The following is a 144,179-nucleotide window of genomic DNA, read 5'->3' as shown; positions in this document are numbered from 1 at the left end:
TGTCTCACATTTAGATCTTTCATCCATTTTGAGTTTATCTTTGTGTATGGTGAAGGAGAGTGGTCTAGTTTCATTCTTCTGCATGTGGATGTCCAATTTTCCCAGCACCATTTATTGAAGAGACTGTCTTTTTTCCAGTGGATAGTCTTTCTTCCTTTATGGAATATTAGTTGACCATACAGTTGAGGGTCCACTTCTGGGTTCTCTATTCTGTTCCATTGATCCATGTGTCTGTTTTGTGCCAGTACCACACTGTCTGGATGACCACAGCTTTGTAGCACAACCTGAAATCTGGCATTGTGATGCCCCCAGCTATGGTTTTCTTTTTTAAAATTCCGCTGGCTATTCGGGGACTTTTCTGATTCCACACAAATCTTAAAATAATTTGTTCTAACTCTCTGAAGAAAGTCCATGGTATTTTGATAGGGGCTGAGCACGCACGCATTGACCCGGGAGCAGCTCGGAGGGGCTCAGGGCCGGCTCCGCGGAGGGGGCTGCGCGGCCCGGGAGCGCGAATCCAACAGCGCAGGCCCCGGAGCACAGGGTGCCGGGACACAGCCCAGGATCCGGCCTCCCCCAGGGACAGGCAGAGGCCGGGAGGGCCCAGGACAGCGAGGACGCTCCTGCCCCGAGCTGAGCAGATCAGCGGCCCCGCCCCGGAGCCTCCAGGCCCTGCAGACGGAGAGCTCCGGAGTTCCTGCGGGAGCTGAATCCAGGGCTCCAGAGCTGGCCCCGCCACTGGGGTTGTTCCTCCTGGGGCCTCACGGGGTAAACAACCCCCACTGAGCCCTGCACCAGGCAGGGGCACAGCAGCTCCCCCAAGTACTAACACCTGAAAATCAGCACAACAGGCCCCTCCCCCAGAAGACCAGCTAGACGGACAGGGGAAAAACAAATTATTGACCAAGCAGCACTGGAAAGTTTCAGGAGAAGTCGAGGAATTTACAGTATACAGAATCAGAGGATCCTCCCCCTTGTTTTTTGTTTTCTGTTTGCTTCCCCCCTTTTGTTTCCTTTCTTCTCTTTTTTTCCTTCTCCTTTTTTTTTTTCTGTTTACCTTCTTTCTCTTCTCTCTCTTTCTCCTTTTCCCAATACAGCTTGTTTTTGGCCACTCTGCACTGACCAAATGATTAGAAGGAAAAACTCACCTCAAAAGAAAGAATCAGAAACAGTCTTCTCGCCCACAGAGTCACAAAATTTGGATTACAATTCAATGTCAGAAAGCCAATTAAGAAGCACAGCTATAAAGCTACTGGTGCCTCTAGAAAAAAGCATAAAGGACTCAAGAGACTTCATGACTGAAGAATTTAGATCTAATCAGGCAGAAATTAAAAATCAATTAAATGAGATGCAATCCAAACTAGAGGTCCTAACGATGAGGGTTAACGAGGTGGTAGAACGAGTGAGTGACATAGAAGACAAGTTGATGGCAAAGAGGGAAACTGAGGAAAAAAGAGAAAAAAATGATAAGATCATGAGGATAGATTAAGGGAAATAAATGACAGCCTCAGGAAGAAAAATCTACGTTTAATTGGGGTTCTCAAGGGCGCCGAAAGGGACAGAGGGCCAGAATATGTATTTGAACAAATCCTAGCTGAAAACTTTCCTAATCTGGGAAGGGAAACAGGCATTCAGATCCATGAAATAGAGAGATTCCCCCCCCAAGAATCAATAAAAACCACTCAACACCTCGACATTTAATAGTGAAGCTTGCAAATTCCAAAGATAAAGAGAAGATCCTTAAAGCAGCTACAGACAAGAAATCCCTGAGTTTTATGGGGAAGAATATTATGGTAACAGCAGACCTCTCCACAGAGACCTGGCAGGCCATAAAGGGCTGGCAGGATATAGTCAGGGTCCTAAATGAGAAGAACATGCAACCAAGAATACGTGATCCAGCAAGGCTCTCATTCAGAATAGAAGGAGACATAAAGAGCTTCCAAGATAGGCAGAAACTGAAAGAATATGTGACCACAAAGCCAGCTCTGTAAGAAATTTTAAGGGGGACTCTGTTAAAGAAAGAGGAAGTCCAAGGGAACAATCCACAAAAACAGGGACAAAATAGGTATCATGATGACACTCAACTCATATTTTTCAATAGTAACTCTGAACGTAAATGGGCTTAATGACCCCATCAAAAGGTGCAGGGTTTCAGACTGGATAAAAAAGCAGGACACATCTATTTGCGGTCTACAAGAGACTCATTTCAGATATAAGGACTCCTACAGCCTGAAAATAACAGGTTGGAGAACCACGTACCATTCAAATGGTCCTCAAAAGAAAGCAGGGGGAGCAATCCCCATATCAGATAAACTAAAGTTTATCCCAAAGACAGTAGTGAGAGATGAAGAGGGACACTATATCATACTTAAAGGATCTATCCAACTAGAGGACCTAACAATCATCAATATATATGCCCCGAATGTGGGAGCTGCCAAGTATATCAATTAATAACCAAAGTTAAGACATACTTAGATAATAATACACTTATACTTGGTGACTTCAATGTAGCGCTTTCTACAATTGACAGGTCGGCTAAGCACAAAATCTCCATAGAAACAAGAGCTTTAAATGATACACTGGACCAGATGGATTTCACAGATATCTACAGAACTTTACTTCCAAACGCAACTGAATACACATTCTTCTCAAGTGCACATGGAACTTTCTCCAGAATAGACCACATCCTGGGTCACAAATTGGGTCTGAACCGATACTAAAAGATTGTGTCCCCTGTGTATTTTCAGACCATAATGCTTTGAAATTAAAAAACTGTTAAAGCTACTAAATGAGTTCAGCAGGATAGCAGGGTACAAGATCAATATACAAAAATCAATTATATTTCTATACACTTGCAATGAACAATCTGAAACTTATATTGGAAATCTATTCCATTCACATACCATCAGAAACAATAAAATATTTATGAGCAATTGACGCACCTGGGTGGCTCACTATGTTAAGCATCCAACTCTTGATTTCAGCTAAGTTTATGATCTCAGGGTTGTGAGATCAAGCCCCATATCAGGCTCCGAGCTGGACATGGTGTCTGCTCAAGTCTCTCTCTCCCTCTCCCTCTCCCTCTGCCCCTCCCCTCTGTTCTCTATTTCTCTCCCAAAAAATGTATGAGCACTTTTCACAAAGGAAATAAAAAACTTACACTTTGAAAACTACAAAATATTGTTGAAAGGAAGTAAATAAGATCTAAATAGACATCCTATGTTCGTGAAGTGAAGGACCTAATATTGTTAAGATGGCAGAACTCCCCAAATTAATATAGGCTTCAGTGCAATTTTTATCAAAATGTCAGCTGAATTCTTTGCAGAAATAGACAACTGATTCAAAAATCCATATGGTGACTCCTGGGTGGCTCAGTGATTGAGCGTCTGCCTTCAGCTCAGGTCATGATCTTGGGGTTGTGGGATTAAGTCCCCCATTGGTCTCCCTGCATGGAGCCTGATTCTCTCTCTGCCTGTGTCTCAGCGTCTCTCTCTGTTTCTCATGAATAAATAAGTATAATCTTTTTAAAAATTCATATGGTAAATAAATAAATGGAGAGTATCCAAAACAATCTTGAAAAAGAAGAAATTGGGGATCCCTGGGTGGCTCTGTGGTTTGGCGCCTAACCTTTGGCCCAGGGCGTGATCCTGGGGTCCCGGGATCGAGTCCTGTGTCGGGCTCCTTGTGTGGAGCCTGTTGCTTCTCTCTCTCTCTCTCTCTCTCTCTCCTCTGTCTCTCATGAATAAATGAATAAAATCTTTTTTATAAAAGAAAAAGAACAAAGTTAGAGGACTAGGTACTGTAATCAAGACTGTTGGGTACTGGAATAAGGACAGACATGAAGATCAATTGGAACAGAATTGAGAATCCAGAAATAAACCATATTTATAGTCAATTGATTTTCAACAAGGATGCCAAGACAATTCAATGAGGAAAGAACTATCTTTTCAACAAATAGTACTGGGGTAACTGAATATCCACATACAAAAGAATGAACTTGGACCCCTACCTCATACCATGCACAAAAATTAAATCCTAAATGATTGTGGACCAAAAATTTAAGAGGCAAAACTGTAAAACTCTTAGAAGAAAACAAAAGTGTAAAATCATGATCTTGGATTGGATGATGGTTTCGTAGATATGACACCATAGGTACAAGCAAAAAGAAATAAGAATAAACTAAACATCATCAAAATTAAAAATTTTTCGGCTTTAAGGTATATCATCAGAAAAATGAAAATACAATCTACAGGATGGTGGATCATCTTGCAAATCATGTATCTAATAAGGGTCTACTATGCAGAATATAAAGAACTATTACAACTCACTTTAAAAAAAAAAGAAAATGACCTAATTAATTTTTTCTAGTATTTTCTCTTAAGTAATCTCTACACCCAACGTGAGGCCACTGACTGAGCCAGCCAGGTGTTTCTGTTATTGTCTTTTAAAATATAGGCATCTCGGGATCCCTGGGTGGCGCAGCGGTTTGGCGCCTGCCTTTGGCCCAGGGCGCGATCCTGGAGACCCGGGATCGAATCCCACATCGGGCTCCCGGTGCATGGAGCCTGCTTCTCCCTCTGCCTGTGTCTCTGCCTCTCTCTCTCTCTCTGTGACTATCATAAATAAATAAAAATTAAAAAAAAAATAAAATATAGGCATCTCGATGGATATGAAGTGGTATCTTGATGCGAGCCAAGCAACTCATGCTGTTTGACAAAGTCCAGGCATGAGGGCTAATCCTGAAAAATCAGGAGAAGCCACAGCTGGCTCCCACTGGTTCCTTTCACTTTGTTTTTGGCCATCTTCAGCATCATTATAATATTATCGGGGAATTTTCATAAAATAAATATGGAGTCTAAAAATAATCAAAATCTCCAACATGCTTTTTACAATAAAACCCAATGTCCCCGGCTCTGTAATTTCTCTAATATGAGAAAGGCTGAGTTTTTTCATCAGTTAAGGGTAAAAGAGATCTGGAAACCTAACCCAGTTAAAGCTGTCACAGAAGAAGTCCTTCAGGCACCTCTTAAGCGTCAAGACAAGGAGACGAAGTTAATTAACCAATGGAACAATATTTAATAAAATAGGTTATGGTAGGTTGTAGGTATTGTAAACTGACAAAAGAAAGTTAAACATTTCTGCATATAACCTCTAGACTATACTAACCCATTTCATGTAACCATAGTACCATAGACTTGTTCTTCCACTAGAGTAGGTCACGCTCTGTCTTGCACCTTTGTCTTTTGTGTCGCGTTCACTGCTTTCTCAAGAAATCAATAAAGGTCGTGTTAATTATAGCAGTAGAAGCTGAAAGGAAAAACATTTCGTATGAAAAAGAGGTTTAGAATGATCTAAGATGCTTGCGATAAAACGTAAAATGTAATTACCTACTAACTGGTAAAACAAGGCAATGTAAAATGATAGAAATAAAGCCCCTCCGAAATTTTCCGGAGGAGATGTATGTACCCTGCCTGTATGTGTGCGCATCTCCTCATTCGCGAACATCATCCTTTCCTTCAAGAGACCCACCCCAGTTGGAGCTGGACTCCAGCAGTATCTGACTCTGGTTTTCGTTTACATTTCTCTGATGTCTAGTTATCTGGAGCATCTTTTCATGTGTTTATTGATTGGACATTTGTAGGTCTTCTTTGGAGAAGTGTCTATTCAGACCTTTTCCTCCATTTAAAATTAGGTTGTGGAACACCTGGGTGGCTCAGCAGTCGAGCGTCTGCTTTTGGCTCAGGGCTTGATCCCGGGGTCTAGGAACCAGTCTCGAATCAGGCTTCTTGAGGGGAGTCTGCTTCTCCCTCTGCCTATGTCTCTGCCTCTCTCTTTCTCTGTGTCTCTCATGAATAAATAAATAAGATCTTTAAAAAAATTTGGATGTTTACGGGTGCCTGGCTGGCTCAGTCAGTGGAGTGTGGGACCCTTGATCTTGGGGTTGTGAGTTCAAGCTCCATGTTGGGAGTAGAGCTTATTTAAGAAAAGAAATCAAATTTTTCAAAAAGACAATAACAAATGTTAGCTAGGATAAGGATCAACTGGAACCCTCATGCATTTCTGGTAGGCATATAAAATAGTGCAACCACTAATGGAAGACAGTTTGGCAGTTTCTCAATAAGTTGAACATAGAATTACCATATGGCCCCCATAATGTCACTCCTAGGTATATACTGAAAATAATTGGAAATAGATACTCAAACAAAACCTTGTATAAGAATATTCATAGCAGCACTACTTACAATAGCCAAAAGGTAAAAATACCTCAAATGTCAATTACTGATGAATGATAAGCAATATGTAGTATATCCATACAATGGAGTGTTCTTCAGCCATAAAAAAGAGTAAAGTATTGATATATGCTACAGTAGAGATGGATTTTGAAAACATTATGGTAAGTGAAAGAAGCCAGACACAAAGGGCCACATAGTATATGATTCCATTTAAATGAATATCTGGAACAGATCAATCCATAGAGATAGAAAGCAGATTAGTGGTTGCTAGGAGCTGGAGGGCAGGTGGAAGGAAATGGAAAGTAACTGCTTAATGGATATAAGGTTTCCATTTAGAGTAATGAAGAAATTCTGGAAGTAGAGAGTGGTAATTATTGCACAACATTGTGAGTATACTAAATGCCACTGAATTGTATACTGTAAAATGGCTATTTTTTTTTAATTGCAGAGTAGATGGAATGCCTGGGTGGCCAGTTGCTTGGGTGTCTGCCTTCAGTTTGGGTCATGATCTCAGGGTCCTGGGATCCAGCCCCACATCAGGCTCCCTGCTGAGCAGGGAGTCTGCATCTCCCTTTGCCCCTCCTGCCACTCATGTGCTCTCTCCCTCTCTCTCTCTCTCTCTCTCTTTTAAAATGATAAATACAGGGGATCCCGGGGTGGCGCAGCGGTTTGGCGCCTGCCTTTGGCCCAGGGCGCGATCCTGGAGACCCGGGATCGAATCCCATGTCGGGCTCCCGGTGCATGGAGCCTGCTTCTCCCTCTGCCTGTGTTTCTGCCTCTCTCTCTCTCTGTGTGTGACTATCATAAATAAATAAAAAATTAAAAAAAAAAAAATAAAATGATAAATACAATTTTTTTAATAAGTTAATTTTTATTGGTGTTCAATTTACCAACAACAGAATAACACCCAGTGCTCATCCCGTCAAGTGCCCCCCTCAGTGCCCTTCACCCACTCACCCCCACCCCTGCCCTCCTCCCCTTCCACCACCCCTAGTGAGTTTCCCAGAGTTAGGAGTCTTTATGCTCTGTCTCCCTTTCTGATATTTCCCACACATTTCTTCTCCCTTCCCTTCAATTCCCTTTCGTATTATTTATATTCCCCAAATGAATGAGAATATATAATGTTTGGACTTTTCTGATTGACTTATTTCACTCAGCATAATACCCTCCAGTTCTATCCACGTTGAAGCAAATGGTGGGTATTTGTCGTTTCTAATGGCTGAGTCATATTCCATTGTATACATAAACCACATCTTCTCTATCCATCATCTGTCGATGGACACCGAGGCTCCTTCCACAGTTTGGCTATTGTGGACATTGCTGCTAGAAACATCGGGGTGCAGGTGTCCCGGCGTTTCACTGCATCTGTATCTTTTGGGTAAATCCCCAACAGCGCAATTGCTGGGTCGTAGGGCAGCTCTATTTTTAACTCTTTGAGGAACCTCCCCACAGTTTTCCAGAGTGGCTGCACCAGTTCACATTCCCACCAACAGTGTCGAGGGTTCCCTTTTCTCCGCATCCTCTCCAACATGTGTGGTTTCCTGCCGTGTTAATTTTCCCCATTCTCACTGGTGTGAGGTGGGATCTCATTGTGGTTTTGGTTTGTATTTCCCTGATGGCAAGTGATGCAGAGCATTTTCTCATGTGCGTGTTGGCCATGTCTATGTCTTCCTCTGTGAGATTTCTCTTCATGTCTTTTGCCCATTTCATGATTGGATTGTTTGTTTCTTTGCTGTTGAGTTTAAGAAGTTCTTTATAGATCTTGGAAACTAGCCCTTTATCTGATACGTCATTTGCAAATATCTTCTCCCATTCTGTAGGTTGTCTTTGAGTTTTGTTGACTGTGCAAAAGCTTCTTATCTGGATGAAGTCCCAATAGTTCATTTTTGCTTTTGTTTCTTTTGCCTTCATGGATGTATCTTGCAAGAAGTTACCGTGGCCAAGTTCAAAGAGGGTGTTGCCTTTGTTCTCCTCTCGGATTTTGATGGAATCTTGTCTCACATTTAGATCTTTCATCCATTTTGAGTTTATCTTTGTGTATGGTGTAAGAGAGTGGTCTCGTTTCATTCTTCTGCATGTGGATGTCCAATTTTCCCAGCACCATTTATTGAAGAGACTGTCTTTCTTCCAATGGATAGTCTTTCCTCTTTTATCGAATATTAGTTGACCATAAAGTTCAGGGTCCACTTCTGGGTTCTCTATTCTGTTCCATTGATCTATGTGTCTGTTTTTGTTCCAGTACCACACTGTCTTTTTTTTTAAATTTTTTTTTAAATTTATTTATGATAGTCACACAGAGCGAGAGAGAGGCAGAGACATAGGCAGAGGGAGAAGCAGGCTCCATGCACCGGGAGCCCGACGTGGGATTCGATCCCGGGTCTCCAGGATCACGCCCTGGGCCAAAGGCAGGCGCCAAACTGCTGCACCACCCAGGGATCCCTAGTACCACACTGTCTTGATGACCACAGCTTTGTAGTACAACCTGAAATCTGGCATTGGGATGCCCCCAGCTATGGTTTTCTTTTTTAAAATTCCCCTGGCTATTGGGGGTCTTTTCTGATTCCACACAAATCTTAAAATAATTTGTTCTAACTCTCTGAAGAAAGTCTGTGGTATTTTGATAGGGATTGCATTAAACGTGTACATTGCCCTGGGTAACATTGACATTTTCACCATATTAATTCTGCCAATCCATGAGCATGGAATATTTTTCCATCTCTTTGTGTCTTCCTCAATTTCTTTCAGAAGTGTTCTATAGTTTTTAGGGTATAGATCCTTTACCTCTTTGGTTAGGTTTATTCCTAGGTATCTTATGCTTTGGGTGCAATTGTAAATGGGATTGACTCCTTAATTTCTCTTTCTTCAGTCTCATTGTTAGTGTATAGAAATGCCATTGATTTCTGGGCATTGATTTTGTATCCTGCCATGCTACCAAATTGCTTTATGAGTTCTAGCAATCTTGGGGTGGAGGCTTTTGGGTTTTCTATGTAGCGTATCATGTCATCGGCGAAGAGGGAGAGTTTGACTTTTTCTTGCCAATTTGTTTTTTTTTTAAATTTTTTTAATTTACTTATGATAGTCACACAGAGAGAGAGAGAGAGAGGCAGAGACACAGGCAGAGGGAGAAGCAGGCTCCATGCACCGGGAGCCCGATGTGGGATTCGATCCTGGGGTCTCCAGGATCGTGCCCTGGGCCAAAGGCAGGCGCTAAACCGCTGTGCCACCCAGGGATCCCTTTTTCTTGCCAATTTGAATGCCTTTAATGTCTTTTTGTTGTCTGGTTGCTGAGGCTAGGACTTCCAGGACTATGTTGAATAGCAGTGGTGAGAGTGGACATCCCTGTCTTGTTCCTGACCTTAGGGGAAAGGCTCCCAGTGCTTCCCTTGAGAATGATGTTTGCTGTGGGCTTTTCTTAGATGGCTTTTAAGATGTCAAGGAAAGTTCCCTCTATCCCTACGCTCTGAAGAGTTTTGATCAGGAATGGATGTTGTATTTTGTCAAATGCTTTCTCTGCATCTAATGAGAGGATCATATGGTTCTTGGTTTTTCTCTTGCTGATATGATGAATCACATTGATTGTTTTACGGGTGTTGAACCAGCCTTGTGTCCCGGGGATAAATCCTACTTGGTCATGGTGAATAATTTTCTTAATGTGCTGTTGGATCCTATTGGCTAGTATCTTGTTGAGAATTTTTGCATCCATGTTCATCAGGGATATTGGTCTGTAATCCTCCTTTTTGGTGGGGTCTTTGTCTGGTTTTGGAATTAAGGTGACGCTGGCCTCATGGTACGAATTTGGAAGTACTCCATCTCTTTCTATCTTTCCAAACAGCTTTAGGAGAATAGGTATGGTTTCTTCTTTAAACATGTGATAGAATTCCCCTGGGAAGCCATCTGGCCCTGGACTCTTGTGTCTTGGGAGGTTTTTGATGACTGCTTCGATTTCCTCCCTGGTTATTGGCCTGTTCAGGTTTTCTATTTCTTCCTGTTCCAGTTTTGGTAGTTTGTGGCTTTCCAGGAATGCGTCCATTTCTTCTAGATTGCCTAATTTATTGGCGTATAGCTGTTCATAATATGTTTTTAAAATCGTTTGTATTTCCTTGGTGTTGGTAGTGATCTCTCCTTTCTCTTTCATGATTTTATTAACTTGAGTCCTCTCTCTCTTCTTTTTAATAAGGTTGGCTAGTGGTTTATCTATCTTATTAATTCTTTCAAATAACCAATTCCTGGTTCTGTTGATCTGTTCCACAGTTCTTCTGATCTCGATTTCGTTGAATTCTGCTCGAATTTTAATTAATTCTCTTCTTCTGCTGGTCGTGGGGTCAATCTGCTGTTTTTTCTCTAGCTCCTTTATGTGTGAGGTTAGCTTTTGTATTTGAGTTCTTTCCAGTTTTTGAATGGATGCTTGTATTGCGATGTATTTCCCCCTTAGGACTGCTTTTGCTGCATCCCAAAGATTTTGAACGGTTGTATCTTCATTCTCATTAGTTTCCATGAATCTTTTTAATTCTTCCTTAATTTCCTGATTGACCCTTTCATCTTTTAGCAGGATGGTCCTTAACCTCCACGTGTTTGAGGTCCTTCCAAACTTCTTGTGATTTAGTTCTAATTTCAAGGCATTATGGTCTGAGAATATGCAGGGCACGATCCCAAACTTTTGGTATCGGTTCAGACCCGATTTGTGACCCAGTATGTGGTCTATTCTGGAGAAAGTTCCATGTGCACTTGAGAAGAATGTGTATTCAGTTGAGTTTGGATGTAAAGTTCTGTAGATATCTTTGAAATCCATCTGGTCCAGTGTATCATTTAAAGCTCTCGTTTCTTTGGAGATGTTGTGCTTAGAAGACCTATCGAGGGTAGAAAAAGCTAGATTGAAGTCACCAAGTATAAGTGTATTATTATCTAAGTATTTCTTCACTTTGGTTATTAATTGGTTTAAATATTTGGCAGCTCCCACATTTGGGGCATATATATTGAGGATTGTTAAGTCCTCTTGTTGGATAGATCCTTTAAGTATGAGATAGTGTCCCTCTTCATCTCTCACTACAGTGTTCGGGGTAAATTTTAGTTTATCTGATATAAGGATGGCTACCCCTGCTTTCTTTTGAGGACTATTTGAATGGTAAATGGTTCTCCAACCTTTTATTTTCAGGATGTAGGTGTCCTTCTGTCTAAAATGAGTCTCAAGGGATCCCTGGGTGGCGCAGCGGTTTGGCGCCTGCCTTTGGCCCAGGGCGCGATCCTGGAGACCCGGGATCGAATCCCATGTCGGGCTCTCGGTGCATGGAGCCTGCTTCTCCCTCTGCCTATGTCCTTGCCTCTCTCTCTCTCTGTGACTGTCATAAATAAATAAAAAAAATGTTCAAAAAAAATGAAATGAGTCTCTGGTAGACAGCAAATAGATGGGTCCTGCTTTTTTATCCAGTCTGACACCCTGCGCCTTTTGATGGGGTCATTAAGCCCGTTCACGTTCAGAGTTACTATTGACAGATATGAGTTTAGTGTCATCATGATATCTATTCAGTCCTTGTTTTTGCGAATTGTTCCACTGAGCTTCTTCTTAAAGGGGAATTTTGAGAGTCCCCCTTAATATTTCTTGCAGAGCTGGTTTGGAGGTCACATATTCTTTCAGTTCCTGCCTGTCTTGGAAGCTCTTTATCTCTCCTTCCATTTTGAATGAGAGCCTTGCTGGATAAAGTATTCTTGGTTGTATGTTATTCTCATTTAGGACCCTGACTATATCCTGCCAGCCCTTTCTGGCCTGCCAGGTCTCTGTGGGGAGGTCTGCTGTTACCCTAATATTCCTCCCCATAAAAGTCAGGGATTTCTTGTCTCTTGCTGCTTTAAGGATCTTCTCTTTATCTTTGGAATTTGCAAGCTTCACTATTAAATGTCGAGGTGTTGAACGGTTTTTATTGATTTTAGGGGGGGGGTCTCTCTATTTCTTGAATCTGAATGCCTGTTTCCCTTCCCAGAGTAGGAAAGTTTTCAGCTAGGATTTGTTCAAATACATATTCTGGCCCTCTGTCCCTTTCGGCGCCCTTGGGAACCCCAATTAAATGTAGGTTTTCTTCCTCAGGCTGTCATTTATTTCCCTTAATCTGTCTTCATGGTCTTTTAATTGTCTGTCTCTTTTTTCCTGTTTCCCTCTTTGCCATCAACTTGTCTTCTATGTCACTCACTCGTTCTTCCACCTCGTTAACCCTCGTCGTTAGGACTTCTAGTTTGGATTGCATCTCATTCAATTGATTTTTAATTTCGGCCTGATTGGATCTAAATTCTTCAGTCATGAAGTCTCTTGAGTCCTTTATGTTTTTTTCTAGAGCCACCAGTAGCTGTATAATAGTGCTTCTGAATTGGCTTTCTTTTTTTTTAATATTTTATTTATTTATGACAGATACAGAGAGAGAGAGAGAGGCAGAGACACAGGCAGAGGGAGAAGCAGGCTCCATGCACCGGGAGCCCGACGTGGGATTCGATCCCGGGTCTCCAGGATCACGCCCTGGGCCAAAGGCAGGCGCCAAACCGCTGCGCCACCCAGGGATCCCTGAATTGGCTTTCTGACATTGAATTGTAATCCAGATTTTGTAACTCTGTGGGAGAGAGGACTGTTTCTGATTCTTTCTTTTTTTTTTTTTTTTAATTTTTATTTATTTATGATAGTCACACAGAGAGAGAGAGGCAGAGACACAGGCAGAGGGAGAAGCAGGCTCCATGCACCGGGAGCCCGATGTGGGATTCGATCCCGGGTCTCCAGGATCGCGCCCTGGGCCAAAGGCAGGCGCCAAACCGCTGCGCCACCCAGGGATCCCTGAATTGGCTTTCTGACATTGAATTGTAATCCAGATTTTGTAACTCTGTGGGAGAGAGGACTGTTTCTGATTCTTTCTTTTGAGGTGAGTTTTTCCTTCTAGTCATTTTGCTCAGTGCAGAGTGGCCAAAAACAAGTTGTATTGGGAAAAGGAGAAAAAGAGAGAGAAAGAAGGAAGAAAAGAGAAAAAGAAAAAAGAAAAAAGGAAGAAAAATAGGAAAAAAGGGAAGAAAAAGAGAAAGAAAAAGAAAGGTGAAAAAAAAAAGGGTGGGGGAACCAATCAGAAATCAAAAAGAAAAAAAAAAACCCACGGGAGAGTATCTTCTGATTCTGTGTACTTTAAGTCCCTTGACTTCCCCTGGAACTTGTCCGTCTAGCTGGTCTTCTGGGGGAGGGGCCTGTTGTGCTGATTTTCAGGTGTCAGCACTTGGGGGAGCTGCTCTGCCCCCTGCCTGGTGCAGGGCTCAGTGGGGGTTGTTTACCCCGTGAGGCCCCAGGAGGAACAACCTCAGTGGCTTCCGCAGCCCTGGAAACCTGGATTCAGCTCCGGCAGGAACTCCGTCTGCAGGGCCTGGAGGCTCCGGGCGGAGCCGCTGATCTATTCAGCTCGGGACAGGAGCAGGAGCGTCCTTGCGGTCCTGGGCCCTCCCGGCCTCTGCCTGTCCCGGGGGAGGCCGGATCCTGGGCTGTGACCCGGCGCCCAGTGCTCCCGGGCTTGCGCTGTTGGATTCGTGCTCCCGCCCCGCAGCCCCCTCCGCGGAGCCGCCCCCGAGCTCCCCCAGCTGCTCCCGCCCCTCAGCCCCCTCCACGGAGCCTCTTCCTCCACCCGAGCCCCCCGAGCTGCTCCCGCCCCGCAGCCCCCTCCGCGGAGCCGCCGCCCGAGCCCCTCCGAGCTGCTCCGGGTCCTGCAGTGCACGCTGCAGCCCTTAGGGAGCTCGGCGCACTCTCCCGGGGCGCAGGTGCCTGTTAGTGTCCCAGGGAGCCCGAGGACATCCCCGCCCTCCTGGGTCCTGCTCTAACTCCCTGCGGGCCCCTTTCTGCCCGGGAAGGTCGGTGCAGCTCCTGCTTCTCCGGGACGGGGCTCTCCTGTCCTGGGGACACTCGCCCCGGCCTCAGCCCGGCTCCTCGCGGGGCCCTCCCCCTTGGAGGCCTTTTGTTTCTTTATTTCTTTTTCCCCATCTTTCTACCTTGATAGAAGCGCGAACTCTTCTCACTGTAGCATTCCAGCTGGTCTCTCTTTAAATCTCAGGCCAATTCGTAGGTTTTCAGGATGATTTCAGGATGATTTTCTAGGTAATTTGGTGGGGACAGGTGATTTGGGGACCCTACTCTTCCGCCATCTTGCCCCTCCTCATCTAAATACAATCTTTTTAAAATAAAAAAGTAAAACTTTTTTATTGTGGATCCCTGGTGGCTCAGCGGTTTAGTGCCTGCCTTGGCCCAGGGTGTGATCCTGGAGTCCCAGGATCAAGTCCCACGTTTGATTCCCTGCATGGAGCCTACTTCTCCCTCTGCCTGTGTCTCTGCCTCTCTCTCTCATTCTGTTTCTCATAAATAAATAAAATCTTTAAAAAAACAAACGTTTTTTAAAAATGGCAGAGTAGAAATTCCTACAGTCTTGTCAGTACTGTGTAGACAAAGACCCATACCCACTAGACCCACTAAGGCTGTCAATTGAAAGCCCTAGTGAACCAGAAGTAGACTGCAACCTGGCATCGACATAAACCAGTCCTTGATTAGAGAGAGTATGGTGATCAGCCCCCAAATTCTATCTACCTAGGAGAAAAAAATGCCTAATACTTTCTGGTGAAATGTAAGTTCATTTTGAGCATCTGTAGTATTTTTATACATATTTGAGACTCAATTAAAATTAGTAGCCATGAGAACTGACAAGACCGTATGACCAGATAACCAATAGAAAAACAGATAACCAAGAGAAGCAGACTTAGGGGTGACCCAGGTATTAGAATGAGCAGAAAAATAGCTTTAAAATAACTATCACTAATATGTTCAGAAAAATAGAGAAGAAGGAGATTTTCACAGAGAGTTGGATGATAAAAAAATTAAATGGGCATCCTAGAACTGAAATGCCAATATTTGAAATTGAAGCCAATGGATTGGGGTGCCTGGGTGTCTCGGTTGGTTGAGTGTACAGCTTTTGATTTCATTTCAGTTTGTGATCTCAGGGCCCTGGGATTGAACCCTGTGTTGGCTCCGTGCTCAGTGAGGTGTCTGCCTGAGGATTCTTTCTGTCCCTCTCCCTCTGTCCTTCCCCTTGCTCTCACTCTTTCTCTAAAAAAAAAATAAATATTTTAAAAAGTCAATGGAAGACTGGTCAAAAGAAAATATCTAAACTAAAACATAAAGAATTGATTTTGAAAAAACTGAACAGTGTAAAAGACATGTAAAAGGCATTTAAAAGGCATGGAAAAGACATGGTTAAGAGGTCTAATATACATGTAAATGGAGTTACAGAAGAAGAGAAAGATAGTAAAGCAGCATCAATATTAGAATTCAGATTTTTCAACATTTGAAACAAATAATACATTAAATGTTAATTAATTGAATTTAAATTTTTAAAAAGAGGGCAGCCCTGGTGGCTCAGCAGTTTAGTGCCGCCTTCGACCCAGTGCGTGATCCTGGAGACCTCGGATAGAGTCCCGTGTCAGGCTCCCTGCATGGAGCCTGCTTATCCTTTGCCTGTATCTCTGCCTCTCTCTCGACCTGTGTGTTTCATGAATAAATAAATAAAATATTTTAAAAAATAAAATAAATAAAAGACAAAGACAAAGATAAAATCTTAATAGCAGCCAGATGAAAAAAGAAGGGGAAAGAACACTAAAATCAACAGCTGAATTCTGCACAGAAACAGCAGAAGCCAGACAAGAAAATTATATAAAGTGCTAAAAGAAAACCATTTCCAACCTAGAACTCTATAGACTCAGTGAAAATATCCTTTAAAAATAAAGGTGATGTATGTGGAATTCCCAGTATGATGAGGTTGACAAATCCTGTCCCCAAAAAATCAAGTACAGAACTAGACAATATTATCAAAACCTGCCAGAACTATTGCAGGTTTCTGAAAAGCAACCAAAGGGAGACAACAAACTATTACAACTTCAGTTAAGAGCAGCACAGTCTGCAGCCTTCTTGCCCAGGGACACTCTCAATCTCCCATTCCTTTTAATAGGCAGTTGTGGTGTCACATGAGGTAGCCTTAATTGGGGGAAGGGAGCAAAAGTCAAAGTTTCATTGGCTGAAAGTGGAGACTTTGATAGGAAACCAATGGGAAAACCCAGAGTTTGAATAACTTTGTGATCATGGGTTAGATGAGCAGTGAGCCACCCAGATATTTAACAGTCCTAAAAGGTCAAAATAAGATTTCACTCATCCCTAGTTGACTAGGAAATTACATACATGAGCCGGGGAGATCCAAGAGAGCCCAGCAGAAAGTGAAAGCTATGGGAGATTTGAAAGGTATCTAAGGGGCACCTGAGTGGCTCAGTCGGTGAAGTGTCCTACTCTTGATCTCAGTCATGGCTTGATCTCAGGGTCATGAGTTCAAGCCCCTCACTGGGCTCCACATTAGACATGGGGCCTACTTTAGAAAAAAAGGTTGTGAAAGCTGTGTAAACTTGGAATGCACTCCCTGTAGAGGCCACCTTTAGGCAAACAGGCTTGAGCAATGGGATGTAGAAAGAGCAAAACAAAAGAGACTCTTAACTATAGAGAACAAACTGAGGGTTGCTGGAAGGGAGGTGGGTGGGGGTTGGGCTAAATGGGTGATGGGGGGATCCCTGGGTGGCGCAGCGGTTTGGCGCTTGCCTTTGGCCCAGGGCGCGATCCTGGAGACCCGGGATCGAATCCCGCGTCGGGCTCCCAGTGCATGGAGCCTGCTTCTCCCTCTGCCCGTGTCTCTGCCTCTCTCTCTCTCACTGCATGCCTATCATAAATAAATTAAAAAAATTAAAAAAAAATAAAAATAAAAATAAATGGGTGATGGGCCTTAAGGAGGGCACTTGTGATGAACACTGGGTGGGTGTTATATGTAAGTAATGAATCACTAAATTCTACTCCTAAAACCAATGGTATAATATACAGCAACTATCTTGAATTTAAATAAAAACTTGGAAGAGGGGCACCTGGGTGGCTCAGCGGTTGAGCGTCTACCTTCAGCTCAGGTTGTAATCCTGGGGTTCTGGGATTAAGCCCTGCGTCAGGCTCCCTGTAAGGAGCCTGCTTCTCCCTCTGCCTGTGTCTCTGCCTCTCTCTCTGCACCTCTCATGAATACATAAATAAAATCTTTTTTAAAAAGCTTGTAAGAAAATAATAGTAATGAATGAATTAATTATAGTCCACAGCAACCCCCTAGATGAACAGACAGGCCCATCAGGTGACCCATGTCAAGATATACCCATGGGCCCTAACTAACTGGTGGGGTACTCACAACCAGGCAGAGTTACCAAAAAAAGAAGAATTCCATATGTCACCATCCCTCCTCACCTTCCACCTTTAAAAACAAGCACTACCCACTGCCTCTCCTTTGCTGTCCTGCCCACGGCTCCCTTACAGTATATACAATAAACTCCTATTTCATGTGTTCTGCTTCGGGTGAATTCTTTTCACCATTCCCGGCACCAGCTTCCGTCTGATTATCACCCCACATTGGGGGGCCCCCATCCAATTGGAAGAGACACCACATTTAGACACCACACTCCCAACCCTCTCACAGATCAACTGCAAGTAGCGAAAGTGTTTTGAGCTCAAGAAGTTTCAGCACAATCTCTGTCAAAATCACAGGCTTACCACTAAGCTATGGAGACACTAGGAGGTCAGGTTAAAAAAAAGAAAAATAAGGGGCACCTGGGTGGCTCAGTCAGTGGAGCTACTGCCGTCAGCTCAGGTCGTGATGCCGGGGCCCTAGAATTGAGCCCCACGTTAGGCTGCACACTCAGTGGGGAGCCTACTTCTCCCTCTCCTTCTGCTTGTCACTCCCACCGCTTGTGCTCATGCTCTCTCTCTCTCTGTGTCAAAATAAGTACTTAAAAATAAGAATTTTTTCAATCTGAAGAGTAAAAACAGCAGCTGTACTTCAAGAGAAGACAGATTGTGGGAGTGACAGATCCACAGTTTAAGCCTAGGAAAGTTACTAAAACAGAGCAAAACAAAACGAAACACAAACATTCAGAAAAACTCAGAAGCTAGAGTTGTTACATCATCTAAAATGCCCATTTTCAACAACAACAACAACAACAACAACAACAAACATGTAAGGTGTAGGGGAACGGTAATTCTGTGTGGCACCCTGATTATCTTGCACATGTCCACATAGGGTACACAGCCAAGAACTGATTACAGTCTGACATGTGTCTTAGCAGAACACCCTGTGGCTCTCCTGGAGCAAGGTTGGGGGGAAGGCTGGGATGGAGCTTCTGTGCGGCATTTTCCCATCCATATCTTATGGGACACTTCAACAAGGCCATTTTCATCTATCTCCCCAGTTAGAGCTGTGCACAGAACTTTCACCTTGTCTCCCCTCAGCTTACAGCTTCAGAATTCTATACAAGTCTACAAACCTGCTTGACTGTAATTTTAGAGGTGACTCCACATTGGCAGAGTGTTCCACTGCCTGGGTCACCTGTCATTTGGTCCCTCTGGTTTGGTGTCATCCTGTGAGATCAGAGACATGATCTGACACTACAATGATCTTATTTTTGGTGTAAGTAGCAAGATTTCTGAATCCATTTGCGCTCATTGTTTTCTGACCAGCTGAATCTATGGAAATGTGGAAGCCAAAACCTAGAGCCACAGTGCTGCAGTTTAGGAGCCACCTGACAACCTGACACAAAGAAAATGGAAAGTTTGGCCCATGGGTAAAAGGAGTCAAGAGAATCTGACTTTGAGAGGGCCTAGATATTCAATTTCATAGTCAAAGGCTTCAAAGCACCTAAAATGAATGTCTTCAAAGATTATAGGAAATTATGTTCCAATAATTAAAGGAAAATATGATAATTCATCAAATAAAAAGTCTCAATGGAGAAGGACAAATGACATAAAATAACCAAATGGGAATTCTAGAGTTTAAAAATAAAAATTGACATGAAAACTCCACCAGATGGGCTCAACAGCAGATATGAGATGAAAGAGGAAAAAATCAGCAAAAGATAAAAAAAAAATCAGCAAAAGATAAACCAACAGAAAGTACCAAATTCAAATAATAGAAAGAAAAATACATTCAAGAAAAATTATCATAGCTGCATATACTGGTGGATGCCATCGTGTCATAACATAAGTGTAATGAGACTCCCAGAAAGAAAGGAGTTAAACAGAAAGGCAGAACAAAATTACTGAAATAAAAATGGCTGAAATCTTCCCATGTTTGACGAAAAATGTTGATCTACAGAACCAGGAAGCTCAGAAAACTCCAAATAGGACAAACAGAAAGGGATCCATACCTAGACATACCATAGTCAAACTGTTAAAAGCTATAGACAAAAAAATCTTGAAAGGAACAAGAGAAAAGCAATTCATCGTGTACAAGGGAACAACATTTCCCTTAATGGCTGACAACTCCTCAGACTCAATGGAAAGCCAGAAGACAACTGATGACATTTTCAAAGTGTTGAAAGAAAATAACTGTCAACCAGTAATTGTTTCCACAAAAACTAGACTTGAAAATGAAATTAAATAAAGACATTTTTGCTTGTATTTGCTTCTTAGTCTCCTCAAACATGGGTGTATTTTTTTTTTAAAGGTTTTATTTATCCACTCATGAGAGAGACACAGAGGGAGAGAGAGGCAGAGACACAGGCAGAGGGAGAAGCAGGCTCCATGCAGGGAGCCCGACGTGGGTCTCGATCCAGGGTCTCCAGGATCATGCCCCGGGCTGCAGGCGGCGCTAAACCGCTGCGCCACCGGGGCTGCCCAAACATGGGTGTATTTTAAAGACCTTTGGGACTAGAGTTAAGAAGAATGAAAAAGGATGTTCAAGGAAAATAAGCCCATCCACATGGAGATCTGGAGGACACTTTGGCCAAAGAATTTCTTTCTTTTTAGAGCATACTGTGTTCACGTTGCAGATATTTCCACATCGTGACATTTTAGAGTTTCTGAGGCACTGCCAGGGCTGTGGGGAGTGGTAAAAAGGAATGTAACTCTACAGGTTGTGAATATATTTATTTACAAGTTGAAACAAGTTTAAGACATTTTCAGATAAAGCGTGAGAGAATTTGTTCCTAGTGGACTTTTTTTTTTTTTTTAAATTAACCATTTTATTTTTTTTTTAATTTTTTTTATTTATGATAGTCACAGAGAGAGAAAGAGAGGCAGAGACACAGGCAGAGAGAAGCAGGCTCCATGCACCAGGAGCCCGACGTGGGAATCGATTCCGGGTCTCCAGGATCGCGCCCTGGGCCAAAGGCAGGCGCCAAACCGCTGCGCCACCCAGGGATCCCCCTAGTGGACTTAATAAGAAATACTAAGGGAAAACTTTCAGGATAAAGCGAAATAAATCCACATGAAGAAATAAAGAATGAAGGAAATGATAATACAAAAAGGGCTTTCAATACTCCACTTAGAAACTTTTTTAGAGAGAGAGAGCATGGGGGGCAGGGGCACAGGCAAAGGGAGAGAGAGAAGTGTAAGCAGGCTCCCTGCCCAGCATGGAGCCTGACTCAGGTCCAGTCTCACCACCCTGAGACCATGACCTGAGCCAAAATCAGGGGTTGGATGCTTGACCAACTGAGATACCCAGGCACCCTTCAATACTCCACTTTAAACAATGGATAATCATATAGATATAAAGTCAATAAGGAAACATTGGCCTTGAACCACACTTCAGACCAAATGGACCTAGCAGACATACACAGAACATTCTATCCAACAGAAGCAAAATGTACATTCTTCTCAAGCACACGTGGAACATTCTCTAGAATCGATTGTGTTGGATACAAAACAAGTCTTAACAAATTTAAGAAGTTTGAAATTATATTAATATCTTTTCCAACCACAATGGTATGAAACTAGGAACCAATAAGATCAGAAACAAAATAAAACAAAAAGACAAAGATTCCGACTCTTAACTATTTTTTAAAGATTTTCCTTATTTATTTGAGAGAGAGAGAGTGAGCATGCACAAGCAGTGGCAAAGGCAGAGGGAGAGGAAAAGGGAGAAGCAGACTCCCCACTGAGTGTGAAGCCCTATGTGGGGCTCAATCCCAGGATCCTGGGATCATGACCTGGGCCAAAGTCAGATGCTTAACCGAGCCACCAAGATCATCACATCAGACAGCGCATCCCCCATCAGACAGCACATCATTCCCTGTCAGACAGCACATACCTGTCAGAAAGTGCATCCCCCGCAGACAGGTCATCCTCCGTCAGACACCGCATCCCCCATCACACAGCACATGCCTTGTCAGAGTGTCCATCCCCAATCAGAAAGAACATCCCCCGTCAGACAGCGCATCCACCGTCAGTCGGCACATACCCGATCAGACATGTATCCCCCATCAGAAAGGTCATGCCCCATCAGACACTACATCCCCTCTCAGACAGATCATCTCCCGACAGACAGCGCATCCCCCGTCACACAGCATATCCCCCGTCACACAGGTCATCCCCCGACGGACATGTCATCCCCCGTCAAACAGCTCATCCCCCGTCAGACAGCACATCCCGTGTCAGTCAGCACATCCTCCATCACACAGCTCATCCCACATCAGAAAGGTCATGCACGGTCGGACAGCATATCCCCCGTCAGAAAATGCATCCCTTGTCAGACAGGTCATCCCCCGTCAGACAGCACATCCCCCAACAGACAGGTCATCCCCTGTCAGTAACGCATCGCCTGTCAGACAAAACATCCCCCGTCAGACAGGTCATCCACCGCCAGCGTATCCCCGGTAAGAGCTCATCCCCTTCAGACAGCACATCCCCCATCAGACAGGCCATCCTCCGACAGACAGGTCATCCCCTGTGAGACAGGTCATCCGCCATCAGACAGCGCATCCCACGTCAGACAGCACATACCCCAACAGACAGGTCATCTCCTCTCAGAAACACATCGTCCATCAGACAAAACATCCCCTGTCAGACAAGCCATCCTCCGTCAAACAGCACATCCTGACAGGCAGGCAATCCTCTGTAAAACAGTGTATATCCTGTCAGAAAGAACATCCCCTGTCAGACAGCGCATCCCCCATCAGTCAGCACCTCCCCCATCAGACAGGTCATCACCCATCAGAAATGTCATCCATGATCAATCAGCGTATCCCCCATCAGACAGGTCACCCCTGTGAGACAGAGCATCCCCCGTCAGACAACCCATCCCCTGTCAGACAGTGCATCCCCCGTCAGAATGCGCAACCCCCGTCAGAGAGGTCATCCCCCGACAGACAGGACATCTCCCGTCACAGTGCATCCCCCATCAGACAGGTCATCTGCCATCAGACAGTGCATCCCCCATCAGTCAGCACATCCCCCGTCAGACAGGTCATCCCCTGTAAGACACCGCAAGCCCCGTCAGACAATCCATCCCTCTTCAGACAGGTCATCCCCCGCCAGACAATGCATCCCTGGTCAGACAGGTCATCCCCTGTCAGATGCATCGCCTGTCAGTGCATCCCCCGTCAGACAGGTCATCCCCCATCAGAAAGGCCACTCCTGGTCAGACAGCGTATCCCAGGTCAGACAACGCATCCCCCGTCAAACACGTCATCCCCCCTCAGATAACGCATTGCCCGTCAGACAGCACATTCCCCCATTGGAAAGGTCATCCCTGGTAGACAGCGGATCCCCTGTCAGACAACAAATCCCCCGTCACACAGGTCATCCACCGGCAAACAACACATCCCCCTTCAGACAGCCCAACCCCTGTCAGAAAGGATATCCCCTGTCAGACAGGTCATCCACCATCAGCGCATCCCCCGTCAGACAGATAATAGCCCATCAGACAGCACATCCCCCATCAGGCAGCGCATCCCCCTTCAAACAGCACATCTCCCGTCAGACAGATCATCCTTCATCAGAAAGGTCATTCCCCATCAGACAGCTTATTCCCTGTCAGTCCACACATCCCGTCAGTCAGCGCATCTCCCGTAGTCAGCAAATCCCAGTCAGACAGTTCATCCCCCGTCAGACAGTTCATCCCCCATCGGAGAGGTCATCCCTCCTCAGACAGCGCATCCTCCCTCAAACCGCACATCCCCCATCAGACAGCACATGCCCTTCAGGCTGCACATCCCCAGTGAGACAGCACATCCCCATCAGACATCACATCCCCAACAGACAGCATATCCCCCTTCAGTCAGAAAATTCCCCGTCAGACACTGCATCCCCATCAGGCAGCACACCCCAGTCAGATGGCGCATCCCGTCAGACAGGTCATTCCGTGTCAGCCAGCCCATACCCCGTCAGACAGGTCATCCCCCATTAGAAAGGTCATCCCCCATCAGAGAACGTATCCCCCGTCAGACAGGTCATCCCCCTTCAGACAACACATCCCCCATCAGACAGCGCATCCCACGTCAGTCAGCACATCCCCTGTCAGAGAGGTCATCCCCTGTCAGACAGGATATCCCCCTCACAGCCCATCCCCTGTCAAAGAGGTCATCCGCCATCAGACAGCCCATCCCCTGTCGGGTCATACACCGTCAACGATTCGGATAGCGTGACCCCCGTTACGCAGGTCATCACCCGTCAGCACATTCCCCATCTGACAGGTCATCCGCAGTCACAAAGGATATCCCCAGTCAGACAGGTCATCCATCATCGGTGCATCCCCCGTCAGATAGAGCGTAGCCCGTCAGACAGCACATCCCCCGTCAGACAAGTCATCGCCCGTCAGACAGTGCATCCCTGTCAGAGTACGCATCCCCTGTCACCCCTGGAGGCAGAGGTGCCCCCAGGCCCTGGCTCCACGTGTCCAGCCCCAGCAAGGACCCCTGGGAAAGGAGTTCGTGGTATCTGGCACCATCGTCACTGAGTTGGTTCCCAGAGGGCCGGGGTGCGGGTGGGGGTGCACGGGGCCTGGGGGCAGTCGCTGTTGTGCCGGGGATTGGAGACTCCCACAGGGTCGGTGCCAGGAGGTACACGTGGCGCACGGGGCGGGCCCCACGTGATGGGGCAGACACACATAGGGGCAGGAGGACCGCATTTCATCTGATCTGCTTGCTCGGTCCCTCGCGTGAGGCCAACTGGGGCCAAGGACCCTGGCCACCTGCACATTGGCATGGCCTCTGTCTTGAGCAGCTTTCCCTGCTGGTGCGCACCAGGCAGCCCGTCGGGCCCCACTTTGTCCATAAGCCGAGGCCGGGAAAGGGGGCTCCCCCCGACCTAGTGCCCCTCCTGGGTGGTGCGTCCTTCCCCAGGGCCCTGAGTCCTTTGCCAGTGGCCCCTGGATTGTGGCCCTGAGGGCTCGTCCTGGGCCCTGGGCCCTGTGGGCCCTGTTGGTTCCCCGAGGTTGGAGGGCAGGGGCTGCTTGCTGTTTCCTAGAGAGTCATGCGGGGAGGGGCAGAGGGGGAGAGAGACTCTTAAGCAGGTCCCACGTGCCACTCAGAGCCCCCCACGGGTCTCCACCTCGCAACTCTGAGATCATGTCCTGAGCCGAAAGCAGGAGTCGCAGGCATCACAGACAGAGCCACCCAGGCCCCGTGGACCAGGACGGTTCCCAAGGTCTGTTACCACCAAAATAAAACTTAGTCGCCTCTGACTTTATGTTCAGCTACTGAGTCTCCACCTTCTCTTTGTCCTGCCCATGCAGCACCATGGTTCTGCCGAGGCCTCCTGCTTGCGGGTGTGGAGGGACAGGAAGTGATTTCTCTGGTGTTTGTTCCTCCTCTTACAAGGACACCAGTCCTGTCGGAGTAGGGGCCCATCCTTAGGACTCCGTTTAACCTTAATGACCTCCTTAAAGTCCCTAACTCCATCCAGATGCAGGCCCATTAGGGGTTAGGATTTCAACACAGGAGTTTGTGGAGGCAGGGAGATACAGCTCAGCCCATCACCTACCCCAAACGGGACATTTTCAGTCTTTTAAATCTTTGCCCATATGCTCACTAAAATGACACCTCAATATGGTTTCACTTTCTTTTGATCTTGAACATGGCTTGACAACCAGTCCTATGACATTGAGCCAGGGGTATCTCCTCTTCTGTGAACCATCCATTCATATCATTTAATCTGTGTTTTTAAATTCAAATAGGTACTTTTTACTTATTGATCGGTGAATGCTCTTTACATATTAAAGATACCAAATCTTGCCATCATTTGAAAACAGTTTCCTTCTTCATTCATTCCCTGCATCCTTGTTCACTTCTTTTCTACACAGAGGGTCTTTAAAATTTTGAGATGTATTTCAGTGAGAGAATGTTTTTCCCATTATGATTTCTGTAGTTTGTGTCCAATGGAAAGCCTTACCCAGTGTAAAAGTGTGAAATTTGTCATCCAAAACATCTTTTGGCACTTTAAAGTGTTAATACACCAGGAATTCATTTTGGTGTGAAAATTGCCAGTGGTCTGACTTTGTCTCTTCCCCTGCCGAAGGTTAGTCAGGTGTGTCAACATCATTTATCAAATAATCCATATAACCCTACTGAATTGAAATGTCATCTTCACCAAAGTCTAAACCCACATTTGACTTTTTCTTGCATATTTATTTCTCTATCCAGTTCATGGCTACGTGGGTCCCACTCCACCCTCTCGACTCACCTATTATCTGAGGCCTCATTCCCCGGGGTTCCCTGGGATTTCCCGAGCGCCTTCCTCTGTGTGGCTCTCTCTTGCATCATCTGTCCCCAAAGTGGTTTTCCAGCTCATTATGCTGCTGCCTTCTTCCCTAAAGTCAGGACGGGGGTCCTTGAGGAAAAGACAAAGGGGAACTGGTCTCCCTGAAGTGGGGAGGAGAGATGAAGTGGGTTCTTCTCCGCCTGTCCCTGCAAGATGCCCTGATTTCACAGCACAGTGGGGCTGCTCTCGAGGCACACTGTGGCCCGAGGAGGGGATGGGCAAGGCCCCATTGCAACAGGTGAGTCTCTGGGATGGACACAGGAGGAACAAGGCATTGTCTGGGGGAGAACCACTGTTTGCAGAGAGACTGAGCTGTGCAGAGCTCTATGACGACACATTTATGAATTTGTCCCCGTCTGTGGGTCTGTGAATAGGTCTGCCGGAAGTTGGGAAAATAAAGGCAACCCTGTCTTGTCTGTGAGGAAGGCATCCAAGCAAGAGGGTGACCAGTGTCTAGAATGGCTTGTGACATTGGGCAATGTCACCAAAGAGAGCCCCAGCCTGGGCCTCAACAGTCTCTGTCACTCCTGTTCTTTCTGATTTTCTACTGGGCAGGCAGCTGTCATCTCAGGTGTGTGCAGGGGGGACCCCTAGGCAGAGAACAAGGATGTTTCCACACATGCTCATCTAGAAATGTGAAACATCACCTGTTTGAGTGAAAGATAAAAATCACATGATCCATAGACACACAAAATGCATTCGACAAAAGACAACATATTTTCATAGCAAAAACCTTCAATAAATGGGGGATAGAATTAGCATTCCCCGATATAAAAAACAAACCCCACAGCTAATATCATACTCAACAGTGAAAATTTGAAAGTTTTTCCTCGAAAATCAAGAAGAAGGTATGGCTTGTCAGAGGCATACTCGGTGAAATTTTGATACTTAACTTTCAGATTTCTTGAAAATTGGTTTGTGGCCCAGCAAATGCACATCAAACATACTTGTACTGGAAAAGAATGTGCAGTACACACACATCTAAAGTTTAGATTATGAATTTAGTGTCATAAAGACATCAAGCAAGGTAGTTGATTGTATCGATGGGATGTCCTATGTCAGGGCCCAATAAACTTTTTTTTTTTTAAGATTATATTTATGTATTCATGAGAGACACAGAGAAGGCACAGGGACATAGGCAGGGGGAGAATTTATCTTGTTTTATCGGTTCCCTCCCCTCCCCTATGATCCTCTGTGTTGTGTCTTAAGTTCCCCGTACGAGTGAGATCATATGATAATTGTCTTTCTCTGACTTATTTTGCTTAGCATCATACCCTCTAGTTCCATCCACGTTGTTGCAAATGGCAATGACAAGATTTCATTTTTTGATGGCTGAGTAGGAGTCCATTGTGTGTGTGTGCGTGTCTCTCTCTCTCTCTCCATCTGAAGAACACTGTGTCTTCCGATCTATGCGCATGATATCCTTCTCCATTCATGTAGGTTTTCTTTGATGCCTCTTACCAGTAGCTTTGAGCCTCACTGTAAACCTTTTGCACACGTTATTAAAGGTGTCACCCAGCATGTCAGGTTTGGGCATGCTAGTGTCAACGATAGTGATTTGTTTTTTATTTTCACTCCTTTCCTTTTGTAGATTACTTAGGATTTCTTACATACACGTCTGTGGATAAAGATGATTCTACTTCTTTTTTCCTTCAATCTGCAACACTTTTATTTCTCTTTCTTGCCTAGTGCACTGCCTAGGATTTCCAGGAAGGTGTTGAATAGAAGTGGTGAACATCCATACCTTGTTTCTCAAAGTTTGCTCGGGGGTGAAGGGGTGGGTTGGCTGGGGGAAGGCGTGTGTGCATGCGTGCGTGTGTGTGTGTGTGTGTGTGTGTGTGTTTGTATCTTTCACCATTAGGTATCATGTTAGCTGTAGGATTTTTGTAGATTCCCTTTGTCAGATTAAGAAAGTTTCCCTCTAGGCCTAGTTCTCTGAGAGCGTTTCTCATGAGTGGTTGTTGGATTTTGTCTGATGCATTTCTTCTGCATCTATTGAAATGATGGCATGTTCTCTCTCCTTTGTTTTCTTAATATGATGAATGACCCAGATTTATTTTATTTATTTATTTTTTGATTATTTTATTTTATTTTTTATTTTTTTTAGTGAAAACCAATCTTTCATTCTTGGGATAAGGTCACCATTGTATGATCCTCTTTATATATTGTTGGACTGAATTAGCTAATATTTAATCAAGTTTTTTCTGTGTCACTTCATGAAGGACTTTGATCTAGGGTTTTCTTTTCTTAGCAATGTCTTCATATGGTTTTCGTGTTGTGTAATGCTGGCCTCATACAATGATTTGGGAAGTGTTTCCCCTCCTCTGCTTTCTGAAAGAATTTGGATAGGATTGGTAATATTTCTCCGTTAAGTATTTGGTTGTATCTGCCAGTAAAGCCATGTGGGCCTGGAGTTTTCTGTTCCATTTCTCTCATAGACTTGGGGATATTCAGGTTTTCTATTTCTTCTTGAGTCAGTTTAGGTAAATTGTGTTATTCAAAGAATTTGTCCTTTTCCCTTATGTTGGGAAAGGTATCCACAAATATTATTCCTGATAATCCCTGGTTACATTTTTTAAAAAAAAATCCGTTTTCTTGTTTTTTTGAAGATTTATTTATTTATTCATGAGAGAGAGACAGAGAGAGAGAGAGAGAGAGAGAGAGGCAGAGACACAGGCAGAGGGAGAAGCAGGCTCCATGCAGGGAGCCCGATGTGGGACTTGATCCTGGGACTCCAGGACCACACCCTGTGCTGCAGATGGCACTAAACTGCTGCGCCACTGGGGCTGTTCCTCTTGGTATTTTTTTTTAAAGGTTTCAGTTTCATGGATTCTTCTCTATTGTTTGTCCATTTAACATTGTATTCACATCTGCTCTTATCTTCATTATTTCTTTCCCACTGTGTATTTAGATTTTATTTTGCTCTCCTATGTCTGATTTTCTGCAATATTGTTCTGTCAATTATGTAAAAGGCGTGTGAAAATGTTTCTACAATTGTGGATTCTTCTATTTCTCCTTTCTTTTCTGTGAGTTTTGTTTCATGTATTTTGGAGCCCTGTTATTAGTAGTGCATACATATTTAGATTTTAGGTTTTCTTCACAAAGAGACCCCTTTATCATTAGCAAATGTCCTCCATCCTGTCATCTCCCTTGTCCCAAAGTCTACTCTGCCTATAGGTACAGCTACTCAAACTTTCTTATGATGAAAGTCACTATATAACTTTATTCATCTTTTTCTTGTGTCGTGCTTCACATTTGAGGCACATTTCTTATGCTTAGCATATAGTTTTCCTTTGCCTTTTTTATCCAGTCTGGCGATCTCTGGTTTTAAGTTGCACCATGTAGATCATTTACAATAAATATACGTAGTGACACGGCTGAATTTAAATCTACCATCCTGCTATTTACCTTCTCTTTGTCCCATGTGTTCTGTGTTCCCCTCTCCGTCTAACATGCCTTCTTTCAAATGAGTAATTTCTAGAATTTCTCTATATATGTATAGATTTTATATCTAGGGTTCTTTTTTTTTATATCTAGGGTTCTAACACGTATTTGAGCTTATTATGGACTGCATTAAAACAATTTCCAATTGTTTCACATATAAGATGAGAACATGACAACAGTATACCTCCAATTATCCAGTCAGTCATGTTTGTGCTATTGCTGTCGTGCATTTCATTCCCTATGGAGGTTATAAACCCCACATCATGTGAATAATTTTGCTTTAAATGGTTCTCTATGGTCGAAGGAAATTTTAAAAAGAGAAAACATATTTTATATTCTCCCACAAACTTCCCATGTCTGGAACTGTGCATTACTGCCCGTAGATCCAAGCTCCCATCTGGTATCACCCTTCCTCGTGGAGAATGTTCTTTAGCATTTCTCGTAGTGCAGGCTTTCTGCTGACAACAAAGGATCTCACCTTCTGTATGTCCGAAAAAAACTTTATTTGGCCTTCTCTTTTTGTTGAGGGTGGTGGATTGTTGTTAACATATAATAAGCCATTAACTTACAATAAGACTTAACACACAATAAGCCATTTTAAGGTGAAAATTCCGTGGCATTTAGTACGTTCACATGTGAAATGATTGCCTAGCAGGGCTGGCACCCTGAGAGCAGCCAGAAAAACGGGGTCAGTTCACCACGGGCGGGAGGGAGAGCCGTCTCCTGCGGAGGCAGGCAACGGGCCAGGGTGTCTGCTGCTGCGGGTCCATGTGCAGATGTGATTCGGGGCACGGAGCTGCTGGAGTTGTTGCCTGATGACAGAGGAGAGGAGAGAGCGTATCACAGAGGGCCCGGTGAGCCTCGGGCAGGACTGTGGCTTTGACCCCGTGTGACATGAGAGGCACCAGGAGGTCCAGAGCAGGAGAAGGAGGGACATGATGAATGTCTTATCACTGATCCCGGGTTGGGGCTCTGCTGGGTGGGCACTGGGGACGTAAGGAGAACATTGCGGATGATTACAGGGTCTAGGCTCCTCATTCAGATAGGCGTTTCTGGGGGATCCCTGGGTGGTTCAGCGGTTTAGCGCCTGCCTTTGGCCCAGGGCATGATCCTGGAGTCCCGGGATCAAGTCCCATGTTGGGCTTCCGGCATGGAGCCTGCTTCTCCCTCATCCTGTGTCTCTTCTTCTCTCTCTATATGTGTCTCTCATGAATAAGTAAATAAATAAATCTTAAAAAACAAAACAAAACAGATAGGCGTTTCTGAGGGATTGACTGACACCCTTATGGGAGGTGGGCACACCGCGGCTTCCAGGTCGTGCACCTCTCTGGGTGTGGGGTTGCCATTCCCGCTCCCCCGGCCTCCACCTCACCACTGCCCTCCCAAGCCTAACCTCACTCCTTCTATTCCAAGTCTCATTATCCTAAGCGTGGAACCTGTCTTATTTCTCTCTGGACCTTCCCTCGTCCCCACTCCCTCTTGTAAATTGGAACCTCGGGACTTAGATCCTCATGTGACTCTGAGTCGGACACTACGGTTTCCGTTTGTGACTCCATGCGGCTGGGGAATGAGACCCTAGGGTCCCAGTTTCTTCTGGAAGGGCTGGCTGGCACAGAGTTGAGGCCCTTGCTCTTCGAGATCTTTCTGCTGGTCTACATCTTGGCTGTGTTTGGGCACCTGGGCATCGTCAGCCTTACTGTCATGGACTCCCGACTCCACCCCCACCCCCATGTACTTCTTCTTAGCCAACCTGTAGCTGCAGGACACTGCCTATATCTCCAACACGGTGCCCCGGCACTGGCACGCCTGCTGTCGGCAGTGTGGCCTGTGCCCCATGGAGCTTGCCTCACCCAGATGATCTTCATTCACGTCCTAGCACCTGGGAGTGCCTCCTGACTACAGCTGTGGCCGGTGATCACTCTGCGGCCCTCTGCCAGCTGCTGCACTACTGAGACCTCATGGGCCAGGGGACCTGCACAGGGCTGGTCACCACCGCCTGCCTGCTTGCCTTGGGCAGCGCCCACCCACAGCACCCTGGCCGCTCTGCTCCAGCTCTGTGGGCCTCGCCTCCTCACCCACTTCTTCCGGGTCCTCCACCTGCCAACCAAGCTCTCTCGCTCCCGCACGTGGGCCACCAAGCTTCCCCTGTTCTTCTTCAGTTTTGCGGTGGGCCTCGCACTCCAGGCCATAGTTGTGCCCTGGAAGCATTTCCGTCCTGGTGTTTGGTCCTAACACCTTGTTTTCTATTTGCGGAGGCGAAACACGGTTATTGGCTGAGCTGTGCACTTCCAGAAACTTATACAGTGAGTCCGGGAACATGCCCTCTGGGGTCTCACCACCCAGAGAGACCCCTGGGAACATCTTGCTGGTTGCTTCCAGGCTTCATTTGGAACTACGAAGGTATGCACGTGCAGAGTTCCAGGGAGGACAGCAAAACCCGAATCACAGTATGTTCACACTTCCCGGTGCTTAGACATGTTGCAGTTTTTCCCACTAGGATACACACTCACTATAAAATCATTCATGCCTTACGCCAAGGTGTGTTGTTAGAAAGTAAAAATGCCTCATCACCTCAGGGTCTGTGGTAACCACGAGGAAGAATTTCGTGTGCGTTCTTGCAGGTTTTTTCCAGGATACAGTGACCTGCATCCGTGACTCTTTTTTACATCAATAGGATCGTACTGATAAAGTAGGTAGGTTAGACATGAGCTGCAGACAGGGGCAGTGACAGTAGGGGACACCTTAGAAGCCTGAGGGCACAGCATCCTGATTGTGGCTTTGAATATCTTTCCTTGGGGCTTCCAAGGGGGAAGAGTGTGAGGGGGAGGAGGAGGGGACAGGAGAAGGTAGAGTGGAGGAAGGGGAAGGGGAGGAGGGGAAAAGGAAAGGAGATGGGAGAGGGAAGGGGGAAGAGGGTGGAGGGGAAGGGGGAGGAGGGGACAGGGTGAAGTGGAGGAGGGAGAAGGGGAGGAGGAGGGGAGGAGGGGATAGGGGGAGGAGGGAGAAGCGGGAGGGCTGCTGACAGACCAGGAGCCACATGTGCAGGCCACGTGCTCTCCTCTTCCACGTCAGGCCCAAGGTCATGGATGGCTTCATTATCACAGATGTACACTGGGTTTCACCCCCACCCCAACTGGTAGGAGACCCTTAGATGATGAGACACAATCATGGTCGGGGACCCTGCCCCTAGCCATAACTCGTGACCTCTGCAAACATACAAGGAAAGCCCCCCCACCCCAGCCGAGGTGCAGTCGCCGGCTCTGGGCCTGCCACCTCTCCTGCCTTGAGACTGTACTGTCTTTAATAAGCTACTTTGTGCTGTCACCTTCCTTCTGGCTGGCTTTCTGTGAGCGCGGATCCTCCTGTCACTCTCTAGTGGGGGATCGAGAACCAAGACCCCTGTGCACACAAGGCAGACTCCCTCACCCGCAGCAATACTGTGCCCCAAATTGGCTGCTTTTGGTTCTTTTCCCGCAGATTCCACGTTCCCGCCATTTGTACAATTTCCTGATGGGCTCTTTGTCTTCTTATGTCTTTATTTCTACGAGTTATTTGCATTTTAAAGGTGGTAGCTTTAGTCTGCCATTTGGGTTACTGACGTTTACCTGACTTGTTGCTTGTCGTTTTATCTTATTTATCATGTTTTCTTCCATAAGAGAGCCCAACACCTTTGTGTAATTAGACACTGGTGTTTTCTGCTTTTTATTTGATTTTTCCTTCTTGACACTTCCTTGTATCCAGACACTGGTTCATTTTTGTTCACACGTGGCTTCTGCGTTTTGTATCCTGCATACATTTCTTCATCAGGGCTTTCTCCTTGGACTTTAATGGTTTCATATTTTCTATTGAATTGTATGCTTTCATTTTTTTTCTCCTACTTCAGCGTTGATCCTTTTGGATATTTATTTTTCTGTAAAAGTCAAGTTGAAGACCAGCTTTCTTTCTCTTCTGACTTGAATAATCCCAATAAATTCACCATTGTTCTTTAGATACTCTTTCTCTTTAGAAAAGATCTATGTATTGGCTTGAGGGGGAGGGAGAAGGAGAGCATTGTCAAGCAGACCCACCGCTGAATGCCGAACCCCATGTGGGACTCGATCCCACTTCCCCAAAACCATGACCTGAGCTGAAACCAAGATTCAGATGCTTACTCAACTGAGCCACTCAGGGGCTCCTTATGGGCACTTTTAAGCTTGTTGTCTCTCTGGCTCCTCACTCTTAGTTTTTATACATCTTTTTCTCCAGTCACATCCCTGGCTTGGTTCCATAGAGCACTCCTTGTGTCCTGGCTGATAAACCCTCCCTTCCCATGAGAACATGGGTCCTACTTTGGATTTTGGACATCAACATTGCTGCCCCCTATCGTGGCCTTTCTCCTCATAGCTTTCACTTTACTAAATAGCAGGGGAATGTTCCCTCATCCCCTAACCAGGTAATATGCTATCGTCACAGAAATCTGGATAAATATGCCATGGACGAATTTACAGTCCCTACAAAATTAGGAGCTCAATTACCTGAAAACTCTATCACCACTAAAACTAGGACTGTGTATACTTACGCATATCTATGTGTATGCAACCTCTTGAAACAAAATATTTGTAACAGCATTATTAATAAAGGCTTTTTTATTAAAAAATAACAGAAGTAAAGGACAAACCCAAATGCTGTTCCCCAATGCAACAGGCCTCTAATCTACCCACTGATGCCCCAACCTTTTCTCTCTCATCCCCTTCTTGTCCTCAGGTTTCTCCCTGCACCCTTGCGAAGGCAATCCAAGCTGAGCCAATCAGGTCTCTCTGTCTGTCTGTCTTCCTCCATCTCTGTCTCTGTCTCTTCTCCTATACCAATCCCAATTTTCTCTACTGTATCCTAAAAGTCAGTTTCTCAGGGAGGCCATCACCGTGCGCTCAATGTGGACTGGCCAGAGAAATAAGTGTGCAAGAATAAAGTCAGAAGTGCGCTTAGACTTTGGTGAAGATGACATTTCAATTCAGTAGGGATATATGGATTATGTGATAAATGATGTTGAGACACGTGACTAACCTTGGGCAGGGGAAGAGAAAAAGTTAGACCAATGGCATTTTTCACACCAAATTGAACTCCTGGTGTAATAACATTTTAAAGTACCAAAAGATGTTATGGGTGACAAATTTTACACTTTTACAGTGGGTAAGGCTTTCCATTGGACACAAACTACAGAAATCATAATGGAAAAAATCTCCCAGTGAAATACATCTCAAAAATTTAAAGACCCTCTGTGTAGAAAAGAAGTGAATAAGGAGGCAGGTAAGCAATGAGGAGGAAAGTGTTTTCAAATGATGACAAGATTTGGTATCTTTAATATGTAAAGAGCATTCACGGATAAATAAGTAAAATGTGCCTATTTGAATTTAGAAACACAGACAAATGATATGAATGAACAGTTCTCAGAAGAGGAGACACCCCTGGCTCAATGTCATAGGACTGGTTGTCAAGCCACGTTAAAGATCAAAAGAAAGTGAAATGATATTGAGGTGTGATTTTAGAGAGCATATGGGCAACGATTTAAAAGACAGAAAATGTCCTCTTTGGGGTAGGCTACGGGCTGAGCTGTATCTCTCTGCCTCCACAAAGTCCTGTGTTGAAATCCTAACCCCTAATGGGCTTTCATCTCGATGGAGATAGCGACTTTAAAGAGCTCATTAGGGTTAAATGCAGTCCTAAGGGTGTGCCTGTACCCCGACAGGACTGGTGTCCTTGTTAGAAGAGGAACAGGCACCAGAGAGCTCCCTTCTTCTCTCTCCACACCCTCAAGCAGGAGACCTCGCCAGAAAGCAATTGTGCTGGCAGCTTGCTCTTGGACTTTGAGTCTCCAGAACTGAGAGAATATACATTTCTGTTGTTTAAGGCACTTAGCATGTGGTCTTTTGTCATGGCAGCTTGAGCTGACAAATACACGGATGGGGGATTTCAGAAGATGGACACTTGCTTCCACAGTTGGTTGGAGTCGAATTGGCGCGACCTTTTGGGAGGAGAATTTGGTAATACATGTCAGATGCTTTCACAGGGCCAGGTGTCTGGCTGGCTCAGGCGGTAGACCAGGCGAGTCTTGACCTCGAGATAGTGAGTTTGAGCCCACATTGGGTGTGGAGTTTAAGACGAGAAGAAGGAGAGGGAGAAAACAAAAGAAAAGGGCTTATTCCCTGACCTACCACATCCCCTTCTGAAAATCTACTATAGATAACACGTTACACAACAACAAATGTCCCGGTTATTCATTTATTTCAGCATAGTTTATGATACTGAAAATTAGAAACAACCTAGAGGGAGGCCGACGTACAGGAGACCGGTTAGCATAGCTGTGCGATGTACCTTGTGCAGCAGGTGCTGCAGCCGCTGAGAATACGGTGGAAGCCGTGGGCTTCTCCTTCTCCACCCACTGGCCTGCTTCTGGGCCAATCTTGGAAACAGTATCTAGAAACAGACGGCCTTTCCTCTTGTCCCTCTCCTGCACCTGCTCTGTGCTGTCCCACCCCTCCTCCTTTGGAGTCTTACACACAAAAGACTCCTGTTTCCTCCTTTTGTACCATAATGTGGCTTGATTGGTAGGGAACCGATCCCTTAGCAAGAAAGCAGGCCCATGTCGCCCTTTAAGTGAAGGAGGCCAAGTTCTCAGGTCATGACAGGGGCTTAAATAATGAATCATGGCAGGGGGTTAAATAATGAACCAAACCATGGTTTCTCAGCCCAATAATAGGTGAGACATTCCTCCTTCAGCCCGGGAATGATCCTGGAGTACTGTATGTAAAAAACCCAAAAGACTCCACCCCAAGATTGCTAGAACTCATACAGCAACTCAGCAATGTGACAGGATACTAAATCAATGCCCAGAAATCAGTGGCATTTCTATACACTAATAATGAGACTGAAGAAAGAGAAATTAAGGAATTGATCCCATTTACAATTGCACCAAAAGCCATAAGATACCAAGGAATAAACCTTACCAAAGAGGTAAAAGATCTGTATTCTAATAACTACAGAACACTTCTGAAGGAAATTGCAGAAGACACAAAGAGATGGGAAAACATTCCCTGCTCATGGATTCAAAGAATTGATATTAAAAATGTCTATGCTACCCGAAGCAACTTACACATTCGATGCAATCCCTCTCAAAATACCATGCATTTTCTTCACAGAGTTGGAACAAATAATCCTAAGATTTGTATGGAACCAGAGGAGACCCCGAATAGCCAGAGGAATGTTGAAAAAGGAAACCAAAGCTGGGGGCATCCCAGTGCCTGACTTCAAGCTGTATGACAAGACTGTGATCATCAAGACAGTGTGGTGCTGGCACGAAAACAGACACATAGATCCATGGAACAGAGTAGAGAATGCAGAAATGGACCCTCAACTCTGTGGTCAACTCATCTTTGACAAAGCAGGAAAGAATATCCACCGGAAAAAGCCAGTCTCTTCAATAAATGGTGTTGGGAAAATTGGACACCCACACGCTGAAGAATGAAACTGGACCACTCTCTTACACCACACACAAGGATAAACTCAAAACAGAATGAAGACCTACGTGTGAGACAGGAGTCCAACAAAATCCTAGAGGAGAACACAGGCAGCAACCTCTCTGACCTTGGCCACAGCAACTTCTTGCCAGACACATCTATTAAGGCAAGGGAAACAAAAGTGAAAATGAACTATTGGGACTTAATCAAGATAAAAAGCTTCCGCACAGCAAAAGAAAGAGTCGACAAAATCTAAAGGCAACCTACAGAACGGGAGAAGATATTTGCAAATGACATATCAGATGAAGGGCTAGTATCCACGATCTATAAAGAACTTATCAAACTCAACACCCAAAAGACAAACAATCCAGTCAAGAAATGGGCAGAAGACATGAACAGAAATTTCCCCAAATAAGACCTACACATGGCCAACGAGCAAAGGAAAAAATGCTCCACATCCCTTGCCATCAGGGAAACACAGATCAAAACCACAATGCGGCATCACTTTACACCAGTGAGAATGGCTAAAATTAAGACAGTAAACAACAAATGTTGGAGAGGATGTGGAGAAAGGGGAACCCTCTTGCAATGTTGGTGGGAATGTGAACTGGTGCAGCCACTCTGGAAAACTGTGTGGAGGCTCCTCAAAGAGTTAAAAATAGAGCTGCCCTACGACCCAGCAATTGCACTGCTGGGGATTTACCTCAGATACAGATGCAGTGAAACGTTGGGACACCTGCACCCCGATGTTGATAGCAGCAATGTCCACAGCAGCCAAACTGTGGAAGGAGCCTCGGTGTCCATCGAAAGATGATGGATAACGAAGCTGTGGTCTATGTATACAATGGAATATTACTCAGCCATCAGAAAGAATGGATGCCTCCCATTTACATCGATGTGGATGCTGAGTGAAATAAGTCAATAAGTATAAGACAATTATATGGTTTCACTCATGTGGAATATAAGAAGTGGTGAAAAGGGCTAGAGGAAGGGAGGGGAAACCGAGTGGGGAACAAGTAGAGAGGAAGACAAACCATGAGAGACTCCTGACTCTGGGAAACAAAGGGTTGCAGATGGGGAGGTGGATGGGGTGATGGAGTAACTGGGTGACAGGCACTGAGGAGGGCACTTGATGGGATGAGCACTGGGTGTTGTACTATAGGTTGGCAAGTTCAATTTAAATAAAATAAAAAATTTTTAAAGAAAATCAGTGTTGAAAGTGGGCATCCTTTCTTGCTCCTGATCTTAGAGGGAAAGCTTTCAGTCTTTTACCACTGAGCATGATGTTAGCTGTCGGTTTTTCACAAATTCCCTTTATCATGTCTAGGAAGTTCTCTTAAATTCTTAGGGTTTTTAAATGTTTTTAACATGAAAGAATGTTGGATTTTGTAAAAAATTGTATCTGTACCAATTGAGATGATTAGGTATTTTTCCTTTGTTTTATTGATTCACTGATAGGTTTCACATATGGAACCACATTTACATTCCTAGAACAAATCTCACTTGGTGATTCTGTGTGTGAGTCTTTTTTAAAAAAGATTTATTTGTTTGTTTATTTATTTATTTATTTATTTATTTATTTATTTATTTATTTTAGCATGGACATGATTGGTGGGGAGTAGTAGAGGGAGAGGGAGAATCCTTGAGCTGGGAGCCTGACATGGGGCTCTGTCTCAGGACCCTGAGATCATGACCTGACCTGAGCTAAAATCAAGTCAGCCACTTAACCAACTGAGCCACCCAGGCACCCCTGTATGCAATTCTTTTAATATGTTACCGGATTCAGTTTGCTAGGATTGTGTTGAAGATTTTTGCATATATATTTATAAGGGATGTTGATCTTTAGTTTTTTTGTGGTCTTTGCTTTGGCTTTGGGATCAGGGTAATGTTAGCCTCATAGAATGAATTACCTGTTCCCTCCTCTTCTGTGTTTTGAAATTGAGAAGGATCAACATTAATTCTTATTTAAATGTTTGGTAGAAAAAAATATATTGGGTAGAATTCTCCAGTGAAACCTTTCGGTCATGTATTCTCATTCACTGGGGAATTTTTTTTAATGGATTCAATCTCTTTAGTCTTAAAGATTTGTTCAAGGGCAGCCCGGGTGGCTCAGTGGTTTAGCACCGCCTTCGGCCCAGGGTGTGATCCTGGAGCAGGATCCAGTCCCATGTGGTGCTCCCTGCATGGAGCCTGCTTCTCCCTCTGCCTGTCTCTCTGCCTCTGTCTCTATGTCTCTCTCTCTCTCTCTCTGTCTGTGTGTTTTCCATGAATAAAAAAATAAAATCTTTAAAGAAATGATTTGTTCATATTTTCTTAACCAAATATCCATGTGGTTTATTCCTTTTTTTAATAAATTAATTTTTTATTGGTGTTCAATTTACCAACATACAGAATTCTTCACTTCTTTCAAGTCTTTCCTCAGATACCTACTTCTCTTTTTTTAAAAATATTTTGTTTATTTATTCATGAGAGACACAGAGACACAGACAGAGAGAGGCAGAGACAGAGGGAGAGGGAGAAGCAGGCTCCATGCGGGGAGCCCGATGTGGGACTCAGTCTTGGGACTCTGGGATCATGTCATGGGCCAAAGGCAGGCGCCAAACTGCTGAGCCACCCAGGGATCCCAAATGCTAACTTCTCACCAAGGTTTTCCGTAGTCCCTATATCTATAATGAACCCTCACCTCCAACTTTTATCTCTTTTCCATGCTCTTTTTCCCTTAGGAATCATTGCCATTTTATATACTATTTATTTACCTTATTTATTGTCTGCCCCTATACAAGAATATAAGCTCCATGAGGCAGCAATCCCTGCCTGGATTGTTCACCACTGCAGGGCTAGTGCCTAGGAATAACAGATATACAATTAATATTAGTGGAATAAGGGTATGACTATATCAATATAGCTGGAACCTAGTGAGGGAACAATTTCTGGATGAGCTGGAGCCTTATAGGCTATAGTAATGAAAATGGATTTTAGTTTGAAGTGAAATAAAAGGCATAGGAAAGTACCAAGAAAGGCAGTAAGATTATCGTATTTATGTTTAAGATCAATCTGGAAAATATATTTGAGGGGGACTATGTCGAAGTCAGAAATCAGTAACTTTATTGTCAATAGGTTTCAGGAGAGAGATGAAGATGCCTGAACTAGGATTTCAGCAGTGGAAATGGAGAAAAGTTGATGAATTCAAGACATATTTGAATATAAATGAGACAGAACTAGTAAATGGATTAGATATGAAGGGGAGAAAAAAAGGGTCGGTGACAATGATCATCATTAAAGCCATCTTAGATCTTTTCGACAAGACCAGCCAGCAGCTGAATATCACCAACTCACCACACTTGATAGCACAAAGAACAGAATTAGTCAGGTGAGCCTTAACCAAATTTCTGATGCAAAATATTGTAGAACATAATACAATGATTATTGTTTTAAGCCAGAATATTTTTAGGTAGTTTAGTACACAGATCAGCTCATCAAAACAACACTCTCATCAGGAACAATTAGAAAGGCTAGTGAATTCTAAAATCATATTTTTAAATGCATGGAACTTCAGAAGCAGTAAGGATTAAAGGAAGTAAATTCCAGAGAGGGGAGTACTATATGCTGAATATCTGTGTCCCTCCTAAAAGTCGTAGGTTGAAACCTAATTCCCAATGTGATGATATTTGGAGGCAGGGCCTTTGGGAGGTCATCAACCCATACGAACTAGGGGTGGTGGAAGGGGAGGAGGGCGGGGGGTAGGGGTGAATGTGTGACGGGCACTGAGGGGGGCACTTAATGGGATGAGCACTGGGTGTTATTCTGTATGTTGGCAAATTGAACACCAATAAAAAATAAATTTATTATTAAAAAAAAGTCATAAGGGTTTAACTCCCATGAATGGGATTAGTCCCCTTATACAAGAAACCATAAAGAGCTCCCTCAGCCCCTCCTCTATGTGAGGACACAGCAAGCAGATGGCTGTCTGTGAACAAGGAAGCAGGCCATCACCAGATACCAACCCTACCAATACCTTGATCTTGGATTTCCAGCCTTCAGAACTGTGAGAAATATCTGTTATTATAAATCACCTGGACTGTGGCATTTGGTAATAGCAGCCTGAATGGACTAAGACAGAAATTAGTACTGACAAGTGCCGCTGTAACAAATTATCTCAAAAATATGGAAGCAGCTTTGGAACTGGGTAATCAGTAGGGGATGGAAGAGTTTTGAAGTGCGTACTAGAAAAAGCCTATATTGCCACAAACAGACAACCAAGGACAATTCTGGTGAGACCTCAGAAAGAAAAAAGGAGAGCCATGGAGAAAGCCACAGTCTTCATAATCATGAGCAGGATATGGGTAGAATGTGGATAATAAAGGTCATTCTGATGTGGTCTCAGACAGAAATGGGAATATGTTATTGGGCTTGGAGGAAAGGCCATCCTTGTTATAAAGTGGCAAAGAGCCTGGCTGAATCATGTTTGTGTCCTAGTGTTTTGTGAAAGACAGAATTTACCAGCAATGAAATTGGATATTTAGCCAAAGAAATTTCTAAGCAAAGTGTTGAAAGGGCAGCTTGGTCCCTCCTCATTGCTTAGTAAAACTTGAGAAGAGAAATGTGGTTTAAAGACAATCTTTAATCAATAAGGAAGCATAAGTTAAAGATTGGGAAAATCCGGGCACCTGGGTGGCTCAGTGGTTGAGCATCTGCCTTCAGCTAGGGTCATGGTCCCAGGGTCTTGGGATCGAGTCCCTGCAGGGAGCCTGCTTCTCCCTCTGCTTATGTCTCTGCCTGTCTGTGTGTGTGTCTCCCATGAAGAAATAAATAAAATATTTAAAATAAGATTTGGACAATCCTCTGCCTAACCACATTGCAAAAAATGACAACACTAAGAATGTGGCCAAGTGACCATTTGATTCGGAAATGAGTGTGGATTAGCGATCTTAATATAAGCGAAGCACTATTCTTTAAGACAATGGAAGAATGACCTCAAGGGTGCTTCTGAAATCTTCAGGACTAACCCTCCTATTACAAGCCCAGAGTACATGGGGTTTGGGGGGCTTGACTGCTTCCACCTAGGTTTTATTTTTAAAGATTTTATTTATTTATTCCAGAGAGACAGAGAAAGACAATTATCATATGATCTCACTCGTACAGGGAACTTAAGACACAACACAGAGGATCATAGGGGAGGGGAGGGAACCGATGAAACAAGATAAAATCTCCCCCTGCCTATGTCCCTGTGCTCTCTCTGTGTCTCTCATGAATACATGTATAGAATCTTAAAAAAAAAAAGGTTTATTGGGCCCTGACATAGGACATCCCATGGATACTATCAACTACCTTTCTTGATGTCTTTACAACACTAAATTCAAAATCTAATCTTTAGTCATGTGTGTACTGCACATTCTTTTCCAGTACAAGTATGTTTGATGTGCATTTGCTGGACCACAAACCAATTCTCAAGTTATCTGAAATTTAAGTATCGAAATTTAACAGAGTATGCCTCTGACCAGCCGTACCTTGTTCTTGATTTTTTATTTTTGTTCTTGATTTTTGAGGAAAAATTTTCAACATGCTGATAGTAGTTCATGTTGAATAATGACACAATTATTTCTCCCATTTCCTAAATTGTCTTCAGTTGCCTTATACTTCGGTATCTGGATCCCAGGACCTCCTTTCCAACCTGAGAACAAAGCCAAGAAGTTTCGGAGGAGGAGAAGCTAAAATTAAACCCGATGCAGAATGGAAGCTGTTTTATTTCCTATATCTAATAAACATTTAATCACCAAACAGAACATGTGCACCCCAAGCCCATAAAGCAGCAACTACTACAGGAATCAGTACCCTAGCGAGGGGTGCCTAGGATGGGACAGGAACTTGGGTTTGGTGCCCTCTTGCCGGCTGCGGCTTAGCAGAAAAGGGAGGCACACGGCGCTGCATGGTCCGAGTCACCAGGGAGAGGTGGTCAAGGCAGGAGGTGACAGGAATTTGGAGCTGGGCAGGGTCATCGGCAGTCAATCCTCTAACAGGGAGGACAAAATAAAATTCAAGTGAGAGGGGAGGAGGTGGATGTCTGCCCCTTCACACTGCAACGGTCCTGGAGCATCACGCCCCTTCCTGAGACTTAAGCCTTCCCTGTTCCCCTGTCTCCATTACAGCTCCTCCTGCACTGCCATTGTCCTGGGCCAGCTGCCACCACCTTCTCCTTGCCCATTCCAGATCCACCTTAGGCAGGATGCTGCCGATCGCATGAGCTCCATCTGAACTGGCCCTCGGAGCTCAGGGTGCGGAGTCAGTGTCTGGGCCACCGCCTGCCTGCTCGCCTTGGGCAGCGCTCACCCACAGCACCCTGGCCGCTCTGCCCCAGCTCCGTGGGCCTCGCCTCCTCACCCACTTCTTCTGGGACCTTCCCCCGCCGAGCAAGCTCTCTGGCTCCCACACGTGGGCCTAAGGTGCCCTGTTCTTCTTCAGTTTTGCGGTTGCCCTCGTGCCCCGGGACCTGGTTGTGCCCTGGAAGCATTTCCATCCTGGTGTTTGATCCTAACATGTTGTTTCCTATTTAAGGAGGCAAAACACGGTCGTTGGCTGAGTTGTGCACTTCCAGAAACTTATAAGTAACACCGGGAACATGCCCTCTGGGGTCTCACCACCCAGACAACCCCTGGGAACATCTTGCTGTGTGCTTCCAGGCTTCTTTTGGAAGTATGAAGTTATACACGTGCAGAGTTCCAAGGAGGACAGCAAAACCCGAATCACAGTGTGTTCACACTTCCCGGTGCTTAGACATGTTGCAGTTTTTCCCACTAGGATACACACTCACTATCAAATCATTCATGCCTTAAGCCAAGGCGTGTTGTTAGAAAGTAAAAATGCCTCATCACCTCAGGGTCCGTGGTAACCACAAGGAAGAGTTTCGTGTGCGTTCTTGCAGGTTTTTCCCCAGGATATAGTGATCTGCATCCGTGACTCTTTTTTACATCAATAGGATCCTACTGATAAAGTAGGCAGGTTAGACCTGAGCTGCAGGCAGGGGCGGTGACAGTAGGGGACACCTTAGAAGCCTGAGGAGACAGTATCCTGATTGTGGCTGAAGGTCTTGGCCTTGGGCCTTCCAAGGGGGCAGGAGGGAAAGGAAGGAGAGGAGATGGAGGAAGGGGGAGTAAAGATGAGGGGGAACGGGGAGGAGGGGGGAGGAGAAAGGGGAAGCAGGGGTGAGGAGGAGGGCTGCTGACAGACCAGGAGCCACTCCTGTAGGCCACGTGCTCTCCTCTTCCACCTCAGCCCCAGGGTCACCAAAGGCTTCATTATCACAGATGTACACTGGGTTTCACCCCCAAGCCAATGGGTAGGAGCCCCTTAGATGATGGGACACTACCCGGGTCGGAGACCCCACCGCCAGCCTGACCCATGACCTCTGCAAACATACGAAGAAAGCCCCCTCCATGCCCGGGTGCAGTCGTTGGCTCCGGGCCTGCCCCCTCTGCCGCCTTGAGACTGTACTGTCCTTAATAAGCTACTTTGTGCTGTCACCTTCCTTCTCGCTGGCTTTCTCTGAGTGCAGGTCCTCCTGTCACTCTTTTGTGGGGGATCTGAGAACTGACATCCCCATTCACACAGTGCAGACCCGCCCACCTGCAGCAATACTGTGCTCCAAATTGGCTGCTTCTGATTCTTTATCGAGGATTCCACGTTCCCGCCATTTGTACAACTTCCTGCTGGGCTCTTTGTCTTCTTGTGTCTTTATTTCTAGGGGATATCTGCATTTTAAAGGCATTAGCTTTAGTCTACCATGTGGGTTACTGATGTTTTCCTGACTTGTTGCTTATCGTTTTATCTTATTTATCATGTTTTCTTCCATAACAGAGCTCAGCACCTTTGTGTCATTAGACATTGGTGGTTTTTGTTGTTTATTCGATTTTTCCTTCTGGATTTTGCATCCTGCTTTGTTTACTACTTGACTCAGGAATGCTTTGCTCACCTGAGTTCCAGATGGATGCTTTTATGGTGTCTCTACCACAAATCATTTGACACTTCCTTGTATGCAGACACTGGTTCATTTTTGTTCACACGTGGCTTCTGGGTTTTGTTTCCTGCATACATTTCTTCATCAGTGTTTTCTCTCTTTATTTTAATGTTTTCATATTTCCTATTTAATTGTGTGCTTTCATTTTTTTCTCCTACGTTAGGTTTGATTCTTTTGGAAATTTATTTTTCTGTAAAAGTCAAGTTGAAGACCAGCTTTCTTTCTCTTCTGACTTGAATAATCCCAATAAATTCACCATTGTTCTTTACATACTCTTTCTCTTTAAAAAGATTATTCTATTTGCTTGAGGGGAGGGAGAAGGAGAGCATCGTCAAGCAGACCCACCACTGAATGCCGAACCCCATGTGGGGCTCGATCTCACATCCCCAAAACCATGACCTGAGCTGAAACCAAGAATCAGATGCTTACTCAACTGAGCCACTCAGGGGCTCCTTAGGGACACTTTCAAGCTTGGTGTCACTCTGGCTCCTAACTCCTAGTTTTACATCTTTTGATCCAGTCACATTTCTGACTTGGTTCCTTAGAGCACTGCTTGTGTCCTGGATGATAAACCCTCCCTTCCCATGAAAACATGGATCCTGCTTTGGATTTTGGACATCAACTTTGCTGCCCCCTTTCGTGGCCTTTCTCCTCCTATCTTTCACTTTACTGCATAGCAGGGGAATGTTCCCTCATCCCCTAACCAGGTAATATGCTATCGTCACAGAAATCTGGATAAATATGTCATCGAGGAATTTACAGTCCCTACAAAACTAGGAGCTCAATAACCTGAAAACTCTATCACTACTAAAACTCAGACTGTGTATAGTTACCCATATCTGTGTGTATGCAATCTTTTGAAACAAAATATGTGTAACAGCATTATTAATAAAGGCTTTTTTATTAAAAAATAACAGAAGTAAAGGACAAACCCAATGCTGTTCCCCAATGCAACAGGCCTCTAATCTACCCACTGATGGCCTAACCTTTTCTCTCTCATCCCCTTCTTGTCCTCAGGTTTCTCCCTGCACCCTTGCCAAGGCAATCCCAGCTGAGCCGATCAAGTCTCTCTGTCTGTCTGTCTTCCTTCGTGTCTGTCTCTCTCTCTTCTCCCATACCAATCCCAATTTTCTCTACTGTATCCTTCAGGCCATTTCCTCAGGGAGGCCATTCCAGACCGGTCAATGTGAACTGGATAGAGAAATAAATGTGCAAGAATAAAGTCAGATGTGGGCTTAGACTTTGGTGAAGATGACATTTCAATTCAGTAAGGATATATGCATTATTTGATAAATGATATTTAGACCACTGACTAACCTTGGGTAGGGGAGGAGACAACGTTAGACCAATGGCATTTATCACACCAAAATAAATTCCTGGTGTATTAACATTTTAAAGTACCAAAAGACGTTATGGATGACAAATTTTACACTTTTACAGTGGGTAAGGCTTTTCATTGGACACAAACTACAGAAATCATAATGGGAAAAAATCTCTCACTGAAGTACATCTCAAAATTTTAAAGACCCTCTGTCTAGAAAAGACGAGAACCAGGATGCAGGGAAGCAATGAGGAAGGAAATGTTTTCAAATTATGACAAGATTTGGTATCTTTAGTATGTAAAAAGTATTCACCAACCAATAAGTAAAACGTGCCTATTTGAATTTAAAAACAGAGATAAATGGTATGAATGGACGGTTCTCAGAAGAGGAGATACCCCTGGCTCAACGTCATAGCACTGGTTGTCAAGCCACGTTAAAGATCAAAAGAAAGTGAAACCATATTGAGGTGTCATTTTAGTGAGCATATGGGCAATGATTTAAAAGACTGAAAATGTCCTGTTTGGGGTAGGTTATGGGCTGAGCTGTATCTCCCTGCCTCCACAAAGTCCTGTGTTGAAATCTTAACCCTTAATGGGCCTGCATCTGGATGGAGATAGGGACTTTAAGGAGGTCATCAGGGTTAAATGGAGTCCTAAGGGTGGGCCCCTACTCTGACAGGACTGGTGTCCTTGTAAGAGGAGGAACAGGCACCAGAGAGGTCGCTTCCTCTCTCTCCACACCCTCAAGCAGGAGGCCTCGCCAGAAAGCAATGGTGCTGCACGGGCAGGGCAAAGAGAAGGTGGAGAAGCAGTAGCCGAACATAAAGTCAGAGGCGACTAAGTTTTATTTTGTGTGGTAACAGACCTCGGGAACCGCCCTCGTCCACGGGGCCTGTGTTGTTCAGTCGGTGACGCGCGACTCCCGCTATCGGCTGAGGACATGATCTCAGAGTTGCGAGGTCCAGCCCGTGGGGGGCTCCGCTTGGCACGTGGGGCCTGCTTAAGAGTCTCTCTCCCCCTCTGCCCCTCCCCGCATGGCTCTCTAGGAAACAGCAAGCAGCCCCTGCCCTCCAACCTCGGGGAACCAATAGGGCCCACAGGGCCCAGGGCCCAGGACGAGCCCTCAGGGCCACAATCCAGTGGCCACTGGCAAAGGACTCAGGGCCCTGGGGAAGGACGCACCACCCAGGAGGGGCACTAGGTCGGGGGGAGCCCCCTTTCCCGGCCTCGGCTTATGGACAAAGTGGGGCCCGACGGGCTGCCTGGTGCACACCAGCAGGGAAAGCTGCTCAAGACAGAGGCCATGCCAATGTGCAGGTGGCCAGGGTCCTCGGCCCCAGTCGGCCTCACGCGAGGGACCGAGCAAGCAGATCAGATGAGATGCGGTCCTCCTGCCCCTATGTGTGTCTGCCCCCTCACGTGGGGCCCGGCCCGTGGACCACGTGTACCTCCTGGCCCCGACCCTGTGGGAGTCTCCAATCCCCTGGCACAACAGCAACTGCTCCCAGCCCCCTTGCTCCCCCACCTGTACCCCGGCCCCTCTGGGAACCAACTCAGTGACGATGGTGCCGGATACCATGGACTCCTTTCCCAGGGGCCCTTGCTGGGGTTGGACATGTGGAGCCAGGGCCTGGGGGCACCTCTGCCTCCAGGGGTGACGGGAAAGGCACCGTGAGGAAGCTGGTGGACATTCGGTCAGGCCCCCCCCATACCAATCTCGTTTGTGCCTCAGCCCTCTGATGGCTCCAGGGCCTGCTCCCCTCTGGCCACTCTCAGCCCTCAGTGCCCCGAGGCCTGCCCCCTGCTGCCGGGGTGTCAGACCCTCTCTCCCACCGTCTCTGCCGCCCACTGCCGCCCCCTGCCCCCGGCTGGCCCCTCCAGGCGCTTCGTACTCCCCGCCCCTCCTTCCTCTGCAATCGCAGGCTGGCCCCCTGCCCTCCCTGTCCCAGAGCTCCTCAGGTCCCCTCCCCTGGCCCCCAGCCACCCCTCAGACAGGACACAGTGGTGTGGCCGGCTTTTTGGCTCCCCGGCTGTGCATCCAGCCCCGGAGCAGCAGGTGCACTGGGCGTCGCCTGGCGGGAGCACCGGGCCCTGCCGCAGCAGGTGCCCCAGGTTCCAGCAGGACGTGTCCGCCCGGGCCAGCAGCTGTGCTGCCTGCGTCACCTGTGGCACTGCGATGGCTGCAGCACTCACCTCTCCCTCACCACCTCCACCGGGACAGCTGCATCCTGGGGGCCACCTGTGCCCCCAGGTCCACCTGTGCCTCCGGGGCCACCTGCACCCCTGGGGCTCCCTGTGCCTGCAGGGTCACCTGGGCCTCCGGGGGATGTGTTGTCTGATTGGTGATGACCTGTCTGTCGGGGGATGACCTCTCTGTCAGGGGTATTCTGAATGACGGGGGATGACCTGTCTGACAGAGGATGTGTTGTCTGATGGGGGATTCGCTGCCTGAGGTGGGATGACTTTTCTGACGGGGGATGACCTGGCTCAAGGGGCTTGTACTGATTGACCAGGGATGCGCTGACTGAAGGGGGATGTGGTGTCTGATGGAGGATGTGCTGTCGGACAGGGAATGATCTGCCTGACCGGGGATGACCTGTCTGACTGGGGATGTGCTGTCGGACGGGGAATGTGCTGACTGACTTGGGATGCACTGTCTGTCGGGGAATGCGCTGTGTAATGGGAGAAAACCTGAGTGACAGGGGATGAGCTGTCTCCCGGGGGATGTGGTGTGTGACAGGGGATTCGCTGCCTGTTGAGGGATGACCTGTCTGACCGGGGATGACCTGTCTGATGGGGGATGCACTGTCTGATGCAGGATGTGCTGTCTGAGGGGGATGCGCTGTCAGTGGATTTGCTGACTGAAGGGGATGTGGTGTGTGACGGGTGATGACCTGTCTGTCGGGGGATGCACTGTGTGAAGGGGGATGTGCTGTCTGACGGGGGATGTGATGTCTGACGGGCATTTGCTGTCTGATGTGGGATGTGCTGACTGACAGGGGATGTGCTCTGAGGGGGGACACGCTGTCTTATGTGGGATGTGCTGACTCACTGGGGATGTGTTGTCCGACGGGGGACGACCTGTGTGACAGGGGATGCGCTGTGTGACAGGGGATATCCTGTCTGAAGGTGGATGCGCTGTGTGACAGGGGATATCCTGTCTGAAGGGGGATGTGTTGTCTGACGGGTGATGACCTGTCTGACAGGGGGGTATTCTGACTGAAAGGGGATGACCTCTCTGATGGGACATGCACTGTGTGACGGGGGAATGCGCTGTCGGACGGGAGATGCGCTGTCTAATGGGAGATTCGCTGTCTGTTGGGGATGACCTGTCTGACGGGGGAAGTGCTTTCTGTCCAGGGATGTGCTGTCTGACGACAGATGCACTGTCTATGGGGATGTGGTGTCTGATGGGATGAGCTTCTGATGAGGGATGTGCGCTCTGATGAGGGATGCGCTGTCGAAAGGGGGATGTGCTGTCTGACGGAGGATGTGCTGTGTGACGGGGGATGACCTGTCTGACGGGAGATGTACTGACTGACAGGGGATGCACTGTCTGATGGGGGATGACCTGTCTGAAGGGGAATGTGTTGTCTGACGGGGGATAGGCTGTCTGTCAGGGTATGACCTGTCTGACGGGAGATGCGCTGACTGACGGGATGTGCTGTGTGACGGGGAATGTGTTGTCTGATGGGTGACAGGGGATGTGTGAGGCCTGACGGGGATTTGCTGCCTGACCGGGGATGCGCTGACAGGAGGTGACCTATCTGACGGGGGATGTGCTGTCTGACGGGGATGACCCGTCTGACGGGGGATGACCTGTCTGATGGGAATGCGCTGTCTGATGGGGGATGATCTGTTTGAGAGGGGGTGAACTGTCTGACGGGGGATGACATCTCTGACGGGGGATATCCTTTCTGACTGGGGATGACCTCTCTGATGGGGGATGTGCTGTCTGATGGGCTATGCTCTGTCTGACGGAGGATGAGCTGATGGTCAATGAGCTGTCTGACAGGGGATGTGCTGTCTGACGAGCGATGCATTTCTGACGGGATGACCTATCTGATGGGGGATGAACTGTCTGACGGGGGATGTGCTGTCTGAAGGGCTATTATCTGTCTGACGGGGGATGCGCTAACGGTGGATGACCTGTCTGACAAGGGATATCCTTTCTGACTGGGGATGACCTCTCTGTCGGGGGCTGTGCTGACTGACAGGGATGCGCTGATGGATGGGGGATGCAGTGGTTGACGGGTGATGACCTGTCTGACAGGGGATGCGCTGTCTGACAGGTGATGACCTTTCTGACGGCAGATGACCTGTCTCAAAGGGCTGTGTTGAGTGACAGGGGATGTTCTGTGACATGGGATGCGCTGTGTACGGGGGATGTGCTGTGTGACCAGGGATGCGCTGTTTGACGGGGGATGACCTGTCTGAAGGGGATGTGCTGTCTGATGGGGATGTGCTGCCTGACGGGAGATGTGCTGTCTGACAGGGGATGACATCTCTGACGGGGGATGTGCTGACTGACAGGCAATGCGTTGTCTGAGGGGAGACGACTTGTTTGACAGGAGATACGCTGTCTGACCAGGAATGACCTTTCTGATGGGGGATGACATGTCTGATGGGGGATGCGCTGTCTGACGGGGGATGCCATGACGGTGATGACATGTCTGACGGGGCTGCACTGTGATGGGAGATGTCCTGTCTGACGGGGGACGACCTCCCTGATGGGGGTTGCACATTCCGACGGGGGATGCGCTGTCTGATGGGGGATGATGGGTTGTCTGACAGGGGATGCGCTGTCTCACAGGGGATGACCTGTCTGACGGGGGATCCACTGTCTGATCGGGGATGACCTTTCTGATGGGGGATGACCTGTCTGATGGGGTATGTGCTGACTGACGGTGGATGCGCTGACAGGGGATGTTCTTTCTGACGGGGTATGCACTGTTTTACGGAGGATTGCCTGTCTGTCGGGGATGTGCTGTTTGAAGGAGGATGGCTTGTCCGACGGGCGATGCGTTTCTGACAGGGGATGACCTGTCTGATGCGGGATGTGCTGTCTGACAGGGGATGCGCTCTCTGACAGTGGATGACCTGTCTTACAGGGGATGACCTGTCTGTCGGAGGATGGCCTGTCTGACGGGGGATGTTTTGTCTGACGGGGGATGCGTTTCTGACAGGGGATGACCTGTCTGTTAAGGGATGTGCTGTCTGACAGGGGATGACCGGTCTTACGGGGGATCATCTTTCTGATGGGGGATGGACTGTCTGACGGGGAATACGCTGTCTGACCAAGCATGACCTTTCCGATGTGGGATGACCTGTGTAATTCAAGATGTACTGACTGACGTAGGATGTGCTGTGTGACGGGGGATGAGCTGTGTGATGGGGAATGCGCTGTCTGTCAGGGGATGATCTGTCTGATGGGGTATGGGCTGTCTGACCGGGGATGACTTGTTTGACGAGGGATGCGCTGTCTGATGGCGGATGACCTGTTTGAGGGGGGTTGGGCTGTGAGGGGGCATTTCCTGTATGATGGGAGATGACCTGTCTGACAGGGGATACGCTGTCTGATTGGGGATGACCTGTCTGATGGGGTATGTGCTGAGTGATGGGGTATGTGCTGACTGACGGGGGATGTTCTTTCTGATGGGGGATGGACTGTCTGACGGGGCATGTGCTGTGTAATGGGGAATGTGCTGTCTGACGGGAGATGATCTGTCTGACAAGGGATGTGCTGTGTGACAGGGGATGATGCGCTGTGTGTCGGGGGATGTCCTGTCTGATGGGGGATGTGCTATCGGACGGGTGATGTGCTATCCACTGAGAGATGTGCTGTGTGAATGGAAATTTCATTTCTGCTGTGGGATGTGTTGACTGAAGGGAGACGTGCTATAGGAGGGGGGTGTCCTGTCTGCTGACGGAGGTGCTGTCTGGCATTGGATGTGATTTCTGTTGGGGGATGTGACGTCTCCTTACTGGACCATTTGCAACCTCAGCGTCCATACCCATAAAATCCCATGATAGTGTTGCCTTCCCGGGAGCAGCTAGAGGGAGCTCGGTGCCGTTTGCACACTTTTCCACAGCAAGGGCCAGTAGAGAGGACATTGGGCAGCTTCGGCAGTGGGGGGCTCATCAGGACCATGGAATAGCCGCCGCTCATCTCTATGTTCCCGTAGGTTCCTTTGGTTCATCCTCTTCCGAGGCTGCTGTTAGGTCATTCCCTTCGGCATCTCACTGGGGCGCATGTTTTTGTCTTGTGGGTAATGATTCTTTCACTTAGCAGATGAAGAGCCTGGGGCTGAGTGTTTTCTTTTTTTAAAAAGATTTTATTTATGAGAGAGAGACAGAGGCAGAGACCCAGGCAGAGGGAGAAGCAGGCCCCACACAGGGAGCCCGACGCGGGACTCGATCCGATCCCGGGTCTCCAGGATCACGCCCTGGGCCCAAGGCAGCGCTCACCCACTGGCCCCCCGGGTGCCCTGAGTGCTGTTTTATGCCGTCGCTCCGCATTTCCCGAGCTGCCTATTATATGCCATGTGGTTCCGTAGGAGAAACCATGTGTATGAATAGACATCGCGCAGGCTCCGCCCCTTTTCTTTCTTCTCCTTTTCTCCTTTTCCTCTCTCATTCATCCTCTCCCTGTCATTTACTGGAAGTCTTTGTCGAGGAGGGAAACAACCCGTCGTCCTGTTCTTGCCAGTATTAACCAGCCTGGGGCGTCAAAGCAAGTGGATCGGAATTGCTCAAGTAAGTGTGGTGGGGTAGGGTCGGGATGCAATACGGATTCAAGGGAAGGGTGTCACGAGGCTTCCTTAAACCATCCCGGGGAGCTCGGCTGGTTCCGTCGGAAGAGCACGCGACTCCTGGTTTTGGGCCATAGGTTTGAGCCCTACATTGGGTGTAGAGATCACTTAATCGTAAAATCTTGGGGGGCACCGCGGGGGCTCCGTTGGTTTAGTGTCTGCCTTTGGCTCAGATCATGATGTCAGAGTCCTGGGATCAAGCCCCACAGTGGGTTCCCTGCTCCATGGGGTGCCTGCTTCTCCCCCTCTCCCTCTGCCTACCCCCCCACTCATGTCATGCTCATGCTCTCTCTCTCTCAAGTGAATGGATGGGATCTTTAAAAAGAAATAAAATAGATTCCTGGGGCACCTGGTGGACTCATTTGATTGTGCAGCTGGCTTGGTTTCTGCTCAGGTCATGATCTCATGTGTTATGACATCGAGCCCCATGCCTAGCTTCATGCCCAGGGAGGAGCCCACTTAGGACTCTCTCCCTGTGCCCCCGCTCCTCAAAAAATAAATAAAAATTTGAAATACCCTGATTCTTTTTTAAAAAATGCTCTGTATCTTTAGTATGTATTATCTTGGCAGTAGGAGTGACGTGATGTTTCCATGATCTATTTGATTTAAAGATCAATTTTTACCAGTGAGTTTACATTTTACAGCAGTCAGTTTTTACTTGTGAGCTTAAAGATGCAGTGGACAAATGGATATTTCGGAAGGCACTACGAAGGACGTGAAAGCCATGACAGTCTGTGCTTCTGGATGACCAGCTACCAGTTAGCATTTAATTGGAGTATATATACAAGAGGGAATGAAAAGCTAGGAAAATACTTGAAATCTTTTCCTAAGCTTCAATGTTCCTCTTTCAACGAAGTATCTTAGGAGAATATGGATGCCTAGACCAGGAACTAGAGGAGTCTGGGATTTTTTTTCTGAAATTGAGTAAATTGTATTTTCTTTTTAAATGACTTCGTGAATTTCCAAGACTCTCGAAATATCTTTGTATCTCTTCCAATTTGCTGTCATTTCACCTGAAATCCAGTTGGAATGCTTTTATTTCAGCTTTATCCCATTACTGGTTTTCTAATCAAATAGTTCATGGTGACCAAACTTAATTTGAGACATGGTTCCTAGGACATTGGGACCTAATGCCGGAAGCTGGAAGTCCACGTTGTGCTCTGTCCCAAAAGAGCATCTATTAGGGCCTCACTCTGGGCTATGTGGAGCCACCTGAGTGTGGTGTGGATGTTGGAGAATTGAGAAGACATCACTGCAGACCCCAACGAACCCTGTTACACCTGAGAGAGAAAAGCTGTGAGAGGGGTGCCTGGCGAGTTCATTCAGAGCATGTGACACTTGATCGTGGGGTTACGAACTTGAGCCCCAGGTTGCTTGTACAGATTACTAAAAAAATAAAATAAAAAAGAAGATCTGTGAAAATATTTATTATTGCCACTACAGAATGCACATCTCTTACTATTGAGATCTTGATCTCTGTCTCAAGTATTTTCTTTCCTTTAATAGTATGTATTTTTGTTTATATCTGTGGTGGTATTAAATTGCAATCCTTAAAATATGTTTATTGGTGACCTATGAACAATGTGATTATTAATAAAATTATCTCGAATTCCCCCATTAAAAAGAGTCCTAAGAGAATATTATGAATAGTTGTATGCCAACAAATTAGATAACTAAGATGAAATGGACAAATTCTTGGAAACACAGACTACCAAAATGGATTCAAGAAGGAATAGAAAATCTCAACAGACCTTTCATGAGTAAAGAGATTGAATCGTTGCTGTGATCTGAATGTTTGTGTCCCCCTAAAATTCATATGTCAAAATCCTGACCGCTCCCCCCATAAAGGATGATATTCGGAGGTTGGACATTTGGGAAGTGATTGGGATGGGATCCATGAATGGCATTAGTGCCTCTATAAAAGAGGCTCCAGGGAGCTTGCTTGCCCCTTCCAACATGCCCCTTCCATACCACGAGAAGTCTGCCGCCAGGAACAGAGGTCTCGCTTGACCATGCTCATACTGTGGTCTCAGATTTCTAGCTTCCAGAACAAATGAGAAACTAATTTCTGTGGTTTATAAGCCACTCATCTGTGGCATTTAGTTAAAGCAGCTCAGATAGACCACGGAAATCAGTGATCAAAAACATCCTGAAAGACCAGTCTTGGACTAGATGGCTTCATTTAAAGAATTAACACCAATCCTTCCTAAACTCATTCCAATTATAGAAGAGGAGGAAATACTTCCTAATCCACTCTAGGAAGCCTGTCTTTACCTTATTCCATGAGCATCACCTTGATACCAGAGCAAGACAAAGACATCACAAGAAAACTAGACCAATATCCCTTATGAGTGTGGAACCAAAAAATTCTTGACAGAAAAAGCATTTCACAAAATCCAACACCCTTTCATGATAGAGCACTCAGAAATCTGGGAATAGAAGGTAACTTTCTCAACATGTTAAAGAGCATTTATGAAAAACCTATGACTAACATTGTACTCAACGACTTTCTCCCTAAGATCAGGAATAAGGTAAGGATGCGCACTTTTACCACTTCTATTCAACATTGTACTGGAAGTTCTAGCCACAGCAATGAGACCCTAAATAAATAAATAAATAATTTGGCATATATATACATATATATATGGCATATATATAAAACTTGAAATTTTTGTCATTATGGGATTAAGGACATGAATGGGGCAAGCCTATTGGGCCACCCAAATGTGTTCTGATCCTGTCTGGGGTTTGGCGCCATCCAGTGGCAGGTGTTGCTCTGGAATAAAGATCCAGGCTGCCACTGCGGGGACTTCAGGGACAGGGGCAGTAATCTGGAATCTCCCAGATAGTTGGGACTTTTAATGACTTGATCTGGGGATATTGGGTGTGGAGAATACGGGGCAGACCCTCCCTCCATCTGGCTTCCTGATGGAAGGAATATGTGCCTCGACTCCTGGCTTTCCCCTCCCTTCCATGAGCTTGTGTCCAAAGCAAAAAACCTCAGTCTGCCTCTGTTGGAGACTGGAGGCTGGACAGAGGACGAAGGGCAGTGACCAGTTGGGTTACGTCTGACTTTCAGCTGCTTCAGGTCTAATTGTGTGATCAGGTTGTGTTTCCTGTTTATACTCCTGTGCTATCAGTTTCTGGAGTGTTGTGCAGCAGTGAAAATAATGAACTAGAGATACACACAACAGCTCGGCTGATTCTTTCTTAGCCTTGTATTGTGAAAATATAACACACAGCCAGGTGCACAAACATAAACGTACAACTTAATACATTATTATAACACCAGTGTAACCCTCACCCAAGGCAAGAAAGAAAACATTGCCGGAACTCCAGAAAGCTCCTTGTACCTTGTCGCAATCATGACTCTACTTCCTTTCTAAAGGTAACCACCATCCTGACTTTTTAAAAGATTTTATTTATTTATTTATTTATTTGAGAGAGAGAGAGAGAGAGAGACGGAGTGAGAGAGAAAGAGAGGAGAGACACAGGCAGAGGGAGAAGCAGGCTCCACGAAGGGAGCCCGACGCAGGACTCGATCCTGACACTTCAGGATCACGCCCTGAGCCAATGGCAGGAACTAAACCTTTGAGCCACCCAGAAATTCCCCATCCTGACTTTTATGTTACTCTTTTTTTTTAGTTTTGCTACTGTTTTAATCATGTACTATTGTGTAATAATTCTTCATTTTTGTCTTTTTCTCCTCTTTCTTCTTTTGCCTTAACAAAAAACACTGAAGTATAATTGTATAAAACTGTACATATTTAATGTATGCAACCCATTGAGTTTGAGGACAAGTATACTTGTGAAACCGTCACCATAATCTCTGCCGTAAAGTTTCCTCCTGCAGTCATCATCATCGTCATCATCATCATCATTATTATCGTGTGTGTTGACAACATAAGATCTACCCTCTGAGCAAATTTTAGGTGTATAATACAGTACTGTTAGCTATACTCTCTAGGACTTATCAAAAAATTTTATTTAAAAAGATATTTTATTTATTTATTAATGAGAGGCACAGAAAGGCAGAGACACAGGCAAAGGGAGAAGCAGGCTCCCTGCAGGGAGCCCGATGAGGGACTCAATCCCAGGACCCTGGGATCTCAACCACTGAGCCACCCAGGTGTCCCTACTTTCTAGAATATATCTTACATAACTCAAACTCTGTATCCTTTAACCATCATCTCCCCATTTCCCCCTCCCACCAGGCCCTGGCAACCACTGTTCTACTCTCTGCTTCTATGAGTAGGACTATTTCAGATCAACATATGAGGTCAGATAGTAATTGTCTTTCTGTATGTGGCTTATTTTACATAGCATAATGTCCTCCAGGTCCACCCGGGCTGTTGCACATGGCAAAATTTCCATCTTTTTTAGGCCCAGTAATATTCCACTGTATGCATATACCGTACATTCATTCTTTATTTTTTAAAAGATCTTAGTTATTCATTTGAGAGAGAAAGAGAGAGAAAGAACAAGCAGGGGGATGGGCAGAAGGAGGAGCATACTCCCCACTGAGTAGGAGGCCCAATGTGGGACCTGATCCCAGGTCCCCAGGACCACGACCTGAGCTGAAGGCAGACACTCAACCAACTGAGCCACCCAGGAACCCCTATACCATATTTTCTTTACCCATTCATCTGTTGATGGACATTTAGGTTCTTTCTGTGTCTTGGCTGTTGTGAATAATGCTGCAGTGAACAGGGGAGTACAGATATCTCTTTGGGATCCTGATTTCATTTCTTTTGGATAAATAACTAGAAGTGGGATCCTAGATCATATAGTGGTTCTACGTTTAATATTTTGAGGAGTCTCATATTTTTCCCCATCTTGGCTGTACCAATTTACATTCTTACCAAATAATAGCCAACCTCAAGGTGTGAGTTGATATCTCATTATGATTTTATTTGCATTTCCCTGATGATTAGTGATATTGAGCACGTTTTCATGTACCTATTTGCCATATGTATGTCTTCCTTGTAGAAAAGTCTATTCAGATCCTTTGCCAATTTTAAAATTGGTTTATTTATTTGTTAGTTATTGAGTTGTATGAGTTCCTTACATATTCTGGATATTAACCCTTTATCAGATGTATGGTTTGCAAATGTTTTCTCCCATTCTGTAGGTTGCCTTTTCATTTTGGCGATTCTTTCCTTTGCTGTGCAGAAGTGTTTGTTTTAGATAGATCTAATCCCGCTTGACCATTTCTGCTTTTGTTCCCTGTGCCACATTAAAAAAATTGATGCCAAGACCAATGTCAGGGAGCATTCCCATGTTTCCTTCTCATAGTTTTATGGTTTCAGATTTCCATATCACCAACTTTGGTGTTGGCTTGGATGTTCTCCTGCAAGAAGTGGCTGCTGGAGACATGCTAGAGGCCAAAGCTCTGAGTGATCCTGTGGCACATGGGGCCCTTGCTGGAACCAGGTGGCCCAAGGATGACTGCATGCGCAGGAATTTGGAAGCCATTGCCTTTGCCAGGCAGGGAGGGAGTGGCCAGACAACCCACCATTAGAAATGACAAATACCCACCATTAGCTTTGACGTGGATGGACCTGGAGGGTATTATGCTGAGTGAAATAAGTCAATCAGAAAAGGACAAACATTATATGGTCTCATTCATTTGGGGAATATAAAAATTATTGAAAGGGAAAAAAAGGGAATAAAGGGAAAGGAGAGAAAATGAGTGAATATATCAGTGAGGGTGACAAAACAGGAGAGACACCTAACTCTGGGAAATGAACAAGGGGTACTGGAAGGGGAGGTGGGCGGGGGGTTGGGGTGACTGGGTGACGGGCACTGAGGGGGCACTTGGTGGGATGAGCACTGGGTGTTATGCTATATGTTGGCAAATTGAACTACAATAAAAAAAACAAAAACAAAAACAAAACAAAACAAAACAAAAAACAGGGAACCCAGAGGGCAGCCTTGGAGAAGCTCCGGGAACTTTGTTGCTTCTGCTTCTGCCTCTGACACTCTCCACACGCAGGGACTCTCGATTGCTATAGCTTTGTAATGTTATTTGAAATCAGGAAGTGCGATCCCTCTAGTTTTGTTCCTCTTGATCAAGATTGCTTTAGCCATCTGGGGTCTTTTTTGTAGTTCCATGTAAATTTTAGGAGTGTTTTTTCTAATTCTGTGAAAAATACCATTGGAATTTTGATAAAGATTGCTTTAATCTGTAGATTGCTTTGGGTAGTCCAGACATTTTAGCAATATTAATTTTTCCAATCCATGAACGTGGGTTATCTTTCCATTTATTTGTGTTGTCTTTAATTTCTTTCATTAATGTTTTATAGTTTTCACTGTACAGATCTTTCACCTTCTTAAATTTAATTCTAAGTATTTTATCATTTTGATGTGATTGTAAGTGGGATTATTTATTTAATGTATGTTTTGGATAATATGCTGTTAGCGTATAGAAACACAACAGATTTTGTAGTGTTGATTTTGTATCCTGCAACATCACTGAATGCATTTATTGGTTCTAACAGTTTTGGGGATAATTAGGGTGGTCTTTAGGGATAATTTTACTGGTTTCTAATATGATTTGGATGCCTTTTATTTCTTTTTCTTGCTTACTTGCTCTGGACTTTCAGTAATATGTTGAATAGAAATGGAAGAGATGGAGAGTGCCTTGCTGGCTCAGTTAAGCATCTGACTTTGGCCCAGGTCATGATCTCAGGATCCTGGGATTGAGCCCCACATAGGGCTTCACACTCAGTGGGGAGTCTGCTTCTCCCTTTTCCTCTCCCTCTGCCTTACCCCTGCTTGTGCATGCTCACTCTCTGTCTCTCAAATAAATAAGTAAACTCTTTAAAAAATAGTTAAGAGTCGGAATCTTTGTCTTTTTGTTTTGTTTTCTTTTGTTTCTGATCTTATTGGTTCCTAGTTTCATACCATTGTGGTTGGAAAAGATATTAATATAATTTCAAACTTCTTAAATTTGTTAAGACTTGTTTTGTATCCAACACGATCGATTCTAGAGAATGTTCCACGTGTGCTTGAGAAGAATGTACATTTTGCTTCTGTTGGATAGAATGTTCTGTGTATGTCTGCTAGGTCCATTTGGTCTGAAGTGTGGTTCAAGGCCAATGTTTCCTTATTGACTTTATATCTATATGATTATCCATTGTTTAAAGTGGAGTATTGAAGGGTGCCTGGGTATCTCAGTTGGTCAAGCATCCAACCCCTGATTTTGGCTCAGGTCATGGTCTCAGGGTGGTGAGATTGGACCTGAGTCAGGCTACATGCTGGGAGCCTTCTTACTCCACTTACACTTACACTTCTCTCTCTCCCTTTGCCTGTGCCCCTGCCCCCCATGCTCTCTCTCTCTAAAAAAGTTTCTAAGTGGTGTATTGAAAGCCCTTTTGTATTATGATTTCCTTCCTTCTTTATTTCTTCACGTGGATTTATTTTGTTTTATTTTTATTTTTTTTTTTTATTTTGTTTTATACTAAAATTTTTCCCTTAGTATTTCTTATTAAGTCCACTAGGAACAAATTCTCTCACTCTTTATCTGAGAATGTCTTAAATTTTTTTCAACCTGAAAATAAATATATTCACAACATATAGAGTTACATTCCCCTTTACCACCCCTCACAGACCTGGCAGTGCCTCAGAAACTCTAAAATGTCACAATGTGGAAATATCTGCAACGTGAACACAGTGTGCTCTAAAAAGAAAGAAATTCTTTGACCAAAGTGTCCTCCAGATCTCCATGTGGATGGGCTTATTTTCCTTGAACATCCTTTTTCATTCTTCTTAACTCTAGTCCCAAAGGTCTTTAAAATACACCCATGTTTGAGGAGACTATCAAGCAAATACCTGCAAGAATGTCTTTATTTTAATTTTATTTTCAAGTCTAGTTTTTGTGGAAACAATTACTGGTTGACAGTTTTTTTTTTCTTTCAACACTTTGAAAATGTCATCAGTTGTCTTCTGGCTTTCCATTGAGTCTGAGGAGTTGTCAGCCATTAAGAGAAATGTTGTTCCCTTGTACACGATTAATTGCTTTTCTCTTGCTGCTTTCAAGATTGTTTTGTCTATAGCTTTTAACAGTTTGACTATGGTGTGTCTAGGTATGGATCCCTTTCTGTTTGTCCTATTCGGAGTTTGCCGAGCTTCCTGGTTCTGTAGATCAACATTTTTCATCAAATATGGGAAGATTTCAGCCATTTTTATTTCAGTACTTTTTTCTGCCTCTCTGTTTAACTCCTTTCTTTCTGGGAGTCTCATTACATTTATGTTATGACACTTGATGGCATCCACCGGTATATGCAGCTATGATAATTTTTATTCAATGTATTTTTCTTTATATTATTTGAATTTGGTACTTTCTGTTGGTTTATCTTTGAGTTTGCTGATTTTTTCCTCTTTCATCTCATATCTGCTGTTGAGCCCATCTGGTGGAGTTTTCATGTCAATTTTTATTTTTAAACTCTAGAATTCCCATTTGGTTATTTTATGTATTTCTACTTCTCCATTGAGACTTTGTATTTGATGAATTGTCATATTTCCCTTTAATTATTTGAACATAGTTTCCTATAATTCTTTGAAGATATTCATAGTGGGTGATTTGAAGTCTTTGACTATGAAATTGAGTATCTAGGCCCTCTCAAAGTCAGATTCTCTTGACTGCTTTTACCCATGGGCCAAACTTTCCATTTTCTTTGTGTCAGGTTGTCAGGTGGCTCCTAAACTGCAGCACTGTGGCTCTAGGTTTTGGCTTCCACATTTCCATAGATTCAGCTGGTCATAAAACAATGAGCACAAATGGATTCAGAAATTTTGTTACTTACACCAAAAGTAAGATCAGTGTAGTGTCAGATCATGTCTCTGGTCTCACAGGATGACACCAAACCAGAGGGATCAGATGACAGTTGACACAGGCAGTGGAGCCCTTTGCCATTGTGGAGTCACCTTTAAAATTACAGCCAAGTGGGTTCACCGAATTCTATAGAATTCTGAAGCTGTAAGCTGAGGGGAGACAAGGTGAAAGTTCTATGCTCAGCTCTAACTGGGGAGATAGATGAAAATGGCCTTGTTGAAGTGTCCCATAAGATATGGATGGGAAAATGCCTCACAGAAGCTCCATCCCAGCCTTCCCCCCAACCTTGCTCCAGGAGAGTCACAGGGTGTTCTGCAAAGACACATGTCAGACTGTAATCAGTTCTTGGCTGTGTACCCTATGTGGACATGTGCGAGATCATCAGGGTGCCACACAGAACCACCGTTCCCCTACACCTTACATGTTTGTTGTTGTTGTTGTTGTTGAAAATGGACATTTTAGATAATGGATAATGTAGCAACTCTGGCTTCTGAGTTTTTCTGAGTGTTTGGTTTTTGTTTTGTTTTGCTCTGTTTTAGTGACTTTCCTAGGCTTGAACTGTGGAATCTGTCATTCCTACAATCTGTCTTCTCCTGAAGTACAGCTGCTGTTTTTACTCTTCAGATTTAAAAAATTCTCATGTTTAAGTACTTATTTTGACACAGAGAGCAAGAGCGTGAGCACAAGCAGTGGGAGTGACAAGCAGAAGGAGAGGGAGAAGTAGGCTCCCCACTGAGTGTGCAGCGCAACATGGGGCTCGATCCCAGGACCCCGGGATCACGACCTGAGCTGAAGGCAGTAGCTTCACTGACTGAGCCACCCAGGTGCCCCTTATTTTTATTTTTTTAACCTGACTTCCTAGTGTTGCATAGCTCAGTGGTAAGCCAGTGATTTTGGTAGAGATTGTGCTGAAACTTCTTGAGCCCAAAATACTTTTGCTACTTACAGGTTGATCTGTGAGAGGGTTGGGAGTGTAGTGTCTAAATGTGGTGTCCCTTCCGATTGGATGGGGGCTCCCAAACGTGGGGTGATAATCAGACAGAAGCTGGTGCCGGGGATGGTGAAAAGAATTCACCTGAAGCAGAACACAGGAAATAGGAGTTTATTGTATATACTGCAAGGAAGCCGTGGGCAGGACAGCAAAGGAGACGCTGCCTGCAACACGGCAGTGGGTAGTGCTTGTTTTTAAGGGGGGAAGGTCAGGAGGTATTGTGACATGGAATTGTTCCTTTTTCGGTAACTCTGCTTGGTTGTGAGTACCCCACTGGATAGTTAGGTTCATGGGTTTATCTTGGATGGGTCAACTGTTGGGCCTGTCTGTTCAGTTAGGTGGTTACTGTGGACTTTAATGAATTAATTTACTACTATTATTTTCTTCCAAGATTTTTTTTTAAGACTTTATTTATGTATTCATGAGAGATGCAGAGAGAGAGGCAGAGACACAGGCAGAGGGAGAAGCAGGCTCCTTACAGGGAGCCTGACGCAGGGCTTAATCCCAGAACCCCAGGATTACAACCTGAGTTGAAGGTAGACGCTCAACCGCTGAGCCACCCAGGTGCCCCTCTTCCAAGTTTTTATTTAAATTCAAGATAGTTGCTGTATATTATACCATTGGTTTTAGGAGTAGAATTTAGTGATTCATTACTTACATATAACACCCACCCAGTGTTCATCACAAGTGCCCTCCTTAAGGCCCATCACCCATTTAGCCCAACCCCCCCACACCTCCTCTCCAGCAACCCTCAGTTTGTTCTCTATAGTTAAGAATCTCTTTTGTTTTGCTCTTTCTACATTCCATTGTTCAAGCCTGTTTTCCTAAAAGTGGCCTCTACAGGGAGTGCATTCCAAGTTTACACAGCTTTCACAACCATTTTTTTAAAGTAGGCCCCATGCCTAATATGGAGCCCAGTGAGGGGCTTGAACTCATGACCCTGAGATCAAGCCATGAGCTGAGATCAAGAGTAGGACGCTTCACCGACTGAGCCACTCAGGTGCCCCTTAGACAGCTTTCAAATCTCCCGTAGCTTTCACTTTCTGCTGGGCTCTCTTGGATCTCCCCGGCTCATGTATGCAATTTCCTAGTGAACTAAGGATGAGTGAAATCTTATTTTAACCTTTTAGGACTGTTAAATATCTGGGTGGCTCACTGCTCATCTAACCCATGATCACAAAGTTATTCAAACTTTGGGATTTCCCATTTGTTTCCTATCAAATTCTCCACTTTCATCCAATAAAACCTTGACTTTTGCTCCCTTCCCCCAATTAAGGCCACCTCCTGTGACAGGACAACTGCCTAATTAAAGGGATGGGAGATTGAGAGTGGCCCTGGGCAAGAAGGCTGCAGACTCCTGCTACTCTTAACTGAAGTTGTAATACTTCGTTGTCTCCCTTTGGTTGCTTTTCAGAACCCTGCAATAGTTCTGGCAATATTTTTGATAATATTGCCTAGTTTCGTACTTGATTTTTTGTGGACAGGATTTGTCACCCTCCTCATACTGGGAATTCCACATACATCACCTTTATTTTTAAAGGATATTTTCACTGAGTCTATAGAGTTCTAGGTTGGAAATGAGTTTCTTTTAGCACTTTGTATGATTTTCTTGTTTTCTGGCTTCTGCTGTTTCTGTGCAGAATTCAGCTGTTGATTTTAGTGTTCTTTCCCCTTCTTTTTTCATCTGGCTCCTATTAAGATTTTCTCTTTGTCTTTGTATTTTATTTTTATTTTAAAAAATATTTTATTTATTTATTCATGAAACACACAGGTCGAGAGAGAGGCAGAGACACAGGCAGAGCGAGAAGCAGGCTCCATGTTGGGAGCCTGATGTGGGATTCGATCCTGGCTCTCCAGGATCACACCCTGGGCTGATGGTGGCACTAAACCGCTGAGCCACCTGGGCTGCCCTCTTTTTAAAAATTTAAATTCAATTAATTAACATGATGTATTATTAGTTTCAGAGGTTGAAGAATCTGAATTCTACTATTGATGCTGTTCCATTATCTTTCTCATCTTCTGTAACTCCATTTACATGTATATTAGACCTCTTAACCATGTCCTACGGGCCTTTTTGACTGTTCAGTTTTTCCAAAATCAAAACTTTATGTTTTAGTTTAGATAATTTCTTTTGGTCCGTCATCTATTGACTTTATAAAATATTTATTTATTTTAGAGAGAGAGTGTGAACAAGGGGAAGGACAGAGGGAGAGGGACAGAGAGAATCCTCAGGCAGACACCTCACTGAGCACGGAGCCAACACAGGGTTCAATCCCAGGGCCCTGAGATCACAACCTGAACTGAAATCAAAAGCTGTACACTCAACCACCGAGCCACCCAGGCGCCCCAATCCATTGACTTCAATTTCAAATATTGGCATTTTCAGTTCTAGAATGCCCACTTAATTCTTTTATCATCCAACTCTCTGTGACAATCTCCTTCTTCTCTATTTTTCTGAACATATTAGTGATAGTTATTTTAAAGCCATTTTTCTGCTCATTCTAATACCTGGGTCACCCCTAAGTCTGCTTATCTTGGTTATCTGTTTTTCTATTGGTTATCTGGTCATGTGGTCTTGTCAGTTCTCATGGCTACTAATTTTAATTGAGTCTCAAAGATGTATAAAAATACTCTAGATGCTCAAAATGAACTTATATTTCACCAGAAAGGATTAAGCATTTTTTTCTCCTAGGTAGATAGAATTTGGGGGCTGATCACCATACTCTCTCTAATTAAGGACTGGTCCATGTTGATGCCAGGTTGCAGTCTACTTCTGGTTCACTAGGGCTTTCAATTGACAGCCTTAGTGGGTCTAGTGGGTATGGGTCTTTGTCTACACAGTACTGACAAGACTGTAGGAATTTCTACTCTGCTATTGTTTTAAAAAGTTTTATTTTTTAAAAGATTTTATTTATTTATACTTGAGAAACAGAGAGAGAGAGAGTGAGAGAGAGAGAGAGAGGCAGAAACACAGGCAGAAGGAGAAGTAGGCTCCATGCAGGGAGTGCGATGTGGGCCTCAATCCCGGGGCTCCAGAATCACACCCTGGGCTAAAGGCAGCTGCTAAACTGCTGAGCCACCCAGGGATCTCCAATAAAAAAGTTTTATTTTTTTATTTAAAAAAATTTTATTTTTTCATTTGAGAGAGAGAGAGAGAGAGAGGGCACATGAGTGGCAGGAGGGGCAAAGACAGAAGCGGGCTCCCTCCCTCAGCAGGGAGCCTGATTAGGGGCTTGATCCCAGGACCCTGAGATAATGACCCAAACTGAAGGCAGATACCCAACCCATTGGCCACCCAGGCATTCCATCTACTCTGCTATTTAAAAAAAAATAGCCATTTTACAGTATACAATTCAGTGGCATTTAGTATACTCACAATGTTGTGCAATAATTACCACTCTCTAGTTCCAGAATTTCTTCATTACTCTAAATGGAAACCTTATATCCATTAAGCAGTTACTTTCCATTTCCTTCCACCTGCCCCCCAGCTCCTAGCAACCACTAATCTGCTTTCTATCTCTATGGATTGATCTGTTCCAGATATTCATTTAAATGGAATCATATACTATGTGGCCCTTTGTGTCTGGCTTCTTTCACTTACCATAATGTTTTCAAAATCCATCTCTACTGTAGCATATATCAATACTTTACTCTTTCTTATGGCTGAAGAACACTCCATTGTATGGATATACTACATATTGGTTATCATTCATCAGTTATTGACATTTGAGGTATTTTTACCTTTTGGCTATTGTAAGTAGTGCTGCTATGAATATTCTTATACAAGTTTTTGTTTGAGTATCTATTTCCACTTATTTTCAGTATATACCTAGGAGTGAAATTTGGGGGCCATATGGTAATTCTGTGTTCAACTTATTGAGAAACTGCCAAACTGTCTTCCATTAGTGGTTGCACTATTTAATATGCCTACTAGCAATGCATGAGGGTTCCAGTTGATCCTTATCCTAGCTAACATTTGTTACTGTCTTATTGAAAAATTTGATTTCTTTTCTTTTCTTTTTTTGTTTTTTGTTTTTTGTTTTTTGATTTCTTTTCTTAAATAAGCTCTACTCCCAACATGGGGCTTGAACTCACAACCCCAAGATCAAGGGTCCCACACTCCCCTGACTGAGCCAGCCAGGCACCCCTAAACAACCAAATATTTTAAGGATTTTATTTATTTATTCATGAATGACACAGAGAAAGAGAGAGGCAGAGACGTAGGCAGAGGGAGAAGCAGACTCCCCTCAAGAAGCCTGGTGCGAGACTCAATCCTAGACCCCGGGATCAAGCCCTGAGCTAAAAGAAGACGCTCGACTGCTGAGCCACCCAGGTGTTCCACAACTTAATTTTAAATGGAGGAAAAGGTCTGAATAGACACTTCTCCAAAGAAGACCTACAAGTGTCCTATAAACACATGAAAAGATGCTCCAAATAACTAGACATCAGAGAAATGTAATCGAAAACCAGAATCAGATACTGCTGGAGTCCAGCTCCAGCTGTGGTGGGTCTCTTGAAGGAAAGGACAGTGTCGGTGAGTGAGGAGATGCACACACACAGGCAGGGTGCATACATCTCCTCAGGATCATTTCGGAGGAGCTTTATTTCCATCATTTTACATTGCCTTGTTTTACCAGTTAGTAGGTAATTACACTTTACATTTTATCGCAAGCATCTCAGATCATTCTAAACCTCTTTTTCATACGAAATGTTTTTCCTTTCAGCTTCTACTGCTATAATTAACACGACCTTTATTGATTTCTTGAGAAAGCAGTGAACGCGACACAAAAGACAAAGGTGCTAGACAGAGCGTGACCTACTCTAGTGGAAGAACAAGTCTATGGTACTATGGTTACATGAAATGGGTTAGTATAGTCTAGAGGTCATATGAAGAAATGTTTAACTTTCTTTTGTCAGTTTACAATACCTACAACCTACCTATAACCTATTTTATCAAAATATTTGTTCCATTGGTTAATTAACTTCATCTCCTTGTCTTGACACTTAAGAGGGGCCTGAAGGACTTCTTCCGCGACAGCTTTAACTGGGCTACGTTCCCAGATCTCTTTTACCCTTAACTGATTAAAAAAAATTAGCATTTCTCATAGTAGAGAAATTACAGAGCCGGGGACATTGGGTTTTATTCTAAGAAGCCTGTTAGAGATTTTGATTATTTTAAGACTCCACATTTATTTTATGAAAATTCCCCGATAAGAAGAAATGTGTGGGAAATATCAGAAAGGGAGACAGAACGTAAAGACTGCTAACTCTGGGAAATGAACTAGGGGTGGTGGAAGGGGAGGAGGGCGGGGGGTGGGAGTGAATGGGTGACAGGCACTGGGGGTTATTCTGTATGTTAGTAAATTGAACACCAATAAAAAATAAATTAAAAAAAAAAGAAAATTCCCCGATAATATTATAATGATGCTGAAGATGGCCAAAAACAAAGTGAAAGGAACCAGTGGGAGCCAGCTGTGGCTTCTCCCGATTTTTCAGGATTAACCCTCATGCCTGGACTTTGTCAGACAGCATGAGTAGCTTGGCTCGCATCAAAATACCACTTCATATCCATCGAGATGCCTATATTTAAAAAGACAATAACAGAAACACCTGGCTGCCTCAGTCAGTGGCCTCACATTGGGTGTAGAGATGACTTAAAATAAAATACTAAAAAAAAATAATTAGGTCATTTTCTTTTTTTTTAAAGTGAGTTGTAATAGTTTTTTATATTCTGCATAGTAGACCCTTATTAGATATATGATTTGCAGGATGATCTACCATCCAGTAGATTGTATTTTCATTTTTTTTGATGATGTCCCTTGAAGCAGAAAAATTTTAATTTTGATGATGTTTAGTTTATCTATATTTCTTTTTGCTTGTACCTATGGTGTCATATCTACGAAACCATCATCCAATCCAAGATCATGATTTTACACTTTTGTTTTCTTCTAAGAGTTTTACAGTTTTGCCTCTTAAATTTTTGGTCCACAATCGTTTAGGATTTAATTTTTGTGCATGGTATGAGGTAGGGGTCCAAGTTCATTCTTTTGTGTGTGGACATTCAGTTACCCCAGTACTATTTGTTGAAAAGATAGTTCTTTCCTCATTGAATTGTCTTGGCATCCTTGTTGAAAATAAATTGACCATAAATATGATGGTTTATTTCTGGATTCTCAACTCTGTTCCAATTGATCTTCATGTTTGTCCTTATGCCAGTACCAAACAGTCTTGATTACTGTACCTAGTCCTTTAACTTTGTTCTTTTTCTTTTTTTTTTTTAAGATTTTATTCATTTATTCATGAGAGACAGAGGGGGAGAGAGAGAGGAGAGAGAGAGAGAGAGAGAGAGAGAGAGAGGCAGAGACACAGGCAGAGGGAGAAGCAGGCTCCACTCAAGGAGCCCGACACAGGACTCGATCCCAGGACCCCAGGATCATGCCCTGGGCCGAAGGCAGGCGCCAAACGTCGACAACAAAGGGATCCCCACTTTCTTCTTTTTCAAGATTGTTTAGGATATTCTAGGTTTATTTATCATATAAATTTTTAAAAATTGAACACCAATAAAAAATAAATTTATAAATTAAAAAAAAAGAAAACAAGTCCTGACATCCTTTGTTTGTTTCTGGTCTTTTTTTTTTTTAATAAAATAATTTTTATTGGTGTTCAATTTACCAACATGCAGAATAACACCCAGTGCTCATCCCGTCAAGTGTCCCCCTCAGTGCCCGTCACCCACTCACCCCCACCCCCCGCCCTCCTCCCCTTCCACCACCCCTAGTTCGTTTCCCAGAGTTAGGAGTCTCTCATGTTCTGTCTCCCTTTCTGATGTTTCCTACCCATTTCTTCTCCCTTCCCCTCTATTCCCTTACACTATTATTTATATTCCCAAATGAATGAGACCATATGTTTGTCCTTCTCCGACTGACTTATTTCACTCAGCATAGTACTCTCCAGTTCCATCCACGTTGAAGCAAATGGCGGGTATTTGTCGTTTCTAATGGCTGAGTAATATTCCATTGTATACATAAACCACATCTTCTTTATCCCTTCATCTTTCGAAGGACACCGAGGCTCCTTCCACAGTTTGGCTATTGTGGACATTGCTGCTAGAAACATCGGGGTGCAGGTGGCCCGGCATTTCATTGCATCTGTATCTTCAGGGTAAATCCCCAGCAGTGCAAATGCTGGGTCGTAGGGCAGATCTATTTACCCCTTTGAGAGACCTCACCTACTAATACTATCACATTGCTAGTTAGGGTTCAATATATGGATTCTGGGGGGACACAAACATTCAGACCATAGCATTCTACACTGGCTCTTCGAAATTCATATCCCTTTTTGCACACAAAATGCAATCATTCTATAGTAGTTGCACTAAAAAGGTTAACCAGTTACAGAAAAACTCTAAAGTCGAAGGCCAAGTCTTATGTAGATGTCATCTAAATCAGATGTGGGTAAGACTCAAAGTATGAGCTGAGGCAAATTCCTCTCCATCTGTGAACCTGTGAAACTATACATGTTGTGTGCTTCCAAAATACAATGGTGGGATAGGCATAAAATAGACTTTTTCATTCTAAATGGGAGAAATAGGAATGAAGAAAAGACTGACAGATCCCAAGTAAGTCCAAAGCTTAATGGGGCAAATTCCAGTAGACCTTAAGGCTCAAGAATAATCTTGTTCGGCTTGATGCTCTGTCTTCCAGGTCCACTGGGATGGCAGTGTCACCACGTAGCTTGGTGGGATGGCCCTGCAGCTGCTCTCTGCTGGGGCCCTGAAGCTCTCATGGGCAGGGATTGCATGCCTGAGGTTGTGCTGGGTAACCTTGTCTTTTAAAACCTAGGTGGAGGGACACCTGGGTGGCTCAGCGGTTTTGCGTATGCCTTTGGCCGAGGGCGTGATCCTGGAGTCCCGGGTTCAAATACCACATCGGGCTTCGTGCATGGAGCCTGCTTCTCCCTCTGCCCGTGTCTCTGCCTCTCTCACTCTGTGTCTCTCTGGAATAAATAAATAAAATATTTAAAAATAAAATAAAACGTAGGTGGAAGCAGTCAAGTCCCCCAAAGCCCATGTACTCTGGGCTTGTAATAGGAGGGTTAGTCCTGAAGATTTCAGAAGCACCCTTGAGGTCATTCTTCCATTGTCTTAAAGAATAGTGCTTCGCTTATATTGAGATCGCTAATCCATACTCATTTCCCGATCAAATGGTCACTTGGCCACATTCTTAGTGTTGTCATTTTTTGCAATGTGGTTAGGCAGAGGATTGTCCAAATCTTATTTTAAATATTTCATTTATTTCTTCATGGGAGACACACACAGACAGGCAGAGACATAAGCAGAGGGAGAAGCAGGCTCCCTGCAGGGACTCCATTCCAGGACCCTGGGACCATGACCCTAGCTGAAGGCAGATGCTCAACCACTGAGCCACCCAGGTGCCCGGATTTTCCAAATCTTTAACTTATGCTTCCTTATTGATTAATAATTGTCTTTAAACCACTTTTCTCTTCTCAAGTTTTACTAAGCAATCAGGAGGGACCAATATGCCCTTTCAACACTTTGCTTAGAAATTTCTTCAGCTAAATATCCAATTTCATTGCTGGTAAATTCTGTCTTTCACAAAACACTAGGACAGAAACAAGATTCAACCAGGTTCATTGACACTTTATAAAAAGGATGGCCTTTCCTCCAGTGCCATAATATATTCCCATTTCTGTCTGAGACCACGTCAGAATGACCTTTATTATCCATATTCTACCCATATCCTGCTCATGATTATGAAGACTGTGGCTTTCTCCATGGCTCTCCCCTTTTCTTTCTGAGGTCTCACCAGAATTGTCCTTGGTTGTCTGTTTGTGGCAATATAGGCTTTTTCTAGTACGCACTTCAAAACTCTTCCATCCCCTACTGATCACGCAGTTCCAAAGCTGCTTCCATATTTTTGAGATAATTTGTTACAGCAGCACTTGTCAGTACTAATTTCTGTCTTAGTCCATTCAAGCTGCTATTTCCAAATGCCACAGTCTAGGTGATTTATAATAACAGACTTTTATTTCTCATAGTTCTGAAGGCTGGAAATCCAAGATCAAGGTTTTGGTAGGGTTGGTATCTGGTGATGGCCTGCTTCCTTGTTCATAGACAGCTATCTTTTTGCTGTGTCCTCACATAGAGGAGGGGCTGAGGGAGCTCTTTATGGTCTCTTGTATAAGGGGACTAATCCCATTCATGGGAGTTAAACCCTTATGACTTGATGACCTCCCAAAGGCCCTGCTTCCAAATATCATCACATTGGGAATTAAGTTTCAACATATGACTTTTCAGAGGGACACAGATATTCAGCATATAGTACTCCCCTCTCTGGAATTTACTCCCTTTAATCCTTACTGCTTCTGAAGGTCCATGCATTTAAAAATATGATTTTAGAATTCACTAGCTTTTCTAATTGTTCTTGATGAGAGTGTTGTTTTGATGAGCTGATCTGTGTAATAAACTACCTAAAAATATTCCGGCTTAAAACAATCATCATTGTATTGTGTTCTACAATATTTTGCATCAGAAATTTGGTTAAGGCTCACCTGACTAATTCTGTTCTTTGTGTTATCCAGTGTGGTGAGTTGGTGATATTCAGCTGCTGGCTGGTCTTGTTGAAAAGATCTAAGATGGCTTTAATGATGATCATTGTCACTGAAACTTTTTTCTCTCCTTCATATCTAATCCATTTACTAGTTCTGTCTCATTTATATTCAAAATATGTCTTGAATTCATCAACTTTTCTCCATTTCCACTGCTGAAATCCTAGTTCAGGCATCTTCATCTCTCTCCTGAAACCTATTGACAATAAAGTTACTGATTTCTGACTTCGATATAGTCCCCCTCAAATATATTTTCCAGATTGATCTTAAACATAAATAAGATAATCTTACTGCCTTTCTTGGTACTTTCCTATGCCTCTATTTCACTTCAAACTAAAATCCATATTCATTACTATGACCTATAAGGCTCCAGCTCATCCAGGAATTGTTCCCTCACTGAGTTCCAGCTATATTGATATATTCATACACTTATTCCACAAATATAATTGAAAATCTGTTATTCCTAGGCACTAGCCCTTCAGTGGTGAACAATCCAGGCAGCGATTGCTGCCTCATGGAGCTTATATTCTTCTATAGGGGGCAGACAATATATAAAGTAAATAAATAGTATATAAAATGGCAATGATTCCTAAGGGAAAAAGAGCATGGAAAAGAGATAAGAGTTGGAGGTGGGGGTTCATGATAGATATAGGGGCCAGGGAAAACCTTGGTAAGAAGTCAGCATTTGGGATCCCTGGGTGGCTCAGCGGTTTGGCGCCTGCCTTTGGCCCATGATATGATCCCAGAGTCCCAAGACTGATTCCCAAGACTGAGTCCCACATCGGGCTCCCCACATGGAGCCTGCTTCTCCCTCTCTCTCTGTCTCTGCCTCTCTCTGTCTGGGTCTCTGTGTCTCTCATGAATAAATAAATAAAATATTAAAAAAAATAGAAGTAGACATCTGAGGAAAGACTTGAAAGAAGCGAAGGAGTAAACCACATGGATATTTGGGTAAGAAAATATGAACAAATCTTTTAAGATTTTATTTTTTTATTCATGGAAAACACACAAACACACACACACACACACAGAGACATAGAGAGAGAGAGAGAAAGAGAGACAGAAAGACAGAGGCAGAGAGACAGGTAGAGGGAGAAGCAGGGTCCATGCAGGGAGCACCACATGGGACTGGATCCTGGGTCTCCAGGATCACACCCTGGGCCGAAGGCGGCGCTAAACCACTGAGCCACCCGGGCTGCCCTTGAACAAATCTTTAAGAGTAAAGAGATTGAATCCATTAAAAAAAATTCCCCAGTGAATGAAAATACATGACCGAAAAGCTTCACTGGAGAATTCTACCAAATATTTAAAGAAGAACTAACATTGATCCTTCTCAATTTCAAAAAACAGAAGAGGAGGGAACAGGTAACTCAGTCTATGAGGCTAACATTACCCTGTTCCCAAAGCCAAATCAGAGACCACAAAAAAAACTAAAGATCAACATCCCTTAAAAATATATATGCAAAAATCTTCAACACAATCCTAGCAAACTGAATCCAGTAACATATTAAAAGAATTGCAGGGCAGCCCCGGTGGCAGAGCGGTTTGGCGCCGCCTGAAGCCTGGGGTGTGATCCTGGAGACCCAGGATCAAGTCCCACATCGGGCTCCCTGCATGGAGCCTGTTTCTCCCTCTGTCTGTATCTCTGTCTCTCTTTCTCTGTGTCTATGAATAAATAAATAAAATCTTAAAAAAAAAAGAATTGCATACAGGGGTGCCTGAGTGGCTCAGTTGGTTAAGTGGCTGACTTGATTTTAGCTCAGGTCAGGTCATGATCTCAGGGTCCTGAGACAGAGCCCCATATCAGGCTCCCAGCTCAAGGATTCTCCCTCTCCCTCTACCCTTCCCCACGAATCACGTCCGTGCTGAAATAAATAAATAAATAAATAAATAAATAAATAAATAAATAAATCTTTTAAAAAAAAAACACACACAGAATCACCAAGTGAGATTTGTTCTAGGAATGCAAATGTGGTTCCATATGTGAAATCTACCAGTGAATCAATAAAACAAAGGAAAAAACCCAATCATCTCAATTGGTACAGATACAATCTTTGACAAAACCCAACACCGTTTCATGTTAAAAACATTTAAAAACCCTAAGAATTTAAGAGAACTTCCTAGATATGATAAAGGGAATTTATGAAAAACCGACAGCTAACATCATGCTCAGTGGTAAAAGACTGAAAGCTTTCCCTCTAAGATCAGGAGCAAGAAAGGATGCCCACTTTCAACACTGATTTTCTTTAAAAAATTTTTATTTTCTGGGATCCCTGGGTGGCGCAGCGGTTTGGCGCCTGCCTTTGGCCCAGGGCGCGATCCTGGAGACCCGGGATCGAGTCCCACGTCGGGCTCCCGGTGCATGGAGCCTGCTTCTCCCTCTGCCTGTGTCTCTGCCTCTTTCTCTCTCACTGTGTGCCTATCATAAATAAATTTAAAAAAAAAAAATTAAAAAAAAAATTTTTATTTTCTTTAAATTGAACTTGCCAATGTATAGTACAACACCCAGTGCTCATCCCATCAAGAGCCCTCCTCAGTGCCCATCACCCAGTTACTCCATCACTCCATCCACCTCCCCTTCTGCAACCTTTTGATTCCCAGAGTCAGGAGTCTCTCATGGTTTGTCTTCCTCTCTAATTGTTCCCCACTTGGTTTCCCCCCTTCCCTCTAGTCCTTTTCACTACTTCTTATATTCCACATGAGTGAAACCATATAATTGTCTTATACTTATTGACTTATTTCACTCAGCATCCACATCGATGTAATTGGGAGCATTCATCCTTTCTGATGGCTGAGTAATATTCCATTGTATACATAGACCACAGCTTCTTTATCCATCATCTTTTGATGGACACCGAGGCTCCTTCCACAGTTTGGCTGTTGTGGACATTGCTACTATGAACATTGGGCCTTTCACTGCATCTGTATCTGTGGGGTAAATCCCAACAGTGCAATTGCTGGGTCATAGGGCAGGTCTATTTTTAACTCTTTGAGGAACCTCCACACAGTTTTCCAGAGTGGCTGCACCAGTTTACATTCCCACCAACAGTGTAAGAGGGTTCCCTTTTCTCCGCATCCTCTCCAACATTTGTGGTTTCTTGTATTAATTTTAGCCATTCTCATTGGTGTAAAGTGATGCCGCATTGTGGTTTTGATCTGTGTTTCCCTGATGGCAAGGGATGTGGAGCATTTTTTCCATGCTCGTTGGCCATGTGTAGGTCTTATTTAGGGAAATTTCTGTTCATGTCTTCTGCCCATTTCTTTTTTTTTTTTTAAATATTTTTTTTCAATTTTTATTTATTTATGATAGTCACAGAGAGAGAGAGAGAGAGGCAGAGACACAGGCAGAGGGAGAAGCAGGCTCCATGCACCGGGAGCCCGACGTGGGATTCGATCCCGGGTCTCCAGGATCGCGCCCTGGGCCAAAGGCAGGCGCCAAACCGCCGCGCCACCCAGGGATCCCTTCTGCCCATTTCTTGACTGGATTGTTTGTCTTTTGGGTGTTGAGTTTGATAAGTTCTTTATAGATCGTGGATACTAGCCCTTTATCTGATATGTCATTTGCAAATATCTTCTACCGTTCTGTAGGTTCCCTTTTGGGTTGTCGACTGTTTCTTTTGCTGTGCAGAAGATTTTATCCTGATTAAGTCCCAAGAGTTCATTTTCACTTTTGTTTCCCTTGCCTTAATAGCATTGTCTGGCAAGAAGTTGCTGTGGCCGAGGTCAAAGAGGTTGTTGCCTGTGTTCTCCTCTAGCATTTTGGTGGATTCCTATCTCAGATTTAGATCTTTCATCCATTTTGAGTTTATCTTTGTGTGTGGTGTAAGAGAATGGTCCGGTTTCATTCTTCGGCGTGTGGGTGTCCAATTTTCCCAGCACCATTTATTGAAGAGACTGTCTTTTTTCCGGTGGATATTCTTTCCTGCTTTGTCAAAGATGAGTTGACCACAGAGTTGAGGGTCCATTTCTGCATTCTCTACTCTGTTCCATGGATCTATGTGTGTCTGTTTTCGTGCCAGCACCACACTGTCTTGATGATCACAGCTTTGTCATACAGCTTGAAGTCAGGCATTGTGATGCCCCAGCTTTGGTTTTCTTTTTCAACATTCCTCTGGCTATTTGCGGTCTCCTCTGGTTCCATACAAATCTTAGGATTATTTGTTGCAATTCTGTGAAGAAAATGCATAGTATTTTGATAGGGATTGCATCGAATGTGTAAGTTGCTTTGGGTAGCATAGACATTTTCAATATTAATTCTTCCAATCCATGAGCATGGAATGTTTTCCCATCTCTTTGTGTCTTCCTTCATTCCTTTCAGAAGTGTTCTGTAGTTATTAGAATACAGATCTTTTACCTCTTTGGTAAGGTTTATTCCTTGGTATCTTATGGCTTTTGGTGCAATTGTAAATGGGATCAATTCATTAATTTCTCTTTCTTCAGTCTCATTGTTAGTGTATAGAAATGCCACTGATTTCTGGGCATTGATTTTCTATCCTGCCACATTGCTGAGTTGCTGTATGAGTTCTTGCAATCTTGGGGTAGAGTCTTTTGGGTTTTCTACATACAGTACTTTAGGATCATTCCCGGGCTGAAGGAGGAATGTCTCACCTATTACTGGCCTGAGAAACCATGGTTTGGTTCATTATTTAACCCCCTGCCATGATTCATTATTTAAGCCCCTGCCATGACGTGAGAACTTGGCCTCCTTCACTTCAAGGGCAACATGGGCCTGTTTTCTTGCTAAGGGATCGGCTCCCTACCAATCAAGCCACATTATGGTACAAAAGGAGGAAACAGGAGACTTTTGTGTGTAAGACTCCAAAGGAGGAGGGTAGGGACAGCACAGGGCAGATGCAGGAGAGGGACAAGAGGAAGGGCCACCCGTTTCCAGATAGTGTTTCCAAGATTGGCCCAGAAGCAGGCTATTGGGTGGAGATGGAGAAGCTCATGGCTTCCACGGTATTCTCAGTGGCTGCATCACCTGCTGCACAAGGTACGTCGCATGACTATGCTAACCGGTCTCCTGTAGGTCGGCCTACCTCTAAGTTGTTTCTAATTTTCACTATCATAAACTATGCTGAAATAAATGAGTAACTGGTACATTTGTTGTTGTGTAACGTGTTACATACAGTAGATGTTCAGAAGGGGATGTGTTAGGTCAGGGAATAAGCCCTTTTCTTTTGTTTTCTCCCTCTCCTTCTTCTTGTCTTAAATAAACTCCACACCCAATGTGGGCTCAAACTCACTACCTCGAGGTCAAGACTCGCCTGCTCTGCCGCATGAGCTACCCAGGCGCCTCAGGGGAAGGTCCTGTGAAAGCATCTGACACGTATTACCAAATTCTCCTCCCAAATAGTCGCGCCAATTCGACTCCAACCAACTGTGGAGGCAAGTGTCCATCTTCTGACCTCCCCCCTCCCTGTATTTGTCAGCTCAGGCCGCCATGACAAAAGACCACATGCTAAGTGCCTTAAACAACAGAAATGTATATTCTCTCAGTTCTGGAGACTCCAAGTCAAAGAGCATGGTGCCAGCACCATTGCTTTCTGGGGAGGTCTCCTGCTTGAGGGTGTGGAGAGAGAGGAAGCGAGCTCTTTGGTGCCTGTTCCTCCTCTTACAAGGACACCAGTCCGGTCAGAGTAGGGGCCCACCCATAAGACTCTGTTTAACCTAATGATCTCCTTAAAGTCCCTATCTCCATCCAGATGCAGGCCCATTAGTGTTTAGGATTTCAACACAGGACTTTGTGTAGGCAGGGAGATACAGCTCAGCCCATCACCTACCCCAAATAGGACATTTTCAGTCTTTTAAATCTTTCCCCATATGCTCACTAAGATCATACCTCAATACGGTTTCACTTTCTTTTGATCTTTAATGTGGCTTGACAACCAGTCCTATGACATTGAGACAGGGGTGTCTCTTCTTCTGAGAACCGTCCATTCATATCATTTACCTGTGTTTTTAAATTCAAATAGGCACATTTTACTTATTGATCCATGAATGCTCTTTACATATTAAAGATACCAAATCTTGTCATCATTTGAAAACACTTTCCTTCTTCATTGCTTCCCTGCATCCTTGTTAACTTCTTTTCTAGACAGAGGGTCTTTAAAATTTTGAGATGTATTTCAGTGGGAGATTTTTTCCATTTTGATATCTGTAATTTGTGTCCAATAGAAAGCCTTACCTACTGTAAAAGTGTAAAGTTTGTCATCCATAACGTCTTTTGGTACTTTAAAATGTTAATACACTAGAAATTTATTTTGGTGTGAAAAATACCATTGGTCTAACTTTGTCTCTTCCCCTGCCCAAGGTTAGTCACGTGTCTCAACATCATTTATCACATAATCCATATATCCCTACTGAATTAAAATGTCATCTTCATCAAAGTCTAAGCGCACATCTGACTTTATTCTTGCACATTTATTTCTCTGTCCAGTCCACGTTGAGCGCACTGGGATGGCCTCCCTGAGGAAATGACCTTAAGGATACAGTGGAGAAAATTGGGATTGGTATGGGAGAAGAGAGAGAGACAGAGACGGAGGAAGACAGACCGACAGACAGAGAGACTTGATTGGCTCAGCTTGGATTGCCTTGGCAAAGGTGCAGGGAGAAACCTGAGGACAAGAAGGGGATGAGAGAGAAAAGGTTGGGGCATCAGTGGGTAGATTAGAGGCCTCTTGCATTGGGGAACAGCATTTGGGTCTTTCCTTTTCTTCTTCTTCTTTTTTTTTAATAAAAAGCCTTTATTAATAATGCTGTTACAAGTATTTTGTTTCAAAAGACGGCATACACATAGATATGGGAAAATATACACAGTCCGAGTTTTAGTCGTGATAGAGATTTCAGGTTATTGAGCTCCTAATTTGTAGGGACTGTAAATTCCTCCATGGCATATTTATCCAGATTTCTGTGATGATAGCATATTACCCAGTTAAGGGATGAGGGAACATTATTCTGCTATACAATAAAGTGAATGATATGAGGAGATAGGGCAAGATAGGGGGCCGCAAAACAAAGTTGATGTCCAAAATCAAAAGCAGGACCCATATTCTCATGGGAAGGGAGGGTTTATCAGCCAGGACACAAGCAGTATTCTAAGGAACCAAGCCAGAGATGTGACTGGAGAAAAAGATGTAAAACTACGAGTCAGGAGCCAGAGAGACACCAAGCTTGAAAGTGTCCATAAGGAGCCCCTGAGTGGCTCAGTGGAGTACGCATCCGACTGTTGGTTTTGGCTCAGGTCATGGTTTCGGGGATGTGGGATTGAGGCCCACATAGGGTTTGGCATTCAGGGGTGGGTTTGCTTGATGATGCTCTCCTTCTCCCTCGCCCTCAAGGCAATACATAGATCTTTTTTAAAGAGAAAGAGTATCTAAAGAACAATGGTGAATTTATTGGGATTATTCAAGTCAGAAGAGAAAGAAATCTGGTCTTGAACTTGCCTTTTACAGAAAAATATATTTCTAAAAGGATCAATGCTGAAGTGGGAGAAAAAAATCAAAGCATACAATTAAATAGGAAATATGAAACCATTAAAGTCAAAGGAGAAAGCCCTGATGAAGAAATGTATGCAGGATACAAAACCCAGAAGCCACGTGTGAACAAAAATGAACCAGTGTCTGGATACAAGGAAGTGTCTGTCAAGTGATTTGTGGTAGAGACACCATAAAAGCATCCAACTGGGACTCAGGTGAGCAAAGCATTCATGACTCAAATAGTAAACAAAGCAGGATGCAAAATCCAGAAGGAAAAATCGAATAAACAACAAAGAACACCAATGTCTAATTACACAAAGGTGCTGATCTCTGTTATGGAAGAAACATGATAAATAAGATAAAACGACAAGCAACAAGTCAGGAAAACGTCAGTAACCCAAATGGTACACTAAATCTAATGCCTTTAAAATGCAAATAACTCCTAGAAATAAAGACATAAGAAGACAGAGCCCAGCAGGAAGTTGTACAAATCGCAAGAACCTGGTATCTGCGGGAAAAGAATCAGAAGCAGCCAATTTGAGGCACAGTATTGTTGCGGGTGGTGGAGTCCTCCTTGGGTGCACGGGGCTCTTGGTTCTCGGATCCCCCATGAGTGACACGAGGACCCACTCTCACAGAAAGCCAGCCAGAAGGAAGGTGACAGCACAAACTAGCTTATTAAGGACAGTACAATCTCAAGGAGGGAGAGGCGGCATGCCCGGAGCCAGTGATTGCACCCGGGCTGGGGGGTCTTTCCTTGTTTGTTTGCAGAGGTCACGGGTTAAGGCTGGTAGCGGGGGTCTCCGACCAAGGTTGTGTCTCATCTAAGGGGCTCCTACCAGTTGGGGTGGGGGTGAAACCCAGTGTACATCTGTGATAATGAAGCCATAGGTGACCCTGGGGCTGAGGTGGAAGAGGAGAGCAGGTGGCCTCAGCCGCGTGGGTCCTGGTCTGCTAGCAGCCCTCCCCCTTCTCCCTCCTCCCCCTTTCCCCTCCTCCCCTCCTCCTCCCCTTCTCCCTCCTTCCACTTCCCCCTTTCCCCTTCTCCTCCTTCCTCCTCCCCTCTCCTCCCCCATCCCACTCCCCTCTCTTTTCCCTTTAGTCTCCTCCCCTTCCCCTTCCTCCACCCACCACCTCCATCTCTTGTCCCCTCCTCCTCCCCCACCCACTCTTCCCCCTTGGAAGCCCCAAGGCAAGACATTCAAAGCCACAATCAGGATGCTGTGCCCTGAGGCTTGTAACATGTCCCCTACTGTCAGGGCCCCTGCCTGCAGCTCAGTTCTAATCTGCCTACTTTATCAGTAGGATCCTATTGATGTAAAAAAAGAGTCACGGTTGCAGGTCACTATATCCTGGGGAAAAACCTGCAAGAACACACACGAAACTGTTCCTCGTGGTTACCACAGACCCTGAGGTGATGAGGCATTTTTACTTTCTAACAACACGCCTTGGCGTAAGGCATGAATGATTTTATATTGAGTGTGTATCCTAGTGGGAAAAACTGCAACATGTCTAAGCACCGGGAAGTGTGAACACACTGTGATTTGGGTTTTGCTGTCCTCCCTGGAACTCTGCACGCGCATACCTTTGTAGTTCCCAAAGAAGCCTGGAAGCACCCAGCAAGATGTACCCAGGGCATCTCTCTGGGTGGTGAGACCCCAGAGGGCATGTTCCCGGTGTCACCTTATAAGTTTCTGGAAGTGCACAGCTCAGCCAATGACCGTGTTTCGCCTCCACAAATAGAAAACAACGTATTAGAATCAAACACCAGGATGGAAATGCTTCCAGGGCACAACCAGGGCCTGGGGTGCGAGGGCCACCGCAAAACTGAAGAAGAACAGGGGAAGCTTGGTGGCCCACGTGCGGGAGCGAGAGAGCTTGGTTGGCGGGCGGAGGACCTGGAAGAAGTGGGTGAGGAGGCGAGGCCCGCAGAGCTGGAGCAGAGCGGCCAGGGTGCTGTGGGTGGGCACTGGCCAAGGCGAGCAGGCAGGCAGTGGGGTCCAGCCCCGTGCCGGTCCCCTGGCCCATGAGGTCTCAGTAGTGCAGCAGCTGGCAGAGGGCCGCAGAGCCATCACCGGCCACAGCTGTGGTCAGGAGGCACTCCCAGGTGCTAGGACGTGAGTGAAGATCATCTGGGTGAGGCAAGCTCCGTGGGGCACAGGCCACACTGCCGCCAGCAGGCGTGCCAGTGCCGGGGCACCGTGTTGGAGATATAGGCAGTGTCCTGCAGCTACAGGTTGGCTAAGAAGAAGTACATGGTGGGAGGGGTGGAGTCGGGAGTCCAGCACAGTAAGGCTGACGATGCCCAGGTGCCCAACCATAGCCATTATGTAGACCAGCAGAAAGATCTCGAAGAGCAAGGGCCTCAACTTTGTGCCAGCCAGCCCTTCCAGAAGAAACTGGGATCCTAGGGTCTCGTTCCCCAGCCGCATGCAGTCATGAACGGAAACCTGTAGAGTCGACTCAGCATCACATGAGGATCTAACCGAGGTTCTAATTTACAAGAGGGAGTGGGGACAAGGGAAGGTCCAGAGACAAAGAAGACAGGTTCCAAGCTTAGGACAATGAGACTCGGAATGGAAGGAGTGAGGTTAGACTTGGGAGGACAGTGGTGAGGTGGAGGCCTGGGGAGCCGGACCGGTAACCCCACACCCAGAGAGGTGCACGACCTGGAAACCTCGGTGTGCCCACCTCCCATAAGGGTGTCAGTCAATCCCTCAGAAACGCCCTTGTGTTTTTTTTTTTTTGCGTGTGTGTGTGTGTGTTTTTTAAAGATTTATTTATTTACTTATTCATGAGAGATATATATATAGAGAGAGGCAGAGACACAGGAGGAGGAAAGAAGCAGGCTCCATCCCGGGAGCCCAACCTGGGACTTGATCCCTGGCCTCCAGGATCATGCCGTGGGTCAAAGGCAGGTGCTAAACCGCTGAGCCACCCAGGGACTCCCCAGAAACGCCTATCTGAATGAGGAACCTAGACCCTGTAATCATCTGTGCCGGACCCCTTACTTCCCCAGCGCCCACCCAGCAGAGCCCCAACCCGGGATCAGTGATAAGACATTCATCGTGTCCCTCCTTCTCCTGCTCTGGACCTCCCGGTACCTCCCATGTCACACGGGGTCAAAGCCACAGTCCTGCCCGAGGCTCACCGGGCCCTCTGTGATACGCTCTCTCCTCTCCTCTGTCATCAGGCAACAAGTCCGGCAGCTCCTTGCCCCGAATCACATCTGCACATGGACCCGCAGCAGCAGACACCCTGGCCTGGTGCCTGCCTCCACAGGAGGTGGCTCTGCCCTCCCTCCCGTGGTGAACTGACCCTGTTTCTCTGGCTGCTCTCATGGTGCCAGCCCTGTAGGTAATCGTTTCACATATGAATGTACTAAATACCACGGAATTTTCACCTTAAAATGGATTATTGTATGTTAAGTCTTCTTGTAAGTTAATGGCTCATACAACAGTCCACCACCCTCAAGAAAAAGAGAAGGCAAAATAAAGGTTTTTGGTGACATACAGAAGCTGAGATCCTTTGTTGTCAGCAGAAAGCCTGCACTACGAGAAATGCTAAAGAACATTCTCCACCAGGAAGGGTGATACCAGATGGGAGCTTGGACCTACGTGCAGTAACGCACAGTTCCAGACATGGAAAGTACGTGGGTGAATATAAAAGATTTTTTCTCTCTTTAAAATTTCTTTCAACCATAGCAAACCATTTAAAGCAAAAGTATTCACCACATGATGTGGGCTTTGTAACCTCCATAGGGAATGAAATGCACGACAGCAATAGCACAAAGCACAGGAGTGGGTAATTGGAGGTATACCGTTGTCATGTTCTATGATATAAAATCTATACACATATAGTGAAATTCTAGAAATTACTCATCTGAAAGAAGGCATGAAAAGATGGAGAGGGGAACACAGAACACATGAGACAAAGAGAAGTTAAATAGCAGGATGGTAGATTTCAACTCAGCCGTGTCACTACTTACATTTATTGTAAATGATCTACATGGTGCAACTAAAAAGCAGAGATTGCCAGACTGGATAAAAAAAGGCAAAGCAAAACTATATGCTAAGCATAAGAAATCTGCCTCAAATGTGAAGCATGATATAAGGAAAAAGATGGATAAAGATATATACTGAGCAAACTCAATCGTAAGAAAGTTTGAGTAGCTGTACCTATAGGCAGAGTAGACTTCAGGACAAGGGAGATGACTGGATGGAGGATGTTTGCTAATGATAAAGGGTTCACTTTGTGAAGAAAACCTAAAACTCTAAATATGTGTGCACTACTTATAACAGGGCTCCAAAATACATGAAAGAAAACTCACAGAAAAAAAAAAAAAGAGAAATAGATGAATCCACAATTGGAGAAACATTTTCACACTCCTTTTTCATAACTGATAGGACAATATTGCAGAAAATCAGACATAAGAGAGCAAATTAAAATCTAAATACACAGTGCGAAAGAAGTAATGAAGATAAGAGCAGATGTGAATAAAATGTTACATGGGAAAACAATAGAGAAAATACATGAAACTGAAAGCTTTCTTTTTTTTAATAAATTTATTTTTTATTGCTGTTCAATTTGCCAACATAGAGAATAACACCCAGTGCTCACCCTGTCAAGTGCCCCCCTCAGTGCCCGTCACCCATTCACCCCCACCCCCCACCCTCCTCCCCTTCCACCACCCCTAGTTCGTTTCCCAGAGTTAGGAGTCTCTCATGTTCTGTCTCCCTTTCTGATATTTCCCACACATTTCTTCTCCCTTCCCTTATATTCCCTTTCACTATTATTTATATTCCCCAAATGAATGAGAACATACACTGTTTGTCCTTCTCCAATTGACTTACTTCACTCAGCATCATACTGAAAAAAAAATACCAAGGGGGAAGCCCTGGTGGCGCAGACCTTTAGCGCCACCTGCAGCCCAGGGCGTGGTCCTGGAGTCCCAGGATCAAGTCCCATGTCTGGGTCCCTGCATGGAGCCTGCTTCTCCTCTGTGTCTCTACGTCTCTCTCTCTCTCTCTCATGAATAAATAAAATATTTAAAAAGAAACAAGAAAACGGATTTTTTTAAAAAAAATAACGTAACCAGGGATTATCAGGAATAATATTTGTGGATACGTTTCCCAACATAGAGAAAATGGACAAATTCTTTGAATAACACAATTTACCTAAACTGACTCGAGAAGAAATAGAAAACCTGAATATCCCCAAGTCTATAAGAGAAATGGAACAGAAAACTCCAGGCCCACATGGCTTTACTGGTAGATACAACCAAATACTTAACGGAGAAATATTACCAATCCTATCCAAATTCTTTCAGAAAGCAGAGGAGGGGAAACACTTCCCAAATCATTGTATGAGGCCAGCATTACACAACACGAAAACCATATGAAGACATTGCTAAGAAAAGAAAACCCTAGATCAAAGTCCTTCATGAAGTGACACAGAAAAAACTTGATTAAATATTAGCTAATTCAGTCCAACAATATATAAAGAGGATCATACAATCGTGACCTTATCCCAAGAATGAAAGATTGGTTTTCTCTAAAAAAATAAAATAAAATAAAAAAATCAAAAAATAAATAAATAAAATAAAATCATGGTCATTCATCATATTAAGAAAACAAAGGAGAGAGAACATGCCATCATTTCAATAGATGCAGAAGAAATGCATTAGACAAAATCCAACAACCACTCATGAGAAACGCTCTCAGAGAACTAGGCCTAGAGGGAAACTTTCTTAATCTGATAAAGGGAATCTACAAACATCTTACAGCTAACATGATACCTAATGCTGAAAGATACACACACACACACATGCACGCACACATGCCTTCCCCCAGCCAACCCACCCCTTCACCCCCGAGCAAACTTTGAGAAACAAGGTATGGATGTTCACCACTTCTATTCAACACCCTCCTGGAAATCCTAGGCAGTGCACTAGGCAAGAAAGAGAAATAAGAGAGTTGCAGATTGAAGGAAAAAAGAAGTAGAATCATCTTTATTCACAGACATATATGTAAGAAATCCTAAGTAATCTACAAAAGGAAAGGAGTGAAAATAAAAAACAAATCACTATCGTTGACACTAGCATGCCCAAACCTGACATGCTGGGTGACACCTTTAATAACGTGTGCAAAAGGTTTACAATGAGGCTCAAAGCTATTGGTAAGAGGCATCAAAGGAAACCTACATGAATGGAGAAGCGTATCATGCACACGGATCGGAAGACACAGTGTTCTTCAGATGGAGAGAGAGACACGCACACACACACAATGGACTCCTACTCAGTCATCAAAAAATGAAATCTTGTCATTGCCATTTGCAACAACGTGGAGGAACTAGAGGGTATGATGGAAGCAAAATAAGTCAGAGAAAGACAATTATCATATGATCTCACTCGTACGGGGAACTTAACACACAACACAGAGGATCATAGGGGAGGGGAGGGAACCGATAAAACAAGATGAAATCTCCCCCTGCCTATGTCCCTGTGCTCTCTCTGTGTCTCTCATGAATACATATATAGAATCCTAAAAAAAAAAAAAAAAAAAAAAAAAGGATTCTTGGGCCCTGACATAGGACATCCCATCGATACTATCAACTACCTTGCTTGATGTCCTTACAACACTAAATTCAAAATCTAAACTTTAGATGTGTGTGTACTGCACATTATTTTCCAGTACAAGTATGTTTGATGTGCATTTGCTGGGCCACACACCAATTCTCAAGAAATCTGAAATTTAAGTATTGAAATTTCACCGAGTATGCCTCTGACCAGCCATACCTTCTTCTTGATTTTCGAGGAAAAACTTTCAAATTTTCACTGTTGAGTATGATATTAGCTGTGGGGTTTGTTTTTTATATCGGGGAATGCTAATTCTATCCCCCATTTATTGAAGGTTTTTGCTATGAAAATATGTTGTCTTTTGTCGAATGCATTTTGTGTGTCTATGGATCATGTGATTTTTATCTTTCACTCAAACAGGTGATGTTTCACATTTCTAGATGAGCATGTGTGGAAACATCCTTGTTCTCTGCCTAGGGGTCCCCCCTGCACACACCTGAGATGACAGCTGCCTGCCCAGTAGAAAATCAGAAAGAACAGGAGTGACAGAGACTGTTGAGGCCCAGGCTGGGGCTCTCTTTGGTGACATTGCCCAATGTCACAAGCCATTCTAGACACTGGTCACCCTCTTGCTTGGATGCCTTCCTCACAGACAAGACAGGGTTGCCTTTATTTTCCCAACTTCCGGCAGACCTATTCACAGACCCACAGACGGGGACAAATTCATAAATGTGTCGTCATAGAGTTCTGCACAGCTCAGTCTCTCTGCAAACAGTGGTTCTCCCCCAGACAATGCCTTGTTCCTCCTGTGTCCATCCCAGAGACTCACCTGTTGCAATGGGGCCTTGCCCATCCCCTCCTCAGGCCACAGTGTGCCTCGAGAGCAGCCCCACTGTGCTGTGAAATCAGGGCATCTTGCAGGGACAGGCGGAGAAGAACCCACTTCATCTCTCCTCCCCACTTCAGGGAGACCAGTTCCCCTTTGTCTTTTCCTCAAGGGCCCGCGTCCTGACTTTAGGGAAGAAGGCAGCAGCATAATGAGCTGGAAAACCACTTTGGGGACAGATGATGCAAGAGAGAGCCACACAGAGGAAGGCGCTCGGGAAATCCCAGGGAACCCCGGGGAATGAGGCCTCAGGTAATAGGTGAGTCGAGAGGGTGGAGTGGGACCCACGTAACCGGTTGTCCTAGCACTTTTCTTCCCAGATCGGAATCAATGCCAATTCGCCACAAAATCTTACTTAGTATTCTGATGTTAGACATTAATATATAAATGAAAGGATACAACTAAGGAAATATTCTCACATGCTGATAGTAGTTACTGTTGAATAATGACACAATTATTTCTCCCATTTCCTAAATTGTCTTCAGTTGCCTTATACTATGGTATCTGGATCCCAGGACCTCCTTTCCAACCTGAGAACAAAGCCAAGAAGTTTCGGAGGAGGAGAAGCTAAAATTAAACCCGATGCAGAATGGAAGCTGTTTTATTTCCTATATCTAATAAACATTTAATCACCAAACAGAACATGTGCACCCCAAGCCCATAAAGCAGCAACTACTACAGGAATCAGTACCCTAGCGAGGGGTGCCTAGGATGGGACAGGACCCTGGGTTTGGTGCCCTCTTGCCCACTGCGGCTTAGCAGAAAAAGGAGGCACACGGCGCTGCATGGTCCGAGTCACCAGGGAGAGGTGGTCAAGGCGGGAGGTGACAGGAATTTGGAGCTGGGCAGGGTCATCGGCAGTCAATCCTCTAACAGGGAGGACAAAATAAAATTCAAGTGAGAGGGGAGGAGGTGGATGTCTGCCCCTTCACACTGCAACGGTCCTGGAGCATCACGCCCCTTCCTGAGACTTAAGCCTTCCCTGTTCCCCTGTCTCCATTACAGCTCCTCCTGCACTGCCATTGTCCTGGGCCAGCTGCCACCACCTTCTCCTTGCCCATTCCAGATCCACCTCAGGCAGGATGCTGCCGATCGCATGAGCTCCATCTGAACTGGCCCTCGGAGCTCAGGGTGCGGAGTCAGTGTCTGGGCCACCGCCTGCCTGCTCGCCTTGGGCAGCGCTCACCCACAGCACCCTGGCCGCTCTGCCCCAGCTCCGTGGGCCTCGCCTCCTCACCCACTTCTTCTGGGACCTCCCCCTGCCGACCAAGCTCCCAGACACGGGCCACCGAGGTTCCCTGTTCTTCTCTAGTTCTGCTGTGGCTGTCGTGCTCTGGGTCCTAGTTGTGCCCTGGAAGCATTTCCGTCGTGGTGTTTCATCCTAAAATGTTGTTTCCTATTTACAGAGGCAAAACACGGTCATTGGCTGAGTTCTGAACTTCCAGAAACTTATAAGTGTGTTCACACTTCTCGGTGCTTAGACATGTTGCAGTTTTGCCCACTAGGATACACACTCACTATAAAATCATTCATGCCTTACACCAAGGCGTGTTGTTAGAAAGTAAAAATGCCTCATCACCTCAGTGTCCGTGGTAACCATGATGAACAGTTTTGTGTGCGTTCTTGCAGGTTTTTCCCCAGGGTATAGTGACCTGCACCCTTGACTCTTTTTTACATCAATAGGATCCTACTGATAAAGTAGGCAGGTTAGACCAGAGCTGCAGGCAGGGGGGTGACAGTAGGGGACAGGTTAGAATGCTGAGTGCACAGCATCCTGATTGTGGCTTTGATTGTCTGGGCCTAGAGGTTTACAAGGGGGGGGGAGGAAGAGGAGGGGAGGATGGGGAAGGGGGAGGGGAGGGGGAGGAAGAAGGAGGAGGAGGAGGGAGAAGGGGAAGAAGGAGGAGGGGGTATGGGGAGTAAGGGGCAGGGGGAAGGGGGAAGAAGGAGGAGAGGGAAGGGGGAGCAGTAGGGAGGGAGAAGGGGAAGGGGGAGTAGGAGAATGGAAGAGAAGGAGGAGGGCAGAGGGAGAGGGCTGCTGACAGACCAGGAGACACACCTGCAGGCCACCTGCTCTCCTCTTCCACCTCAGCTCCAGGATCACCTATGGCTTCATTATCACAGATCTACACTGGGTTTTACCCCCACGCCAACCTGGAGGACCCCCTTAGATGATGGGACACAACCTTGGTCGGAGGCCCCGCTGCCAGCCATGACCCATGACCTCTGCAAACATACAAAGAAAGCTCCCACCAGCCCAGGTGCAGTCACCAGCTTGGGGCCTGCCACCTCTCCCGCCTTGAGACTGTACTGTCCTTAATAAGCTAATTTGTGTTGTCACCTTCCTTCTGGCTGGCTTTCTGTGAGCGCGGGTAGTCATGTTTCTCTCTCGTGGGGGGTCCGAGAACTGAGAACCCCGTGCACACAAGGCAGACTCCCCCACCCGCAGCAATACCGTGCCCCAAATTGGCTGCTTCTGATTATTTTCCAGGGGATTCCATCTTCCCTCCCTCCATTTGTACAACTTCCTGCTGGGCTCTTTGTCTTCTTGTGTCTTTATTTCTAGGATATATTTGCATTTTAAAGGCATTAGCTTTAGTGTACCATTTGGGTTACTGACGTTTTCCTGACTTGTTGCTTGTCATTTTATCTTATTTATCATGTTTCTTCCATAACAGAGATCAGCACCTTTGTGTAATTAGACATTGGTGTTCTTTGTTGTTTATTCGATTTTTCCTTCTGGATTTTGCATCCTGCTTTGTTTACTATTTGAGTCATGAATGCTTTGCTCACCTGAGATCCAGTTGGATGCTTTTATGGTGTCTCTACCACAAATCACGTGACACTTCCTTGGATCCAGACACTGGTTCATTTTTGTTCACACGTGGCTTCTGGGTTTTGTATCATACACACATTTCTTCATCAGGGCTTTCTCCTTTGACTTTAATGGTTTTATATTTCCTATTTAAGTGTATGCTTTCATTTTTTTCTTCAACTTCAGCTTTGATTCTTTTGGAAATTTATTTTTCTGTAAAAGACAAGTTCAAGACCAGCTTTCCTTCTCTTCTGACTTGAATAATCCCAATAAATTCACCATTGTTCTTTACATACTCTTTCTCTTTAAAAAAGATTTATGTATTTGCTTGAGGGAGAGCGAGAAGGAGAGCATCATCAAGCAGACCTACCCCTGAATACCGAACCCCATGTGGGGCTCGATCCCACATCCCCGAAACTATGACCTGAGCTGAAACCAAGAGTCGGATGCTTACTCAACTGAGCCACTCAGGGGCTCCTTAGGGACGCTTTCAAGCTTGGTGTCACTCTGGCTCCTGACTCTTAGATTTACATCTTTTTCTCCAGTCACATCTCTGGCTTGGTTCCTTAGAGCACTGCTTGTGTCCTGGCTGATAAACCCTCCCTTCCTATGAGAACATGGGTCCTGCTTTGGATTTTGGACATCAACTTTGCTGCCCCCTATCATGGCTTTTCTCCTCCTATCTTTCACTTTACTGTATAGTGAGGAATGTTCCCTCATCCCTTAACTGTGTAATATGCTATCATCACAGAAATCTGGATAGATATGCCATGGACGAATTTACAGTCCCTACAAATTAGGAGCTCAATAACCTGAAATCTCTATCACGACTAAAACTAGGACTGTGTATATTTACCCATATCTACTTGTATGCTGTCTTTTGAAACAAAATGCTTGTAACAGCATTATTAATAAAGGCTTTTTATTAAAAAAAAAAAAAAAGAAGAAGAAAAGGAAAGACCCAAATGCTGTTTCCCAATGCAACAGGCCTCTAATCTACCCACTGATGCCCCAACCTTTTTTCTCTCATCCCCTTCTTGTCCTCAAGTATGTCCCTGTACCCTTGCCAAGGCAATCCAAGCTGAGCCGATCAAGTCTCTCTGTCTGTCTGTCTTCCTCCGTCTCTGTCTCTCTCTCTTCTCCCATACCAATCCCAATTTTCTCTACTGTATCCTAAAAGTCAGTTTCTCAGGGACGCCATCCTAGTGTGCTCAACGAGGACTGAACAGAGAAATAAATGTGCAAGAATAAAGTCAGATGTGGGCATAGACTTTGGTGAAGATGACATTTCAATTCAGTAGGGATATATGGATTATGTGATAAATGATGTTGAGACATCTGACTAACCTTGGCCAGGGGAGGAAACAAAGTTAGACCAATGGCATATTTCACACCAAAATAAATTCCTGGTTTATTAACATTTTGAAGTGCCAAAAGATGTTACGGATGACAAATTTTACACTTTTACAGTGGGTAAGGCTTTCCATTGGATACAAACTACAGAAATCATAATGGGAAAAAATCTCTCACTCAAATACATCTCAAATTATTAAAGACCCTCTGTGTAGAAAAGAAGTGAACAAGGATGCAGGGAAGCAATGAGGAAGGAAAGTGTTTTCAAATGATGACAAAATTCGGTATCTTTAATATGTAAAGAGCATTCACTGGTCAATATGTAAAACGTGCCTATTTGAACTAAAAAACACAGATAAATGATATGAATGGACGGTTCACAGAAGAGGAGATACCCCTGGCTCAACGTCATAGGACTGGTTGTCAAGCCACGTTAATGATCAAAAGAAAGTGAAACGGTATTGAGGTGTGATTTTGGTGAGCATATGGGCAGAGATTTCAAAGACTGAAAATGTTGTGTTTGGGGTAGGTTATGGGCTGAGCTGTATCTGCCCACCTCCACAAAGTCCTGTGTTGAAATCCTAACCACTAATGGGCCCGCATCTGGATGGAGATAGGGACTTTAAGGAAGTCATTAAGGTTAAATGGAGACCTAAGGGTGGGCCCCTACTCTGACAGGACTAGTGTCCTGGTAAGAAGAGGAACAGGCACCAGAGAGGTCGCTTCCTCTCTCTCCACACCCTCAAGCAGGAGGCCTCACCAGAAGGCAAAGGTGCTGCACGGGCAGGACAAAGAGAATGTGGAGACGCAGTAGCTGAACATAAAGTCAGAGACACAGTAGCTGAACATAAGTTTTATGTTGTGTGGTACAGACCTTAAGAGCTGCCCTCATCCACGGGGCCTGGGTGGCTCTGTCTGTGATGCCTGCGACTCCTGCTTTTGGCTCAGGGCATGATCTCAGAGCTGCGAGGTCAAGCCCTGTGGGGGCTCCGCGTGGCACGTGGGGCCTGCTTAAGAGTCTCTCTCCCCCTCTGCCCCTCCCCGCATGGCTGTCTAGGAAACAGCAAGCAGCCCCTGCCCTCCAACCTCGGGGAACCAATAGGGCCCACAGGGCCCAGGGCCCAGGACGAGCCCTCAGGCCACAATCCAGGGGCCACTGGCATAGGACTCAGTACCCTGGGGAAGGACACACCACCCAGGAGGGGCACTAGGTCGGGGGGAGCCCCCTTTCCCGGCCCCGGCTTATGGACAAAGTGGGGCCCGATGGGCTGCCTGGTGCGCACCAGCAGGGAAAGCTGCTCAAGACAGAGGCCATGCCAATGTGCAGGTGGCCAGGGTCCTCGGCCCCAGTCGGCCTCACGCAAGGGACTGAACAAGCAGATCAGATGAAATGCGGTCCTCCTGCCCCTATGTGTGTCTGCCCCCTCACGTGGGGCCCGCCCTGTGGGCCACAAGTACCTCCTGGCCCCGACCCTTGGGAGTCTCCAATCCCCTGGCACAACAGTGACTGCTCCCAGCCCCCTTGCTTCCCCACTGGGCACCCCGGCCCCTCTGGGCACCAACACCTTGACGATGGTGCTGGATATCACGAACTCGTTTCCAAGGGGCCCTTGCTGGGGCTGGACACGTGGAGCCAGGGACTGGGGTCACTTCTGCCTCCAGGGGTAACGAGAAAGGCCCTGTGAGGAAGCTGGTGGACATTCGGTCAGGCCCCCCCATACCAATGTCGTCTGCACCTCAGGCCTCCTGATGGCTCCAGGGCCTGCTCCCCTCTGGCCACTCAGCCCTCAGTGCCTCCAGGCCTGCCCCCTGCTGCCGGCGGGTCAGACCCTCTGTCCCACCGTCTCTGCGGCCCATCACCGTCCCCTTGTCGCAGGCCGGCCCCTCCAGGCCCCCTGTATCCCCCGCCCCTCCTTCCTCTGCACCCTAGGCTTGCCCCCTGCCCTCCCTGTCCCAGGGCCTCCCCAGGTCCCCTCCCCTGGCCCCAAGCCACTTCCCGGATAGGACACAGCTGGAGGGGCTGGCTTCCTGGCTCCCCGGCTGGGCACCCTTCCCCGGAGCAGCCCGTGCCCTGGGTTTCGCCCAGCGGGAGTTCTGGGCCCTGCCACAGTAGGTGCCCCAGGTCCCAGCAGGGCGTCTCCGCCTGTGCCAGCAGCCTGTGCTGCCTGCGTCACCTGTGGTGCTTCGATGGCTGCAGCAGTTGCCTCTCCCTCACCACCTCCACCGGGACAGCTGCATCCTGGGGGCCACCTGTGCCTCCAGAGCCACCTGGAACTCCGGGGGATGTGTTGTGTGATGGGTGATGACCTGTCTGACAGGGGATGACCTCTCTGTTGGGGGCATTCTGACTCACACGGGATGTGCTGTCTGACGGGGATGACGTTTCTGACTGGGGATGACTTGTCTGATGGATATATGCTCACTGATGGGGGATATGCTGCCTGATGGAGGGCGACCTGTCTGACGGGGATGGGCCGCCTGACTGGAGATGCGCTGTCTGACTGGGGATGCACTGTCTGACAGGGGATGTGTTTTCTGAGGGGGGATTCGCTGCCTAATGTGGGATGACTTTTCTGACAGGGGATGACCTGGCTCAAGGGGGTTGTACTCACTGCGGGGGATGTATTGACTGAAGGGGGATGATCTGTCTGATGGGGGATATACCGTCCGAGGGTGGATGCGCTATCTGTGGCGGGATGACCCGTCTGACAGGGATGACTTGTATGACGGGGATGTGCTGTGTGACGGGGGATACGCAGCCTGACGTGGGATGATCTTTCTGAAGGGGGATGACCTGGCTCAAGGGGGTTGTACTGACTGATGTGGGATGTGCTGCCTGCCGGGGATGCGCTGTCTGAAGGGGAACGTGCTGACTATGAGGGATGCTCTGTCCGTCGAGGATGCGCTGTGTAACGGGAAGAAACCTGAGTGACAGGGGATGCATTGTCTCCCATGGGATGTGATATGTGACAGGGGATGCACTGCCTGACAAGGGATGACCTGTCTGACCGGGGATGACCTGTCTGACGGGGGATATCCTTTCTGACTGGGGATGACCTCTCAGACGGGGGATGTGCTGACTGACGGGTGATGAGCTGCCTGACGGGGGATGCACTATATGATGTGCTGATGATGGATGACCTGTCTGACAACGGATGGGCTCTCTGACGAGAGATGTGCTGTCTGATGGTGGATGTGCTGTCTGATGGGGGATGACCTGTGTGATGGGGGATGACCTGTCTCAAGGGGGTTGTGCTGACTGACTGGGGATGCACTATCTCACGGGGGATCTGCTGTCTGATGGGTGATGAGCTGACTGAGGGGGATGTGCTGACTGACGGGGAATGCGCTGTCTGAGGGCGGATGAGCTGTCTGACGGGGGATGCGCTGTCTGGTGGGGGATGACCTTTCTGATGGGGGGTGATGTGTCTCAAGGGAGATGTGCTGTCTGATGGGGGATGACCTGTCTGAGAGGAAATACACTGTCTCACAGGGAATGAGCTGTGTGACCAGGGATGACCTGTCTGACGGGGGATGCACTGTATGATGGGGGATGATCTCTCTGATGGGGGATGCGCTGTCTGACGGGGGATGCACTGTTTGACGGGGAGATGTGCTGTCTGACAGTGGACGCGCTGACGGTGGATGAGCTGTCTGACGGGGGATGTGCTGTTTGACGACGGATGCGCTGTCTGTCAGGGGAAGATTGTCTGAGAGGGAATGTACTGTCTGATAGGGCATGAGCTGTCTGACCGGGGATGACCTGTCTGACGGAGGATGCGCTGTCTGATGGCAGTTGACCTGTTTGACGGGGTATGGACTGTGAGGGGGGATATCTTGTCTGACAGGGGATGACCTCTCTGACGGGGGATGTGCTGACTGATGGGGGATCTGCTGTCCGATGGGCTATGTATGCTCTGTCTGACGGGGGATGCGCTAACGGGGGATGTGCTCTTTGACGCGGGATGTGTTGTCTGACAGGGGATAAGCTGTCTGACCAGGGATGACCTTTCTGAGGGGGATGTGCTGACTGACTTGGGATGCTGTCTGATGGGGGAATGTGGTTTCTGACGGGGGATGAGCTGTCTGACAGGGGATGGACTGTGACGGGGTATGCAGTGTCTTACAGGGGATGACCTCTCTGACGGGGCATGTCCTGACTGACAAGGGATGCACTCTCTGACGGGGGATGCGCTCTCTGACGGAGGATGACCTGTCTGTTGGGGGATGTGCTGTCTGACAGGGGATGCTGTCTGATGGGGGATGTGGTGTCTGACGGGGGATGGGCTGTCTGACGGGATGACCTGTCTGACAAGGCATGACCTGTCAGTCGGGAGATGCGCTGTCTGACGGGGGATTTGCACTCTGACAGGGGGTGACCCGTCTGTCAGAGGATGTGCTATCTGACAAGGGATATTCAGTCTGACGGGGGATGACCTGACGGGAGATACGCTGTCTGACAGGGGATGTGCTGTCTGAAGAGGGATGCGCTGTCTGACGAAGGATGTGCTGTCTGACGGGGGATGACCTGTGTGACGGGGGAAGACTTGTCTCAAGGGGGTTGTGCTGACTGATGGGGGATGCACTGTCTGATGGGGGATGACCTGTGTGACCGGGTATGACCTGTCTGACGGGGTATGTGTCTCTGACAGGGGATGACCGGTCTGACGTGGGATGGGCTGTCTGAAGGGGATGCGATGTCTGACAGGGATGTGCTTATTGATGGGGGATGTGAGGCCTGACAGGGATGTGCAGACTGACGGGGGATATGCTGATGGGGGATGACCTGTCTGACGGGGGATGGGCTGACAGGAGATGCGTTGTCTGATGGGATGGCCTGTGTGATGGGGAATGCGCTGACTGACGGGGGATGCGCTGTCGGATGGGGAATGATCTGTCTGAGAGGGGATAACCTGTCTGACGGGAGATGTGCTATCCGCTGAGGGATGTGCTGTGTGAATGGGAATTTCGTTTCTGCTGTGGGATCTGTTGACTGAAGGGTGACGTGCTATAAGAGGGGGGTGTCTTGTCTTCTGAGGGAGGTGCTGTCCGACATCGGATGTGCCTTCTGTGGGGGGATGTGACGTCTCCTTACTGGACCATTTGCGGCCTCAGCGTCCATACCCATAAAATCCCATGATAGGGGATCCCTGGGTGGCGCGGCGGTTTAGCGTCTGCCTTTGGCCCAGGGCGCGATCCTGGACACCCAGGATCGAATCCCACGTCAGGCTCCTGGTGCATGGAGCCTGCTTCTCCCTCTGCCCCTCTCTCGCTCTCTGTCTCTCTCTGTGTGACTATCATAAATAAAAAAAACAAATTAAAAAAAAAAATCCCATGATAGTGTTGCCTTCCCAGGAGCAGCTAGAGGGAGCTCGGTGCCGTTTGCACACTTTTCCACAGCAAGGGCCAGTAGAGAGGACATTGGGCAGCTTCGGCAGTGGGGGGCTCATCAGGACCATGGAATAGCCGCCGCTCATCTCTATGTTCCCGTAGGTTCCTTTGGTTCATCCTCTTCCGAGGCTGCTGTTAGGTCATTCCCTTCGGCATCTCACTGGGGCGCATGTTTTTGTCTTGTGGGTAATGATTCTTTCACTTAGCAGATGAAGAGCCTGGGGCTGAGTGTTTTCTTTTTTTAAAAAGATTTTATTTATGAGAGAGAGACAGAGGCAGAGACCCAGGCAGAGGGAGAAGCAGGCCCCACGCAGGGAGCCCGACGCGGGACTCGATCCGATCCCGGGTCTCCAGGATCACGCCCTGGGCCCAAGGCAGCGCTCACCCACTGGCCCCCCGGGTGCCCTGAGTGCTGTTTTATGCCGTCGCTCCGCATTTCCCGAGCTGCCTATTATATGCCATGTGGTTCCGTAGGAGAAACCATGTGTATGAATAGACATCGCGCAGGCTCCGCCCCTTTTCTTTCTTCTCCTTTTCTCCTTTTCCTCTCTCATTCATCCTCTCCCTGTCATTTACTGGAAGTCTTCGTCGAGGAGGGAAACTACCCGTCGTCCTGTTCTTGCCAGTATTAACCAGCCCGGGGCGTCAAAGCAAGTGGATCGGAATTGCTCAAGTAAGTGTGGTGGGGTAGGGTCGGGATGCACTACGGATTCAAGGGAAGGGTGTCACGAGGCTTCCTTAAACCATCCCGGGGAGCTCGGCTGGTTCAGTCGGAAGAGCACGCGACTCCTGGTCTTGGGCCATAGGTTTGAGCCCTACATTGGGTGTAGAGATCACTTAATCGTAAAATCTTGGGGGGCACCGGGGGGGCTCCGTTGGTTTAGTGTCTGCCTTTGGCTCAGATCATGATGTCAGAGTCCTGGGATCAAGCCCCACAGTGGGCTTCCTGCTCCGTGGGCTGCCTGCTTCTCCCTCTCCCTCTGCCTACCCCACCCCCCGACTCATGTCATGCTCACTCTCTCTCTCAAATAAATAAGTAAAGTCTTTAAAAAATTGTTAAGAGTGGGCATCTTTGTCTTTTTGTTGTGTTTTGTTTCTGATCTTAAGAGGAAAAATTTTCAACCTTTCACCACTGAGCATGATGCTAGCTGTGGGCTTGTCATAGATCACCCTTATTATGTTGAAGTACATTCCTTGTATAACATAATATGTTGAGATTTGGGATCCCTGGGTGGCGCAGTGGTTTGGCGCCTGCCTTTGGCCCAGGGCACGATCCTGGAGACCCGGAATCGAATCCCACATCAGGCTCCCGGTGCATGGAGCCTGCTTCTCCCTCTGCCTGTATCTCTGCCCCTCTCTCTCTCTCTGTGACTATCATAAATAAATAAAATAAAAAAAAATTAAAAAAAAAACATAATATGTTGAGATTTTTTTTTATCATGAAAGGATGTTGAATTTTGCCAAATGCTTTTTTTTTAGATTTTTAAAGAAATATTTTATTTATTTATTCATGAGAGACACGTTTTATATGCCTACCAGCAATGCATGAGGGTTCCAGTTGATCCTTATCCTAGCTAACATTTGTTATTGTCTTTTTGAAAAATTTGATTTCTTTTTTTTAATTTTTATTTATTTATGATAGTCACACACAGAGAGAGAGAGAGGCAGAGACATAGGCAGAGGGAGAAGCAGGCACCATGCACCGGGAGCCCAACGTGGGATTTGATCCCGGGTCTCCAGGATTGTGCCCTGGGCCAAAGGCAGGCGCTAAACCGCTGCACCACCCAGGGATCCCCTGATTTCTTTTTTTAAATAAGCTCTATTCTCAACATGGGGCTTGAACTCACAACCCCAAGATCAAGGGTCCCACACTCTACTGACTGAGCCAGCCAGGCACCACCAAACAACCAAATTTTATTTTAAATATTTTATTTATTTATTCATGAGAGACAGAGAAAGAGAGAGGCAGAGACATAGGCAGAAGGAGAAGCAGACTCCCCTCATGAAGCCTGATGGGAGACTCAATCCTAGACCCCGGGATCACGAGCCACCTAGGGGTCGCCTCTTTGTTCTTTTTCAAGATTGTTTTGGATATTCTCGGTTTCTTTATTTACCATATGAATTTTTAAAAAGATTTTACTTATTTAATGATGAGAAACAGAGAGAGAGAGAGAGAGAGAGAGAGGCAGAGACACAGGCAGAAGGAGAAACAGGCTCCATGCAGGGAGCCCAATGTGGGACTTGATCCCAGAACCCCAGGATCATGACCTGAGCTGAAGGCAGACGCTCAATCACTGAGCCACCCAGGAGTCACCATATGGATTTTTGTATCAGTTGCCCATTTCTGCAAAGATTTCAGCTGGCATTTTGATAAAAATTGCACTGAAGCCTATATTAATTTGGGGAGTTCTGCCATCTTAACAATATTAGGTCCTTCACTTCACGAACATAGGATGTCAATTTATTTAGATCTTATTTACTTCCTTTCAACAGTATTTTGTAGTTTTCAGAGTAAGTTTTTCATTTAATTTGACAAATTTGCTCATACATTTTTTTGGAGAGAGAGAAAGAGAGAGCAGAGGGGAGGCGCAGGGGGGGGGGAGAGAGAGACTCTTGAGCAGGCACCATGCCCAGCGCGGAGCCCGATATGGGCCTTGATCTCACAACCCTGAGATCATAAACTTAGCTGAAATCAAGAGTTGGATGCTTAACAAAGGGAGCCATCCAGGTGCCTCAATTGCTCATAAATATTTTAAGGTTTTTGATGGTATGTGAATGGAATAGATTTCCCATGTAATTTTCAGATAGGTCATTGCAATTTATTTATTTATTTAATAACTAAATTAATTTAAAAATTATTTTAATAAATTTATTAACTCATTTATTAGCTTTAATAGTTTTTTAGTGTTTTCCTTAGAATTTTCCACATGCTGAATGAGGTCATCTGCAAATAGAGAAAATTTGACATCTTCTTTTCCATTATGGCTGACTTTTATTTCTTTTCCTAGCTTGACTATACGGCTTGGAACCTCCAGTACAATGTTTAATAGAAAACAAGTACTGAAATCCTTTGTTTGTTTCTGGTCTTAAGGAAAAAGATTTCAGTCTTTCATTATTAAGTATGATGTTAGCTGTGAGTTTTTCATGCGTGCACTTTATAATGTTGATGAACTTCCTTTCTATTTTTTAAAACATTCTGTTTTAAAGTAATCTCTACGCCTAACGTGGGGCATGAACTCATGATCTGGAGATCAAGAGTCACATGCTCCACCGACTTAGCCCGCCAGGCACCCCTATTTTTATCATGAAGGGTGTTAGATTTTGTCAAATGCTTTTCCTGTGTTTATTGCGATCATGTGATTATTCTCCTCCATTTTATTTATATGTAGTAAATATAAGTATGTCTTGAGCTGAGGACTGAGTATTTGAGGCCCCTTGTTGTGAACTAAATTGTGACCCCCCCCCAAAAAAATATGCTCTAGTTCTAACCCTTGTTACCTGTGAGTATGACCTTATTTGGAAATAGGGTCTTTGCAGATGTAATCAAGTAAAGAAGGCAAACTCATACTGGAGTACAATGCGCCCTAAATCCAATATGACTGATACCCTTATTAGAGAAGAAGAGGAGCATGTGAGTGGGCACAGTTGGTTGAGGGTCTGACTCTTCATTTCGGCTCAGGTTGTGATCTTGGGCTCACAAGATTCAGCCCCATATCAGACTCTGGACTCAGTGGAGAGACTGCGTGAGATTCTCTCCCTATGCCCCTCCCCCTACATGCACTCTCTATCAAATAAATAGATATTTAAAAAAGAAGGAAGAGAAATAGACACTGACACAGAAAGAGGAATGCCACGTGAAGATGGAGGCAAAGATTGAAGCGATGCATCTATAAGCCAAGGAATGTCAAGGATTGTTGGCAACCATCGGAAACTAGGAGAAAGGCATGAAACAGATCATTTCCTAGAGCTTTCACAGACAGAATGGCCTGCCAACATCTTGATTTTGGTCTTCTGATCTTGTGAAATGTGAGCGAATCAATTTCTATTGTTATAAGACAGTAAGTTTGTTGTACTTTGTCACGGCACCTTAGCAAACTAATATATCCCCCAACTCTCCAATGTTGTCACTTTAGTTGCACTTGACCACTTAAAGTTCTGCTGATTTTTCTACCCACTAACAGCAACCATCAGCCTCTATCTGCATTGAGATCTGAAATTTTTCCTGGGAAAAAATGGTTGCCGATGAACAGTGCAAATTCATCACTCCTTCCAGGGCTTTCACTTTGTTTGTTGTGTTTGTTGTGAGGGCCTCTCATTTAGCAGGTCTTTGTTTCCCAAGAACAGTGAGACTACAGAAAATGCCTACCACTGCTCAGCTTAGGTCTGTAGCCTCTAACCCTGTGCAGCTTTAGAACTATGCACATGCCTTGGGGGAGAGCAGCCATTGGTTTGAGGACCCGAGAGTCTCATGTTTTTTCTGAACCTTAGCAGTAGGTTTCTGTATGTGTCAAGTTCAGTTTCTCAGCATCTATCCTTCAACTAGAGCCAGCATATCCTTTAAGCAAAAACCAGCTGCAGTTCCCCACCTCATATCTAAATGTTTCTTCCTGTCTTAGTTTGTTCACGCAGCTAAAACAAAAATACCACCGACTGGGTGGCTGATAATCAACAGACGTGTATTTCTCACAGCTCTTGAGGCTCGAAGTCCAAGATCAAGTGCTGGCAGATTCAGTGTCTGGCGAGGGCCTGCTTCCTGGTCCATAGATGACCATCTTCTCATTGTGTTCTCACATGGCAGCTGGGATGAGGGTGTTCTCAGGGGTCTCTTCCATAAGGGCACTAATCCCTTTCATGACGGCTCCACCTTTATGACTTAATCATCTCTCAGAGACCTCACCTCCTAATACTATCACATTGCTAGTTAGGGATCAATATGTGGATTCTGGGGGGACACAAACATTCAGATCATAGCACTCTACTCTGACTCTTCGAAATTCATGTCCCTCTTTGCACACAGAGTGCATTCATTCTATTGTAGTTGCCCCCAGAATGTTCACCATTACAGCAATAACTCTAAAGTCGAAGGCCAAGTCTTATGTAGATGTCATCTAAATCAGATGTGGGTAAGACTCAAAGTATGAGCTGAGGCAAATTCCTCTCCATCGGTGAACCTGTGAAACTATACGTGTTGTGTGCTTCCAAAATACAATGGTGGGATAGGCATAAAATAGACTTTTTCATTCTAAATGGGAGAAATAGGAATGAAGAAAAGACTGACAGATCCCAAGTAAGTCCAAAGCTTAATGGGGCAAATTCCAGTAGGCCTTAAGGCTCAAGAATAATCTTTAGCTTGATGCTCTGTCTTCCATGTCCACTGGGATGGCAGTGTCACCACGTAGCTTGGTGGGATGGCCCTGCAGCTGCTCTCTGCTGGGGCCCTGAAGCTCTCCTGGGCTCGGATTGCATGCCTGAGATTGTGCTGGGTAACCTTGTCTTTTAGAATCTAGAGGGAGGGACACCGTGGTGGCTCAGCGGTTGAGCGTATGCCTTTGGCCAAGGGCATGATCCTGGAGTCCCGGGTTCAAATCCCACATCGGGCTAAGTGCATGGAGCCTGCTTCTCCCTCTGCCTGTGTCTCTGCCTTTCTCGCTCTGTGTCTCTCTGGAATAAATAAATAAAATCTTAAAAAAATAAAACCTAGGTGGAAGCCGTCAAGCCCCCCAAAGCCCATGTACTCTGGGCTTGTAATAGGAGGGTTAGTCCTGAAGATTTCTGAAGCACCCTTGAGGTCATTCTTCCATTGTCTTAAAGAATAGTGCTTCGCTTATATTGAGATCGCTAATCCATACTCATTTCTGAATCAAATGGTCACTTGGCCACATTCTTAGTGTTGTCATTTTTTGCAATATGGTTAGGCTGAGGATTGTCCAAATCTTTTTTTTTTTTGAGATTTTATTTATTTCTTCATGGGAGACACACACAGATTGGCAGAGACATAAACAAAGGGAGAAGCAGGCTCCCTGCAGGGACTCAATCCCAGGACCCTGGGATCATGACCGGAGCTGAAGGCAGATGCTCAACCACTGAGCCACCCAGGTGCCCGGATTTTCCAAATCTTTAAGTTATGCTTCCTTATTGATTAAAAATTGTCTTTAAACCATTCTTTCTTCTCAAGTTTTACTAAGCAATCAGGAGGGACCAAGCTGCCCTTTCAACACTTTGCTTAGAAATTTCTTTGGCTAAATATCCAATTTCATTGCTGGTAAACTCTGTCTTTCACATAACACTAGGACACAAACATGATTCAGCAAGGCTCTTTGCCACTTTATAACAAGGATGGCCTTTCCTCCAGTGCCCAATAATATATTCCCCATTTCTGTCTGAGACCACATCAGAATGACCTTTATTATCCACATTCTACCCATATCCTGCTCATGATTATGAAGACTGTGGCTTTCTCCATATCTCTCCTCTTTTCTTTCTGATCTCTTACCAGAATTGTCCTTGATGGTCTGTTTGTGGCAATATAGGCTTTTTCTAGTACGCACTTCAAAACTCTTCCATCCCCTACTGATCACGCAGTTCCAAAGCTGCTTCCATATTTTTGAGATAATTTGTTACAGCAGCACTTGTCAGTACTAATTTCTGTCTTAGTGCATTCAGGCTGCTATTACCAAATGCCACAGTCCAGGTGATTTATAATAACAGACATTTATTTCTCACAGTTCTGAAGGCTGGAAATCCAAGATCAAGGAATTGGTAGGGTTGGTATCTGGTGATGGCCTGCTTCCTTGTTCACAGACAGCCATCTTCTTGCTGTGTCCTCACATAGAGGAGGGGCTGAGGGAGCTCTTTATGGTCTCTTGTATAAGGGAACTAATCCCATTCATGGGAGTTAAACCCTTATGACTTTTTTTTAATAATAAATATATTTTTTATTGGTGTTCAATTTGCCAACATACAGAATAACACCCAGTGCTCATCCTGTCAAGTGCTCCCCTCAGTGCCCGTCACACATTCACCCCCACCCCCCACCCTCCTCCCCTTTTACCACCCTGAGTTCGTATGGGTTGATGACCTCCCAAAGGCCCTGCCTCCAAATATCATCACATTGGGAATTAGGTTTCAACATATGACTTTTAGGAGGGACACAGATATTCAGCATATAGTACTCCCCTCTCTGGAATTTTACTCCCTTTAATACTTACTGCTTCTGAAGTTCCATGCATTTAAAAATATGATTTTAGAATTCACTAGCCTTTCTAATTGTTCTTGATGAGAGTGTTGTTTTGATGAGCTGATCTGTATACTAAACTACCTAAAAATATTCTGGCTTAAAACAATAATCATTGTATTGTATTTTACAATATTTTGCATCAGAAATTTGGTTAAGGCTCACCTGACTAATTCTGTTCTTTGTGAATCAAGTGTGGTGAGTTGGTGATATTCAGCTGCTGGCTGGTCTTGTCCAAAATATCTAAGATGGCTTTAATGATGATGATTGTCACCGACCCTTTTTTCTCCCCTTCATATCTAATCCATTTACTAGTCCTGTCTCATTTATATTCAAAACATGTCTTGAATTCATCAACTTTTCTCCATTTCCACTGGTGAAATCCTAGCTCAAGGCATCTTCATCTCTTTCCTGAAACCTATTGACAATAAAGTTACTGGTTTCTGACTTCAACATAGTCCCCCTCAAATATATTTTCCAGATTGATCTTAAACATAAATAAGATAATCTTACTGCCTTTCTTGGTACCTTCCTATGCCTTCTATTTCACTTTAAACTAAAATCCATATTCATTACTATGACCTATAAGGCTCCACCTCATCCAGGAGATGTTCCCTTACTGAGTTCCAGCTATATTGATATATTCATACACTTATTCCACAAATATTATTTGAATACCTGCTATTGCTAGGCAGTAGGCCTGCAGTGGTGAACAATCCAGGCAGGGATTGCTGCCTCATGGAGCTTATATTCTTGTATAGGGGCAGACAATAAATAAGGTAAATAAATAGTATATTAAATGGCAATGATTACTAAGGGAAAAAGAGCATGGAAAAGAGATAAGAGATGGAGGTGGTGGTTCATTATAGATATAGAGGCCAGGGAAAAACTTCTTGAGAAGTGGGCATTTGGGATCCATGGGTGGCTCAGCGGTTTGGTGCCTGCCTTTGGCCCAGGACTTGATCCCAGAGTCCCAAGACTGAGTCCCACATCGGGCTCCCTGCATGGAGGCTGCTTCTCCCTCTGCCTCTGTCCCTGCCTCTCTCTTTATGTGTCTGTGTGTCTCTCATGAATAAATAAATAAAATCTTAAAAAAAAAGAGAAGTAGGCATCTGAGGAAAGACTTGAAAGAAGTGAAAGGAATAAACTACATGGATATTTGGTAAGAAAATATGAACAAACCTTTTTTTAAAGATTTTATTTATTTCTTCATGGAAGACACACACACACACACAGAGAGAGAGAGAGAGAGAGAGAGAGAGAGACAGGCAGAGAGACCGGCAGAGGGAGAAGCAGGGTCCATGCAGGGACATGGGACTCAATGCAGGGTCTCCAGGATCACAGCCTGGGCTGAAGGTGGCGCTAAACCGCTGAGCCACCTGGGCTTCCCTTGAACAAATCTTTAAGAGTAAAGAGAGGGATCCCTGGGTGGCGCAGGGGTTTGGCGCCTGCCTTTGGTCTAGGGCGCGATCCTGGAGACCCGGAATCGAATCCCACGTCAGGCTCCCGGTGCATGGAGCCTGCTTCTCCCTCTGCCTGTGTCTCTGCCTCTCTCTCTCTCTCTCACTCTCTCTCTCTGTGGCTATCATAAATAAATAAAAATTAAAAAAAAAATAAGAGTAAAGAGATCGAATCCACTAAAAAAATTGCCCAGTAAATGCAAATACATGACCGAAAGGCTTCACAGGAGAATTCTTCCAAACATTTAAAGGACAATTAACATTGATCCTTCTCAAATTCAAAAAACAGAAGAGGAGGGAACAGGTAACCCACTCTATGAGGCTAACATTACCCTGATCCCAAAGCAAAATTAAAGACCACAAAAAAACTACAGATCAACATCCCTTATGAATATATATGTGCAAAAATCTTCAACACAATCCTAGCAAACAGAATCCAGTAACATATTAAAAGAATTTCATACAGGGGTGCCTGGGTGGCTCAGTTGGTTAAGGAGCTGACTTGATTTTAGCTCAGGTCAGGTCATGATCTCAGGGTCCTGAGACAGAGCCCCATGTCAGGCTCCCAGCTCAAGGATTCTCCCTCTCCCTCTTCCCCTCTCCACCAATCGAGTCCATGCTTAAATAAATAAATAAATAAATAAATAAATAAATAAATAAATATTTTTAAAAAAATCACACGCAGAATCACCAAGTGAGATTTGTTCTAGGAATGCAAATGTGGTTCCATATGTGAAACTTACCAGTGAATCAATAAAACAAAGGAAAATCCCAATCATCTCAATTGGTAAGATACAGTTTTTGACAAAATCCAACACCGTTTCATGATAAAAACATTTAAAAACCCTAAGAATTTAAGGGAAATTCCTAGAGATGATAAGGGGAATGTATGAAAAACCCACAGCTAACATCATATTCAGTGGTAAAAGACTGAAAGCTTTCCGTGTAAGATCAGGAGAAAGATAGGATGCCCACTTTCAACATTGATTTTCTTTTAAAATTTTTTTATTTTATTTAAATTGAACTTGCCAACATATAGTACAACACCCAGTGCTCATCCCATCAAGTGCCCTCCTCAGTGCCCGTTACCCAGTTACCCCATCACCCCATCCACCTCCCCTTCTGCAACCCTTTGTTTGTTTCCCAGAGTCAGGAGTCTCTCATGGTTTGTCTTCCTCTCTACTTGTTCCCCACTTGGTTTCCCCTCCTTCCCTCTAGTCCTTTTCAGTACGTCTTATATTGTACAAGAGTGAAACCATATAATTGTCCTTTTCCTATTGACTTATTTCACTCAGTATCCACATCGATGTGAATGGTAGGCATTCATTCTTTCTGATGGCTGAGAAATATTCCATTGTAGACATAGACCACAGCTTCTTTATCCATTCATCTTTCGATGGGTACCAAGGCTCCTTCCACAGTTTGGCTATTGTGGACGTTGCTGGTATGAACATTGGGGTGCAGGTATCCCATCGTTTCACTACATCTGTATCTGTAGGGTATATACCTAGTAGTGCAACTGCTGGGTCATAGGGTAGCCCTATTTTTAACTTCTTGAGGAGCCTCCACACAGTTTTCCAGAGTGGCTGCACCAGGTCACATTCCCACCAATGGTGCAAGAGGGTTCCCCTTTCTCCGCATCCTCTCCAACATTGTTGTTTCCTGTCTTAATTTTAGTCATTCTCACTGGTGTAAAGTGATGCCGCATTGTGGTTTTGATCTGTGTTTCCCTGATGGCAAGGGATGTGGAGCATTTTTTCATTTGCTCGTTAGCCATGTTTAGGTCTTATTCGGGGAAATTTCTGCTCATGTCTTCTGCCCATTTCTTGACTGGATTGTTTGTTTTTTGTATCTTGAGTTTGGTAAGTTCTTCATAGATCTTGGACACTAGGCCTTTATCTGATAGGTCATTTGCAAATATCTTCTCCCATTCTGTAGGTTCCCTTTCAGTTTTGTTGACTGTTTCTTTTGCTGTGCAGAAGCTTTTTATCCTGATTAAGTCCCAATAGTTCATTTTCGCTTTTGTTTCCCTTGCCTTAATAAATGTGTCTGGCAAGAAGTTGCTGTGGCTGAGGTCAGAGAGGTTGCTGCCTGTGTTCTCCTCTAGCATTTTGGTGGATTCCTGTCTCATATTTCGATCTTTCATCCATCTTGACTTTATCTTTGTGCATAGTGTAAGAGAGTCGTCCAGTTTCATTCCTCTGCATGTGGCTGTTCAATTTTCCCGACACCATTTATTCAGGAGACTGTCTTTTTTCCGGTGGATATTCTTTCCTGCTTTGCCAAAGATGAGTTGACCATAGAGTTGAGGGCCCATTTCTGCATTCTCTACTCTGTTCCATGGATCTATGTGTGTCTGTTTTCCTGCCAGCACCACACTCTCTTGTTGATCACAGCTTTGTCATACAGCTTGAAGTCAAGCATTGTGATGCCCCCAGCTTTGGTTTCCTTTTTCTCTGGCTATTCGCGGTCTCCTCTGGTTCCATACAAATCTTAGGATTATTTGTTCCAACTCTGTGAAGAAAATGCATAGTATTTTGATAGGAATTGCGTCGAATGTGTAAGTTGCTTTGGGTAGCATAGACATTTTCAATATGAGCATCTATGAGCAATCTATGAGCATGGAATGTTTTCCCATCTCTTTGTGTCTTCTGCAATTTCCTTCAGAAGTGTTCTGTAGCTACTGGAATACAGATCATTTACGTGTTTGGTGAGGTTTATTCCTTGGTATCTTATGGTTTTTGGTGCAATTGTAAGTGGGATCAATTCCTTAATTTCTCTTTCTTCACTCTCATTGTTAGTGTATAGAAATGCCACTGATTTCTGGGCATTGATTTTGTATCCTGCTACATTGCTGAATTGCTGTATGAGTTCTAGCAATCTTGGGGTGGAGTCTTTTGGGTTTTCTATGTCCACTATCATGCCATCTGCGAAGAGGGAGAGTTTGATTTATTCTTTGCCAATTTGAATGCCTTTTATTTCTTTTTGTTGTCTGATTGCTGAGCTTAGGACTTCTAGTACTATGTTGAACAACAGTGGTGAGAGTGTGCATCCCTGTCGTATTCCTGACTTTCAGGGGAAAGCTCTCAGTTTTTCCCTGTTGAGAATTATATTCATTGTGGGCTTTTCATAGATGGCTTTTATGATATTGAGGTGTGTTCCCTCTCTCCCTACAGTGTGAATGGTTTTTATTAGGAAAGAATGCTGTATTTTGTCAAATGCTTTCACTGCATCTATTGAGAGGATCATATGGCTCTTGTTTTTTATTACTGTAATCTATTACATTGCTTAATTTATGAATGTTGAACCACCCTTGCATCCCAGGGGTAAATCCCACTTGGTCTTCAACCCCGATTTTCTTTTTTTTAATTTTATTTATTTATTCATGAGAGACACACACAGAGAGAGGCAGAGACACAGGCAGAGGGAGAAGCAGGCTTCATGCAGGGAGCCTGATGTGGGACCCGATCCAGGGTCTCCAGGATCATGCTCTGGGCCCAAGGCGGCGCTAAACCGCCGAGCCACCAGAGCTGCCCTTCAACCCTGATTTTCAACATTGTACTAGAAGGTCCATACAGAGCAGTCAGGCAAGAAGAAGTGATAAAAGACACCCACATTGAAAAGGAAAAAGTATAACTATCTGTATTTGCTGAGGACACGATCTTATATAGAAATCCCCCAAGGAAACCACAGAAAACTGCTAGAGCCAATAAATGAATTATGTAAAGTTTTAGGTTACAAGATCAACATGCAAAAATCAGTTGTTTTCCTGTACACTAGCAATGAGTAATTTGAACATGAAATTAAGACGGCAATTCCACTTACAATAGTCTCTAAAAGAATAAAATACTTATAAATTTAACCAAGAGGAATATACATCAAAACTACAAAACATTGATGAACGACATTAAAGATGACCTAAGTAAGTGGAAAACATCCCGTAGGCTGCTGATCCATCTTGAGTCAATTTTTGGAACGTTGACTATATTGGACCCCTTCCCTCATGCAGAGGGCAGCAAGTTTTCGTCTCTGAAATGCAGGCTTTTTCTATATCTGTACCTGCCCTCCGTCCTGGCAGGGTTTTGCCAGCAGTACCATCCATGGACATACTAAAGTCTCATTCACCATCACAATCTTCACACAAAGGCTCTGCTGAACTGGGTTTGTGGCAATTCCCAGGCCACGTGGGGCTACCTGTGCTCTTGAACCAATAAGCTAGAGGAGGTTATTGTGCTGGTCAGGGAGAGGTGTCCTGATGATCCAGAGGACAGAGAATGGCTGCTCTATATTGGGGTTGGGGAGAAGTGTGCCTGAGACCCAGACAATTTGAGGGGCACCCTCCTAGTAATGCCATGCAGGAAGGTCAGATTTAATGGAAGATGACAGCAAGTCCTTATGGACAGAACCAGAAAGGCTCAGCACCCTTAATGATGGGGGCAGGGGTCACCTCATCCTCATGAGCTGGGAAGTTGGCTGAGGGCAAAGGGAGCAGAGAGGGAATGGATGTAGATGAAAGAAATGAAAAATGCCAACTTGGGCCTATGTCTAACGTAGAGATACTCATGCCTATTTTGTTTCTTTGTCATCTTACACATGTTTTAGTTTGTATTAGCCAATTTTCTCCTATGCCACATTCCCCCTCCTATTTTATTCCAGTTAAGTCGGTGGAAGTGAACTTTATAATGTAGTCCATAGCTTCCAGGACATCCACATGGTTTTACAAACAGACTAGAGACGCAACAAACATCACCCTGAGATGGATGGGTTTGGAGTCTCTGCAGTTCTGGAGAGAGTGTGTGTCCTTTTATTTGTTTAAAGGACGGTCGCATTATGGTAGGCAGGAGATCGTTGTTGCTATTATTGCCTGAACACTTACATAAGGGATTAATGTATGTAAAGCACTAGAAAGAGTGGAACGTACTAAATGTTAGCCCTTATGCCATCTTATGAGATGAGTACGAGAGTATATGAGAAAAGTACATTTGGATGCCAAGCGGCACAGGGAAGGTCAGTGGTGGAGTCTGTGGCTTGGCCCACACCACCCACTGTAACCTCCCTCTGGTGAGCCTTCTGCTCCTGTACAATTGCTCTTACCTATGTCACTACAACCTGATAGGAAATTTCTGGGGAAAGCATGTATCTAGACATCCTCCTGGGTTCCCAGGGCCAGATAAGCAGGGGAGAGAGAGGCATCGCCCGGGTTCCCGCAGGCCAGCAACGCAGCCAGCCAGCAAGGCCTGGACAGCATGTGGTGGAGCCGGGGTGGCCCCACACTGGCAAGGGGCAGCTGCCGCCTGGGCCTCTCCCTGCAGGGAGGAAAGGCTCCCGGGCTTGAGCGTGTAGGTGGGGATCCAGCCATAGGTGGGGATCCGGCGGCGTAGGTTCAAGGACCCGCGCCCTGCTCAGGCCCCGGGCCCCCTCCCGTTGCAGCAGTGGTCCCTGGCAGGGGCGCCCCTCTTCCCCCCCACACCCCCACCACGGCCATCACCCCCAGCCCTGCCAGCCTCCGGCCATACCTTTCCCGTCGACTTGACCCCCTTCCAGACACAGAAGTAGACCAGCACCCAGCAGGCCAGCAGACACAGGGTCACCTCCCAGTTGAGGGCCCCCGGCACCTCCAGGCCCCCGGAGAGCCGCAAGACTTTGTTCCTGGGGGAGGGAGGGTCCATGAGGGGTGCAGGCAGCGGGCAGTGAGGCTGGGGGCAGCCCCGGGGGCGGTGCGCCCCGTCCAGCCCCCCTCCCTCCCACGCGTGGGGCACGGAGGTGCTGCAGGGTGTGAGCCTGAAGCCCGAGTGTCCCGGGCCCGAGGCCGTAGGGCTGGGAGCCCGGCCCCGCGGCACCCACAGCACCCACAGCACCCATAGCATCCACATCATGCCCGCGAGCCACCCCCTCCCAGGCTGGCGGGCACGATGGAGTGACAATGCCTGGGACTGAGACTGAAGGAAGCAGGTCCACCCATTCCCGCTCCTCTAGGGGCTGTGCTGGGGGCTCCCCGAAGACAGGCCGGGCCCCAGCACAAGCAGACTCAAGCCATATGTAGAGCCCATGGCAGGGGACAGGCAGGGCCTGTTGGGGGGACCTGCCCGACCGCCTCTTGATGCTCGGGTACCCTGATCAGGTGATCAGCGGGCTGGGGACACACGGGGTGGCGGCTCAGGCGCGGACTGGGCCGGGAGGGAGTCACTTGCCAGGGGCTTCCAGCCGGGAGGCTCAGGGGGGGAGGTAAGGGCTGTCGGGCTGGGGAGGGTAAAGGAAACCCTTGGAGCCATGCAGGACACAGAGTGAGGCCCAGGTGGCATGGCCAGCAGTGTAGGAGTCAGGGTGGCCCGCATGACCCTAGAGGTGTAGGTGGTCATGGAGGCACAGGTGGCCCGGGAGGAACAGGAGGCACTGGGGGTACAGGTGGCTCTGGAGGCACAGGTGGCTCCGGGGGTGCAGGTGGTGTCGGAGACCCAGGTGGCCCTGAGGGCACAGGTGGCCCCGATGGAGGTGGTGAGGGAGAGGCGAGTGCTGTAGCCATCGCAGCGCCACAGGTGACGCAGGCAGCACAGGCTGCTGGCCCGGGTGGAGCCGCCCTGCCGGAACCTGGGACACCTGCTGTGGCAGGGCCAGAGGCTCCCACCAGGTGGTGCCCATTGCACCAAGCCCAATGCACTGTGCACCAAGGCCGGGTACTCAGCCAGGGAGCCAAGAAGCCAGCCACTCCAGCTGTGTCCTGTCTAAGGGGTGGCTGGGGGCCAGGGGATGGAACCTGGGAGGCCCTGGGACAAAGAGGTTAGGGGGCCAGCCTTGGGGTGCAGAGGAAGGAGGGGCAAGGGGGTTCAGGGGCCTGGAGGGGCCGACCTGGGGCAGGGGGCCGGCGGTGGGCGGCAGAGACAGTGGGAGAGAGGGTCTGACACCCGGCACCAGGGGGCAGGCCTGGGGGCACTGAGGGCTGAGAGTGGCCAGAGGGGAGCAGGCCCTGGCGCCATCGGGAGGCCTGAGGCGCAGACGAGATTGGTACGGGGGGGCCTGACCGAATGTCCACCAGCTTCCTCATGGTGCCTTTCTCGTCTCCCTTGGAGGCAGAGGTGGACCCCAGGCCCTGGCTCCACGAGTCCAGCCCCAGCAAGGGCCCCTGGGAAAGGAGTCCATGGTATCCGGCACCATCGTCACTGTGTTGGTTCCCAGAGGGCCGGGGTGCCCAGTGGGGGAGCAAGGGGGCTGGGGGCAGTCGCTGTTGTGCCAGGGGATTGGTGACTCCCACAGGGTCGGGACCAGGAGGTACACGTGGTCCACGGGCCGGGCCCCACGTGAGGAGGCAGACACACATAGGGGCAGGAGGACCGCATCTCATCTGATCTGCTTGCTCGGTGCCCGCGTGAGGCCGACTGGGGCCGAGGACCCTGGCCACCTGCACATTGGCATGGCCTCTGTCTTGAGCAGCTTTCCCTGCTGGTGCGCACCAGGCAGCCCGTCGGGCCCCACTTTGTCCATAAGCCGAGGCCGGGAAAGGGGGCTCCCCCCGACCTAGTGCCCCTCCTGGGTGGTGCGTCCTTCCCCAGGGCCCTGAGTCCTATGCCAGTGGCCCCTGGATTGTGGCCTGAGGGCTCGTCCTGGGCCCTGGGCCCTGTGGGCCCTATTGGTTCCCCGAGGTTGGAAGGCAGGGGCTGCTTGCTGTTTCCTAGAGAGCCATGCGGGGAGGGGCAGAGGGGGAGAGAGACTCAAGCAGGTCCCACGCACCACGCAGAGCCCCCCACGGGCTCGACCTCGCAACTCTGAGATCATGCCCTGAGCCGATAGGGGGAGTCGAGCGTCACCGACTGAGCCACCCAGGCCCCGTGGACGAGGGCGGTTCCCGAGGTCTGTTACCACACAAAATAAGACCTAGTCGCCTCTGACTTTATGTCCAGCTACTGCGTCTCCACGTTCTCTTTGCCCTGCCCGTGGGGGCGGAGGCCCGGGACACACACACTCCAGGAGGGGCGCCGGGCAGGTGTAGACGGGCCCCGACGGGAGGAGCCGCACTGAGTCCTGTCGCTCGGCCCCCACTCCCCAGCCTGGGGCACAGGGCCCGGGCTTCACAGTAGCCTTGTGGTTGAGGCGCCGGACGCCAAGGCTGAGGTCCCACCCCGAAGCCCGCCGTTCCATGCTTTCTGAATTCTTTTCATTGAGCAGACAAGGTCTTCCTGTTTCTGAAGACCCTTCCATGGTAGGACATGGGACGCGTAAGAGAAGGACCCGGCTGTGACTGCTGGACGCTTAGGCTCTTCTCCACCGAAGGCAGGATCTCGGGGAATTCGGGGCCAGTCTCGTCCGAACCGTGAGCTCCTCAAGCTGGGATCCACCAGGTGCAGTCGCTCAGTCCAGAATGTACTTTTCTGGGTAGTTTTCAAGGCGGTGGGTCTAGGGTCCCCGCTTGCCGCCCAGAAAGCAGCCCCCCCACCAGAATTCTAGTTTCTCTGCCTCCTTGTGCCAGCAGGTGTGACTCCTGCCAAGACTCCTTCCCGTTTGCACGGGAAGCTCCAAGGGCCCCGAAACACTGGAGCTAGAATGTGGCACTTACTGACCTTGTTTGAGGTCGGCGAAGACCGTCGGGGGGTGAGGGGGCTGCAGAGGGCGGGCTGGTATAGACGGAGAGGAGGCTGGAGCTAGAAAGGCGAATTCCAGAGCACCAGAGGCTGGGCCCTGCCCTGCCTGAAGACAGAAAGGGCTCCATACATTTCGGTGACAGGGTCCCAGAAACTCTCTGTGGTGAAGGCCACAAACATGGACGTTCTCATTCTTTGGTTTCTTGCTTTTTTTGTTTAAGATTTTATTTATTTATTCATTAGAGACACACACACACATAGAGCACACATGGAGAGGCAGACACACAGGCAGAGGGAGAAGCCGGCTCCATGCAGGGAGCCGGACACGGGACTCGATCTCAAGTCTCCAGGATCACACCCTGGGCTGAAAGTGGTCCTAAACCTCTAGGCCACCGGGACTGCAAGGTTTCTTGGGTTTATTTTTTATTTTTCTTTCTTTCTTTCCCCACATGCAGTAGGAATGTCTCCCCTATTATTGGACTGAGGAACCATGGTTTGATTCATTATTTAACCCCCTGCCATGACCTAAGAACTTGGCCTCCTTCACTTCAAGGGAGACATGGGCCTGTTTCCTTGCTAAGGGATCGGCTCCCTGCCAGTCAAGCCACATTATGGTAGAAAAGGAGAAAAATGAGTCTTTTGTGTGTAAGACTCCAAAGGAGGAAGGAAGGGACAGCACGGGGCAGATGCAGGAGAGGGAAAAGAGGAAGGGCCACCCGTTTCCAGATAGTGTTTCCAAGATTGGCCCAGAAGCGGGCCATTGGGTGGACATGGAGAAGCCCATGGCTTCCACGGTATTCTCAGCGGCTGCACGACCTTCCGCACAAGGTAGGTTACACGGCTGTGCTAACCGGTCTCCAGTAGGTCGGCCTCCTTCTAGGTTGTTTCTAATGTTTCAGTATCATAAACTATGCTGAAAGAAATGAATAACCAGAACATTTGTTGCTGTGTAACGCGTTACGTAAAGTAGATTTTAGGAAGGGGATGTGTTGGGTCAGGTAATAAGCCCTTTTCTTTTGTTTTCTCCCTCTCCTTCTTCTCTTCTTAAGTAAGGTCCACACCCAATATCGGACTTAATCTACCAGGTCAAGACTTGCGCACTCTACTGACAGAGCCAGCCAGGCACCTCGGGGGAAGGCCCTGTGAAAGCGTTTCACGCGTATTACCAAATTGTCCTTCCAAAAGATCGCGCCAATTCGACTCCAACCAACTGTGGAGGCAAGTGTTCATCTTCTGACTGTCCCCCTCCCTGTATTTGTCAGCTCAGGCCGCCATGAAAAAAGACCATGCACCAAGTGCCTTAAACAACAGAAATGTATATTCTCTCAGTTCTGGAGACTCCAAGTCCAAGAGCATGGTGCCACACCATTGCTTTCTGGCGAAGTCTCCTGCTTGAGGGTGTGAAGAGAGAGGAAGCGAGCTCTCTGGTGCCTGTTCCTCTTCTTACAAGGACATGCGTCCTTTTGGAGTAGGGGCCCACAATTAGGACTACAATGAACCCTAATGACCTCCTTCAAGTCCCTATCTCCATCCAGATGCAGGCCCATTAGAGGTTAGGATTCAACACAGGACTTTGTGGAGGCAGGGAGATACAGCTCAGCCCATAACCTACCCTAAACAGGACATTTTCAGTCTTTTAAATCATTGCCCATATGCTCCCTGAAATAACACCTCAATATGGTTTCACTTTCTTTTGATCTTGAACATGGCTTGCAACCAGTCCTATGATGTTGAGCCAGGGGTATCTCCTCTTCTGTGAACCGTCCATTCATATCATTTATCTGTGTTTTTTAATTCAAATAGGCATGTTTTACTTATTGATCCGTGAATGCTCTTTACATATTAAAGATACCAAAACTTGTCATCATTTGAAAACACTTTCCTTCCTCATTGCTTCCCTGCATCCTTATTCACTTCTTTTCTACACAGAGGGTCTTTAAAATTTTGAGATGCATTTCAGTGAGAGATTTTTTTCCATTATGATTTCTGTAGTTTGTGTCCAATGGAAAGCCGTACCCAGTGTAAAAGTGTCAAATTTGTCATCCATAACATCTTTGGCACTTTAAAATGTTAATACACCAGGAGTTTATTTTGGTGTGATGAATGCCATTGGTCTAACTTTTTCTCTTCCTCTGCCCAAGGTTAGTCTGGTGTCTCAACATCATTTATCACATAATCCATATTTCCCTCCTGAATTGAAATATCATCTTCACCAAAGTCTAAGCCCACATCTGACTTTATTCTTGCACACTTATTTTCTGGCCATTTCATGTTGATTGCTCTGAAATGGCCTCCCTGAGGAAATGGCCTAACGGATACAGTAGAGAAAATTGGGATTGGTATGGGAGAAGAGAGAGAGACACAGATGGAAGTAAACAGTCAGACAGAGAGACTTGATCGGCTCAGGTTGGATTGCCTTTGCAAGGGTACAGGGACATACTTGAGAACAAGAAGGGGATGAGAGAGAAAAGGTTGGGGCATCAGTGGGTAGATTAGAGGCCTGTTGCGTTGGGGAACAGCATTTGGGTTTTTCCTTTACTTCTGTGTTTTTAATAAAAAAGCCCTTATTAATAATTCTGTTAAGAATAATTTGTTTCAAAAGATTGCATACACACAGATATGGGTAAAGATACACAGTCCTAGTTTTAGTGGTGTTAGAGTTTTCAGGTTATTGAGCTCCTACATTTGTAGGGACTGTAAATTCGACCATGGCATATTTATCCAGATTTCTGTGACGATAGCATATTACCCGGTTAGGGGATGAGGGAACATTCCTCTGCTATACAGTAATGTGAAAGATAGGAGGAGAAAGGACAAGATAATGTTGATGCAAAGTTGATGTCCGAAATCAAATGCAGGACCCATGTTCTCATGGGAAGGGAGGGTTTATCAGCCAGGACACAAGCAGTGTTCTAAGGAACCAAGCCAGAGATGTGATTGGAGAAAAAGATGTAAAACTACGAGTCAGGAGCCATAGTGACACCAAGCTTGAAAGCGTCCATAAGGAGCCGGTGAGTGGCTCAGTTGAGTAAGCATCCGATTCTTGGTTTCGGCTCAGGTCATGGTTTTGAGGATGTGTGATTGAGCCCAAATGAGTTTTGGCATTCAGTGGTGGGTCTGCTTGATGATGCTCTCCTTCTCCCTCCCCCTCAAGCCAATACATAAATCTTTTTAAAGAGAAAGTGTATGTAAAGAACAATGGTGAATTTATTGGGTATTTTCAAGTCAGAAGAGAAAGAAAGCTGGTCTTGAGCTTGCCTTTTACAGAAAAATAAATTTCCAAAAGGATCAATGCTGAAGTAGGAAAAAAAATCAAAGCATACAATTAAATTGGAAATATGAAACCATTAAAGTCAAAGGAGAAAGCCCTGATGAAGAAATGTGTGTATTATACAAAACCCAGAAGCCACGTGTGAACAAAAATGAACCAGTGTCTGGATCCAAGGAAGTGTCAAGTGATTTGTGGTAGAGACACCATAAAAGCATCCATCTGGAACTCAGGTGAGCAAAGCATTCATGGGTCAAATAGTAAACAAAGCAGGATGCAAAATCCAGAAGGAAAAATCGAATAAACAACAAAAAACACTAATGTCTAATTACACAAATGTGCTGAGCTCTGTTCAGCAAAGAAAACATGATAAATAAGGTAAAAGGACAAGCAACAAGTCAGGAAAACGTCAGTAACCCAAATGGTAGACTAAAGCTAATGCCTTTAAAATGCAAATAACCCCTAGAAATAAAGACTTAAGAAGAGAAAGAGCCCAGCAGGAAGGTCTACAAATGGCTGGAACCAGGAATCCAGGGGAAAAGAATCAGAAGCAGCCAATTTGGGGCACAGTATTGCTGCGGGTGGGCGAGTCTGCCTTGTGTGCAAGGGGGTCTCAGTTCTCGGATCCCTCACGAAAGAGTGACAAGAGGACCCGCACTCACAGAAAGCCAGCCAGGAGGAAGGTGACAGCACAAAGTACCTTATTAAGGACAGAACAGTCTCAAGGTGGGAGAAGAGGCAGGCCAGGAGCCAGCGACTGCACCCGGGCTGGGGAGGGCTTTCTTTGTATGTTTGCAGAGTTCATGGGTCATGGCTGGCGGAGGGGTCTCCGACCAAGGTTGTGTCCCATCATCTTAGGGGCTCCTACTGGTTGGGTGGGGTGAAACCCAGTGTACATCTGTGATAATTTAGCCATCGGTGACCCTGGGGCTGAGGTGGAAGAGGAGAACACGTTGCCTGCACTTGTGGCGCCTGGTCTGTCATCAGCTGTCCCCCTCCTACCTCCTGCTCCCTCTTCCCCCTTCTCCTTCCTTCCTCCTCCTTCTCCACCCCAGAAGCCCTGAGGCCAAGATGTTCAAAACCACAATCAGCATGCTTTGCCCTCAGCCTTCTAAGGTGTCCCCTACTGTCACTGCCCCTGCCTGCAGCTCATGTCTAACCTGCCTACTTTATCAGTAGGATCCTATTGACGTAAAAAGAGTCACGGGTGCAGGTCACTATATCCTGGGGAAACATCTGCAAGAACGTACACGAAAGTGTTCATTATGGTTACCACAGACCCTGAGGTGATGAGGCATTTTTACTTTCTAACAACACGCCTTGGCGTAAGGCATGAATGATTTTATAGTGAGTGTGTATCCTAGTGGGAAAAACTGCAACATGTCTAAGCACCGGGAAGTGTAAACACCCTGATTCGGGTTTTGCTGTCCTTGGAACTCTGCACGCACATACCTTTGTAGTTCCCAAAGAAGCCTGGAAAAAACCAGCAAGATGTACCCAGGGTTCTCTCTGGGTGGTGAGACCCCAGAGGGCAGGTTCCGGGTGTCACTTTATAATTTTCCGGAAGTGCACAGCTCAGCCAATGACCGTGTATTGCCTCCGTAAATAGGAAACAACGTGTTAGGATGAAACATCACAACGGAAATGCGCGATGTGCGCTGCAGGGGGGGGAGATGCGGCCCACAGAGAACACTCAGTGCACGGGTGGGCCACATGCCAGTCTAGACTCGTGCGCGACTGGAGTGACCCCAAGGCGTCAGGTCACCCAGTCTCACCCAAGAAGAAGGAAGGCTGCGGGCTGGCGAGCCGCATACCAGGAGGTGCACGCTGGCCCATGGGCCCTGAACGAGGCCCTGTTCACCTCCTTGTCCCGCATGCTGTAGACAACGGCGTGGGCACGTGACTGAGCGCCACTCAGGGCACAGAGAGCACTGGCCCCGCGGGCAGGCATGCAGAGCTGGGGAGGATGCAGCAGAGGAGCCAAGAGACAGAGGCAACGCCGCCAGGGTGACGCAAGCAGCCAGGTAGAAAGGGCCTCCTTCGGCCCCCAGCGCAGCGAATCCTGACGACTCAGCCACAACGCGAGCATAAGGTCACAAAGAGGGCCTGGGGCACGACGGCCACCACAGAACTGGAGAAGAACAGGGCAAGCTCCGTGGCCCGCGTGCAGTAGTGAGAGAGCTTGGTCGGCGGGGGGAGGTCCCAGAAGAAGTGGGTGAGGAGGCGAGGCCCGTGGAGCTGGAGCAGAGCGGCCAGGGTGCTGTGGGTGAGCGCTGCCCAAGGCGAGCAGGCAGGCGGTGGCGGCCAGCCCCATGCCGGTCCCCTGTCCCACGAGGTCTCGGTAGTGCAGTGGCTGGCAAAGGACCGCAGAGCAGTCGCCGGCCACAAGTGTGCGCAGGAAGCACTCCCAGAGGCCAGGACGTGGAGAAGGAACATCTGCGTGAGGCAAGCTCCGTTGGGCACCAGGCACACTGCCGCCAGCAGACGTGCCAGCACCGAAGCACTGTGTTGGAGATATAGGCAAAGTCCAGCAGCAACAGGTTGGCTAAGAAGAAGTACATGGGGTGGGGTGGAGTCAGGAGTCCATGACAGTAAGGCTGACGATGCCCAAGTGCCCAACCACAGCGAGGATAATGACCAGGCGAAAGATCTCAAAGATCTTTCCTGTGAGACAAGAATCCACCACAATCCTGGAGGAGGACACAGGCAGCGACCTCTGTGACCTCGGCCACAGCTACTTCTTGATAGACACGTCTCCAGAGGCAAGGGAGACAAAAGCAGAAATGAACTACTGGGGCTTCACCAGGATAAAAAGCTCCTGCACAGCAAAGAAAACAGTCCACAAAACCAAAAGGCAACCATCAGAACGGGAGAAGATATTTGCCAATGTCTTAGCAGATAAACGGCTAGTCTGCAAGATCTATAAAGAACTTCTCGAACTTGACACCCACAGAACACATAATCCAATTGAGACATGGGCAGAAGACATGAACAGACGTTTCTTCAAAGAAGCCCTACACATGGCCCGCAGACACATGAAAGAATGCTCCACCTCACTCGGCGTCAGGGAACTACAAGCCAAAGGCACGACGAGACACCACCTCACAGTGGTCAGAAGGGCTAAAATTAGTCAGGAATCAGGAAACAAGCATGTGGAGGGAGGCAGACCCTCTTACCCTGTTGATGGGAAAGCAGGCTGGTGCAGCCACTCTGGAAAACAGTGTGGGGTTCCTCGAAAGGTAACACATACAGCTACCCTATGACCCAGCAATTGCACGACTCGGTACTTGCCCCAAAGATACAAACATAGTGATCCGAAGGGACACCTGTACCCCAATGTTTATAGCAGCAGTGTCCACAAGAGCCAACTGTGGGCCGAGTGCAGATGTCCATCGACAGACACAATAGACGACTCCTTGGCCATCAAAAAATGAAATCTTGCCATTGCCATTTGCAATGGAGGGAACTAGAGGGTATGATGCTAAGCAAAATAAGTCAGAGAAAGACAATTATCATATGATCTCACTCGTACGGGGAACTTAAGACACAACACAGAGGATCATAAGGGAGGGGAGGAAACGATAAAGCAAGATGAAATCTCCCCCTGCCTATGTCCCTGTGCTCTCTCTGTGTCTCTCATGAATACATATATAGAATCTGAAAAAAAAAAAAAAAAGGATTCTTGGGCCCTGACATAGGACATCCCATCGATAGTATCAACTACCTTGCTTGATGTCTTTAGGACACTAAATTCAAAATCTAAACTTTAGATGTGTGTGTACTGCACATTGTTTTCCAGTACAAGTATGTTTGATGTGCATTTGCTGGGCCACACACCAATTCTCAAGAAATCTGAAGTTAAGAATGCAAATTTCACCGAGTATGCCTCTGACCAGCCGTACCTTGTTCTTCATTTTCGAGGAAAAACTTTCCACTTTTCACTGTTGAGTATGATATTAGCTGTGGGGTTTGCTTTTCAAATCAGGGAATACTAATTCTTTTTCTTAAATAATAAATTTATTTTTTATTGGTGTTCAATTTGCCAACATACAGAATAACACCCAGTGCTCATCCCTTCAAGTGCCCCCGTAGTGCCCATCACCCATTCACCCCCATCCCCCGCCCTCCTCCCCTTCCACCACCCCTAGTTCTTTTCCCAGAGTCAGGAGTCTTTATGCTCTGTCTCCCTTTCTGATATTTCCCACACATTTCTTCTCCCTTCCCTTATATTCCCTTTCACTATTATTTATCTGGGAATACTAATTCTATCCCCCATTTATTGAAGGTTTTTGCTATGAAAATATGTTGTCTTTTGTCGAATGTGTTTTGTGCGTCTATGGATCATATGATTTTTATCTTTCACTCAAACAGGTGATGTTTCACATTTCTAGATGTGCGTGTGTGGAAACATCCTTGTTCTCTGCCTCAGGGTCCCCCCTGCACACACCTGAGATGACAGCTGCCTGCCCAGTAGAAAGTCAGAAAGAACAGGACTGACAGAGACAGTTGAGCCCCAGGCTGGGGCTCTCTTTGGTGACATTGCCCAATGTCACAAGCCATTCTAGACACTGGTCACCCTCTTGCTTGGATGCCTTCCTCACAGACAAGACAGGGTTGCCTTTATTTTCCCAACTTCCGGCAGACCTATTCACAGACCCACAGACGGGGACAAATTCATAAATGTGTCGTCACAGAGTTCTGCACAGCTCAGTCTCTCTGCAAACAGCGGTGGTTCTCCCCCAGACAATGCCTTGTTCCTAAAGTGTCCATCCCAGAGACTCACCTGTTGCAATGGGGCCTTGCCCATCCCCTCCTCGGGCCACAGTGTGCCTCGAGAGCAGCCCCACTGTGCTGTGAAATCAGGGCATCTTGCAGGGACAGGCGGAGAAGAACCCACTTCATCTCTCCTCCCCACTTCAGGGAGACCAGTTCCCCTTTGTCTTTTCCTCAAGGGCCCGCGTCCTGACTTTAGGGAAGAAGGCAGCAGCATAATGAGCTGGAAAACCACTTTGGGGACAGATGATGCAAGAGAGAGCCACACAGAGGAAGGCGCTCGGGAAATCCCAGGGAACCCCGGGGAATGAGGCCTCAGGTAATAGGTGAGTCGAGAGGGTGGAGTGGGACCCACGTAACCGGTTGTCCTAGCACTTTTCTTCCCAGATCGGAATCAATGCCAATTCGCCACAAAATCTTACTTAGTATTCTGATGTTAGACATTAATATATAAATGAAAGGATACAACTAAGGAAATATTCTCACATGCTGATAGTAGTTACTGTTGAATAATGACACAATTATTTCTCCCATTTCCTAAATTGTCTTCAGTTGCCTTATACTATGGTATCTGGATCCCAGGACCTCCTTTCCAACCTGAGAACAAAGCCAAGAAGTTTCGGAGGAGGAGAAGCTAAAATTAAACCCGATGCAGAATGGAAGCTGTTTTATTTCCTATATCTAATAAACATTTAATCACCAAACAGAACATGTGCACCCCAAGCCCATAAAGCAGCAACTACTACAGGAATCAGTACCCTAGCGAGGGGTGCCTAGGATGGGACAGGAACTTGGGTTTGGTGCCCTCTTGCCCGCTGCGGCTTAGCAGAAAAGGGAGGCACACGGCGCTGCATGGTCCGAGTCACCAGGGAGAGGTGGTCAAGGCAGGAGGTGACAGGAATTTGGAGCTGGGCAGGGTCATCAGCAGTCAATCCTCTAACAGGGAGGACAAAATAAAATTCAAGTGAGAGGGGAGGAGGTGGATGTCTGCCCCTTCACACTGCAACGGTCCTGGAGCATCACGCCCCTTCCTGAGACTTAAGCCTTCCCTGTTCCCCTGTCTCCATTACAGCTCCTCCTGCACTGCCATTGTCCTGGGCCAGCTGCCACCACCTTCTCCTTGCCCATTCCAGATCCACCTCAGGCAGGATGCTGCCGATCGCATGAGCTCCATCTGAACTGGCCCTCGGAGCTCAGGGTGCGGAGTCAGTGTCTGGGCCACCGCCTGCCTGCTCGCCTTGGGCAGCGCTCACCCACAGCACCCTGGCCGCTCTGCCCCAGCTCCGTGGGCCTCGCCTCCTCACCCACTTCTTCTGGGACCTCCCCCCCGCCGACCAAGCTCCCAGACACGGGCCAGTGAGGTTGCCCTGTTCTTCTCTAGTTCTGCAGTGGCCATCGCGCCCTGGGTCCTGGTTGTGCCCTGGAAGCATTTCCGTCCTGGTGTTTCATCCTAAGACGTTGTTTCCTATTTTCAGAGGCGAAACACGGTCATTGGCTGAGCTGTGCACTTCCAGAAACTTATAAGGTGACACCGGGAACATGCCCTCTGGGGTCTCACCATCCAGAGAGACCCCTGGGTACATCTTGCTGGTTGCTTCCAGGCTTCATTTGGAACTACCAAGGTATGAGCGTGCAGAGTTCCAAGGAGGACAGCAAATCCTGAATCACAGGGTGTTCACACTTCCCGGTGCTTAGACATGTTGCAGTTTTTCCCACTAGGATACACACTCACTATAAAATCATTCATGCCTTACGCCAAGGTGTGTTGTTAGAAAGTAAACATGACTCATCACCTCAGGGTCTGTGGTAACCACGAGGAACAGTTTCGTGTGCGTTCTTGCAGGTTTTTCCCCAGGATATAGTGACCTGCACCCCTGACTCTTTTTTACATCAATAGGATTGTACTGATAAAGTAGGCAGGTTAGACCTGAGCTGCAGGCAGGGGGGTGACAGTAGGGGACAGGTTAGAAGCCTGAGCGCACAGCATCCTGATTGTGGCTTTGAAGGTCTTGGCCTTTCGGATTCCAAGGTGGGGAGCAGGGGTAGGAGAGGAGGGGGAATGGGTAGGACAGGGAAGGAGGAGAGGGAAGGGGGAGAAGGGATGGAAGGGGAAGGGGGAGGAGGAGATAGGAGGAGAGGAAGGAGGGGGGAGGGAGAGAGTTGCTGACAGACCAGGCGCCACAAGTGCAGGCCACGTGCTCTCCTCTTCCACCTCAGCCCCAAGGTCACCTATGGCTCCATTATCACAGATCTACACTGGATTTCACGCCCACCCAACCAGGAGGAGCCCCTTAGATGATGGGACACAACCTGGGTGGGAGACCCCTCCGCCAGCCATGACCCATGACCTCTGCAAACATACAAAGAAAGCCCTCCCCAGCCCGGGTGCAGTCGCTGGCTCCTGGCCTGCCTCCTCTCCGACCTTGAGACTGTTCTGTCCTTAATAAGGTACTTTGTGCTGTCACCTTCCTTCTGGCTGGCTTTCTGTGAGTGCGGGTCCTCCCGTCACTCTTTCCTGGGGAATCCGAGAACTGAGACCCCCTTGCACACAAGGCAGACTCCCCCACCCGCAACAATACTGTGCCCCAAATTGGCTGCTTCTGATTCTTTTCCCCTGGATTCCTGGTTCCAGCCATTTATAGACCTTCCTGCTGGGCTCTTTTTCTTCTTAAGTCTTTATGTCTAGGAGTTATTTGCATTTTACAGGCATTAGCTTTAGTCTACCATTTGGGTTACTGACGTTTTCCTGACTTGTTGCTTGTCGTTTTATCTTATTTATCATGTTTTCTTCCATAACAGAGCTCAGCACCTTTGTGTCATTAGACACTGGTGTTTTCTGTTGCTTATTCGATTTTTCCTTCTGGATTTTGCATCCTGCTTTGTTTACTATTTCACTCATGAATGCTTTGTTCACCTGAGTCCCAGTTGGATGTTTTTATGGTGTCTCTACCACAAATCATGTGACACTTTCTTGTATCCAGACACTGGTTCATTTTTGTTCACACGTGGCTTCTGGGTTTGGTATCCTGCATACATTTCTTCATCAGTGTTTTCTCCCTTTATTTCAATGGTTTCATATTTCCTATTTAATTGTATACTTTCATTTTTTATCCTCCTTCAACTTTGATTCTTTTGGAAATTTATTTTTCTGTAAAAGGCAAGTTCAAGACCAGCTGTCTTTCTCTTCTGACTTGCATAATCCCAATAAATTCACCGTTGTTTTTTATATACTCTTTCTCTTTAAAAAAGATTTATGTATTGGCTTGGGGGGGGGAGAAGGAGAGCATTGTCAAGCAGACCCACCCCTGAATGCTGAACCCCATGTGGGGCTCGATCCCACATCCCCGAAACCATGCCCTGAGTCAAAACCAAGAGTCAGATGCTTACTCACCTGAGCCACTCACGGGTTCCTTATGGACGCTTTCAAGCTTGGTGTCACTCTGGCTCCTGACTCTTAGATTTACATCTTTTTCTCCAGTCACATCTCTGGCTTGGTTCCTTAGAGCACTGCTTGTGTCCTGGCTGATAAACCCTCACTTCCCATGAGAACATGGGTCCTGCCTTTGATTTTGGACATCAACTTTGTTTTGCGGCCCCCTATCTTGCCATTTCTCCTCATTTTTTTCACTTTACTGTATAGCAGAAGAATGTTCCCTCATCCCTTAACTGTGTAATATGCTATCATCACAGAAATCTGGATAAATATGCCATGGACGAATTTACAGTCCCTACAAATTAGGAGCTCAATAACCTGAAATCTCTGTCACAACTAAAACTAGGACTGTGCATATTTACCCATATCTATGTGTATGCCGTCTTTTGAAACAAAATACTTGTAACAACATTATTAATAAAGGCTTTTTATTAAAAAAGAAGAAGAAGAAAAGGAAAGACCCAAATGCTGTTCCCCAATGCAACAGGCCTCTAATCTACCCACTGATGCCCCAACCTTTTCTCTCTCATCCCCTTCTTGTCCTCTGGTTTCTCCCTGCACCCTTGCCAAGGCAATCCAAGCTGAGCCAATCAAGTCTCTCTGTCTGTCTGTCTTCCTCCGTCTCTGTCTCTCTCTCTTCTCCCATACCAATCCCAATTTTCTCTACTGTATCCTTCAGCCATTTCCTCAGGGAGGCCATTCCAGTGCGGTCAATGTGAACTGGACAGAGAAATAAATGTGCAAGAATAAAGTCAAATGTGGGTTCAGACTTTGGTGAAGGTGACATTTCAATTCAGTAGGGCTGTATGGATTATTTGATAAATGATGTTGACACACCTGACTAACCTTGGCCTGGGGAGGAGACAAAGTTAGACCAATGTCATTTATCACACCAAAATAAATTCCTGGTGTATTAACATTTTAAAGTACCAAAAGATGTTTTGGATGACAAATTTTACACTTTTACAGTGGGTAAGGCTTTCCATTGGACACAAACTACAGAAATCATAATGGGAAAAAATCTCTCACTCAAATACATCTCAAAATTTTAAAGACCCTCTGTGTAGAAAAGAAGTGAGCAGGGAAGCAATTAGGACAGAAAGTGTTTTCAAATGATGACAAGATTTGGTATCTTTAATATGTAAAGAGCGTTCACCAATCAATAAATAAAACGTGCCTATTTGAACTAAAAAACGCTGATAAATGGTATGAATGGACGGTTCTCAGAAGAGGAGATACCCCTGGCTCAACATCATAGCACTGGTTGTCAAGCCACGTTAATGATCAAAAGAAAGTGAAACGGTATTGAGGTGTGATTTTGGTGAGCATATGGGGAAAGATTTAAAACATTTAAAATGTCCTGTTTGGGGTAGTCTATGGGCTGAGCTGTATCTTCCTGCCTCCACAAATTCCTGTGTTGAAATCCTAACCCCTTATGGGCCTGCATCTGGATGGAGATAGGGGCTTTAAGGAGGTCATTAAGGTTAAACAGAGTCCTAAGGGTGGGCCCCTACTCTGACAGGACTGGTGTCCTTGTAAGAGGAGGAACAGGCACCAGAGAAATCACTTCCTGTCCCTCCACACCCTCAAGCAGGAGGCCTCGCCAGAAAGCCATGGTGCTGCACGGGCAGGGCAAAGAGAAGGTGGAGACTCAGTAGCTGAACATAAGTCAGAGGCCGACTAAGTTTTATTTTGTGTGGTAACAGACCTTTGAACCGCCCTCGTCCACGGGGACTGGGTGGCTCAGTCGGTGAACGCACGTGACTCCCGCTTTTGGCTCAGGGCATGATCTCAGAGCTGCGAGGTCCAGCCTGTGGGGGCTCCGCGTGGCACGTGGGGCCTGCTTAAGAGTCTCTCTCCCCCGGGATCCCTGGGTGGCGCAGCGGTTTGGCGCCTGCCCTTGGCCCAGGGCGCGATCCTGGAGACCCGGGATCGAATCCCACATCGGGCTCCCGGTGCATGGAGCCTGCTTCTCCCTCTGCCTGTGTCTCTGCCTCTCTCTCTCTCTGTATGACTATCATAAATAAATAAAAAAATATAAAAAAAAAAGAGTTTAAGAGTCTCTCTCCCCCTCTGCCCCTCCCCGCATGGCTCTCTAGGAAATAAACAGCAAGCAGCCCCTGCCCTCCAACCTCGGGGAACCAATAGGGCCCACAGGGCCCAGGGCCCAGGACGAGCCCTCAGGGCCACAATCCAGGGGCCACTGGCATAGGACTCAGGGCCCTGGGGAAGGACGCACCACCCAGGAGGGGCACTAGGTCCGTGGGAGCCCCCTTTCCCCGGCCTCGGCTTATGGACAAAGTGGGGCCCGACGGGCTGCCTGGTGCGCACCAGCAGGGAAAGCTGCTCAAGACAGAGGCCATGCCAATGTGCAGGTGGCCAGGGTCCTCGGCCCCAGTCGGCCTCACGCGAGGGACCGAGCAAGCAGATCAGATGAAATGCGGTCCTCCTGCCCCTATGTGTGTCTGCCCCCTCACGTGGGGCCCGCCCCGTGCGCCACGTGTACCTCCTGGCCCCGACCCTGTGGGAGTCTCCAATCCCCCGGCACAACAGCGACTGCCCCCAGCCCCCTTGCACCCCCACCCGCACCCCGGCAGCTCTGGGAACCAACTCAGTGACGATCGTGCCGGATACCATAAACTCCTTTCTAAGGGGCCCTTGCTGGGGCTGGACACATGGAGTCAGGGCCTGGGGGCACCTCTGCCTCCAGGGGTGACGGGAAAGGCACCGTGAGGAAACTGGTGGACATTCGGCAAGGCCCCCCCATACCAAACTCTACTGCGCCTCAGGCCTCCTGATGCCTTCAGGGCCTGCTCCCCTCTGGCCACTCTCAGCCCTCTGTGCCCCAGGCCTGCCCCCTGCTGCCAGGGTGTCAGACCCTCTCTCCTACCGTCTCTGCTGCCCACTGCCGCCTCCCTGCCCCAGGCCAGCCCCTCCAGGCCGCCCCTGCCCCCCTCGCCCCTCCTTCCTCTGCACCCCCAAGATGGCCTCCTAATCTCTCTGTCCCAGGGCCTCCCCACGTCCCCTCCCCTGGCCCCCAGCTACCTCTCAGACAGGACACAGCTGGAGCGGCTGGTTTCTTGGCTCCCCGTTGCGCACCCAGCCCATGCACTGGGCATCGCCCATCGAGTGCACCCAGCCCTGCTGCAGCAGGTGCCCCAGGTCCCGGCGGGGCGTCTCCGCCCGGGCCAGCAGCCTGTGCTGCCTGCGTCACCTGCGGCGCTGCAGTACTCGCCTCTTTGTCACCACCTCCACCGGGACAGCTGCATCCTGGGGGCCCACTGTTTCCCCTGGGCCACCTGTGCCTCCAGGGCCACCTGGAACTCCGGAGGATGTGATGTGTGATGGGTGAACCTGTCTGATGGGAGATGACCTCTCTGTGGGGGGTATTCTGACTGACAGGGATGCCCTGTCTGACGGAGGATGTGGTGTCTGTCCGGGGATGTCCTTTCTGACTGGGGAAGACCTCTCAGATGGGGGATGTGCTGACTCAAGGGTGATGACCTGCCTGATGGGAATGGGCTGTCTGACAGGGGATGTGCTGTTTGACGGATGATGACCTGTCTGACAGGGAATACATAGTCTGACTGGGGATGACCTTCTGATGGGGGATGTGCTGACTGAGGGGGGATGTGCTGTCTGACGAGGGATGTATTGTCTGCTGGGCGTTGCGGTGTCTGAGGGGGATGACTTGTCTGACGGGGGATGTGTTGTTTGACAGAGGATACACTGTCTGACTGGAAACCATCTTTCTGACCGGGGATGACCTGTCTGAAGGGGGATGCGCTGTCTGGCAGGGGATTACCTATCTTATGGGGGATGACCTGTCTGAAGGGAATGGATTGTCTGATGGGGCATGCGCTGTCTTACAGGGGATGACCTCTCTGACAGGGCATGTGCTGTCTCTAGGGGGATGTGCTGACTGATGGGGAATGTGCTGTCTGACGGGGGATGACCTGTCTGAGAGGAAATGCACTGTCTGACGGCGAATGAGTTGTGTGACCAGGGATGACCTGTCTGACGGGCGATGCACATTCTGACGGGGCATGTGCTGACTGATGGGAGGTGCGCTGTCTAACGGGGGATGTCCTGTCTGACGGTGGATGACCTATCTGATGGGGAATATCCTTTCTGACTGGGGATGACCTCTCAGGCGGGGGATGTGCTGACTGACTGGGGATGTGCTGTGTCAGGGCATGCGCTGTCTGTCTGGGGATGATCTGTCTGAGAGCGGATGTACTGTCTGATGGGGCATGAGCTGTCTGACCGGGGATGACTTGTCTGATGGGGGATGCGCTGTCTGATAGCGGATGACCTGTTTGATGGGGGATGTGCTGTGAGGGGGATATCCTGTCTGACAGGGGATGACCTCTCTGACGGGGGATGTGCTGATTGACGGGGAATGACCTGTCTGACAGGGGATATGCTGTCTGACCGGGGATGACCTTTCTTAGGGGGATGTGCTGACTGAATTGGGATTCACTGTCTGACGGGCGATGTGCTGTCTTATGGGCTATGCGTTTCTGACAGGGAATGACCTGTCTGATGGGGGATACACTGTCTGGCGGGGGCAGATGACCTATCTTACGACGGATGACCTGTCTGAAGGCGGATGGACTGTCTGACGAGACATGCAGTGTCTTACGGGGGATGACCTCTCTGACGGGGCATGTGGTGACTGATGGGGGATGCGCTGTCTGACAGGAGATGATCTGTCTGATGGGGAATGATCTGAGAGGGGATGACCTGTCTTACGGGGGATGCGCTGTTTGATTGCAGATGACCTGTCTGACAGGGGATGCTCTGTCACGGGGAATGTTCTGTCTCACAGGGGATAACTTTTCTGATGGAGGATGCGCTATCTGACAGGGGATGACCACTCTGACTGGGGAGCGCTGTCTGACGGGGGATGCGCTGTCTCACAGGGGATGACCTGTCTGACGGGGGATATACTGTTGGATCGGGGATGACCTTTCTAATGGGGAATGTGCTGACAGTGGATGCGCTGACTGACGGAGGATGTTCTTTCTGACGGGGTACGCGCTGTTTGATGGAGGATGGCCTGTCTGACGGGCGATATGTTTCTGACAGGAGATGGCCTGTCTGATGGAGGATGTGCTGTCTGACAGGGGATGAGCTGTCTTATGGGGGATTGGCTGACGGTGGATGACCTGTCTGACTGGGGATGTTTTGTCTGACGGGGGATGACCTGTCTGACGGGGGATGGACTGTCTGACGGGGAATGTGCTGTGTGATGGGGGATGACCTGTCTGACAGGGAATGACAGCTCTGACCGGGGATATGCTTACTGACGGGGGATGATCTGTCTGACGGGGGATACGCTGTCTGACCGGGCATAACTTTTCTGATGGGGGATGACCTGTTTGATTGAGGATGTGCTGACTGACGGGGGATGCGCTGTCATTAGGGGGATGATCTGTCTGAGAGGGGATGTACTGTTTGATGGGGCATGAACTGTCTGACCCGGGATTACCTGTCTGACAGGGAATATGCTGTCCGATCCGGAATGACCTTTGTGATGGGGGATGACCTGTCTGATGGGGTATGTTCTGACTGACGGTGGATGCGTTGTATGATGGGGGATGTGCTCTCTGACGGGCGATGTGTTTCTGACAGGAGATGACCTGTCTGATGTGAGATGCGCTGTCTGACAGGGGACGAGCTGTCTTATGGGGGATGGCCTGTCTGACAGAGGATGGCCTGTCTGTTGGGGGATGTGCTGTCTGACGGGGGATCACCTGTCTGACAGGGGGATGGACTGTCTGATGGGGGATTGGCTGTGTGATCGGGATGACCTGTCTGACAGGGAATGACCTCTCTGACAGGGGATGTGCTTACTGTCGGGAGATGACCAGTCTGACGGGGGATATGCTGTAGACCGGGCATGACCTTTCTGATGGGGGATGACCTGTGTGATGGAGGATGTGCTGACTGACGAGGGATGTGGCGTCTGAGGGGGGATGCGCTGTGTGACGGGGGATGACCTGTCTGTCGGGGGATGTGCTGTCTGATGCGGGATGTGCTGACTGACGGGGATGCTCTCTCTGACAGTGTATGCGCTGTCTGACCGGGAATGACCTTTCTGATGGGGGATGACCTGTCTGATGGGGGATGTTCTGACGGACGGGGGTTTGCTGTCAGGAGATGCGGTGACAGTGGATGACCTGTCTGACGGGGGATGCACTGTCTGGTGAGGGATTACCTATCTTACGGCAGATGACCTGTCTGAAGGGGATAAATTGTCTGATGGGGCATGCGGTGTCTTTCGGGGGATGACATTTCTGATGGGGGATGATTTGTCTCAGGGGGGATGTGCTGACTGATGTGGGATGCGCTGTCTTATGTGGGATGACCTGTCTGAGAGGAAATGCACTGTCTGACGGGGAATGAGCTGTGTGACCAGGGATGACCTATCTGACGGGGGATGCACTGTATGATGGGGGATGATCTCTCTGATGGGGGATGCGCTGTCTTATGTGGGATGACCTGTCTGACGGGCAATGCACATGCTGACGGGGGATGCGTTGTCTGATGAGGGAACACCTGTCTGACGGGGGATAGGCTGTCTGATGGGGGATGTGCTGTTTTACGGGGAAATGTGCTGTCTGACAGTGGATGCTCTGTCTGACGGGGGATGCGCTGACGGTGGATGAGCTGTCTGATGAGAGATACGTTTTTGACGGGGTGAACTGTCTGACAGGGGATGGACTGTCTGACAGGGGATGTGCTTACTGACGGGGGATGACATGATGGGGGATGCGCTGTCTGACGGGGGATGACCTGTCTAACGGGGATGCGCTGACTGATGGGAATGTGCTGACTGACGGGGGATGTGCAGTCTCACAGAGGATGACCTGTCTGTTGGGGGTTGCACTGACTGACAGAGGATGTGCTGTCTGACGGGGAATGATGTGCTGTCTGACCGAGGGTGACCTGTCTGTCAGGGGATGTGCAGTCTGATGGGGGATATGCTGTCTGACGGGGGATGATCTGTCTTACAGGGGATGACCTGTGTGACGGGGGATGACCTGTCTGACGGGGGATGTGCTGTCCGCTGAGGGATGTGCTGTGTGACTGGGAATTTCGTTTCTGCTGTGGGATCTGTTGACTGAAGGGTGACGTGCTATAGGAGGGGGGTGTCCTGTCTGCTGACGGAGGTGCTGTCCGGCATCGGATGTGCCTTCTGTGGGGGGATGTGACGCCTCCTTACTGGACCATTTGCGGCCTCAGCGTCCATACCCATAAAATCCCATGATAGTGTTGCCTTCCCGGGAGCAGCTAGAGGGAGCTCGGTGCCGTTCGCACACTTTTCCACAGCAAGGGCCAGTAGAGAGGACATTGGGCAGCTTCGGCAGTGGCGGGCTCATCAGGACTGGGGTACGGCCGCTGCCCGTCTGGGTGTTCCCGTAGGTCCTTTTAGTTCCTCATCTTCCAAGGCTGCTGTTAGGTCATTCCCTTCGGCATCTCACTGGGGCACATGGTTTTGTCTTGTGGGTAATGATTCTTTCACGTAGCAGATGAAGAGCCTGGAGCCGAGTGGTTTTTTTTTTTTTAAAGATTTTGTTTATTCATGAGAGAGAAAGAGAGAGAGACAGAGGCAGAGACCCAGGCAGAGGGAGAAGCAGGCCCCACGCAGGGAGCCCGACGCGGGACTCGATCCCGGGTCTCCGGGATCACGCCCTGGGCCCAAGGCAGCGCTCACCCACTGGCCCCCCGGGTGCCCTGAGTGCTGTTTTATGCCGTCGCTCCGCATTTCCCGAGCTGCCTATTATATGCCATGTGGTTCCGTAGGAGAAACCATGTGTATGAATAGACATCGCGCAGGCTCCGCCCCTTTTCTTTCTTCTCCTTTTCTCCTTTTCCTCTATCACTTCATCTTCTCCCTGTCATTTACTGGAAGTCTTTGTCGAGGAGGGAAACAACCCGTCGTCCTGTTCTTGCCAGTATTAACCAGCCTGGGGCGTCAAAGCAAGTGGATCGGAATTGCTCAAGTAAGTGTGGTGGGGTAGGGTCGGGATGCACTACGGATTCAAGGGAAGGGTGTCACGAGGCTTCCTTAAACCATCCCGGGGAGCTCGGCTGGTTCAGTCGGAAGAGCACGCGACTCCTGGTCTTGGGCCATAGGTTTGAGCCCTACATTGGGTGTAGAGATCACTTAATCGTAAAATCTTGGGGGGCACCGGGGGGGCTCCGTTGGCTCAGTGTCTGCCTTCGGCTCAGATCAAGATGTCAGGGTCCTGGGATGGAGCCCCGCAGTGGGCTCCTTGCTCTGTGGGCTGCCTGCTTCTCCCTCTCCCTCTGCCTACCCCCCCACTCATGTCATGCTCATGCTCTCTCTCTCTCAAGTGAATGGATGGGATCTTTAAAAAGAAATAAAATAGATTCCTGGGGCACCTGGTGGACTCATTTGATTGTGAGCTGCCTTGGTTTCAGCTCAGGTCATGATCTCATGTGTTTTGACCTCAAGCCACATGTCTAGCTCCATACCCAGGGTGGAGCCCATTTAAGACTCTCTCTCTCCCTCTGCCCCCACTCCTCAAAATATAAATAAAAATTTGAAATACTCTGATTCTTTAAAAAAAAATGCCCTGATTCTTTAGTATGTATTATGTTGGCAGTAGGAGTGACGTGATGTTTCCATGATCTATTTCACTGAAAGATCAGTTTTTACCAGTGAGTTTACATTTTACAGCAGTCAATTTTTACTTGTGAGTTTAAAGATGCAGTTGACAAATGGATATTTAGGAAGGCACTACGAAGGACGTAAAAGCCATGACAGCCTGTGCTTCTGGATGACCAGCTACCAGTTAACATTTAATTGGAGTATATATACAAGAGGGAATGAAAAGCTAGGAAAATACTTGAAATCTTTCCCTATCAGATGTTCCCTCCTAAGCTTCAATGTTCCTCTCTCAAGAAAGGAAGTATCTTAGGAGAATATTGATGCCTGGACCAGGAGTTAGAGGAGTCTCTTTTTTTTTTTTCCCCCGAAATTGAGTAAATTGTATTTTCTTTTTAAATGACTTTGTGAATTTCCAAGATTCTTGATATATCTTTGTATCTCTTCCCAATTTGCTGTCACTTCACCTGAAATCCAGTTTGATTGCTTCTATTTCAGCTTCATCCTATTACTGGTTTTCTTTTTTATTTTTAAAGACTTTATTTATTTATTCATGAGAGAGACACCCAGAGAGGCAGAGACACAGGCAGAGTGACAGGCAGGCTCCATGTAGGGAGTCCGACCTGGGACTGGATCCCAGGTCTCCAGGATCATACCCTGGGCTGAAGGTGGCGCTAAACCGCTGAGCCGCCCAGGCTGCCCTGTCTTTGTATTTTAGCAGTCTTAGTTCAATGTGCCTAGATATCATATTCTTTGTATTTATCTTGCTTGACCTTCACCGACCTTTCTTGTATCTGTGACTTGATATCTTTCATTAATTTGAAAATTTTGAATTCTTTTTTAAAATTTATTTAATTTATTTTAAAAAGATTTTACTTATTTATTCATGAGAGACACACAGAAAGAGAGGCACAGACACAGGCAGAGGAACCAAAGCAGGCTCCATGCAGGGAGCTTGACATGGGAATCGATTCCAGGTCTCCAGGATCATACTCTAGGCCGAACGTGGCGCTAAACCTCTGAGACACCCAGGCTGCCCTCTTTTTAAAAATTTAAATTCAATTAATTAACATTTAATGTATTATTAGTTTCAGAGGTTGAAAAATCTGAATTCTAATATTGATGCTGCTCCATTATCTTCCTCTTCTTCTGTAACTCCATTTACATGTATATAAGACCTCTTAACAATGAGTTACATGCCTTTTACACTGTTCAGTTTTTCCAAAATCAATTCTTTGTGTTTTAGTTTAGATATTTTCTTTTGGCCAGTCTTCCATTGACTTTTTAAAATATTTATTTATTTTAGAGAGAGAGTGTGAGCAAGGGGAAGGACAGAGGGAGAGGGACAGAGAGAATCCTCAGGCAGACACTTCACGGAGCACAGAGCCAACACAGGATTCAATCCCAGGGCCCTGAGATCACAACCTGAACTGAAATCAAAAGCTGTACACTCAACCACCAAGCCACCCAGGCGCCCCAATCCATTGACTTCAATTTCAAATATTGGCACTTTCAGTTCTAGGACGCCCATTTAATTTTTCAATTATCCAACTCTCTGTGAAAATCTCCTTCTCTATTTTTCTGAACATATTAGTGATAGTTATTTTAAAGCCATTTTTCTGCTCATTCTAATACCTGGGTCACCCCTAAGTCTGCTTCTCTTGGTTATCTGTTTTTCCTCTTGGTTATCTGGTCATATGGTCTTGTCAGTTCTCATGGCTAGTAATTTTAATTGAGTCTCAAACATGTATAAAAATACTATAGATGCTCAAAATGAACTTATATTTCACCAGAAAGGACTAAGCATTTTTTTCTCCTAGGTAGATAGAGTTTGGGGGCTGATCACCATACTCTATCTAATCAAGGACTGGTCTATGTTGATGCCAGGTTGCAGTCTACTTCTGGTTCACTAGGGCTTTCAATTTACAGCCTCGGTTGGTCTAGTGGGTATGGGTCTTTGTCTACACAGTACTGACAAAACTGTAGGAATTTCTACTCTGCTATTTTTTTAAACTTTTATTTTTAATATTTTATTTATTTATTCATCAGAGACAGAGAGAGAGAGAGAGAGGCAGGGGGAGAAGCAGACTCCCCTCAAGAAGCCTGATATGAGACTCAATCCTAGACCCCGGGATCACGCCCTGAGCCAAAAGCAGACGTTCAACTGCTGAGCCACCCAGGTGTTCTACAACCTAATTTTAAATGGAGGAAAAGGTCTGAATAGACATTTCTCCAAAGAGGATCTACAAATGTCCAATAAACACATGAAAAGATGCTCCAAATAACTAGACGTCAGAAAAATGTAAACAAAAACCAGAATCAGATACTGCAGGAGTCCATCTCCAGCTGGGGTGGGTCTCTTGAAGGAAAGGATAGTGTCGGTGAGTGAGGAGATGCACACACATACAGGTAGGGTTCACACATCTCCTCCAGATCATTTCAGAGGGGCTTTATTTCTATCATTTTACATTGCCTTGTTTTTCCAGTTAGTAGGTAATTACATTTTACATTTTATCGCAAGCATCTCAGATCATTCTAAACCTCTTTTTCATACGAAATGTTTTTCCTTTCAGCTTCTACTGCTATAATTTACACGACCTTTATTGATTTCTTGAGAAAGCAGTGAACGCGACACAAAAGACAAAAGTGCTAGACAGAGCGTGACCTACTCTAGTGGAAGAACAAGTCTATGGTACTATGGTTACATGAAATGGGTTAGTATAGTCTAGAGGTCATATGCAGAAGTGTTTAACTTTCTTTTGTCAGTTTACTATACCTACAACCTACCTATAACCTATTTTATTAAATATTTGTTCCATTGGTTAATTAACTGTCGTCTCCTTGTCTTGACACTTAAGAGGTGCCTAAGGACTTCTTCCGTGACAGCTTTAACAGGGCTAAGTTCCCAGATCTCTTTTACCCTTAACTGATTAAAAAACTCAGCATTTCTCAAAGAGAACTTACAGAGCCGGGGGGCATTGGGTTTTATTCTAAGAAGCCTGTTAGAGATTTTGATTATTTTAAGACTCCATATTTATTTTATGAAAATTCTCCAATAATATTATAATGATGCTGAAGATGGCCCAAAACAAAGTGAAAGGAATCAGTGGGAGCCAGCTGTGGCTTCTCCCGATTTTTCAGGATTAACCCTCATGCCTGGACTTTGTCAAACAGCATGAATAGCTTGGCTCGCATCAAGATACCACTTCATATCCATCGAGATGGTTATGTTTAAAAAGACAATAACAGAAACACCTGGCTGGCTCAGTCAGTGGCCTCACATTGGGTGTAGAGATCACTTAAAATAAAATCTAAAAAAAATTAATTAGGTCATTTTCTTTTTTTAAAAGTGAGTTGTAATAGTTCTTTATATTGTGCATAGTAGACCCTTATTAGATATATGATTTACAAGATGATCCACTATCCTGTAGATTGTATTTTCATTTTTTGATGATGTCCGTTGAAGCAGAAAAATTATTAATTTTGATGATGTGTAGTTTATTCTTACTTCTTTTTGCTTGTACCTATGGTGTCATATCTACGAAACCATCATCCAATCCAAGATCATGATTTTACACTTTTGTTTTCTTCTAAGAGTTTTATAGTTTTACCTCTAAAAATTTTGGTCCACAATCAATTAGGATTTAATTTTTGTACATGGTAAGAGGTAGGGGTCCAAGTTCATTCTTTTGTATGTTATCCCAGTATTCAGTTATCCCAGTACTATTTGTTGAAAAAATAGTTGTTTCCTCATTGAATTGTCTTGGCATCCTTGTTGAAAATCAATTGACCATAAATATGATGGTTTATTTCTGGATTCTCAATTCTGTTCCAATTGATCTTCATGTCTGTCCTTATGCCAGTACCCAACAGTGTTAATTACTGTACGTAGTCCTCTAACTTTGTTTTTTTCTTTTTTAAAAAAGATTTTATTCATTTATTCATGAGAGACAGAGGCAGAGAGAGTGTGAGAGAGAGAAAGAGAGAGAGAGAGAGAGAGGCAGAGGGAGAAGCAGCAGGCTCCACACAAGGAGCCTGACACAGGACTCGATCCCGGGACTCCAGGATCATGCCCTGGGCCGAAGGCAGACACGAAACTGCCGAGCCACCCAGGGGTCCCCATTTTGTTCTTTTTCAAGATTGTTTTGGATATTCTTGGTTTCTTTATTTACCATATGAATTTTTTAAATGTTTTTACTTATATATTCATGAGAAACAGAGAGAGACGCAGAGACACAGGCAGAGGGAGAAACAGGCTCCATGCAGGGAGCCCAATGTGGGACTCAATCCCAGAATCCCAGGATCATGACCTGAACAGACGCTCAATCACTGAGCCACCCAGGAGTCACCATATGGATTTTTGAATCAGTTGTCTATTTCTGCAAAGAATTCAGCTGGCATTTTGATAAATTACACTGAAGCCTATATTAATTTGGGGAGTTTTTTCATCTTAACAATATTAAATCCTTCACTTCACAAACATAGGATGTCAATTTACTTAGATCTTATTTAATTTCTTACAGCAATATTTTGTAGTTTTCAGAGTGTAAGTTTTTTATTTCCTTTGTCCAATTTGCTCACACATTTTTTTGGAGAGAGAGAAAGAGAGAGCAGAGGGGACGGGCAGAGGGAGAGGGAGAGAGAGACTCTTGAGCAGGCAGCATGCCCAGCACGGAACCCGATATGGGGCTTGATCTCACAACCCGGAGATCATAAACTTAGCTGAAATCAAGAGTTGGATGCTTAACAAATGAGCCACCCAGGTGCCTCAATTGCTCATAAATATTTTAAGGTTTTTTTTTTTTTTTTTAAGTTTTTATTTATTTATGATAGTCACACACAGAGAGAGAGAGGCAGAGACACAGGCAGAGGGAGAAGCAGGCTCCATGCACCGGGAGCCCGATGTGGGATTCGATCCCCGGTCTCCAGGATCGCGCCCTGGGGCCAAAGGCAGACACTAAACCGCTGCGCCACCCAGGGATCCCTATTTTAAGGTTTTTGATGGTATGTGAATGGAATAGATTTCCTATATAATTTTCAGATTGTTCATTGCAAGTGTATAGAAATATAATTGATTTTTGTATATTGATCTTGTATCCTGCTGTCTTGCTGAACTCATTTATTAGCTTTAATAGTTTTTTACTTTAAAAACATTATGGTCTGAAAATACGCAGGGGACGATCCCAATCTTTTGGTATCGGTTAAGACCTAATTTTTGACCTAGTATGTGGTCTATTCTGGAGAAAGTTCCATGTGCACTTGAGAAGAATGTGTATTTAGTTGCGTTTGGATGTAACGCTCTGTAAATATCTGTGAAATCCATCTGGTCCAGTGTATCATTTAAAGCTGTTGTTTCTTTGCAGATGTTGTGCTTAGAAGACCTATCGATTGTAGAAAGCACTAGATTGAAGTCACCAAGTATAAGTGTATCATTATCTAAGTAGGTCTTAACTTTGGTTATTAACTGTATACTTGGCAGCTCCCACATTCGGGGCATATATATTGATGATTGTTAAGTCCTCTTCTTGGATAGATCCTTTAAGTACGATATAGTGTCCCTCTTCATCTCTCACTACAGTCTTCGCAGTAAACTTTAGTTTATCTGATATAAGGATGGCTACCCCTGCTTTTTTTGAGGACCACTTGAATGGTACATGGTTCTCCAACTTGTTATCTTCAGGCTGTAGGTGTCCTTCTGTCTAAAATGAGTCTCTTGTAGACAGCAAATAGATGGGTCCTGCCTTTTTATCCAGTCTGAAACCTTGCACCTTTTGATGGGGTCATTAAGCCCATTCACATTCAGAGTTACTATTGAAAGATATCAATTTAATGTCATCATGATACCTATTTTGTCCCTGTTTTTGTGGATTGTTCCCTTGGACTTTCTCTTTCTTTAACAGAGTCCCCCTTAAAATTTCTTACAGAGCTGGCTTTGTGGTCACATATTCTTTCAGTTCCTGCCTATCTTGGAAGCTCTTTATGTCTCCTTCTATTCTGAATGAGAGCCTTGCTGGATAAAGTATTCTTGGCTGCAGTTCTTCTCATTTAGGACCGTAAATATATCCTCCCAGCCGTTTATGGCTTTCCAGGTCTCTGAGGAGAGGTCTGCTGTTAATATGATATTTCTCCCCATATAAGTTAGGGATCTCTTGCTGCTTTAAGGATCTTCTCTTTATCTTTGAAATTTGCAAGCTTCACTATTAGATGTGGAGGTGTTGAGAGGTTTTTATTGATTTTAGGGGTGGATGTCTCTATTTCCTGGATCTGAATGCCTGTTTCCCTTCCCAGATTAGGAAAGTTTTCAGCTATGATTTGTTCAAATACATATTCTGGACTTCTGTGCTTTTTGGCACCTTCGGGAACCCCAATTAAAAGTAGATTTTTGTTCCTGAGGCTGTCATTTATTTCCCTTAATCTATCCTCATGATCTTTTCATTGTTTTTCTCTTTTTCCTCAGTTTCCGTCTTTGCCATCAACTTGTCTTCTATGTCACTCACTCGTTCTTCCACCTCGTTAACCCTCGTCGTTAGGAATTCTAGTTTGGATTGCATCTCATTCAATTGATTTTTAATTTCTGCCTGATTAGCTCTAAATTCTGCAGTCATGAAGTCTCTTGAGTCCTTTATGCTTTTTTCTAGAGCCACCAGTAGCTGTATAATAGTGCTTCTGAATTGGGTTTCTGACATCGAATTGTAATCCGAATTCTGTAAGTCTGTGGGAGAGAGGAGTGTTTCTGCTTCTTTCTTTTGAGGTGAGTTTTTTCCTTCTAGTCATTTTGCTCAGTGCAGACTGGCCAAAAAGAAGTTGTATTGGGAAAAGGAGAAAGAGAGAAGAGAAAGAAGATAAGAAAAAGAAAAAAAAAGGAAAAAAAAGAAGAAGGAAAAAAGAGAAGAAAAGAAAAAAAGGGGGGGAAGCAAACAGAAAACAAAACACAAGGGGGAGTATCCTTTGATTCCATATACTGTAAATCCCTCGACTTCCCCTGGGACTTTCCAGTGGTGTTTGATCAATAACTTGATTTTCCCCTGTCTGTGTAGCTGGTCTCCTGGGAGAGGGGGCTGCTGTGCTGATTCTCAGGTGTTAGCACTTGGGGGAGCTGCTCTGCCCCCTGCCTGGTGCAGGGCTCAGTGGCCTTACCCCGTGAGGCCTCAGGATGAACAACCGCAGTGGCGGGGCCAGCTCTGGAGCCCTGGAGTCAGCTCCCGCAGTAACTACAGAGCTCTCCGTCTGCAGGGCCTGGAGGCTCCAGGGCGGGGCCTCTGATCTATTCAGCTCGGGGCAGGAGCGTCCTTGCGGTCCTGGGCCCTCCCGGCCTCTGCCTGTCCCCGGGGGAGGCCGGATCCTGGGCTGTGTCCCAGTGCCCTGTGCTCCGGGGCCTGCGCTGTTGGATTCACACTCCCAGCTGGGCAGCCACCTCTCCGCGGAGCCTCCGCCCGAACCCCTCCGAGCTGCTCCTGGAGTGCGGGGCGCGCGCTGCAATCCCTATCAAAATACCATATGGACTTTCTTCAGAGAGTTAGAACAAATTATTTTAAGATTTGTGTGGAATCAGAAAAGACCCCGAATAGCCAGGGGAATTTTAAAAAAGAAAACCATAGCTGGGGGCATCACCATGCCAGATTTCAGGTTGTACTACAAAGCTGTGGTCATCAAGACAGTGTGGTACTGGCACAAAAACAGACACATAGATCAATGGAACAGAATAGAGAATCCAGAAGTGGACCCTGAACTTTATGGTCAACTAATATTCGACAAAGGAGGAAAGACTATCCACTGGAAGAAAGACAGTCTCTTCAGTAAATGGTGCTGGGAAAATTGGACATCCACATGCAGAAGAATGAAACGAGACCACTCTCTTGCACCAGACACAAAGATAAACTCAAAATGGATGAAAGATCTAAATGTGAGACAAGATTCCATCAAAATCCTAGAGGAGAACACAGGCAACACCCTTTTTGAACTTGGCCACAGCAACTTCTTGCAAGATACATCCACGAAGGCAAAAGAAACAAAAGCAAAAATGAACTATTGGGACTTCATCAAGATAAGAAGCTTTTGCACAGCAAAGGATACCGTCAACAAAACTCAAAGACAACCTACAGAATGGGAGAAGATATTTGCAAATGACGTATCAGATAAAGGGCTAGTTTCCAAGATCTATAAAGAACTTCTTAAACTCAACACCAAAGAAACAAACAATCCAATCATGAAATGGGCAAAAGACATGAACAGAAATCTCACAGAGGAAGACATAGACATGGCCAACAAGCACATGAGAAAATGCTCTGCATCACTGGCCTCAGGGAAATACAAATGAAAACCACAATGAGATCCCACCTCACCCCAGTTAGAATGGGGAAAATTAACAAGGCAAGAAACCACAAATGTTGGAGAGGATGTGGAGAAAGAGGAACCCTCTTGCACTGTTGGTGAAAATGTGAACTGGTGCAGCCACTCTGGAAAACTGTGTGAAGGTTCCTCAAAGAGTTAAAAATAGATCTGCCCTACGACCCAGCAATTGCACTGCTGGGGATTTACCCCAAAGATACAGATGCAGTGAAACGCCAGGACACCTGCACCCCGATATTTATAGCAACAATGTCCACAGTAGGCAAACTGTAAAAGGAGCCTCGGTGTCCATCAAAAGATGATGGATAAAGAAGATGCGGCCTATGTATACAATGGAATATTCCTCAGCCATTAGAAACGAGAAATACCCACAATTTGCTTCAACATGGATGGAACTGGAGGGTATTATGCTGAGTGAAATAAGTCACTCGAAGAAGGACAAACATTACATGGTCTCATTCATCTGTGGAATATAAAAAATAGTGAAAGGGAATAAAGGGCAAAGGAGGAAAAAATGAGTGGGAAATATCAGAAAGGGAGACAGAACATGAGACACCCCTGACTCTGGGAAACGAACTACGGGTGGGGGAAGGGGAGGTGGGCAGGGGGTGGGGAGGACTGGGTGACGGGCACTGAGGGGGGCACTTGATGGGATGAGCACTGGAGGTTATTCTATATGTTGGCCAATTGAACACCAATAAAAAATAAATTTATAAATTAAAAAAAAAAAGAAACAAGTCCTGACATCCTTTGTTTGTTTCTGGTCTTAAGGAAAAAGATTTCAGTCTTTCATTATTAAGTATGATGTTAGCTGTGAGTTTTTCATGCATACACTTTATAATGCTGATGAACTTCCTTTCTATTTTTTAAAACATTTTGTTTAAAAAAAATCTCTACTCCTAAAGTGGGGCATGAACTCATGATCTGGAGATCAAGAGTCACATGCTCCACCCACTTCGCCAGCCAGGCACCCCTATTTTTAGGTTGGTGAGTATTTTGATCATAAAGGGTGTTGGATTTTGTCAAATGCTTTTCCTGTGTTTATTGAAATCGTCTTGTGATTTCTCTCCTCCATTCTATTGATATGTAGTAAATATAAATATGCCTTGAGGTGAGGACCAACTGAGTATTTGAGGTCCCTTGTTATGAACTAAATTGTGACCCCCCTCCCAAAAAATATGCTCTAGTTCTAACCCCTGTTACCTGTGAGTATGACCTTATTTGGAAATAGGGTCTTTGTACATGTAATCAAGTAAAGAAGGCAAGCTCATACTGGAGTACAATGCACCCTAAATCCAATATGACTGATATCCTCATTAGAGAAGAAGAGGGGCACGAGAGTGGCACAGTTGGTTGAGGGTCTGACTCTTGATTTCGGCTCAAGTTGTGATCTTGGGCTCACAAGATTCAGCCCCATGTCAGGCTCGGCATTCTGCGGAGAGACTGTGTGGGATTCTCACCCTATGCCCCTCCCCCTACATGCACTCTCTATCAAATAAATAGATCTTTTAAAAAAGAAGGAAGAGACATAGACACTGACACAGAAAGAGGAATGCCACATGAAGATGGAGGCAAAGATTCAA

General features: G+C 46.2%; 2 pseudogenes; both read right to left on the bottom strand.

The window, feature by feature from the left end:
- Window positions 1-81,603: 81,603 nt before the first annotated feature.
- Window positions 81,604-82,100, bottom strand: LOC140627871 (olfactory receptor 3A1-like; annotated as a pseudogene).
- Window positions 82,101-119,470: 37,370 nt separating this feature from the next.
- LOC140627870 (olfactory receptor 3A1-like) lies at window positions 119,471-119,961 on the bottom strand (annotated as a pseudogene).
- Between the last annotated feature and the right edge of the window lie 24,218 nt (window positions 119,962-144,179).

This window comes from Canis lupus, chromosome X (genome assembly GCF_048164855.1).
Source record: "Canis lupus baileyi chromosome X, mCanLup2.hap1, whole genome shotgun sequence".
NCBI classification, from domain to species: Eukaryota; Metazoa; Chordata; class Mammalia; order Carnivora; family Canidae; genus Canis; species Canis lupus.
Note: the sequence above shows the minus strand (reverse complement) of the source record. Positions and strands in the feature narration are given on the sequence as shown.